Source organism: Leguminivora glycinivorella, chromosome Z, assembly GCF_023078275.1.
Source record: "Leguminivora glycinivorella isolate SPB_JAAS2020 chromosome Z, LegGlyc_1.1, whole genome shotgun sequence".
Lineage (NCBI taxonomy): Eukaryota > Metazoa > Arthropoda > Insecta > Lepidoptera > Tortricidae > Leguminivora > Leguminivora glycinivorella.
The window spans coordinates 16,703,553-16,825,253 of NC_062998.1; the positions used below are offsets into that span (position 1 = coordinate 16,703,553).

At 35.8% G+C, this 121,701-nt stretch overlaps 1 protein-coding gene across 3 annotated transcripts; it reads left to right on the forward strand.

Moving 5' to 3' along the window:
- The first annotated feature begins 1,255 nt into the window (after positions 1-1,255).
- On the forward strand, positions 1,256-101,545 carry LOC125241538 (diuretic hormone 45). Of its 3 annotated transcripts, none has more exons than XM_048150066.1 (6): positions 1,256-1,452; positions 65,706-65,753; positions 75,372-75,491; positions 79,701-79,790; positions 98,042-98,228; positions 100,776-101,545. In XM_048150066.1, exons 2-6 carry the CDS (start codon positions 65,751-65,753, stop codon positions 100,814-100,816), a joined length of 441 nt encoding a protein of 146 aa, XP_048006023.1. In that variant the 5' UTR covers positions 1,256-1,452; positions 65,706-65,750; the 3' UTR covers positions 100,817-101,545. The 3 variants fall into 3 exon arrangements, with proteins under 3 accessions (XP_048006023.1, XP_048006024.1, XP_048006026.1); XM_048150067.1 differs by lacking the exons at positions 98,042-98,228; positions 100,776-101,545 and adding exons at positions 89,686-89,842; positions 90,553-91,040; XM_048150069.1 differs by lacking the exons at positions 98,042-98,228; positions 100,776-101,545 and adding exons at positions 83,330-83,468; positions 83,583-83,814.
- Positions 101,546-121,701: the final 20,156 nt, after the last annotated feature.

A 121,701-nucleotide genomic window follows, 5' to 3' on the forward strand; every position in this document is an offset into this window, starting at 1 on the left:
TCGGCCCCCTGGCAGGCAATCCCTATCGCACTTACTAATAGTACGATAGGGACGGCCTGATATTTTATCGTCTATCGCGCGACCATGCTACCCGTGCAGATCTGCTGAAATTCGATTTTCGAGATTTATTTTAGAAAACACCCAAATAACTATTTTCCATGTACATAATACTGTGTGATGTGTAGGTATGTGTGTTGTAAATAAACTGTAAATAAGTAGTAATACTTTATATCAATTTCATCACCCGCGGCCCGATCGGCTACAATTACCTCAATTATAAAGTTTGAAAAGCCATAAATATCAGGGTACGTAGCCGAATGGCACAAATGCTCACGTTAATATCTCTTTCGTAGCTATCTATCTCTATCGCTCTTGCGTATTGGCGCGACAGAGCTAGACTACCTTTCTGCGGCGTTTCGATTTCGTTTCGCGTCTTAGAAATGCCATTTGGCTATGGGGCCAGTAGTACCTACGGGGCGGCAAATTTGAAAACTGCACTTTGACAAAATATTAAAGGTAGTAAGAACTTTATTAAATAAATAGGTAAGAAGATCAATTTATTTTCAATTCAGATTTGCTTTATGTATGGGATAGAAGGTAAACGAGCAGACAGGAGGGCGATTTTTGAATCTCGCATACGGGATTTTGTCACTAAAATACCCGTTGAAAACGGTGACTTGTTAATAAACAAGTTTTCAGTGGCCCGCAGGTCGCTAATCTAATCTACCAATGTATAATTTTATTTGTTAGCCTGTTGTGTCTTACTATTGGGAAAAGGCCCCCTCTCTTTCGTCTCAATCCTTATTGCCAATGGAACGTGGAACCGCCTCTCGAGCTATGGCCATGTTGGCCAAACTTTTCGAAAGACGGTAAGATCGTGCCGCCACCGCCTCTGCGTTCTGCCGCACTATGCTTGGTGTCCATTCGGTACTTTTTTGACCCACATGACCTTTGTGTATGTATTTTATTAGGCATTATAATTTTCTACGACAAAAAAAATATAAAAGCAAATAATTTATGCAATGAAATTGTCCGAAGTTGCGTCGGTTTACACATATGTTCGTGCGTCATGCTCTAAAAATGTTGATATTATTGTGTTCCCGTCATAAAAATTAAAAGACGGTGACAGTTACGGGGGTGGTCATTGAGGATATGAAATGAATGGTTTGACGCATGCGCTGTGCGCCGGTTTTCAGCGAGATATAAGCAAGCGAAATCATCCTAGCGCCGCACAACTTTCGCAAACGATCTCGCAGAGAACAGCGAAGCCCGCATCCCATTAATCATCACTACACTTCCGATGTTTTAAACACTCGTATTATAAGACGTTTACGCCGTGAGTTGTGACTAGGTTTTCCGCAGTGCATATTATCACTTATTACTTTCTGCAAAAACTTTTATTAGTTCTCTCCAAGTTTTTCGGCGCGCAACATTAAACAGTTTTTGGAAAGGGTAAGTTTTTACCTATATAACCTGCTTTTGGAATATTCATTATTTAAAAGCTGCGTGCATTTTCATTGAAGTAAAGTATCACCAACTACTTAGGTCTCACTATAATTAATTACCATTAAGGAGCAGTAGGTTTGCGTAATTCTCTCACTTTTACTTGAGTTCGAGCAAGGTGACATACGTTTCCGGGACCGCGGATATCATGATTGGAATATAATTAATTTGTGTCTAAAATAAAATAAAAAATCATCGCCTGCTTCCACCTAGATAAAATTGCGCATTTTGGAAGCTGCGTTCGCATTTTTGTATTTGTGGCGATGTGCGTTTTAGACCTTTATTCGGGATTTTTTTATATCGCGTAAAGGTAATATATTCAGGGTTCCTCTAGAGAAATGCCTCATATCATAATTGCCAATCAAATAATTAACTCTGTTTTCCGAACCTACTGGACCTTAAAATTGGTTTGTGAGCCCTTATTTACTGGTCATACTAAATTGCAAAAGGTATTTATATACCACATTTTACGTTTTTAATGTTTATCACTACAAATAGTTAGCAGAAGGCAGGCGACGACTACTCATATGAAGCTGATTTATTCGGTTGTTATTTAAATTTATTTCTTTAGGAGTAATTTAGTCATAGATTAAAAACAATACTCTCCTGTTCCCTAAACTTAAAGACACCAATGCATTAATTGGTGATTTACAATTGTATATATGTACTTACCTGCACCGGCGACTGCCGTCGGATGAAAACATTCTATGTATACTCGTTCGTGCTTTCGTGTTTTGAACTATAGGGAAAAGGAAAGATAAGTAACACATATTTATGTATTTATTTGTACGTATCTATAGTATGTATTTGATGCAAAGCGGTTTAAGATAATTAGGTATTAGCCTACGAGAAAAGGTTAACAGAGGTAAGATATTTTACATAGTGGGTCGGCAGATAGATATTTTTTTTAACACATAACGCAAAGCGAATTCATTTTTTGTGATTCATTTGTCTGTGAACAAAACCTTGTAAATAAGATAACGTAGAGCAAATTTAAACGCATACACTAAATATACACGGCCGAGGCGTGTAACACGAGTAAAAAATAAATACAAATTGTACTCCTCAAATGATGATAGGTGTATTAAAAAATATGAAATTTTAAAATAGGTATGTTACACTAACCTTTCATGACAAATTCGCAATAAAATAGCGTCGAATGAGCATAAAAGTGTACAGTCAAAACAAAATCAAAATTATTTTTGAAAACGCTTAACAATATTGGTTACTTTTATAATACTAGAAGTTATTGGGTACACCATTCGGTATACCTATACCTACTCAAATTAGTCATTTATAAGAATTTTAAGTATAAAATATGTAAAATCACATCTGACTTAACCTACTTATAAAAATTTAAATCAGGGCTGAGACGTAGCATTTTTCATTAAGTATACAGTAATAAAATAGGAATTCTTCTCTTACTTTGTAGCTTATTTAAGAAGTTTTTAATAATATAAAAGTCTTTTGATGTCTCAAATAAGTCAGTTCAAGTTGATAATCAAAACCAAGTGCGGGTAGTTCGAAAAACTCGCGCGGCTGTCAGAAGGTGTTGATGTCATTTCAAGCCAGTCTTCTCCGAGACCACGGGGACAACGCCGTCCTTGAAACGTTGGAGGTCAGTTTAATATGTAGTTATACGCGATTAAGTCCCGGTTTTTAAAAATAATTATGTCTCAAATAAGTATAGGTACATAGATATACGGTGGCCACTTTCATTAAAAAAATTAAGAATTAATTTTTTTATGAATTTGTGGAAGTAAGGTTGTCATTAATTGTCGCCCGTCGGGTCTGCGACCGGACCTAGAGGATGCGCTGGGCGACGTAATAAGCTTGTGCTTCAGATGACATATCGTCATTACTTATAAAAAATCTCGTATCTCACGCTGTTCCTCAAAGTTAAAACGCAGCAAGTCTATATGCATTCCATACATACTTACTACAATTTTCTTTTCATTGACAGACGAAGATACAAGTTTTTTAAAAAGTAGTGACGATATACTGTTTTCAGTACAGATGGTGCTTTTTTACGCACTACTCGTGTCGATTTAAAACACTCCCTTCGGTCGTGTTTTAATTTATCGCCACTCGTTTCCAACTTCCTTTTTTACGCACTTGTATCGTAATGTACTATTTTATCAATCAACAACAGACAATAAGAAAATGAAAGCTCAGGGAAAACCATAATTTAAAATCAATTAATGTGGACTTTGCTTTATTGTTTTACTTAAGTACTTAACATTGATTTTAATGAATTGCCAACAAATGTACTAAAGGTCCATCTTTTGGACTTTTCTGAAGTTTGACCGACTAATTGGTGTTTTTGGTCATTGCTTTGCCTAATTTGACTTTAGCAAATACACCAAATAGTTAAACTCAAACTGAAAGAAAAAAAAACGAAATATGGACCTGGTACACTCGGCGAAATGGATAGTCACATAGATTTTTTTTCTGGTATATGGCTGTACATGCAAAACTTCGATTAAAAATAGTAGACAAGATAGGTACTAAAGTAGGTATTATAATAAAATACGATTGTATGCTTTCCATTGGGTATATCATTTTTAAAACGATTCCCAGACTGGGGGTAAAAAAAATACAGTTTTTCATGACCACTTTTTTATGAAATAAAACTATGGAAACATAAATTAAATCGCGTACAATGAATTTAAAATACTATTATATTATTTTTTATTTCATGAGTAACTATCGCGGTAACCGAAGACAACACTTTTTTTTAGTTACAATAATCTTTAAGTAAAGTTTAAATCTAATTTAGAATCAATATTAAGTACTTACTTAAGTAAAACAATAAAGGAAATTCCAAATTAATTGATTATAAATTATTGTTTTCCCTTAGTTTTCATTTTCTTATTGACTGATATTATTTTGCACACCTAGCCAAAAATTTAAAAATTTAGTCTACAATTGACGCCAGTGTAATAGGCTACTTGACCCTTTTTTAAAGTCTATCTTATACTATTAATTAATGTCCAATTAACCGAAAAAAATATTACCATTTTTATTACGACTTGAAAACCGCAAAATACATTGTAAAAGTATACTTTCACTTAATCGGGCAAAAGCAACATAAGCCATGTGTATAGATTGTATGTGCATGACGTCAATCGAATTGAACACAACATTTTCTGACATTTAAGTATGAGGCATAAAGTTCATTATGTCAGTGATTAACTCAATATAAAGTTAAGTTAGGTTCTATGACGTGACAGCGTTCGATGACAGCGTTTTCGGTGGCCAAAATTAAAATAGTATTTTATACAATCGTTATATAATACAAAGCTTTTCAGTGGAGTACCATCTTTAGGCCTCGAAGCTTGCTGAGTGGCCTAATAATATGTGTTTCAGATGCAGAAAATTTTGCCAGGTATCGCAAATTAGTATAGAACTTGTATGAAGTTCTATTTTTGAATTTTTTTCAGTTAACTAAAGTGAAGTGTAATGAAATATTATAGTTGACTAAGTGTCAAAGACTATCCAACACTGAAAAGTCGGCACGTATAGTTTAGTCTGTGGTGTCGTAATTGACAGATTAAAGTCGACGAGTAGAGAAAAAAAATTACACACATGTTTAATCGAAAATACGTGTAGTCAGCATACACTTTCACTTTCAATACCCTAAATCTATAAACATTGATTTCTTATCTCAAATACTACAGAAAACAATCATTTTTTGTGCCAAATTCGATATGAGTCTAGAAGCCTATTAACAATTTATCATTAAATAAAATTCAGTTAGGTATTTACAAAGACAACACAATCAATTGTTGTTTAATCTACTTGTTAGTATAGGTACTTATAACAAAATAACAAATATGCATAAAAAGTGACTTGGTCTTCTCGTTTTCTCCGCAGTAACGCATTATCACTAACCTAACCTAAGAGTATATCTATAAAATACTATACTAATAAAAGTAAAACAGCTACTAAAAGCTTCTGTATAATTTATGAGTTGAGCCAAGTCCACCATGAGTTAGCTCCTATAAAGCTATACTTCAGTATTTACTATGAGACCACGAATGAACCAAGTAACTTCGCGCCGAGATTAAACGAGTACAAATTCGCAAAACCCCTTTAAATACATATTTGAGTTTCCCATTTTGGTTTATTTGCCAAAAACGGGCCTGGATTAATTATATCGTATTGGAATAAGAGTTTATAATTATGACTAATCTAGCGAATAAATTGAATTATATGTAGAGAATTCTGATCGGTTATAATTATAACCGTAACCGATATAACCGGCTATGTCGGGAATATTTTAACAAATTCCATAATCGGTCATTTTTGTTTATAATCTACGTAAGCAATTATGCATGGCTTATTACTTGTAGACGCTTAAGGACAGAACGTCTTTTTACTTATTAAGAGTTTTTTGGTATACAATATTACCTACTTATCATTGTTGTGTAGGTACTCGTACATGAATGCTGGTATATTCAATATTTTTCAAGTTAAGTTCAAGTTTAAGTTTTAAGTACTTGTAAGTTTTTATTTTTTTATAAAGAATAATTGAAACCAGTTATCGGTTATTTTATTAACATTTACCCTCCGGGATGGTGGATATGATCTTTTTGAATTGTTTAATCTGGTAAGATGGTAAATCGTGTAAAAAGTATTGAGCGCTTCTTATAAGTGTTATTTTCATAGTACCTACCTATCTATTAACTATAGTGTTTAAATGTTTTCGTGTTTTATTTTTATGGACTTTCAATCAAGAAATCTTATGGTTGTATAGATAATTAGTAGATTCTTGAGAAAGCTTTCAGTTTGTGACACCTCTTTAAAAATAGATGCAATAAAAAAAATAGGGTACCTAGTAAAATAAGAAATGCTCGTTTCTTACATTTATTCTTTGATAGTTTAACACTTAGCTTGATATTAGTTAGACGCCTTGAATATTTAATTCCATGGTCAAACTACCCAAGGTATGTAATAGTACATTACATCAGAGGCCGGGAAAATGAGGATTTCCGGCCAAGTGGGTATATACGGCCGAGCGAGCGTGCGAGCGAGGCCGGATAGGGATACGAGGCCGGGAATCTGTTTTCACGCCGAGGCATGTATAGTGCTTTTCTCAAACATACAATGAAATAAATAAAAAATGCTCTAAAGGACAATATTTTATAAAAAAAAAGTTACTTTGTAGGCCTAAAAAATAATATGAAATCCCTTTACAGTCCTCTCGAGTTGTTGCGCCCAAAAAGCGATACTTCCCAGCCCATTTTAAGGAACGTAAAGACAATATTTCATTGCATGTTTGAGAAAATACATTTATATACATAACATTATAAAATAAATCAATAGTTAAGTGCCATCGTTAACAAACGCTTTTGCGGGACCTTAAGTTGCCAGAATGGGCCCTGTCCTTTAATAATTAGTAGCAAGAGGAAGGAAAATATTGTTTTACGTGTCTTCTCTGGCAGATATAAGTATAAAATAAATATTATTCCTACCCATAACTAGGTACTTCCACAGGATAAGATAAAGTACCTCTTATATGCTCTTGTTTTAATTATAAATTAAAATTTTGAAGATTGAGTAAGATCAAGTGTGTCAAGCTTAATTATTTTATATTATTATTACAGATGCCACTTAAAATTGTTTTGACCGAGTGTAAAACCAAATATTTAGCTATACTGTCGGCCGAAGCGTCGAATATTCTTTAACATATTATGTGGCTATTACAAGTCACGTCTACGATAAAAACCCTTTCGGCCGACTATAAAAAAGGACACCGTTTTTATGATTTCAGTTATGAAGTCGGGTGATCAAGTTCATTTAACATTATAATTAAAACGTGATTTGCAAATAATAAGCTGTCTAAAAACTTTAATGATCTGGGGGCACAGTGGTGTCCCCGCCAAGACGAGCCAAGCGAAGCGCAAGGGCAGTAAAAGTACTTACTTATAAAAATAATAAGTCCTAACATAGGTACCTACCTTTTTAAACTCTTGTAAACTTACAAAGTTTAGACAACGGCTTATGACGACGATCATGATAGCTTATAATAGTATATTGTGCAACAAGGGAGGTAAGGGGGATTTTGTCGATGAGTGTTAATAACTCGCGACAGCCGCAGGCTGGAGAGAGTTATAGACACGAGTTTACAAAATCCTTACCTCCTGAGTTACACACAATATTTTTCATCACATTTGAGAGGAAAACAGAGAAAAAAAATCATAAGGCAAAATGGCGGTGTTGTACTGCCCGTTGCTATGCCAACGCAATCAAGCGCAAATTGAGATGGCCGTCACAATTTCCTGCCAGATTGGAAATTATAACGATTTATCTACGTGAAATTTACAAAATAAATGTAAAATACACTGAAATAATTGTAAAACATAATTAAAATGCATTTTTCATACCGTATATTTTTTTTTATAGGTAGCTTAGTTAGTCAAACTTTAATTGTGCAAAAAAAGTCCTTGGCTGATTGAAACATCCTTTGCCTGAGGTATTGTACGGATGGTAAATATTAATTTTTGAAACAAAATCCATTACTCCCTTGGGAATAAAATAGTACATTATTCTTCAGTACACGTAGACGCAATGAGACCTTTAAACAGCAAATGTGATGAAAAATCTATTTTGTGCCGGAAATTTGTGCTACACGAGTATGCACAAAGGCGAACTTGGTGTAAACTGGCGAGGAAATATCATCTATCTACATAGTGGTTAACAATACAGTCTACACTCTCGTGTAAAATTTCACAAGTATTCGCTGTGAAGACAGCTTTTCAAGGCAATTTTAGCTTAAAATCTGTTACATAAATCATTTATTTGCTTACCATGGTAAGTACAGGATGTTACAATAATATTATTTAAATATGAACACATGGCACCCTGTGAAGGGTATGGCAAGATTCTTAAAAGTATGTACATATTAGTTACTTATAATTAGGATGTCTATTTTGTGCTTACGAGTAGGTAACTTGTATTTAAAATTGTCTACCATGAATTCTTGGATGGAGTAGTAGGCTTGGTCTATTGATAGGGCTTGCAGCTTTGAAGTCAAGGTGTTCAATTTTTGAGTATTCGTAATTCTGTTAGGCAATTTGTTGTTACATTTTGTTCTTGGCTGGCATCTCGGTCGGACCGTTATACCGGGCGTCGCAAAACTGTGTGACATCTAGGGAAAGTACCTTAGATATCGTAGGTATTTTGCTGAAAGAAGAGTTTATGATTACGTATTTTGAAAAGTTAGTAATAATGCATTCTAAGATAATCTAAAAATTACTTGCTTCATCTAGGAATCGAATCGTCATGAAAAAATATTTTTATGATGCACAACAAAAGAACGGGAAAAAATTGTTTAACTTAAGTATACACTATGTTTTTTTTGTTTTCCGATAAATTCGACACGCCGTTAGGTTCATTATCAGGAACTATCCTGTTTATCACTTTTAGTTCAATTCGGAAAAAAAATCATCGTTTTCATACATAATAAATGAATTAATTAGTGTGAGAGACCCTTAAGAATAACATTCAAGTTAGTGTCAAGTGATTGACGGCACATGTCAAAACTAATAACAGTAATAACATTAGGAAGTGGTAAAGGCTGTCACACACGTGTTCAGTAATTATTTTTATTTTCTTAATAACTCGATAACCGTAAGAGCTAAGACGCTAATTTCTTAGAGAAATTAATTTTATTGCTGATAACACGTCTCTCTTATTTAAAGTGCCAAGAAATGGCGATAGCGCCGAGGTCTTGCAAAAGGCTTTGACTTGGTTTACCACAAACAATCTGCTTCTAAACTCCAAAAAAACGAAATGTATCCGATTCACTACTTGCTGCCAGCAGGGGCACCGTGAGCCCAGTCTTACGCCGTGTCTTGCGTGGGCGACGGTCGCGCGACCGTCGCCGTAGCGTCTCATACTTCCATATCGATAAGGTTTGATTTTGTATGCGTCGCATCGCCGTCGCGCGACCATCGCGCGACCATCGCCCACGCAAGCCACGGCGTTATTCTTGGACAGGATATCTTAGAATTTTCAGACAGTACAGTTTTTCTAGGCGTAACTATAGACTCAAAACTACAGTGGAGTGTACACTTAACTAGTCTTAAGTAATAGATTGTGTTCAGCTGCCTATGCTGTCAGAAAGATAAGACAAATTACGGATGAAGAAACAGCTAAATTAGTTTATTACAGTTATTTCCACAGTCTCATGTCATATGAAGTCCTGGTTTGGGGAAGGTCTGCAGATTTTGACAGTATATTTGTTCTTCAGAAGCGAGCAGTGAGGGCAATATATATTATAACGTAAGCCCGCTTACCTCGCTAAGAGACCGTTTTAGGGAAGTCAACATCATAACACTGCCCTCGCTTTTTATTTATGAAGTTATCATGTACGCCAGAAAAAAATATTTAAATTATAAAAAAAATAGCGACATACATAATTACAATACAATACACGAAACAAAAATAAACTTGCAGTGCGCCGCATACGGTTGGCCAAAGTGAGGAAGTCGTTTATAGGCCAATCGATACATTATTACAATAAGATACCTAGTCACATTACAGACTTATTTACCAGACAAAACTTTCAAAACAGTTGTAAAAGCACGATTAACTGAAAGATCTTACTATAATGTGTCAGACTATTTGAAGGACAAACTTGTTTGGGTGAATTGCAAGATTGTAACTTTAGAATAAATAGGCATTAGTGTACTAGTAATAAGTGTAGTAGTTATTAGTAAGTAATAACAGTTGTTTTAGTTGTATGGAAAAACCTGACGGACATACTTAAGTGTATCTTGCATACCTATATGGGAAATAAATAAATATAAAAATATTTGATCTAAAGAACCTTCCCTTAAAGTTAACGGAATTCAATAAAATACGGTGTATAAGGTGTTATCAAATTAGTCACGGATATTTTTGCGGCTGATAGTACTCCGTTCCTGGAGTATATTTATGTTTATTATAGCTTTTGTTATGTTTTTTTTGAGAAATCTAGGAAACAAATTTGTAACGTTAAAACACCCGACAATGTATACGTATTTAAAACTAGCTTTTGCTCGCAGCTTCGCTCGCGTTAAATTCGAAAATTGCGGAATGCTGCATACAAAATTTCACCCCTGATATTACAGAAGTGGGGTGTTAGAAAGAGACTAAAAGTAGCCTATGTCACTCTCCATCCTTTCAACTATCTCCACGTAAAAAATCACGTCAATTCATCGCTCCGTTTTGCCGTGAAGGACAAACAAACAGACACACACTCTTTCCCATTTATAATATTAGTATGGATAAGATCCATCAATCTACAACTCGAACAGATTCTCCTGTTTAACAAAAGCTGCAGGTAGTGCGGAAAACGCAAAGCGCCCTACAAATTGAAACCTAGATCTGAGATAAGTTATTAGGCGCTGCTGTAGCGCCGCTGATCTAATAAAATTCAGTAGATGTTGCGTCAATCTGTTGATACGTCGGATACTCGGTTCACAAATGCACATAAAGTTAGGATTTAGTAACACAAATGAAAAAAAAACCGGCCAAGAGCGTGTCGGGCCACGCTCAGTGTAGGGTTCCGTAGTTTTCCGTATTTTTCTCAAAAACTAAAAAGTCAAAACCGAAAGTCCTTATAAAGACTTTTGTGATAAACTATGGTTCAAAAGTCGAGGGGGGGGGGACAGGAGCGATTATTTCCGGTCATTCATTTTTTCTCCAATATATACGTTGGGGTTGGAATGAAAAAAAAACGCATCTCGACTAAAACATTTTTTCCTGCACCTACATATTAATACCAAATTTCAGCTTTTTGCTAAAGATTATAGAGCACTGACATGGCGAAACTATTTTAACACGGAATCCTAAAAATTATTAGTTATCAATTTTATCTGACTATTTTCTGGTTTTTGAAGACCTTTTTTAACATAGATTATTTGATTTTTATTTTTTGATTTTTTTGATATCCTTATTTTTAAAGACGCTAATAAAGGTCAATTTTATGTTACACAGTACATAATATATACACCCTATTATTATTGATTTCCGTTTAGTTTAAGGGAAGGATTTAATTATTATTTCTAAGAAACTTTTACTTTTATTATTTGCTAATATTATTTATTTTGACACGTTACTTTTATGTTATTCTTAAGGTTCTCTCATACTTATTAATTCATTTATTACTGTGAGAAAATCCTTTATTTTGTATTAAAAAAAATCTCTATTAATGAGCTTAACGACGTATCGAATGTAACGAAAAAAAAAACACCGTATATGTTATCTAGTTATGTACCTAACAATACCTAATTCAAATGTAATGTATCCTCGTTTATCAATCAAAATACTACGTAACCTGCCGAAAGAAATACAGCGCTACGTGTTTATCTACACGTACATGTCAAGTTTCCTCAATTTGCCGCGCGAGGTTACTTACGTGTGGTGCGTGGACGTCTTAGACATAGAACAAATATAGACGGAAGGTTATAAGCACGATCTAAATAACCTGATGACAACCTGTACATTCTCATAAAGCATATCATATGTTGAAAGAGATAGATATAGCTCCTCTATTCGATTTTCAATCAGCACTTACCGTGGTAACTCTTTTTCTCCAACCTTAATTATGCTGAGGCGAGACCATTTCATGGTAAACGATAATTTTGTATTATGCTATAATAATTAAATGTTTGTTTGCATTGTAATATTTGTATAGTTTACCACAAATAAACGATTTCTATTCTATTCTATTCTTATGAAAATTTAAAAAAAAGCAACTGGCTATCACTTATCAGTCACATATATTGTCGTAGTACGTAACGTGGAATGGATAGTGGCGCTGGCGACATGATGACGTCAAACGCCCGTCATCTAGGGGTTTCTACAATCTATGTTGGACGTGACATTCTAACTTTGAAATGTTACTAAAAAGAACAAAACTAGTAAAAGGTATTTAAGATCTTGGGTGCTTTTTGTAAAAAGATACCTACTATCTTGAAGTTTTAGAAAATTAAATAGGTACTTACAGTTCCTAAAACCGAAGTCAGGTTGCAGAGGTAAATATTTCAGGGAATATAATAATAAATCAAACAAGTTGCGATATATTTTGAAAAAATAAAATGCATAATATTTTTTGAAAAATAATAAATGTAACCTTGTTATTTCCTGTTTAAAACTAACATTTGAAAATCCGGTATCATGTCTATTATCTATTCACTCTTATTATGAAATAGCCAGTATTCTCAGACAGCATCCAGATTTCACAATTGAATATATTTAGCGAGCTACTTTTGATTTGAAGCGAAAATTGGGGTCGGAGTATGACAATATAATGTGCAAACTTCGCTTTTTACCTTCGTTAGGTTTTTATTACGTTTTCTGCTCAGTTACGGAAAAAGGTATCAGAAAATTTAATATTTAATATTGCAGATTGGTAATGGTATTTGTTCATATAAATACGTTTAGGTATTATTATTCTCATTGGATCGTGCTGGTTTTATCTAGCAAAGTGCGAGACTGGTCACGGCTTGATTATTACGCAGATTGGTAATCCAGCCCTTTGACGAGCTTTCATACGGAGGTAGGAGACCGTAAACTTGACGAGGCATTTAATTAACTATAATTTCGAGAGGAATATAATGTTTCAAACTATATTCTGATCTTTATTTAGGTCAGGGATATACATAAATTAATTGTAATGTAGGTAGGAAAAACTTAATTGACTCGAAGTTACGAGACTTGTTGATTACACGTATGTTGCACGTAACATGGCTGCGTTGTTTAAATATAAATGTTATAATCGTTTCGAGCGATGCCTATTAGCAGTGATATACTTACCCCATTTTACTACAGAGAAAATAAAACAGAAATAATGATTAAACATATTCGTACAAAATGTAGAAAAATACGCGCAAGTCACTGCATTAAAGTCAAACAACAGTCAAAGTTTCATTAGTATAAAAGCTTGCGAGATAACGCTACCATGCGAATGTGAATTTCTCTTCATAATGTTTCCAATATTTAATCTAAAAAGTAAGTTATTAGTAAAAGTAGGTATAATTATTATATAAATATAAATAGAATAAGCAATGATTGATATTATCATAAAAGAGGTTACTTATTAGATTAAATACTTTTATAGTTTTAGAGGCTATATTTTGAAATCCATTGATACTATTTTTAGGTAAGTGTTTTTTTTACTTTTTTTAATACTACGTCGGTGGCAAATTTCTTTAAGTCATACCGATACTTTTATTAAAACTAACTAAAAAGACGCACTGCAAACCCTACATTTAAATCATCCAATTTCACGGCATGAATGAATTGTCACTACAAATATATCACTAGCGACCCTTATTAAAACGCATGAGCCTAAACTGACGAGATTTCTCGGGACGTGGACAAACGTCAGACATTGGGCGAAAACTTTGGGTGACATCGACTAAATATGTGTACGAGTAAATGTTTGCTTTAAATTTGAATAACATTCGTACTCATTACTCTCGAAACACATTAAATATTGATAATTCGGGTAAAGTGCTGTTGTAGACTAGACCGAGAACAAACGGCAGGCTAAAAGGAATCTAGGGTAACAACGAGTAGGTTTTGACCTGGAATTCAAATATTGAATTAGTATTAATTAATATCTACAGCCTATGACTATGCACCTATCAACCACTTTGTATATGTTTTTCTCTGTGATTTCGTTTACGTATACGACTTGACTATCTGAACTGGGTGCATAGCTAAGGCCTGAACCTAATAAAATCGCAATTAAATGCTATGTGAAGGAAGACTGAGAGAGAGACCAATAGCGTCTTTTTCCGGTTTTTCCTTCCGTTCTCACTTTGGCCGCACTGGGTCTATTTTTGGAGGAGTACTGTAGCAGGCATGATTTTGATTATATATTAAAAATACATATCAGAGTTCGATATACGTCCGATCGGTCCGATAGTAAAATAAGCTTTAATATGTTTTTGTACAATACGATAATAACGATATTGATATCCAGCAAATTTTGAGTATGAAAACAAAAAACATACCTAGTCACGAAAGTTCAGTGGCTAACATTGCATAAAAACCTCGCGTGGACTTTTTTAAAACTCGTAAACTTTTAAAACATATTGCTGCGATGTAAATTTACATAACGGTGAAAAGTGGACCTGTGCTCGGTATATGTCGCGATTAACCATGTACCGAATTTAGAATTGATTGAAATCATAATAAATAAAAGTGCTTATTCAGATTGTACCCACAACGTTTCTTTCCTATGTACCTTAACCCTTAACTATAACGATTACTTGTCATTGAAACTAACAAAATTGACATGATACGTTTTATAACACGTCTTGCACGCAATAAAGCGAATTTTAGAAAAGTTAGTTACGTAGACGCTGGTTTATTAATGACAGGCCACTGACTAAAAATATGTAAAAAGTAAGATATAGTACCTATAACGGTGAATTTGGGAGAGGAGCACAATTATAATATCCTTTTAAATTCGTTCAATGTGTAAAATTACATTATTCATTAATTGTCAGAGTCGAGTTCAACAAGGCTTCATCTTTACTCCCTTGGCCCGTATTGTTTATTACATGCGTCGTTCAGAGTGCCTACGCTTCACATATATGTTCGTGTTCTTAATAATTACTCGCTTCAATTACGAAATACAACATGTTAAAGGAAATTGTCGTAATAAAAGCAGAGTCTGTATTAAGTACGTAATTATGTAGGCCGAGACGTAAAAGCAATGAAAATGACGGTTGTGGAAGCTCAATCTGACAATATTACCACTGGGGCTCGATCCCGCAGGCGATTTTCATACACATTGAAATAAGATTATAATCATATGGCGTCGCAAACTATACGTGAGAGGTAAATAAGTATCTATAGGTATAATAAAGCGGCCCATTAATTTTCAGACTTCACTTGAAAGAGTTAATTTAGAATCTAATTAAGTTGTTTATTTATGTTTTAAATATAAAATGTTGTTGTTGTTCGCCGTTATTAATTATTAAATAATATTCATATGTAGCTATATGTTTAGGCTATTAGCGTTAGCTCTAGCTACTGCTAGGATTGGAGTTGAATACGGCTATTAACGAATTTTAAAATTCTAAATGGAAAAAAATGATTAAATTTAGGTAGGTTTTATTATTTAACCATATTGTACCTCATAACTTCCTCAGTTTGCAACTGTGTACAAAAATATGTATTTGACCTGACAGTTATACTTTGTTTCTATATTTATACAAAACTAAATAAAAAGAAATATAAAACAGGCAGGCTGAGTCTAAAAAGGCAGACTACCTTCCAAACAAACAACCAATCAGGTCCAGCAGATACAATAGACACATACCTATCCTATGTTGGGTGCAGGAGCCATTGAAAAAAAAACCGGCCAAAGCGTGTCTGGCCACGCTCAGTGTAGGGTTCCGTAGTTTTCCGTATTTTTCTCAAAACTACTGAACCTATCAAGTTCAAAACAATTTTCTTAGAAAGTCTTTATAAAGTTACTTTTGTGATTTTTTTCATATTTTTTAAACATATGGTTCCAAAGTTAAAGGGGGGGGCTGACGCACTTTTTTTTCCTTTAGGAGCGATTATTTCCGAAAATATTAATATTATCAAAAAACGATCTTAGTAAACCCTTATTCATTTTTAAATACCTATCCAACAATATATCACACATTGGGGTTGGAATGAAAAAAATATCAGCCCCCACTTTACATGTAGGGGGGGACCCTAATAAAACATTTTTTCTTTTTTATTTTTGCACTTTGTTGGCGTGATTGATATACATATTGGTACCGAATTTCAGCTTTCTAGTGCTTACGGTTACTGAGATTATCCGCGGACGGACGGACAGAGACATGGCGAAACTATAAGGGTTCCTAGTTGACTACGGAACCCTAAAAAGGTTTTGTTTCGATTTAACTTTAGTTGATACAGTTAAATTATTGTTAAATTTCCTTTAGCTACTCGGTAAAATGAAAGAAAATAAACTAAATATTTACCGATATCGTATATTCATATTTAATATTGCTAATAATAGTTATAATACCTAGCTAATTATAATCTCGATGGCCGAGCGGTTAAGGTATCCGCCCGGTAAACGGAGGACGCTGGTTCGATTCCAGCTCGGGGACACTCGGAGGCCTTGGTCACTTTTTCTTTGTATATGACTTTTATTTCATGTTCATGAAGTACGAGTATAATAGTAGTGTAACTACTTAAAAATACAAATTAAAATATTATCTATGAAAGCAACTTAATTTGTTCTTAGTGTGTACTAGTGTAGTAGTGAGTACTTATAATCTGATAATACCATCCAGTTCAAATGTTGACATTTACTAAATTCGAAATAGCTAAGTATGTGTGTGTATATTGTTTGTACCTTCACATCTGAAATTGACGTTTTCTTTGGCACCGCTCGCTCGTTAGGAGTTCGAAGATGCATACGCGACATACGTATTAACTCAAGTGGGGACACTTACTATATGCTGTACCTATCTGTTCAAATGTTTGTTCTTATTTAGTACATTCATTCAGTTCCTTCATATACTCGGAAGCCATGCAAATAAAATAATACAATTTGAATAGTCAACAATGAAAATATAACAAAGCAATAAAAATCAAATCTAGAAACAATACACAAGAAAGAATTAACAAATAAAATCGATTGATTAAGTTAATTGTACAAATAATAGGATTAGACGTTCAAAGCAGTCACTATTCGGCTCATTTCGTTTATCGAAAAACAACATAGCTGAAAGTTAGACGGTATTTATTCCGCAACATCCTGCGTAAGTAGTTTAGATGCCAGTGAGATATGTTGCACCACATTCATTAGGTTTGGAACGTAAATTGCATCCCCTGACCCTCAGGAGCGTCATTACTACCTTCCTAAACCTTTTGTTATGAAAAAGAGACAACAGTTTGTAGGGTTCCGTATAGTTTTCTCTTATGATATGAGTTTGCACGTGTGTCATTGCCATTTACTAGGAAACTACTCAAAATGTGGACAAATGTGTCCCTAACATAAAATAATGTTTTAACTAAGCCTCGACTAAGTTTTCAGTAAAGCCAACACGCGTGGGACAACCTTTCATAGATGTCTGAAAATAAAAGCAAGGTTGCTAAAACATTTTTTGTTAATATTAATTTTGGAAAGTCAATTTTTGTATCGTAGATGGGATTTTTTTTATGTGGCTATTATTTTTATCTCCCATGACATTAAAACGATTAAAACGACTTACACGTATACTGGTCTGACAGGTTTTTAAATATCCTCTGTATGGCATGTGTCGCCATCCTCTCCACACGAGAGTAGGTACAACTACTGCACACACGTATACTGGTCGGTTTGACAGTGTAAATAAATATATATTAAATAAATATACAAGAATCGTTTAAAAGTTATTAAATATAAACTGTCAACCTCACCATAAAACTAGTGGCACAGCACTATTACTCGCTTTGTCAGAAAGTTCATTATAATTACTTATCTGTCTATTCATAGTACTATATTCTAGTTTATATTTTACTTTTACCCAAACTCCTAACATTGGAAACCAATCTACTTTTGACAAAAGAGCGTAGGTTCTTAGTCTTATTGTAGTCGAAAAAATAAAACGAACTATCGGACTAGTTTTCTAGTTTATCTGTTTTTTCCGACGAGCTGTTTACCAGCGAGTGAGTGTGTTACACAGACTACATTTTGCCTCGGGCGGGCAGAAAACGAACACTATGAAATTACACAAACGAAGTTAAGTGAGCACTTGAGCAGGTCGCAATATCAGCTTGATTTTGCGTTAACGGTGTATACATTCTAAGAATTCCATACAGTTATAGCAGAACCACAGCTCGGACACTGGTGATCAAAATATATGAAAGAAGCGCGTTCCTAGCACACAGTATAAGGTCGTGTAAGTGAACGCGTACTATGCTTGTATGAGTGAAATATGACAGGTCGACTGTTTGTATTTTTGACAGGCGGTAACTGTGAGGTAACCGAGAGGGGGTGGGCGGCACTTTCAGCGGGGAGCGGGAGTGGCCATACTGTACGATAGTATTCTCTATTATATTACTGTGGCAGAACGTAGGTAATGGAGAATATCTCAACTTCCTTTTAAGTTTTGGTCTGAGGGTCAAACATCATTTTGGAAATGCTATTGAAAATAAAATAGTCAGTAACTTAACAAACAATGTAACTTTGAAGAAGTAGATATCATTCTGTTTAGCCCACCATCAAAAATAGTGTTATTGGTAGGTAGTCAAAAACTGTAATGGACCTAAATGAAAAGTAAACCAGATGTTTTCGATAGATGGATAACTGCTGGGTTAGTGTTTAATCTTGGTGTTACTGGTCAGTGAATTGTATGCTGGCCGCCGTTTGATTTATCGTTGTTTGCTTAGCTACAATAAATCAGTTCTGTTGATTTATTCTAGTGTCCCGCTCAGTTCCCTATAGTGACGCGCGCTTGCTGTTAATATTCACCACAAGAGAATGCTTATTATAAAATTCATAAGCTGTCGTGCTCTAATGTTATCCCAATCGTGGAAAAATGGTTTGTATCACCGAGCGGAAGTGCGAAAGTGATTCTCATTCGTGATTTAACAGTTTCTTATAGGATGGATATAATATGTATTTAAAATACTGGAAATCGTATATCGTACAGGGTACAAATATACATATGTACCCTAATGTCCTATGTACATATGTACGCAGATAAATTAATTAAAAAAAACACCTCATAAAAGAAACAAGATTATAAAGTACAACAAATCTGGTTTGTTATATTGCGAAATATTCCCGAGACCATCATCACGGAAAATATAAATGAATGAGGGCACATCACTAATCTATAAATAGAGAATTTCTGTTTAAGTTGAAGTGGTCGGTAGTTACGGTAATTGGAAGGAAGTTAACTAGCGCCGCGGTTAAGGTAAGAACTAACCATCCCGCCTCGGTCAATTTTGGAAACTTCTCGGACAGAAATCTTGGCAACAAAATAAATATAATTTTTTAATAACAATTTGTTAATTAATGAAATAATGAGTCTACGGTTGTACTCACGTTATTATATCGCTATCGCTGCGACATGTTTCGGGCCAATTCGGAGGCCCCTCTTCAGGCATATATAGGAGTTCATGCGGCGGCTAAACTCACGGAGACACGTCCAGGTCCACGGAGAGGATATAATAACGTGAGTACAACCGTAGACTCATTAATTATTTAAATATGTTTCACGAAAGTTTAACGTGTATAATTTGTTACTTCGTTGATTGAAAATATTGATATTATATATAAGTGACCTCAGATCTTTATTATACAAAATGATAATTATGTTTTAACATTATACTCCGTGTTTTTAGTTTTCCGTTAAATTAGACACGTAGTTAGGTTCATTACCTACCTACCTACCTACTTACCTACAAGGGACCACCTGGAATATAGCTTCTTGTTAAAATATTTTTTCTGAGAAGATAATTATTGAATTACCCTAAAAATAACTGACGGCACATGCCAAAATAAATACTATATATATTAGGAAGTAATAAAGTCGCGGTAGGTACATTTGATGAACCACTTCATTTTGTTTAATATCGATAACAGTACGCCTTGAGGCACTAGTTTCTTAAAGGAATGAATTATACCTATTTGATCTAAAGAACCGCCCCTTACCATCCCCATCCTACCATCGGACTCTTAGACGCACGGCCGGTCTCCATCCTTACTTGGTGGATATTCCACGAATCCGCACGAAGCGCTTTACTTCTTCTTTTCTTATGCGCACTGCAATTGCAGAATTCTTGCCGGCGGCTATATTTCCGAGCTCATATAACCCGGCAACCTTCAAATCAAGAGTGAACAGGCATCTTCTGGGTCAGCTCACTCCATCGTAGGCCACGTCTTTGCCTTTGGCTAGTCTGTGATCAAGAGTAAGCCCATTTATAATAATAATAAAAAAAAACTACGTGGCCACGGAGCGAAATTGAAAGTATAAAAATAAGATCCCGACGCATCGAGATCCTCCTTTTTTTGAAGTCGGTTAAAAGTAGCTTAGAATGATTATGACTAAAATAATCAAAATCCATAGGTACTAATATTATAAATGTGAAAGTGTTTGTGTCTGTTTGTTTATCCGTCTTTCACTTCAAAAAAGAGCGACGACTAGACATCATTTTTAGGGTTCCGTACCAAAAAGGTACAAACAGGAACCCTTACGGTGCGACTCTGTCCGTATGTCTGTCCGTCTGTCACATTATTAAATATCTCGAGAACTACTAATGCTATCAACTTTAAATTTGGAATAGTTGTGAACATTGTAAACCTCTACAAGTAGAAAGTATAATATTTTTAAATTTATGAATTTTAATTGTAGAAAATGGTCTAAGTGAAAGGGGGCCAAATTGTAAATTTCAAGTTACTAGGTCAAGTGGGGTATCGTTAGAAAAAGCTTAAATTGAACGTAAATAAACTATTTTTATAATTATTTTTGTAGTGGAAAAAAAAAATTCTGAAGGAAAATGTAAAAAGAAAACTGTTCCCGCCCCCTTATCTCCGCAGTTTACCAACGAAAAATTATGAAAGTTTTATGGAATATTGGTTTTATGCTAAATATTACAGGAAAAATAAAATCGAGCTTGAATCTTGGAAACTTTTTTAGGGTTCCGTAGTCAACTAGGAACCCTTATAGTTTCGCCATGTCTGTCTGTCTGTCCGTCTGTCCGTCCGTCCGTCCGTCCGTCCGTCCGTCCGCGGATAATCTCAGTAACCGTTAGCACTAGAAAGCTGAAATTTGGTACCAATATGTATATCAATCACGCCAACAAAGTGAAAAAATAAAAAGTGGAAAAAAAATATTAGGGTACCCCCCCTACATGCAAAGTGGGGGCTGATATTTTTTTTCTTCCAACCCCAACGTGTGATAATATTGTTGGATAGGTATTAAAAAATGAATAAGGGTTTGCTAAGATCGTTTTTTGATAATATTAATATTTTCGGAAATAATCGCTCCTAAAGGAAAAAAAAGTGCGTCCCCCCCCCCTCTAACTTTTGAACCATATGTTTAAAAAATATGAAAAAAATCACAAAAGTAGAACTTTATAAATACTTTCTAGGAAAATTGTTTTGAACTCGATAGGTTCAGTGGTTTTTGAGAAAATACGGAAAACTACGGAACCCTACACTGAGCGTGGCCCGACACGCTCTTGGCCGGTTTTTTTTTAATTCACAAAAAACTTTTCAGATTTTTGCACTACGCCTCTTTAGACTTAGATTTTTAGTTTTCTTTTTAATTGCCTAGTTTATGATATTTATTGTATGGAATTTTTATTTTTTAAGTGTTATTAATAAATAAATTTTTACCCCTTCAGATTTTTACTTTCAATTTAACCACTCTTGCCGATGTATAAATAAATAAATAAATAAATATCATTAGAGTTATATGAGAAACATAAGGTTATTTTAACTAGGTAGTTTGAACGAAAGTTTGTACGGAACCCTCGGTGAGCGAGTCCGACTCGCACTTGGCCGGTTTTTTTAAGTGGAAATAGTTGAAAGGATGTAGAGTGACATAGGCTACTTTTTATCTCTTTCCAACCCCCCACTTCTCTAAAATGGGGGGTGGAAGTTTGTATGGAGCATTCCTCAATTTTCGAATTTAACGCAAACAAAGCCGCGGGCAACAGCTAGTAACTACATAAATACCATTTTGAAGTAAAATCTCAGAGGTAGAGTATTTTACTATAATCTTATTTGTGATTTAAAAAAAAATGTATGCGGCTTCATTTAAAAAATGCTTATTGCTGGTTCATATATCTCTCGTTATGGTACCTGTTTAAATAGTGATATGCATGCTGACGTTCCACGTGCATGTTGTTTGCAGTCAACGTTTAAATAATTCTTCTCAGTGGCATTTATATAACTTTTGTTAAACTGGAGCACAGTACATAGTAGGAAACGCTCCACACAGACATAGAAAATATGCTTGATGTACATACTGAACACTCGTACATAGAGATAATCAATTATTTCCAACATAGTTAAATAGGTTATTGATATTTGCATACTCCTGTCCACTGGAGGGTTAAATCAGATACACTTCTTGGATATTATATATTACTAGCTTTTGCCCGCGGCTTCGCTCGCGTTAGAAAGAGACAAAAAGTAGCCTATGTCACTCCCCACCCCTTCAACTATCTCCACTTAAAAAAATCACGTCAATTCGTCGCTCCGTTTTGCCGTGAAAGACGGTCAAACAAACAGACGCACACACTTTCCCATTTATAATATTAGTATGGATATCTAGGAACTATCATTTGCCATATTAATTTTGATGAAGTTACTTAGCATGTAAGTACTTGAGTATGTGTTACGTAGAAACATTTTACGAATATTTAACCATAATATGCTCGTAAAGATACCTTGAAATGTTTTATTTGCAACAATAAGGGACTGTGCGCTGTCAGATAGGCAAGTGGGTGGGTCTGCGGCCGGCAGTTGTGCCGCTGCGTTCACTGGATGAGCCATATCGTCATTTTGAATTTTTCACCGCCTCGCCTGCCAGTGGATATAACAACCGGCCAAATGCGAGCCAGAATATTCGCAAGGTTTCTCGCTTCATTATAGACCCTTCAATTTATAGTGCAATTTAATTGTTATTGCATATGAGGAGTGTCTTTTCAAAAGGGCTTATTTCCATTTTTTCTTTTTTTTTAAACTATGAATGCTGTTTTTTTTTAGTATAGAATATTACGTGTTGTTTTGAGATTAAAGCTCAAAAAGTGAAAATGAAAATGAAATATTTATTTTTCAAGTAGGCATATTACAATGCGCATATGAACGTCAAATAAAGCTACGCCGGCTCTAACCCTACGCCTCAGCCTCGAGAAGATTTCAGTCCCCCCTCAGTTGGGTGGGGGGTATCCACTATGGGACCGGCAAGAAACTCGGCGGGCAACTTCTTTTCAAAACATTACATCTTATAATTAACATGCATTAAATAACAAGATACAATTTAACATGCAAAAGTATTCATCAAAGAATATGAACAGACTAGGTACTCTATGGAAATTAATTTCAATAAATTATATTATTGCTTAATAATACGTCGTTCTTCTTCAGAGAAAACATATCAAATTGTCACAGAAGAAAAAGATAATATGAATCTCAATATCATTAAATATGTAATTTACCTACACAACATAAAATATAAAATATTTGATGTGCTTTCTTATCTGAACTGTGTCCTCTATACATAATACAATTATTTTAATTGCTATTCGTTTTTTGTAGTTTCTGGTTCGGGCCATGCATGTTTGTCTGTCAAATAGTCCTCGACTCTGTAATAAGCCTTTAACATCAATGTTTTTTTTAAGTAGTTCTTAAGAGCTGGGAGGGGTAATCTCAAAGCAGTGTCAGGTAACTTATTATAAAAATGAATGCATTGCCCAACAAATGACTTCTGTACTTTACGGACACGAAACTTCTTTATGGCAAGCTTATTTTTGTTTCTAGTGTTATAATTATGGATATCAGAATTCTTAGTGAAACAGTCTAAATTCTTAACAACATAAATTATACTATCATAAATGTATTGGGAAGCTACAGTTAAGATATTAATTTCTTTGAAGAGTTCTCTTACTGATTCACGTGTTCCTAAGTTGTAAATAGAACGAATGGCTCTCTTTTGTAATACAAAGATAGTCTGTATGTCAGCTGCTTTGCCCCAAACCAGAATACCGTATGACATTACACTGTGAAAATAACTATGATACACTAGGCGAGCTGTCTCAACATTAGTCAGTTGCCTGATTCTCCTAACGGCGTATGCGGCTGAACTTAATTTGCTTGCTAGTTTCTTTATATGAGTCTCGCCTTGATCTTTAAAAAAAAGAGTAACATCAAAGTTTGAAAAATGTGTAATGATTATTTATGTGGATAAACCAACGTATGTAGTACAACAACATTGATATCAACTAACTTAATACAAAATCCAAAAATAAAATAAAACTGTTTTAAAATAATAACATTTACGCTACTAGGCCACAACAAAAGGACTTAATTCCCAAAAGGTCGCATCAAAAGTGCTTAATTCTCAAAAACATATGGTAATTAAATATTTATTTAGGTACACATGTTACGTTTGATGTAATCATAGCATTAACGTCAACTTACAATATTACAATTTTGCAAATTAAATATTAATTTCAAAATCAATACCGTGGAATTATGTTATTCTCGATTTCCCAAAAAAGGTTCAAAGTGGAAATAAGGCCTTTTGAAAAGACACTCCTCCTCATATGAACTAGGGACAGGAATAACTACTACTAGTCATGTAGCATAAATAATAGGTGCTATTGTACACATTTAGATCTATGTATATTAAACATTAGGTACTAAATAATATAAAAATGAAAATATTTGTCGTCATTCTTGGTCATATTATCCATACTAATATTATAAATGGGAAAGTGTGTGTCTGTTTGTCCGTCTTTCACGGCAAAACGGAGCGACGAATTGACGTGATATTTTAAGTGGAGATAGTTGAAGGGATGGAGAGTGACATAGGCTACTTTTTGTCTCTTTCTAACATTCCTCAATTTTTTAAATATAACGCGAGCGAAGCAGCGGGTAAATGCTAGTAAATAATAAAACCTTGTACCGTATTATAGTATGATGATTTCATTTACATAAATTACATAGGTTTACTTTTTGATATCTTAAGAAGCATCAGACACGATATCGAAATAATAAAATAGTGTTATACAGCAATTCCTGTCAACTTTGTACAATGCCACGTCAGCAAATTTTAATTGATCCTATTTTGTTACCAACATTTAGTAATATAATTCGACTTTCGTAAGATATATACAGGATAATTGTTATAATTAAGAAAATATAGATACTAGAGAACCTTAATGACGAAATAAAACTTAATTAAATCTCAATTCATCAACAAAATTTTGGTAACTAAATAGGAATTAATAAAAACAAATTTAATTTTTCTCTTAATTTTTGTACAAAGTTGACGGGAATTGCTGTATAGGATTTTTTTTAATGAGACCGATATAAATCGACATCTTAGCACATGTAGCCCCGAGTTAGCACATGTAGATACTAGGGTACTGAACTGATGGCGTCTAAGACTACTGTAAACGTAAATGAGTTTAAATTATGTGTCCAAGTTTGTCAGTGCCACAACAAACAAAACTAAAAGTATTCTAAAAATAATATACAAAAATTATACCCGCGGGGGTTATCTTTCCGTTCTTGGAGTATATTTATTTATGAAACATCATAGGTTTTGTCATATTTTTTGGAGAAAACTAGGAAACAAATTTGCAACGTTAAATCACCCTGTTAGTGTGATCATTTGTTGACGACCGGTCTGGCTCAGTCGGTAGTGACCCTGCCTGCTGAGCCGCGGTCCTGGGTTCGAATCCCAGTAAGGGCATTTGTTTGTGTGATGAGCACAGACATTTGTTCCTGAGTCATGGATGTTTTCTATGTATATAAGTATGTATTTATCTATTTAAGTATGTATATCGTCGCTTAGCACCCATAGTACAAGCTTTGCTTAGTTTGAGGCTAAGTTGATCTGTGTAAGGTGTCCCCAATATATTTATTTTATTTATTTATTTAATGAAAACTCATTTCATGAACAGGTTTTAGTATCTCTTAACTGTAACTGGACAGTATTTCCGCTGAACCACAATGACATTTAATACATAGGTACAATTGTTGACAAGAGTGACATGAGAGATAGTGTTAAACGTCTTGTCAGGTTAATTTAGTACATGGCGATTATTTTTAGAAGAAAATTACAATACATTTTTTGTTCAGTAAATGAAAACAAAAAAAACATGAAAAGTTTTTTGAATGTCTAGTGTATGTTAATTGTTTTGATGTTAATTAACGTCCCTTAAAATAACTAATCCGTGACTAATTTGGTAACACCTTATACATTACATATAATACAGATTTAGAATCCCTGTAAACTTGCTTTTTCTTAAAGTCGTTTAAACGAAGAAATACTCACCCCGTAACTGCAATAGGACAAAAAAAAAACGGTTTTTTAAAACCCTGAAGGACTCCAATATTATAGTTATTTGTTTTACAAGGGGGCAAAATTGTTGTTTAACCGCACGCGCCAATATTGATACCCGAGCAAACGAAAGATTCCAATATTGAAGCGAGCGAGCGTAGCGAGTGGTTCAAAAGGTGGAATCTTGAGCGTTGCGAGGGTTTCAAGGCACGAAGGTTAAACAAACTTTGCCACCGAGTGAAACACAAAATTTTTCACCACACCAACACAAACAAAATACTGACTATAAAACATCAAAATAAATCAAATCTATCAATCTAATCAATATTTATGATTCAAAATCATCATTTACACGTAAATTATACCAGCCAGCTCAAGACATCAAGTTAAAATTTGTATGAAATTACTTTGCACTCTTGTGGATAAAATGCAATTTTGCTTTATGTTTTCGAATAGCAAAGTAAGCCTTTACCAGTTGGTGTGGTGAAAAATTATTTTATACTCTAAAGAGTATAAACATAGGACCGAATCATGTGTTTAGATAAAAACTCGTCTTTATTAATATTGTCTTCGGTTACCGCGATAGTTACTCATGAAATATAACTATGGAAATGGATTAAATCGCGTATAATGAATTTAAAATTCATCCCGACGTTTTGAACACTTTACAGCGTTCGTGGTCAACGGGTGACTGAGCAAAAAATTACAATGTGCAAAAGCTACCCACATACAAGAAATATTAACGAACCATGACCACAAATAATATAGATTTTTAAGTCTTTATTAGATTGTCCCATTAACAATTAAAGAATAAACGGAAGAACTGTGAAGTACAAATAAAACCTGTATTTTTGTATGAAAAAAATATCGGCTCCGAGCTTTGTCTACAAAGAAGGTGACATTTTATGGTCTTTTCTTACCGCTATAAGCCAATTAAGCTTGTTGATCGTGGTTTGACAGCCGGAACCGATCCGACGAGCTATCGACAGGAAATTGGATTGTTAAATAAGGCTTTGATGTACACTAAAGCCTATTTTTAGTCAAGTCCTGCAGGGACGTTCTTTTTCGATGTATCTAATAAATGAAATGTGAAGCTCGTAAGGCGTAACAAAAGTTCTGTGCGTACAACATGATGTACAAGTAACCAATTATATTCGAGTTTGAAACTCTTATAGAAATAAAAGAAAATGCGCGTTCAAAATTAAAATCGAAAAATTGTCCTGGGTCTTACTGACAAGTTAATTCAAACAAGTCAAACATGTTAGCGATTTAACAAATGAAAAGTAAAATTTTAAAATGAGATTATATGAGTTTTACGGTGGGAACTCTAAAATTATACCTACCTACCTGCGTTGAGAGTTCAAGGTAAAACAAAACTATCTACATGTATTTCATGAGAGTCTTTTAAGAAGCCTCTTCTGTAAACACGCAGAGTCTTGTTTTTAAAGAAAATACGTTTAATACTTTCTCATCATATCACCCTTAACTAATTCTCGAGAAAATTAGTTGCTCTGCCGTGTTTTGTGTCTAGTTTTTGGGGAATAAAGTTAAATGGCAGAATAAATTACTTATTTAGATTTAAGCCGCGAGGTCTACAGCTCACTGAACCACTAGTGTTGTTATTATTATTCATAAACGTTTACTAAAGTTATCAAGCCGATAAAGTTCGTTTGTCCTTGTCCGACGTATTGGTGTAATAGAAAGGGACAAACAAACTTTATCGGGCTTTAGTGAACGTTTATGAATAAGGGGGTTAGTGTTTAGTAAAGAATTTCTGCGAGCAATTTCTTACCTTGATTACAGTTTTGTTAGGTAGTGGGGGTGTAGATAACACAGATAATTAAATTTCTTGAAATCAAACAATAGTCTTCAACTGGTTGAGCTTTCTTCGCTTTGTAGGCTTGTTAGCATATCTCGCCCTTTGTCGCCTTTATAATATTATATTCAAGAGCTCTTTAAGAGGGCGGAAGGCACGAGACTCCGCACGCCTTAGCATATTTTTAGTGTATTAAATTAAAAGGGATTAAGATGATGAATCTATTAATTTAAGCAATATTTATTTACTTGTTTTTAGAATAAATTGATTTGAAGTACTAGTTTGAACTGGCTGGAATACTAATGCCTACTTATTATTAAAAGTGTAAAAGTATGTTAAGTTCTTCATTGAATACGTACCTATAATTTGATGGTTTCTTTCCTTGGAAGATCTGTCGATCCAACTGATTTGGAAAATAATGTCGTCACGTTCTTGATAAAATAGATCTCAAAAAAATCTCAAGAATAAAATCAGCATTATAATTTAAAAATTCAAATCATATTATGAACATTTACCCCCTTATTCATAAACGCACTTTAAAGTTATCAAGCCGATAAAGTTCGTTTGTCCTTTTCTATCACACCAATACGTCGAAAAGGGACAAACGAACTTCATCGGCTTGATAACTTTAAAGTACGTCTATGATAAATTATAAACTATGAGTAAGGGGGTTCTGCAAGAGCCACAAAGGCTCTTTTACAAGTCAGAAATATGCACAGTATATGAAATATGACAGTCGTTTAGGTACATGAAATAGATTCAGCTATAAAATATTTAACAGTTTTAATTCACCACTTGCTTTATTATAGTTTTTTTTAGCAGCAATGTACTGTAAACACGATAACGATTGATGACATTACATTGGCGATGGTGGGGTTTATGTACAATGAAGAAAAAAATAATTTAACGTGCGATTTCATTGTTCAATATTATTATTAACAGTTTGCAAAGCATGCTTGGAATAAAACATTATAAGTATGAACCAGTGATTTAAAGTGTTTTATTTAGTGGAAACATACATAATTCACTTCACTGGTAATTTGCATATGTGGCGCCATCTAACAAAGCCTAAGCTTCGGGTAACCTTAGGCAACACTACCTTAAATGATGAAAATAAAGTTAAGTAGATTTATAATTTCAGGATTAGATTTACGCAAGGCGCGTCAGCACTTAATTTTACATCACATCATTAATAATAGGCAGAGGATTTACCTTTGACCATTTGGCTCGTATTGAGCACCGAATAGATTTGAAATGACCTTTAGTGTTTTTGTGTCGATTAAAACTTAAGATTATCTTACACAAACCGACTTAGTCCGCAGTATGTTCACTTGTTCAGTGAAGATTAATTACATCAAAGGTGATTATTTACTAGACTAGGCGCGGTATCTTCAATATACAATTAATAGCCTAAATAAAATGATCTTAAGGAATAAAGGTTATATATACGAACCTGTGCAACCTGCTGACTAGAATTCAAGCACTGGGGATTTATTTTATAATTTCGAACGCACGAATTCGCCGTTCGATAGTCTGTGGAAAACGACGTAATGCTATTTTAGAAAAAAGACGGCTAGTCATTTTAGAACTAGGGGTGATGACCACTTGTTTTCGATTCTGTTAGTATGTAGAATTTAAATCGCTCGTAGTGGAGATATTATTGAATGACTTTAACGAAATTGAATGGCCGAGATTAAAAAATCGGCCTTCTGTCTGTGATGTCTTAACTATCGATGGACTATCGGATGAATGGATCTCTTTCAATGGGGGATTTTAAGTCAATGAATTCTGTTAACATTTTACCTATTATGTAAGAATTTTCAAATTTTAACTAAGCTTAATTAAAATCGATATAGCAGTTTAAAATGGCTCTTTTCCAAATGTAAACACATTTTTTTTTCATATTTTTTGTGGATTATACACCGTGTTTTTTTTGTTTTCCGTTAAATTCGACACGTAGCTAGGTTCATTGTCAGGAACCACCCTGTATATCAGTTTTAGTTAAATGAAAAAAAAAGTTTTTTCATCATTTTCATACATAATAAATGAATTTATTAGTGTGATAGACCCTTAAGAGTAATATTTAAGTTAGTGTCAAGTGATTGACGGCACATGTCAAAACAAATAACATTAGGAATTGGTAAAGGCTGTCACACACGTGTTCAGTAATTATCTTAATTTTTTAATAGCTCGATAACCGTAAGGGTTAAGACACTAGTTTCTTAGAGAAATTAATTGTATTTGATCTAAAGAATAATCCCTTAAAGTTAACGGAATTCAATAAAAACAGGGTGTATATACGTATAATCACGCCTGTGTGCGTAGCCGAATTCACAAATGCTCACGAAACGCTCGCGATAATATCTCTTTCGTAGCTATCTAAGTATCTCTATCGCTCTTGCGTATTGGCGCACCAGAGCCAGACTACCTTTCTGTGGCATTTCGATTTTGTTTCGCGTCGCAATAATGCCATTCGGCTACGGGGCCTGTATCCCATAAAGGAGTAGGCAGAGCACATTAATTACTCAAGTTTCAGTGCCACTCTTGGCAAAAAGGGGTAAGAAAACGAAATTTTGACATTGTAGTGACAGGTTGCCAGCCTCTCGCCTACGCCACAATTTAACCCATATCCCACAGTCAACTTCTACGACACCCATGGGAGGAAAGGGTGTGGTGAAATTCTTAACCCGTCACCACATGGGATTTTTGTGGATTATATCCTTAGTAATTGAATAGTTATTCCTCTGTAACTTTTTACTTACTATATTATTCCTAACTTAAAAACCTACTTCATCGATTCTTTATATGAACAAGCCCTACGGTCTCGACGCCGAACGGAACAAACTATATTCGGCACCGAGTAATTACTACGTAATATGAATGTCGAGACACGGGAAAGGACAGTATAAATTATACATTTCTATAAAGTGTCGATAAGGACCAACATTTTCGCGCGATAAATGATAAATCGCACTTACTAATAGTGCGATAGGGACGGCCTGATATTTTATCGTCTATCGCGCGACCATGCTACCCGTGCAGATGTCCGAAACACCACCCTTTCATTTGTGACGTTGCCCGGCTCGAAAAAGCTGTACTTTCTCTTATTTAAGTCGAGGGCGCTTCTTTTGCCACAATGCTTTGACAGAGCGGCTCACAGATTAGATACCTACTAAAGATAAGCAAGTTCTATGTTGACATAAAAACGAAATTGATATTCGCATTCGCATGATTGAGTACGATAAAAGTAGGCCACCTACGCGAGTTTGCCTATTATACCTACATGCTGACCTTAAATTAATTATTAATTAAATAATATATTGGAAAAAACGAGTACCTATTGATACAATTACATGAATAACTTAAATCTAAATATATAAAAGAAGAAACTGACTGACTGACATATCAACGCACAGCCGAAACCGCGGGTCCTAGAGATTCCAAATTTGGCACGTAGGTCCCTTAAAAGGTGTAGAGGAGAACTAAGAAATTATTTTTCATAATTCACCTCCTAAGGGGGACGGGAAATGGGGGTCCAAAGTTTGTATGGGATAGAAGATTACTATGCGAGCGAAGCCACGGGAAAAGGCTAGTAAATATATATGCGGTTGAAAACCAGCGTCGGTGCTCCGATACACGCTGACTGGCATCCTCTTTGGAACCACTTTTTCTATATGTCACAGTAGCAAGTTATATGAGTGTTTTATAAGTTGATTTACGTGTTTGCAAACTATACGGCAGTAATCCATACTAACATCATAAATGGGAAAGTGTGTGTGTGTGTTCGTTTGTTCGTCCGTCCTTTACGACAAAACGGAGTGACGAATTGTCGTGATTTTTGAAGTGGAGATAGTTGAAGTGATGGAAAGTGACATAGACTATTTTTTATCTCTTTCTACCTCCCCCCCCCCACTTCCCTGAAATGGGGTGTGGAAATTTGTATGGAGCATTCCGAAATTTTCTAATTTAACTCGAGCGTAGCCGTAGCTAGTTAACTATAATCAGACATTTTGTAGTCTTCCTTCTGAGTACCATATCTGATGATGGTTATTTAATCTACAGCAGGGGTTAGTAAAGAGCACGGAACTTGCCTAACACTTTGTAGTCATTCCTTTCTTATTACGCCGGTTCTCAGCTCGAAGCTTTCTTACTATTTTACAATAGTGTTTAAGCAAGTACGAACTTACTGACATAAGTAATTAATTCTTTGGAGTTTTATGCTAGTGCTGGGTTATTTGAATTGCACAGAGCCCACAGAGGTAAAGACCGATGGCCGCTCATCTTAACTCTTATCAAACGAGAAAGTCCTTTTTGACGCTATAATATACTATTCATTATAGACTTCAATATAAGGGCAAAACATAAAAATAATAATTATAATTTATTGCTGCTGTGGTATACTCATATACAAGTACATTAAATTACACTACTCTCCCGCCCCTCTCTCTCCCGCACGCCGCTACCCCTTTCCCCCTACAAAAATGTCCCGTTTTACAGATTTTCTTGATTTTCAGGAAAATACAAGCTAGGTCAAAGTAGTCAGACTTAATTAATTAATCAATAAATTATCTACAAATAAATCCTAACATTTATTTTGTTATGAGTTATAAATTTCCAAGCTAAATATGGTGCATCAAACTTGACTAAAAATGGATATCCAGCAAATAATCCCAATTTAAATACTCGGGATTTGCGATTAGGGTTCGAGATTTGGGTATCCGGATATCCGAATTATACGGATGTTCGTTGAATTTGAGATCCGGATCCAAGGTCTCATAGGATCCGGATAATCAGAATCCATTAAATATGGCCATCAATTCACAGCAGAAAAAAAATTCAGATGAAATTTATGAATAATTTCGTTTATTTTGTCGCTTAAAATGTTTATTTATTTAAATACTACAAAATATCAGTCGTGTAATTTAATGTATGTATGCAATAAATTATAATTATTAGTTTTGCCGCAAAAAAATCTAGAATAATTTTCGACATATACTAAGCTTCACATTCGGCAGTCAGGTAAAATTGAATCTCAGGTTAATAATTAAATTTAGATTAGATTATAAATATTATCCATCAGTGTCAAAAATCCATATCAAATTCAGATCAAATCATGAAGTATCACATTATACGCTGTGGAGCTACGCCGTAGCGTACCGTAGCGCGCAGCTTGCCTACAGCTCTCGCCGACAGGTATTTCAAAAAGCAATCGGTCTATCTCGCTAGCAGTTTTTGATACACTCTGACTAGTATGAGTTATGCATGTTATTCCGTGTTTTGATTTTTTACATTATAGTAAAACCCTAAGAATTCGTCTTAAATGTTAAATTTAAATACTTGTAGTATTAAAATGATAAAGATATCTAATAATACCTAATAGTATAAAATATGTATAAAACAGATTATTTAAATCGGAGGCGCCACTTAACTATGAAAAGATAAAGATGCAACAAGGACAAAGTTACTTTCGCATTTATTTTATAAGTAGCATTGTGACAGCTACGGTAAAAAAACACAACACAAACACACTACGTGTGTCTGTTTTTAGACGACTAAAATCGTACCGTTCTCATAATCGAGAAAAAATAATTTGAGGCAAAGTCAAATGTAATATATAACATACCCACTAAAAGCTGTAGTATGTAAAAGCAAATCTGTAAATTCTATTTGGTATCATTTCCATGTAAACGAGACTACGAGTGTGCAGGTCCCAAGCTGAGAACAGTTGTTTTGGTTCACATATAAAATAAGTAGGTACATTGTTTGCGGAACAATATACTTTTATCGTACTCTAGAAAACTGGAAAACATGCTTTTAAAGGAAAGTTTACTATCAATTCAGAGAGACAACTAAATAAATAATACCAAGTAAACAACATTTGCTTGTAGGCGTATTGTTGACTTGATGTTACACGAGTCTTATCGTTGCCAAGCTAAACCAATTATGTAGATTTATATGCGTGTATTAACCAATTCATTGCGTATTCCATTTTCGAAAACTTTACGCTCTGGCGGCGAACAACTTTTGTCGATTTTAAAATGACACGCCTGGCGTGTTATACGCCACACGTAAAAAACCTTGATGACACGCCTAGCGTGTCATAGGCACAGAAACGGTTAAGCTGTTTGCGGCTTTTTACTTTATCTCTTGTGAGTTGTTTTGTCACAGAATTCCTACGTCCACCTCCTGTCTCCATTGTCAGATCGTAATACAGAAATTGCAAATAAGCACTTGTAAAATGTAGTGGTGATTTATTTAAGGTTATTTACCTTTGGGTGTTATATGCCTAGTGTTATTTGTGTTACACTTAAGCGGTACGTGGTGGGTTAAGTTATAAAACCAAAGTGTAAATGTATGTATGTATAAAAGCGCAAATAAAACCCAAAGGGCGGTAACATGAGAATGGGCAGTAAACATAACTGTGCACTACAAAAACAAACATCATTATTTTAATAATATTTTGAACTCTTTGATTCTGGTAGATACTATGTTGACCAAGTAATAGATACATAGTTGAGGATATATTTACCTGCAGCTATATGTACTAATGGTGTACTATAAGATAAAAGGGGACGATCGAATCTCTATACCCCGAAACACTTCAGTTTCCTCCAAAGATTTTGACGATATGGAAAATATTTTGACATTAATTTCATGTATGTACATAGCTACATATACAACCTGTTTTTATCAATTTCCATTAATTTTAAGGGGAGATTCTTTTCTAAGAAACTAGTGTCTTAAATACTGTTAAGTACTGTTATTGAATTAAAAAAATGAATGGCTACACACGTGTAATTATATATAAAATCGATTTTTTTTCGAATTTAACTATAAGCGATATACTAGACAGCTTCTATTAATGAGCCTAAACGTGACTAATTTAACAGAAAACAATAAAACACTTTGGTTTTAACCATATTTATGCGCCGCGATTGAAATTTGAAATTGTCTGATAACTGTAGAAGTGATGGTACTTATTTACATAAAAGTTTAGTTTACAAAAGTCGATTTCGTGTAGAGGTGGTCTCTCTTCCTCTTTCATTTTGACTGTCAATTTTCTTTTATCAATTTAATGTCCTATATCTTAACTAGCCTGAAAATCATTGCGGTTTATTAAGTAGTGGTAAAGTTGGGCAGCGTCGGTCGTAGATGAGACTTGCATTACGGCTTCGTTGCTAATTGCGAAGCCAATGCACTGCGACGTTCACGCGTGCTCCGTGTCACGGGAGTAGCTCAGGTGTTCCTTTGCCTACGACTTGATGTCAAAACGCGGGTTACCATGGGAGTCATTTATCACTATCACCATATCTGCAGGGATACATGATATATGACTTAGGGCCAGTTGCATCAACCACATTTGACAGATACATCATCGTCACGCAGCAGACGTCTATGGAACTTCCTATACAATCAAATTTAACGAACGCTTTAACGATGACATATAGTTTGATGCAACCGGCCCTTAGTCATGATTATGTCGCTGCGAGACAAACTACTCGTCCTTATGTTAATAATACAATTAGAAAAAGAGATGTTATCTATGTCGTGGTGAGATTCTGTTTCGTCAGTCATATGCTAGACATGCTTAAGAAGCGGACAAACCTACGTGATAGGCATTAAAATGCCACCATGCTACGAGTATTACAGCAGCAGTTTAAAGTGTTTAAAAATTGATAAACGTCTATGAATAAGTACATATTCTGTTAAAATCCCTTGCAATGCAATTTAGTTTCCTTGCATATATAGCCAAACACTGAAGTCAATATAATTGTGACTTTAGCGATATTGAATTTATATTTATGTATTTGCAGAATTCGTTTTGTACTCAAAAATTCACGAGTCTGAGTCACGTAATACGGCTTTACAACCATACAATAAAAGTCTCAAGATCCCGAGTCGTCTAATTTGGCTGCCCTTAAATTTGTCTCAAAGACCAAAAAAGATAATGTAATTTAAAATTAGAGTTTCATTTCGTGTCAATGTTTCTCTGACTTTGTGTACAATTTATTTTTTTACGTAAGAACTGGATCACCTCTCGCCGTTCTTGTATATAGCTCATAAAATTACACAGCTAATACGAGGAAGGTACTCAAGTTTATTACATGTTTGATGATTACGATTTGTTTGATATTCTAGAAAGTATTGAAACAGTAAGTAATAAGGGTTCACTTGATAGTTTAACAGTAGAAACTTTGCTATAGAATACTGCACCAGTCGTCATTTGTTTTTGATCTCTCAGGCTACAGCTTTAAACGATATAAACTAGGTACTTATTTACTTATCCCTGAAAAAAAGGAACACTGTTAGATTACCAACTAGCAAAAAATACCATATAACTTAAAAATTATGTTCTGAGCAATAATTGTTAGGTACATTGTGCGAGTGTATTATTTGCATCATCTTTTTTCATTAACGGTTTTTAAACTGTCATTGCCACCATTCCACCTTCGTTATTTATAACCGCTGTTACGTTATTTATAACGCCTTACGGTTAGTAACGAGAGTACCTGTACACACGCATCAAACCGGATGGCGGCCCGATGAGGTTTTACGTCCTCCATTAATCCTCCTGACGACAGCCTATTTAAAGTCGCGAACTTTAATGACATAAACATCATTCTTCTCAACGTCTCTGTAATGGTATTAGGCTAAAGGGATCAGCAGCTTTTGATCGTTTGATAAATGTCCGGGAACTTAAATCATTTGTGGATGTGAGCAATTAATCTTATCAAAATAAAAATGAATGAAATCTTATCAAGTATAATTAATTACCTACTTATGCCTACTGGTAGAAAGGTAAACTACTTATATAACAGCAGAACACAATATAGGTACACATATAAAATCAGCCAAACGGGCGAGTGCAGTGACTGTGGCATTTGTAATATTGGTCAGTCATGACCATCAATTAGCCACCAATCATGATATATTTATATTATGATTAATACGTGTTCCCGTGGCGCGTACCAGTCTACCAGTGCACCTGTAATGTGTGGCGAGATTAATACAAGCCCGCTGATATTAACCTGCAAATGAAGTTTTCACCAGTCTCATGGTAATTACATACGTATATAACATACTGAAAATCACAAATTTTATGAATATACCTATTTTAGCTACTCCTGCATGGCTATTATTACGCTTGCAATTGTATCATTAAATTTATCAACGTGGATAAGAAATCTTTCACTCTCAGACTGACATACTTCCCAGAACGTGACAGATGTTTTATCTACTTTTATGGATAAATGATAAAATTGGAAATGCTGTACTGTTACTTGTCATTTACAGGACTGTGCACATATCTTTAAACACCTACATTATAGACGTCGAGTCATGTTTATAGGCTTTTCCCCAAAAACCTTTTTGGCACCTTTTAACGTACTGGATGTATACATTTTCTAACACATTACATTGCTATGGAACAGAAAAACATACACATGTGTATTTGTGTATTTTTGTTGTATGTGTATTTTTTTTAATTGTCAAAATTTGGTGTCGAAATACAGTAAACATTGTGTATTTCAAGAAATTTATTCTAGAAAGCTATTTAAAAAATAAGTGCATGTTCGTAGAAAAAATATTGTATGCAAAAAATACTCGCCTATATTTGCAATTTTCGGCATCGCCTTAAATTTTTACCCACGCCACTCGCCTTCTTTGACCTCTCTTAAACATAGGTGGCATAAAATACTACTTGCACATTGTAAAACAGAGCTTTTATAGTATTTTACACATCGTTGTAAAGAACAAATCTGGGAAAGGTCACAATTCATACTGGGAGGATATTTGCGAAGATCCGTCAGAGACGATTATGCTTTGAAGAATGCGATTTACAAAGAGTCACGGATTGCGACAAATTGCTCGCACAGAACCGACAAAAGGCATCGAGGATAAATGTTTTCCGCAACAACGGGAAAAGTCATGTTTAAAAATAAACGTTAAAAGCGTATTTTTAAAGAAGCTTCTTTATATATAACTTGCCTCTGTCACTTCTGCATCGTAGGTTCTTACCGAGATTAATACGAGTGTCAGGTATTGCCCGTTCGCCATAGTAAAATCAATACGCCAAATTAATGCCATGACTTTTTAGGCTATAATCGAAGTCACACTATCCGACTTTCTCACAAAGACCTTTGTATGAAACCCAAAACCAAACTTTACACAGTGTCACGATATATAATATCGCCAGGGTGGCTAGCCGAATGGCACAATCGCTCACGAAACGCTCACGAAACGAAGCGCTAGTAGATATCTATCTCTATCGCGCTTGCGTATCGGCGCGACAGAGCCAGCGGCGTATCGCTTTCGTTTGGCGTCGGAGAAATGCCATTCGGCTACGGGGCCAGATCACGTAGTAAAATTCGGTCAAATGTTAGCACCTGGCTTTTCACGACATGACCTGATATATGCCTCATACAAAATCAAGCCGCCAAAACCGGAACCAGTAGTAGTTCACTTACGTGGCTTCGCGCGTATTAATATTCAAAAACTTAAGGAGGATGCCACTTTGGCTGACTGGTCGGGCACATTGCTGGCACAAACTGTTGATGATAAAGTCTCTCACTTTAACTCTGTTCTTCTGAAACTGTTTGATGATCATGCTCCGGTTCGACCAGTTAGGCTAAAGAGGCCACCAGCTCCCTGGATATCTAGTGACGTGCGTAAGGCAATGATGAGGAGGGACAGAGCGTTCCGCGCTTACAAGCGGAATCGGTGTGACGAAAACTGGCGGCTTTTTAAAGTTGCCAGAAATCGCTGCAACCAGGTGGTAAGAGCGGCGAAACGACGTTACATACACGACAACATTACGACTTCTTCACCCGCGGACACATGGAAATTTCTCCGGTCACTCGGAATTGGTAAAACCAAGGCCGATGTTGACTCACTTCCTTTTTCTCTTGATCATTTAAATTTACATTTTTCTCAGGTGTTCTCAATTCTTTAATAAAATTCAAAACCTTGTGTTATATCGCATCTAGGGCTTCCAATACCGGGATCCCGGTATCTCGGGATCCCGGGATCCCGCCTTTTTTTGGGCACATTTCAATACCGGTATTTAATTTAGTAATACCGGGATCCCGGTATTTTTAGAAATTAATAAATTTTGCCAAATGAACGTAAATTACTCATCAAAAACGTTACATTTCTGCACCATGATGGTGGCTACACGCGTAAATCTTGCTTCTTGCTCTCGTTTCGCGATTTGACACATTCTCTGTTTGGTGTTTTTACAATATTTGTATGAAAATGATAGTTTTTTTCGATGATTACCTAGATAAAGATGCGTGTCAAAAGCATTAATTGAGGATGGCCTGTCGCGAACATTTTTTGACACATTTGTTGCGCTTGTGAATTCGCACGTAGTTAAGTGTGATACAAAGCAACACGTCAAACGTTGCAACAGGCCACAGACCACAGACCCTCTGTAAACAAATCGCTCTGATGATAAAACATTTTACAAAAAATTGGTTAATGCATACGAACTAACGTATAACGTAGCTACTCTATGATTTAATGTGCATGTGCGTTAATGTGTTGTACTCTAGCGCTAAACTTTGCCGTAACATTTCCTATAGTAACGAAATTGGGAAATCTGAAGTATCAAAATCAAGAAAATTACTTTCGTAATCCGTAGATTGTTCCTGTTCCTAACCTTCTTGATTTTGATTATCATGATTATTTCTTAATGTGATTTATAATGAAATTATTTATGTGGGACAATTTTGTTTTTTTTGGATAATTGTTCAATGATTTGGCGATTTTGGCGAATTTATTGTATTAGTACTTTAGCGCCTTTAGCGCCACCAAAAACAAAAATACCACTAAATTGTACCACAGATATTGCTTACAAATATTACAATGTGTTTCAAAAAAAAAAATCATCTCATGTACTGGTTTCAAAAGTCAATTATGTGTCTTGTTATTTAATAAAGTGATATTATAGTTAAATCTACAGTACAATTACACCATTAACATTGACTATAAAATGCAAGAGATTACCTACTGAACTACAAGGTTCTATTCCGGACGAGCCTGAAGAGATCGATTTGGCAGAAAACATGGTTTGCTATGGATGCCCGCGTCTTCTTGGGAAATGTCCGATCTGGCTGGCGGTGGGCGATATCTAACTTACATAATCCGTTCACTATTGTCTTGCAGAAACTTTTTTTCGCATATATTTGATTCGTATAAGAGTTCTTGGCAGGAGTCACGATTGGCAGAAACATCTTACGCAAAATATGCTTTGGCATAAATCATTTCGCAGATTTTTGTAATACCGAATTGTCTGTTATCATAATGTGTATGTGCATAATAGTCTTCTAGTCGAACAATACTTTCGCAAATAATATTTAGGCATAATGTTGCAGATTGCTTTTGGATAGCGAGTTGGATGTGTTGGGGATGCAAGATACCTAACACTCCTCCTCATTTCGCTCGTCGTCGCACCTAACGGTGACTCTGGGGCAGCATTTCCTTTTTGATAGCGTGTAATAATTCTGCTCATGTGCGATACGATTATTATGGTATTATAAAACTATGCTAAATCAAAGTCGAGTAACGTTCTGTAAAATGTTATTCTACCAAATGTGGCTTATGCGAGGGTGGTAGTAATAATGCCAACCAAGTTTTCTGCAAAATGACCATTCAACCGATAGTGCTTCTGCGAAACATGTTGTGCAAAGTGTGTTTCTAACTAAAACTGTTCTACCAGATGAGGGTAACCCTAATACAGAATCACCTGAGTAGAGAATTGACGCTCTTTCCCGCTTGCTTTTACTTATATACTGCATCCTCAGTCCCACTCATAACAAAAATAAAGAGCACGGGGCGTAGCCCTTTGAACTATGTATACTTATAAACATAAACAATAGAAATTGAACCGACTTGGCTACATAAGTTTGCGAACCGTTTTGGGTTCAAATCGAAATTTATGAATTTCGAAATGTATTCGATTTGACCCATCACTAAGTCGGATTGGCAAGATTTCGCTGTAGTATAACACTTACGAAAAGTAACAAACGAGATTTTGAATAAAATTTGTTATTTTAAGCAAATTACTTGGTTTTTATACTTTCGCGATCTCAATACCGGGATCCCGGGATCCCGGTATTGAAATCGTTAATACCGGAATTAATACCGGTATTGGATAACGTCCGGTATTTGGAAGCCCTAATCGCATCTTTACCTTTCCCAAATGTTGACACTTTTACATTCACCTCTATCACTGAAGATGAGATCAAAAAGATAGTTATGTCGGTTAGGTCTAAAGCGGTTGGACACGATAATGTGAGTAGAGTCATGATCACCCTTACTCTCGACTGCATTTTGCCTATTCTCACACATATTGTCAACACTTCTCTGCTCTCTGGGGTCTTTCCTTCATGCTGGCGGAGGGCCTTTGTCATTCCACTACCTAAATTATCTAACCCTAGTTCAGTCAATCATTTTCGGCCTATCTCCATTCTACCTTTTCTATCAAAAATTCTTGAGGCAGCAGCTCATAGTCAAATTTCTAAATTTATTCATAGTAATAACCTGCTCTCTTCTTTTCAATCGGGATTTCGATCTGGTCACAGCACCACCACCGCACTTCTCAATGTGGTTGAAGATGTAAGAAACGGCATGGAAAATTCGAGAGTAACGGTGTTGGTGCTCATTGATTTTTCCAATGCGTTCAATGCGGTGGATCATGACTTGTTGCGATTCTTTCTCATCTGAAAGTCTCGCCAAAATCGACCGAGTGGTTTGTGTCCTACCTTGCTGACCGTGCTCAGGCAGTCAAATCCAGTTGTTCCTTATCTGCCTGGTGTGATTTGAACACTGGAGTACCACAAGGTGGGATTCTTTCTCCTCTTTTATTCTCCGTCTTCATTGATCAAATCACCTCCAAAATCCGTAGCTCTTACCACTTGTATGCAGATGACCTGCAGCTGTACACTCAAGCTCCTGTAGAAGACATAGACTCTGCCATTTCGCTGATTAATGACGACCTGGATCACATAGCTGAATGGTCCAGTAGCTTCGGTATCAGCGTCAATCCAGCGAAATGTCAGGCTATTGTTTTAGGAAGCCAACATCAGCTGGTAAAGCTCGGTGCTGTTGCCGTTGCACCGATCCTGTTTGATGGCACCGTCATTCCAATATCTAAGCAAGTGAAAGATCTCGGCCTTGTTTTAGACTCAAGCCTTACTTGGAATGACCAGGTATCTGAAGTCAGTCGTAAGGTGTGTGGAACGCTCCGTTATCTTTATAAATTTAAGAATTTTCTTCCAGTCGGTACTAAGAAATTACTCGTGCAAGCGCTAATTTTACCAGTCATTGACTATGCAGACGCGTGCATGACCAATATCTCACAGGAGCATCTCAATAAACTTGACCGTCTTATTAACAATGGCATTCGATTTATCTTCGGCCTACGCAAATACGACCACATTTCTTCATATCGTCGCCAGTTAAATTGGCTTTCCATTCGTCGTCGTAGGTCTTTTAGAATCCTGAGCATGTTATTCTCCATTTTGTTCGAGCCCTACTCTCCCAGTTATCTGAAATGTAAATTCACTTTCATTACCCCCGTCCAGGCTGTGAACTACGTTCCTCCCGCTCTCTCAAACTCTCCATTCCTTCTCACCGTTCTGGTTTCGTCTCTAACTCCTTCGCCGTCGAGGCAATCCGCCTTTGGAATTCTCTCCCCCTCTCTATTCGACAAGCCCCAAGCAAACTCGTTTTCAAACGACTGCTCCGCAAGCATCTTCTGGCAGAAGAATTCAAATAATGTTCACCATCATATATGTATATGTAATTATATATATTAGTCTATCTTTATATAAATTTATATAAGTATTAGTATTCAACCTGAGTTTAGTAAATTTATGTTTGATGTCACGATTATATTTGTCTCTGTTAGCTATTATTTCTCCTGAGCCAACATATATGTCTCTGTTTAACCCAATGGTTAACTGGTAGAGAATGCCTTTTGGCATTAAGTCCGCCATTTGTACATGTTTCTTTAGTGTGCAATAAAGTTTAAATAAATAAATAAATAATAGGTACTCAGCGGTTGATCAGTAATGTCAGTATAAGCGGAGTCATAAGAAACAGATTCTACTGTACATGGCAGTCTTTGGGTCACAGACTTACATATTTATGGCTACCTACTACCCAAACAAATTGGGTAAGTGGTTTCGGAGAAAATTGGCTGTGACAGATTGACGGACAAACAGACAGACATCCGGTGATCTTGAAGTTTTCCGTTTTTAGGTACGGAATCTAAAAATTAACATAACATCTTTGTAATTTTTTATTCTCACCTTAAGTGCTTAATGCGGTAAGTAAGTAGTTTCAAAGGAGGATGGGCAGTTTTGTATGGACACTGGCCTAAAAACCAATAATGACAAGTCATATGTCATTTCAAAGGTTTTTTTATATTCTACAAATTTTTGTATGGCGGGAAATCTTAAATCGCTGTGTGAAACAAGTTATGGCGAAATAAAAACATTCCATCAATAAGTATTTTTTAACTGTTATAGGGTTTTTGTTCTGTATAACGGTTTTTAAACGTGTTATCATATAAATAAACATAAGAAAACAACTAAATATCGATATGCCATCAAATAATGACCACTATTTTTCAAGCAAAAGGTTCATCAATTATGAGCCATGTTAAGTGCCCAGCTGGAGGAATAAATAGTTCGTGTCTTCCTGCACCAAGGTACCAAACTATAGATACTACATGTGCACAACTCTCAATAGTGCGACGCCCTGTCAAACAAGTGCAGTAATATTGTGCTATCCTACGTATGCCAATACGAATAGGAATAAGCGATATAGGAATATTCAGTATCAAAAAAGTTACATAGTAACGTTTCAACTCATTAAACTATATTTATGCAGCGATAACTTTTTTCACACAAAGATTTGGGATTACCTGTCATAATAAAAGTTTTAGAACTTAGAATAAGCTATCCAGTGACATATCGCATGTCCTTATTGGTCAATAGGCCAATTAGCCCACCCTCCTTACGACAGTCTCCAGAGACAATGAGGATTATGGCAGATATTTCATTATAGACAAATTCGATACTTTTCTTTATAACTCGCACTCGACTCGCACAGATCGTCTCAGCCTAGCCCCAAACTTAGCTTATGGACTATGGTTGTGATACACATTAGGTACCTAGTTAGCTATATATTAAATCTATACTTATACATACTAGTATGTATACAGTCAACCAATTTGAATCCTAGGCCACTGTAGAACCTTTTTACAGTAAACGTCGAAGTGACTTCTTTCACAAATACAGCACGGTGTCAATAAGACAGGGTTCTATAGTGTCCTAGGATTCAAATTGGTTGACTATACATAGAAGACAGCTAATAGCCATGACTCCAGAACGAATATCATACAAAATATTATCCGGGATTTGAACCCAGAACCAAGGCTTTTCAAGCGGCGTCACGAAGCCAGACTGGCTGTCAAGTTTATAATAATTAAGTAAACTGAGCTTCGATGAAACGCAAATAAAGTGTTTGAGCGGAAAGACAGGAAAATCTTATCACGGAGTAGTTACTTATGAGGAACAGGTAATTCCACTAAAACCAATGGGCATTTTGCCTATCCAAGAAATGATACATATGCGTTACACGAATGTGTATTTTACATATGTACCTACTTATGCTTTTGTTGTTCACATAAAGGGTAATTGTTTCGAAATAAACAATAGCAGACGAGCCCGAGAATCGCTACTCCACGTAATGCAACAAGTAGGTACTCGTAGTTTTGTTCGTGCTCAATTATTCAGCGCGCGCTTTTAGAATCTTTGTAAAATCACAAAATTATACAAATGTTCACTCTGCGGGGACATTCCACGCGTTTACATTTATACATGTGTACACTGTTATCATCATGTTACCCGCTCTCGATACTTTGCACTTTTGCCACTCTTTTTGTATACAATAAAATTAACATACATATGTGAATTTGCTGACAGACGTACATGCATATAATCAAATGTTCGACATTTCCAGAGATACTAGATGTATTTTTATAGTTATGATGCTGCGACGTTTAGGCAAATTGGACTCGAAAGACGTCGCGATGTGGAAACACCAGAATTTCCGTATAATCCCGAATATCTCTAAAGCGATCTTTATCTTGAGACCACGGCTCATTGTTAGGCGAGCGCCGATTAGGATTATCTAAGCTAGACAGTTGGTTGCGCATTTAAGTAACAAAAGGCATCCTTCAATTCGAATAAGAGGCAAGTTTCCCCAGATCCCGCATCCGTTATCGATCATTAATCTTTAGAACTGCATGATCATTGAAACCAAATCAATCCTACAAGGTTTTGTTGATTTAATTACCCATTCATTAGATTTGCAGAATGTCAAGTAGGTACTATTAAAATGGAAAGGGAAACATTGACAAACATTCTAACCAACAATTAATAGTATATATACAATTGTGATATTTGTGATATACTTAATACAGAGCTTTTCAGTCGAGTACCATATATTTAGGCCACGAAGCTTGCTGAGTACGGTACGAGAGTGAAAAGCTTAATTATATTTTTCTATGAGTCATCATCGTCATCATCAATGGACGAACAATATCATCATTCAAGTTAAAATTAATGTTAATAGCGTCGTTCACCGTTGTATCAACATCGAATTTCCTGGCAACTAATTGTTTGTAATAAAGACTGTCTCTGATTGGTCGATAACGCGATAGATAAAAAAATGGGTTTCGATAAATTTGCTAGGTATCGCAAATGAAGTTCTATTTTTGAAATTATTACAGTTAACTAAAGTGAACTGTAATGAAATAAATATTATAATTGACTATCCAATACTGAAAAGTCAGCACTTATATTTAGTTTAGTCTGTGGTGTCCTAATTGACAGATTAAAGTCGACGAGTAGAAAAATAAGATTAGCGCGGCTAGCTCTTAGCACTTTGACATGAAATGCTTATTGTTATTTTTGATAGATATGTCGAAACAGAAACTCGAGAAGGATAAACAAATAAGGTACAGCGGGGCAAAACTCGACTGGAAGGAAAATGTAACTGGTCCATTTTTTCCATGTTTTACAATGTTTGCATTATTAAATGTCCAACGGTTATACACCGTGTTTCACTTAATACTAAAAACCTGAAAACAGTTTGTTCAGAATCGAGAGTAGAATCGATTGAGCTATATCTTGATGGGGGTAATATTTTTATTTAAATTTGTATTATTAGTTATTTTTTACGCGCCTATTCTATTGTACTCGTAAGACAACATTGTGTATATCGCATTGCAAGAGGTTGTTTACCTTTTTCAGTATTTAGGGGTATTAATACTGGCTGGTTACTTGGACGATTATTTTTTCCGCTACGAGTTTGACGTTGTTTGTTAGTTTAATCTTAATGTTTATCATAAGTCATAACAAATTGAACTCGTACCTAATTACAACCTTGTCATTTTGAATATTGGGTTTAAATTTGCTTACTGCGATTACCTGTCCAATTTTAAGTTTACTGTGACAAAGATTTAAAGTGTTTTACAGTGACATCTTAGCTGTCTATTGGTAAACCTTATGTCGTTGCAGTAACGTACACAAATAAATAGTTTTATGGTTTATGGTGGAAGTTAGCAATTATTTTATTGAGTGTAGAGCTAAAAGTCAAGTAGAGCTGTACAGAAAATTAAAAATTAAATTTAGATGAGTTTAAAAAAATAAAAATCAGTTGGGGTGTCTGAGGTTTTGCGTGTTACCGGAAACACGTTGTATATGGTAGGTGTGTTCAGTGGATACATGTAGAACTCAAAATCATAGTGTAATAATAGAAAAAATGGATTAGTTACAATTGCCCCCCAGTCCAGATTTGCCACGCTGTACCTTAATGAGTTTTACTTATTTACTGTTTTAGGTATTGTAACTGAGGTGTCTTTCGCTACTTTTATCTTAAATTGATGTCGACTTAATTCTGTGTTTGGACCTTGTTATACATTAGATTACGGTAAATGGAATTTCCGTACTTACTAGTATGAAGTACGGAGACGGCCGCCATATGACGGTTCCGCTTTTCTAAGACACCCGAGCTTTTAGCTATCGATGTGACGTATTCTTAAACGTTGAAATCTCAAGATAGCGTAACTGGGGCAAAGAGACGGTGCACACAGGTGACGGTGCCACCACCGTCGATCACAACGTGAAGCTGCAGAAGGCACTTCATTAACCTGGCGGACTCGTTAGCAGTCATTTCTCAAATTTCTTCGGCATGATTAATTGCTTATTAATTGCGGTACCGTTTAATACCCGATTCCGAGCCACGCGTTACAAGCGGAAACCGACCAAATATTAAGGCATCAGTCAATTTATGTAGTGACTAGCTTTTGCCCGCGGCTTCGCCCGCGTTAAATTCGAGAACTGCGGAATGCTTCATACAAACTGCCACCCCCATTTTAGATAAGTGGGGGGTTAGAAACAGACAAAAAATAGCCTATGTCACTTTCCTACCTTTGCAAGTGCAGATAGCACTTAAAAAATCATGTCAATTCGTCGCTCCGTTAGGCCGTGAAAGACGGACAAACAAACAGACACACACACTTTCCCATTTATAATATTAGTATGGATTCTGATTGCCAAGAGATTTTGATGAGGAGCTTATTAAGTTCAGAACTTAAACTAGTAAGGATGTTGGCAGTGGATCTTTTACATAAACTTTATTTAGATTACGTGTTGGGTAATCGCTTACGTGGCTATTCTCGACCCTCCGTTTGTCTAACTAAATAGCACCTCACCTTCACTATCATTCTCAGCGATGAGCATCGGCTACCAAGTAGCTGTACAACTATATTATTGTTTACAACAGTTGGTAGTAGACATTGGCTAAGAAAAAAACTCCCATGTTTTCTTTTAGGATATATGTATAATAGTAAACCCTCAGTGAAATCCCTGTTTTTCAAATTGTAGCGAGTATGCAAAAAAATCTTATCAAAATTGTGCAAGAGACAAATATGTACTAGAGTATAAATAAGTAAAATCTTATCGCATGGGATAGTTTTGCCAGTTATTTATTAAATACATACACATGATTTAAGAAGTATTGGTTTCACGGAGGGCGTTTCAGTCTTATTTCTGCTTTCGACATATCCCAACGCACCTTAATTTAAATTTAATAACACTGTCTGCGGCACCCTCATAAATAAGTTATTAAATAAAACTTCAAAGGATTCTGTGTTGGTATTGTGCTCATTTGTTCGAGTCTACTTGGCCTGGTAGAGGGTCGGTACTCGGCAAGTCGGCACGAGCAGGGTCAGAGGCGACAGTACCGCCAAATATTGCTGTGGGTGAGGTATAAGATGAGTCAGACGGGATGTGAGCTTTGACGAGCGATTAATTAAAATTGTTTTAGAACCTTTATCAGCGATGGCGTGATTACGTTTAAGTATATCGTTCAACGGTTACATTGTTCCGAGATATTGACTCATAAAACATAGCATAAACATATTAAACATCTCACATGCGGGCTGGATCAATATCTTAATTAGTAGGTGTATGGACTATGAGTCCATAGACTATGAATGGATTACGATTAAGATATTATAATTACACACTTATTTTTTTTTCAAATAACTTATATATTTATCTTTAACTAAGGCAGACGGCGTGTGAACCTGATTGTTTGGGTTCATACCCCCGTTAATTGTATTTATTTGTATTGTATAATTAGTACAGATATGCGTCCCTGTCATGGGTATTTTAAATTTATGTGTCTAAGAAAAGCCTCCTATTTAATAAGGCTTTCAGTGAGACCTGTTTCGTAACTCAATACCTAGAAAACCCTAATTTGATTCAATTGTAAATTCAATTGTATTTAAGTAATATGAAAATATCGGATGAATGTTTCAACTAGATTACGTCATTATTTTAACCGGGCAGGTGAACATATACACCGTGTTTCACTTAACACTAAAAACCTGAAAACTGTTTGTTCAGAATCGATTGAGGTATATCTTGATGGGGGTAATATTTTTTGTTTTAATTTGTATTATTAGTTATTGTTTACGTGCCCATTCTACAAATTCGTAATACAACATTGTGCATATCATATTGTTAGAGGTTTTATACCTTTTTCAATATTTAAGGGTATTAATACTGGCTGGTTACTTGGACGATTTTTTTTCTGCTACGAAATAGACGTTGTGCGTCAGTTTAAATTTAAAGTTTATCATAAGTCATAACAAACTGAACTCGTACCTAATTACAACCTTGTCATTTTGAATTTTAGGTTTAAATTTGCTTACTGAGTCACCTGTTCAATTTGAAGTTTACTGTGAGACAGATTAAAGTGCTTTACATTGCCATAGCTGTCTATTGGTGAACCTTGTGTCGTTGCAGTAACGTACACAATTAAACAGTTTGAAGGCTTATGATGGTAGCTAGCAATTATTTTATTGAGTGTAGAGTTAAAAGCCGAGTAGAGCTGCACAGAAAATTAAAAATTCAATTTAAACAAATAATAATCATCAGATTAAAAAATGAACATCCTAGATACGTTTAAAAAAATAAAAATCAGTTGGGGTGTCGGAAACACGGTGTATAATTAATTAATTAGGGCCTATAGCGTCAGTGCTTCCTTTTCGCACTTTCTGCTAGAGCAGCGGTTCTCAAACTTATTTTCCCATGGAACCCTTTTAGAAAGTAAAACATCTGACGGAACCCTTAAATTATTTTTTTTATTGCAATCTTCATTTTAATAAGCAATCATGATAGTAAAATCTAATCACTAGATGTGAGGTATTACATGAAACGAGGTATTACATGAGGTATTACAATGATTTTTTATTTTATAATAATTGGTGAATATTTGGTTTTATGGAAGAGTATAAGAGTAAGTAATAAGTATATAAGAGTAAGTTGCATATCAGGTACCCAAAATTCACACGGAGCCCCCAGAGACGCTTTGCGGAGCCCTAGGGGTCCGCGGAGCACACTTTGAGAATGGCTGTGCTGGAGTGTGAGATAGAAATTAAGGACCGACGCGATAGGCGATATAACGCCAACGTGCTTGCACGCCTGGCCCCGCAGCCGAATGGCATTTCTACGAAGCGAAACGTCTGGCTCTGTCGCGCCAATACGCAAGAGCCATAGAGATAGATATCTACGAGCGTTTCGTTTCGTGAGCGTTTGTGCATTCGGCTACGCACGCTGATTGATTACCCATCTTACTACACATTTACCACTAAACATTAGTAAATGGTTAGTTCCTATACTATCTTAAAGGTACGGTACACTTATAGGTCATGCACGTCGTACCTATTGTTAAAAATATCGACTGTAAAAGTGTTTTTAACTTGCTTTCGTTTGATTTGGACAGGTTTCTCTCGACATCAAAGAAAGGAAGGAATGTATATTTTCTTTCGCGATGTTATGGGCTTCCTTGTCCATACTAATATTATAAATGGGAAAGTGTGTGTGTTTGTTTGTTTGTCCGTCTTTCACGGTAAAACGGAGCGACGAATTGACGTGATGTTTTAAGTGGAGATAGTTGAAGGGATGGAGAGAGGCTACTTTTTGTCTCTTTCTAACCCCCCACTCTTTCTAACGCGAGCGAAGCCGCGGGCAAAAGCCAGTTCATTATAGAACAAATTACATGACATGACATACACTCAGTTCAACCTTACTTGTCCAATCATGTACACAAACACTGCTGGAAAACATTATCTCACTTTTCTCTGGAATTGCACATTAACCATCACTAAAAATGTATTATACTTACACTTAAATAAACTAACAAAGTATTGTAATCAATCAAAAAACCACTGAAAAATGTCATTTCTAAAACGATTTTCATCAATAAATTGTAATTACGAACGGATGACATCAAAAACTCCTGACATATGAAGTCTAAATTGTCTATGAGTCGTAATGTTGGGATGACAACTTATCGTTATGAACAATCGATATTAACGTTTGAGTTTGTATAGCTTGGAAAAAGTGCGTTGATATTAATTACAATAATTTATCAAATTTATTAACAGACTTCTTTACGTTTTATTTCCTACCTCTTTACAATAAATATTTTACTATCAGTATATTTTTTGTTGTTAATGTTAGGTACTATAAAATGAATACTGTACTAGCCTTTTCCATAGGATTGGTGCAAATGTGACGATACCTAGTTAAATTTTGGTTTTTACATAGATATTGTGTGACGTAAAATTGAAAATCCTCTGATGACGTTAGCAGCGTTTATTTACAAATTATCGGTAATAAATCATTTTATCGACATTTCCAATCACTAGTAATTGTCTTTGATCATATTTGACGTTTCGTTTGTTTACATGATAGGACAAGTAAAGATGAACCAACTGTAGGTATATCTAGCAACTATTTATACCTATTTCACAGTATAATAAAGAGTACTATCGTACAGTATGGCCACTCCCGCTCCCCGCTGAAAGTACCGCCCACCCCCTCTCGGTTACCTCACAGTTACCGCCTGTCAAAAACACGAACAGTCGGCCTGTCATATTTTACTCATACAAGCATAGTACGCGTTCACCTACACGAGCTAAGACTGTGTGCTAGGAATGCGCCTCTTTCAATATTAAGGTCCTAATTTATTAGATGCAGATATTTTTACAGCTGATAGTACTCGGTCTCTGGAGTATATTAAACCGTGAAACATTATAGCTTTTACGATGTTTTTTTGGAGAAAACGGAAAAACACCCTGTTTATGTGATTATTAAATGAAAACTCATTGAACAGATTCTAGTACCTCTTTTACGTACCACTTAACTGTAATTGGCCACTTCAATGACATGTGCAGTTTTCCCGCCGAACCTTTACGACATTTTCCGAGGTGTGCCTATGTACCTAGGTTGTAAATGATGTAAACAACCTTTTGTAGAAAATGTTTTCTCCAGCACCAGTCGTTTTGTCAGTCTAATGTACAGTGCCCGGCAGTAAATTAAAATAGTTATGTCACCAAAATATCGCTTACCAATTCCATACTTCCATACTTAAGAATATAAATGGGAAAGTGTGTGTATCTGTATGTTTGTCCGTCTTTCACGGCAAAACGGAGCGACGAACTGACGTGATATTTGAAGTGGAGATATTTGAAGGGATAGAGAGTGACATAGGCTACTTTTGTCTCTTTCTAACCCCCCTCTTCCGTAAAATGGGGGGTGGTGGTTTGTATGAAGAATTTCGTAATATTCGAATTTAACGCGAGCGAAGTCGCTGGCAAAAGCTAGTAAGTAATAAAGGCATTTGAACCGTCCTCATTCCACGCCTTGGCGGGCCACTATGAGTAAAACCCATTACCCTAAATGTTGGTAAAAACAGTGCTACACGACTATTTATTATCATTATTTTGAAACATATTAAACAAGTTGTGCCATAAACAAATTGAAACTGTTGTGATTCATGTCAGCACTACGTCTAAGTAGGTACGTTTTATTTGCTTCACGCTTATACACCCTGTTTTTATTGAATTCCGTTAACTTTAAAGGAAGGTTCTGTAGATCAAATACAATTAATTTTTCTAAGAAACTAGCGTCTTAACTCCCACGGTTATCGAGTTATTAAAAAAATAAAGATAATTACTGAACACGTGTGTGACAGCCTTTACCAATTCCTAATGTTATTTGTTTTGACATGTGCCGTCAATCACTTGTCACTAACTTGAATGTTATTCTTAAGGGATCTCTCACACTAATAAATTCATTTATTATGTATGAAAACGATGAAAAAAATTTTTTGCGAATTTAACTAAAAGTGATATACAGGGTGGTTCCTGATATTGAACCTAGCCTAGCTACGTGGCGAATTTAACGGAAAACAAAAAAAAACACGGTGTATTATACATACTATGTTATACATAGGTAGAGTACCCGCGAACAATCGTATATCTCACCACTTTCATGTTTTGCCAGTAACGTTTTTCAATATTTTATTTGGTTTCCATCTTACTACATTAGGTAGTCTAATTTGTGCAAGCGATTTAAAAAAAAATGCATGACGTATGTTCAAAAATTCCCGGAAACATCAATCATATTTAATTTCATTACTTACAACTAATTTAAAATGATGTATCTGAATATATACATAAATATAATTATGGTCGTATTAAACCTACCGTTTGTGTGTCACTAAATGTTACTATCGATTGGGTGTTTGTTCTTGGCATTTGGCAGACAATTGGTCTTGAACATGAAAACCCATGGACGATTACCAATTATGTACCATTTCGACGAATGTGATTGGTTGAATGAACATTGTTACATTGTCAAGAAATTGGGAGAAGGAAAAATAAATTCGGCGTACTTAAAGGCAACGAACCAATTGAGCAAAGATAACTAAAATTATGACGAATATGACGATGCGAGTGAAGCTACTTTGTTAGATCTGAGATCTGTGTAAGATTATCCCCAAATTGTCCTGATAACTGTAGGCTATACCTACTCCTTATACTGACCAACATTAATTTGTTCAGTGGCTTTTAAAAATAAGTAACTTGTATTTTGATTTTTATCACCTTTGAAAGTTTTTCCTAACAGGTAATGTACCTATTGAGAATTCTATTGCCTAAAGTGTGGCAGACAACGCCAATTACAAAAATAATGGCGTACATTGAAGCTAATTATTTATTTTGTATAAAAATTAGAAAACTTAAGACTTCATTATTTTCAAAAGTAATATAGCATATAGAGTATATGTAGCATACAGTTAAATTTTTCTGCTTTGTTACAGGCCCCACCCTGTATGTCGTTTGTTATGTAAGAAAAGTCATTAAGTCAAGTTTGTAGTGTTGTTTTTCATTATTTGATCGACATCAACTTCTTCACATTTTCAACTGAGTTCATAGGTTCTGTTATATAATCATTCCGGATATTTATTTAATCGAACATATTTATAAGTTGTAAATAGGTAAATTAAAATCGAACGCATTCCCATTTCTGGATTACGCGGTTCAATGGCACTTTATTACTTAATCAAATCAACACACATTTCGTTCAATTCAAATAATTAAATTTGTGATTTAATTATTTTGCACCAACTTGTCGATAATCGTATGCAATTGTACAGCATCTATTGTTAATCGGATTACAGTATACTTAACTAAGTACATAGTAATATTGTTTATTTAATTTATTTTTCGCAAATTATAACTTCGGTATAGAAATCATCGTGCCACGCCGGCGCGCCGCCGCCGACTAGGGCGGGTCGTCAAAAAAGTCGCTCCGATCTCATATAATTTCAGACCAAATTTAAAAAAAATCTGGTGCGGTGTGTGAAGGGCGTTCAAGGTCACTATGTAAATTTTTATTGACGAAAATTCAGTGCCTGTGCGCTGCTCTTAGGCGCGATCAACGTAATATTTTTTAACCTATAATTATTACGAACCTAAAACGATATTTCTAGGTATGTACTTTTTGAGAAAAACCTAAAGATTTTTTCATTTTTTAAAACACCACTTCACGCCGGCGGCGCCCCGTCATCGTCATGCCGGGGCTGCAGCGCGGACTTCTACTTCGGTATTATATATTTATACGGGAATAGAACGAACGTTGAGCTCATTATTTATTCGGCATGCTTGTGTTGTAATAATGAAAAAATATTTAGCTCGCATGACTGTGTATTCGTAAGCTTCTACCAACACACGAAACGTCAGGTCTGGCCACAAACTAATCTGTTACCGTAATCGTGAGTGTCCACGCGGCTCGGATATAACTCGAAATGCTTTCGCGGCCCTCCCACGACAATTCCAACTCACACTGATATCATTAAGACATCCGAAGGATGCCATTTGGAAGTCGCACTTCTCGCCGTACTGGCCCGCAGCCGTATGGCGCGGGCGAGACGCACGATATATTCTGTATGATATCGTTCTGATTTCGTTTGAATTTCCCTGTCTCTCTAATAAAATCTAATTAAATAGTAATAATATCGTTGCTGTTGTCGGCTAAGGTTCTAATTTTTTTGATTTTTATTATTCTATGGCGGTAAAAGTTTTCGATTTTCAACGGAGTTTTAGACTTTCAAGTGGTTCCCCAGGAAGCTATATTAAATAACTGGAAATCTCTCCTTCAATACCAGCAATTATTATATTTAAATAATACTGTAATACAGCTATATGTATAGATATACAGCGGTAAACCAGATATAGAATTTATTACTTTTTTGACGACCGGCCTGGCCTAGCGCGTAGTGGCCCTGCCTGCTACGCCGCGGTCCCGGGTTAGATTGAAACTACGGCCGGCTATCCGAACTCACAATCTTGCACTCTCCGTGGCTATGTCGAATCCAAACGGAAGAGCAATACAGAGAGATAAGTTAACTTTATACTTCGGAGCGTGAACGATTGTCACTTCGGGTAGGCCGGCTGGTACCTACAGTTAACATTATTAGTATAGCTGATATAATAACACCCCCAAAAAAACATACATCCTGAATAACTTTTCTAAATATAGATAAATCCGTACATTTCGCGGTTAGATGTGTTGAAGTTTGATATTTTTTTCTATGTATAACTATAACCTACTTAGTTCTTTCTGAAGCGTTATTTGATCCTCTAGTTTTGATGCTGACTGAGCATGCACATTCCACTTTCCGAACTGTTCAATACACCCTTTAGTTGGAAGTTGGAAGCTTTCGCTTCCTTGGGTATAATTAAAGATGAATCTAATATTATGTGCGTGATGAAATACCGAATGAACGCCAACAGACAGCTTCATCCTTTTATAGCAGGCATAATTGCGCCAAATTTCTGTCATCAGGACCACGAACCAAGATACATATATTAAGAAATTTATTTAAGATAGATTAGAATACATTTGTTTTATATCACATCTTGCAATAGGCCCCTATACATATATACAACTTGAAGCTAAATAGGATCCTACTCGGAATGCTAAGTGCGTTTTATCTGATCCGATATTGGATGAAGGACCGATATCCCATGTATTCATGCCGACATCTTTGATTTTTGCTTTTGAACCTCCTACATCCGATATCGGATAGGATAAAGTTAAAACGCAGTAAGATATTCGGGGCAACTTAATGTTAATTATATCTTATGGGTAATTTGATTACGTAGAGTGCTCCCAAGACTTCCAAGTTGTCAGACTGATAGAATACAATATGATGTCAATTTAAAGATATATTAGGTATAAACTCAGTTTGCAAAATTTACTGTCACTTTAACATATGTAGTGAGAACTATGGTTCTTTGGTTTGGTTGTTTACTCGTAACATGCATCGTTAATAGTGTAGCAAGGTGCATTCTTTTACGAGAAATATAGAGATACGGAAAGAACAGAGGGTTTTTTAATCCTATATTTTAGATGAGAGTAAGTAAGTAAGTAAGTAAGTAGGTAAATATTCTTTATTGCACCATTTTACATGTTATAAATATACAGAATGTTGAGTGAGAGTATAACTAGGTAACAACAGGTACTGCATATGTCAGTGATTTTTTGCCCCAAATTAGGTAATGTATTTCAGAATATCTATTACCATCATGTGCAATACTATTTTTAGCTTATACACTGTAACCGCTTGTGCTTATGGATGAGCAAATTATTTTTTTTTTTTTTTAGTTGGCTTTCACTCCTCGGTCGAGGTGGATTTTGCCAATGACGACGTTTTTCAACATACAACGCACGTAAAGAATGTTCGGTGAACTGAGAATTTTGATTTTGGGAAGGATTGGGGACCTGACATGGACATGGAAGAATAATTGTTATTTGGACGTCACAGACAAAACAACACTTAATTATGAAGGGCATTGGAAGGAGATAGATTCGAAAGTTATTGACATGAGAGGAAGATAGAAAAGGATTTAAAATTTATTATTTTTTTATTTTTAAGCCAACTATAGAGCAATATATAATTATACCATAGACAACAAGAAAGCATGAGTAGAAAAGCACGCGGTAGAAACGAAACGTAAGATGCAAGATGGAGGCAAAGCAAAAAAGGTAGAGTCAGTTTTAGAGAATATTATAGCTTTATGTTATTTTCTTTGATATGTTTTATAAGCAAATGAATTAATAATTTAATTTCATTCATTCATATACTCGTATCTACCCTCAATAGTCAATAAATTATTCATTAATACAAATGTACAAACTCCAAATTTACTTTATGTTAAAATAGTCTCCGTATTTGGCAGTTGTTAATACTTTTTCAAAACATTTTCACAAACAAACCAATCCCATTGAAACGGTTAGATGAGTGGGCACTGGGCACTGAGTCAGTGAAGGGTGCGAACGGACATTAACATTCATCCTACTCACAGCGCGCTACATTTGCAGTATCATTATACTGAGATTACTTATTTCTTCTGAAATAATCAGGCTTATTCACAACGCCGTGCAAAGCTGGGGATCAGTTTTATAAGAATGAGTTGGAAATATTATGAATCATGGCGAAAATATACAAAATATAATAAATAAATGAATGATAAAAATCGGACGTAACCTAATATTTATGCTAAATATTTACCTTCGCAAGTAGTAGTGGTAAACAGAAGCTCAGAAAAGACACAGTGCTGCTTTCAGTCCGGAGCTCGCGGGTTGAAACCCTGGCACGTACCAATGAATTGTTCGGAACGTAATTATATAATGTCTATTCATCTTCTTCTTATTAGACGCTTTTCGGTGAAAGGAAACGTAAAAAACGGACTAATCCAAATTAGTCATTTGGGTAGAATGGTCAGAGAGAACTTTTTGTCTCTTTCTAACGCGAGCGAAGCCGCGGTCAAAAGCTAGCATGTATATAAGTAAATACAAGTAAATACATAATTATAATTACATTATATGCGGCTAGTTGAGTACATGCTTACAGAAGCGAACTTTAATATAATTAAATATGATGACTATGTTATGCACTATAACCGCCTGTACATCGTTACACAAGTGGCAGATATCTTTACGCTCCCCTGCTCATGCAGAATGCACAACGTGATAAAATTAATGTTGGGAAATGGAACACATATTAAATATAACAGGCAAATAACGTACAATAGTCGTATTTAGAGATCATCATCATCATCATCAGACATTTATCGCCCGCTGCTGAGTACAGGCCCCTCTTTTAATAAGCCACTTGTCCCGGTCCTGAGCTAGTCTCATCCAGTTGTGACCCGCAATTTTCCGGATGTCGTCCACCCAACGAGCTATTTAGAGATACCTATACCCTACATGTATCCCTTAACTCTTCTGTCTAATTTATTTTTTTAATTGTAATTATGGGAAAATTGCATGTTATTGGTTGTGTTGGGTGGTCTATTTGTTTTTTTTTAAATGATTAATAAATCAGAAATATTTAATTAAATTGTTTATTTGCATTGTTTTCTTTTGTTTCACATTTTAAAAGGTATTTTTTCGTTTATTTTGGTGTGGTGTGAAAACTTTGTGTTTCATTCAGTGGAAAAGTTGAACAGGATGTCACTCTCCTTTTTTAAGTAACCTTAAACATAGGTTGCATTCAATATTATAAGTTATCAGGCAAACTTTAATAAATACATAAAAAATATATGACAAGTTTATTATTTTAATACTATTATGTACAGCCAGATGCAGAGGGAGGTGACCCCAACAAACAAATTTATAAGCACCCGGGTCATCACCTCTCTGCATCTGATGAGTGATGGGACTGATGGGTGATGGTACAAACAATGAAATTACAATATCTTTCGATTAAAAAAAAAAGATGAACAAAAATGATGATGAAGTACATTATCTATCTCTCGCTTAGTGACCGTATTGCTATTTTTACTCTGTGGTATGATTGCTGTATATTTGGTTTGTTGTATATTACTAAGTATGTTTATGTAAGTCTATTTATATTCTCTTATACTCGTATGTGTATGGTTATTCAATTTGTGCGTTGGAAATTTGCAGAACTAAGTAATATGATTTTTTTATAACACCCTAACACCTACTCTTTTTGATTAAGTATGTTTTTTATTTCCGCTACTTATGGGTTGTCTGGTAGAGATCGCTGTTTAGCGATGAGACCGCCTGTTGTCTGTCTCTATTTATGATTTGTTTTGTCTCTATCGTATCTTTTTTCTGTATCTTTAGCTGAGGTGTGCCAATATAATTATATATATTTATCTATTTGTACTATGTAGTACGTAACCAGCGCTACGGCTGCTACGAGAGCACTCGCGTACGCGCTACGCACATAGACGATAGCGTCTGATACTCGTATAAGTCGTATTTAGCAATAGCCACATGCAGCTACGCTACGGATAGGGCGCCCAGCCGCCCACCCTGGCGGATGATATTATTAAGTATAGTATTCTGCGAATTGTGCGAATATTTCGCCTGGGTAGTGAAACTTCATGTTTACATTCAGATGTCTAGGGTACCATGGACATATATAGTATACTAGGTGCACCGTGCGTGTATTTTCTTGCTTCTACACATCTGTAACCGTAAGCAGCTCACGTCCTAATGTGGTTTGTTGTCAATCAGTTCATTAATGTAAATTAATCAGAATTGTCGGCTATAATTCAAATTATTCACGACAGTAGGTTGGTAAATCAGTTAGATATACAGAATATCGACGCACATTGGATTACTGGGATGAATTTAGACCGGCTCTGTTCTGGTGCGCTCGATCAGCACGTACCATCAAGATTGTATTGCCTTGAATGGTGGCAAGTAATATTCATTGTTATTACATATTACTGAGTTATTACATTAGTTTGTGAAACAAGCAAATTTGTCAATATTGTGTTATTTTATAACACGCAATCAATTAATGCATTTTGGTTTGGTATGAGCAATTTTAAAGCGTTGAAATTTCAGTGTGAATATTTGCTTAATGGTTTAACATACCTTTTCATGTCTTGTTTGAATACGGTCATTTGGTCTTGTCATAGCAGTTCTTTAGGAATTTATTTATCTTTACTTCCTCAATGAACGCGCAGCGCAGGAAAGCTCCAGCCACGCGTTCGTAAGATAGTGACTTACATAAGATCTAACCTCGTCAGGAAAAACTGATCTAGTCGGGTGAAAGCGAATAAATGAACAACCGTTATGAAAGTTTTCCCTTCTTCTCGAAAGGCTGTTAGGCAAGTAACATTGTTTCGAAATCATTTACATACAATTTAACTTTTATATGAAGTAGGCCGATGGTAGGTAGGTACTATTGCTGATTACAACTTTCAACATGCTGTTCTCAATACTTCCGAGTTTCGTGTAAGAAGTCCTTATTCCGCTATATTATACTGTAATTTTAAGATGCTCACTGTCACTAATACACGCCTTGTTGTGGGCATGAATGATACGAGTATAATGCCAGCGACGGCCTTTGGAACAATTTTGACTAAGTAGGTACTTTACCGGACAGGTAACCTAAGATTTAGCATAGAAAAACCCACTAAGTGAGGGCAACTAGCTTTTGCCCGTGGCTTCGCTCGCGTTAGAAAGAGACAAAAAAGTACCCTATGTCACTCTCCGTCCCTTCAAGTATCTCTACTTTAAAAAACACGATAATTCGTCACTCCGTTTTGCCGTGAAAGACGGACAAACTAACAGACACACACACTTTCCCAATAGGCTAGTTTCCTATACTTAAAATAAAATATTTTATGCAGTGCACGAAATAAAGCATCACATAATTAGAAGAAAAATATGGGCAGTAGTTATGTTTAAGCATAATTCCTATTTAATAAGTTAAGGAGAAAGATATAAAGTAAATGAATTGACCGTGACGTCACTCCTCAGTATTTCATAGTAATTCCATATTAGCAAATCGTTTTGACAGTTCATAAAAAGAAGCTGATTGGACTAGTAGGAAACTATTAGCCTATTATAATATTAGTATGGATATGTACCTATATATAAATAGTTCATCGTCGAGTAAAGCTTTTTGATATACCTACGCTATTTTATTAATCAAATCAACTAGAGCGTAGGTAGTCACGGTATTATAATACTTTCATTATTTATGAAGAGCTCACTATGCATTATTTAATGTCTACGCGACCATGCTTGCCTGCCTGATTTTCTATTTTTAATGATCAGTATAAAATCCGAACCAAGAATTTTCCAGCTTTCCGGCATGTAAATACAATTCACTTTAACCCCGGCCGTATACAGGGTGTATTTTTGATATTACCTTTAACCAGATCAAGGTTTTAGTTCTAAGAACCTATACAACAAGTAATTATAAGTTTGGTCCTAACTGCCAGAGCGTAATTAATTAAAAATATTTGAACTACAATTTATTGCGTGCCACTAAGTATTTGACATCTCGAAGCTACGGAACTATTTGACAGTTCGTATGTCAAGTCAGCTTACAAAAATAGCAATTCATTGTAGTATTTTTTAATTTTTTACGTATTTACATATGAAAATATGTTGCGTAGGACTTTTTCTAATAATAAACCTTTAAAATATTGGGTTGGTAAGAAAGTAATGAGCGAATTATAACCAATATTGTAATTTTTATTTAATTTATTATTTTAATCATTTATCAAAAATATAACGGCCTTCGTTATCTACTACTTGTCTCCATCGTTCTGGTAAAGAATGAATAGCATCGGCGAAGAAGTTCTTAGGTTTAGATTCAAAAAACTCAGCTATGTACTGTCGTAGATGGGCTTGATCATCGAACTTTTTTTCATTCAAGGCATTGCTTAGCGATCTGAACAATGCGTAATCCGTAGGTGCCAAGTCTGGAGAGTACGGTGGATGAGGTATCACTTTCCAACCTAGCTCCAATAGCTTTAGCCGAGTCACTTTTGCAATGTGTGGGCGAGCATTGTCCTGTAAGAAAAAAACTTTAGCATGCTGTGGACGATTCTGACAGATTTTTTGGTTTAAATTTTCAAGCTGATTACAGTATACTGATGCGGTAACAGTCATTCACTTGGTAGGAGTTCCCAGTGAATAATACCATGAATATCCCACCAAACGGACAGCATAACTTTTTTCGGGTGAGGCTCTGTTTTTGGTGCCTCTATTCCTTTTTCGTTTGGAGCTAGCCACTGACGTTTGCGTGTGTGATTTATATATAAGACCCATTTTTCATCTCCAGTGATAAGATGGTCCAACCAGTTGAATGTGCGGCGAAAAGACAGAAGTTGTATGCAGATATCGGCACGGCGGTTTAGTTGATGTCTATCAAGTTCGTGCGGTATCCAAACATGTGTTTCTATGGTGACATGAGAGCAGCCTAACTCGGTAGCAAGAGTACGACTCGTTAGCCTCGGATCTCCTTCAATTAAGGTTTTTAATTTGGCTACATCAATCTTCACCGGTCGACCAGATTTAGGTTGATCTGATAATGAAAAGTCGCCACTACGAAACCGCTGGAACCATCGTTTCGCCGTGGCCTCAGACACAACTTCAGGAGCAACACGCTGACATATATATTACGCACTGCTTCGGCGGCTGAATGGCCAGACTGAAATTCATATAGTAAGCAATGCCTTACATGCACTTTTAATTCGTCCATTTTCTTCCTTATATTAGCTCGGCGACAGCTAGTGAATGACTGACGAGAAACTGTGCGACTCGCCCTTTATATACTTTCGACCATAGAAGATTCTAGAACTCTCTCAAAATTTTATGTGGAATTCAATCGATCGTTCATTACTTTCTTACCAACCCAATAAATATGAGGTACGAGTAATATCAAAAATACACCCTGTATATCAACAATAACATAGCACAAAAAGAAGGCCGCCTAAATAGCTGGCACAATCCCATTGCTAGAGCAATAACAGTGCATTTGATGCAGCCTTCTTTTTGTACGACGTTTGTCCGTCACTGCCCCCTTTAGTCATGTCCTCATGTCAGAGCGAAGTGATCCTTGAATAGGTTAAGCGAGATCAATTACGCGTTAAATAACTTCTCGAGATTTTCTCTTATTAATAAGCAGTACAGTCTCATCTAGTTAAATGAGCAACAATATGATGTAAGGTCAATACGGATGTGTCATAAGGAGAAGTGTGTCTGGCCATCATATTGGGCCTTTTTACTTATTGTCACAGGTGGCTTTGCGAGTTCATACCTTTGCTACTTGCTACTCACCATTAGTGGTAAACGTATTGAACTCTCAATAAACACTGATAATTGTTTAAATAAGCCAAATGTGAAGGCCAGACACATTTCTCCTTATGGCATACTTACCCGTATTGACGTCACGAGCCCCCAATTAGAGTGTTGTTAACAAAAATTAACTCGTTGTCAGTTTTGTGACTACAATTAAGTATAAAATCTGTGTAAATATTTTCTTTTTTCACATTCTGAATGTAGATTATCGCTCAAAGTTTATGTACTTAACACAAAAACAATATGTTTATAGAAATTTCATGCTAAGTTGTCGTCACAAAACTGACAGTGAGTTAATTTTTGTTAACAACTTACGCGAATTGGGGAGTCCCAACCCAAATTCTGAAAATGCTAAGGGCATTTTCAGATACGAGTAATGTTCATAGTAAGTAATAGAATCATGTTCTGATATTTATTTATGTGCGCGTAACTGTGAAAATATGTGCGTAACTGTGTAGATGTTATACGTAACTGAACTCGATTGTGGGCATTTTCAGAATTTGGGACCCAAAAATTACCGTTATAAATAAGTCGTTAACAAAAATTAACACGGTGTCAGTTTTGTGACGATAATTAAGTATAACATTTCAATAAAAATATTGTTTTTTGTTAATTACATAAACTATAAGCGATAATCTACATTCAGAACGTGAAAAAAGTAATTTTTTAGACAGATTTTATGCTTAATTGTCGTCACAAAACTGACTCCGAGTTAATTTTTGTTAACGACTTACGTTAATTTTGGGTGCCTAATTTTGATAATGCCCTTGTACAAAAATCCGTTGCATAAAACAGGGCTTTCTGGCTGTATTCTGACATGTAAATGCAATCAGCCCTGATAGTAGACCTATCTACCTGCCGTGCCCCATTACTCATGTCAATTACTTGAAGTGAGTTCTTGTATGGACGGACCTGATCCTTCAATGGGTTAAGCGAGATCAATTACGCGCTAGTCCGCCCTCAGCGGCCATGATTGAAAACGCTGACCCAAATAATTTCGTAACTTGTTGGTTATATCTTATGTGCTGTTAATTAAATGTACCTCAGCAATTCCCGTCAACTTTGTACAAAAATTAAGGGAAAAGTTAAATTTGTTTTTATTAATTCCTATTTTGTTACCAAGATTTTGTTGATGACTTGAGATTTTATTAAATTTTATTTCGTCATTAAGGTTCTCTAGTATCTATATTTTCTTAATTATAACAATTATCCTGTATATCTTACGAAAGTCGAATTATATTACTAAATGTTGGTAACAAAATAGGATCAATTAAAATTTGCTGACGTGGCATTGTACAAAGTTGACGGGAATTGCTGACATAAGTACCTATAATGGGATATTCAATTATTATCATACAGACTATAGTCTAGATGTACCATAACGGGTCACTTTATTTAGCAATACTGTTTGTTTTACTTTAAATTAAAAAAAATAAGGTACAGCGGGACAAATCTCGGCTGGGGGGCAATTGTAACAGATCCATTTTTTCCATTATTACATTATTAAGTTGAGTTCCACATGTATTCACTGAACCCGCGTGCCCCATTTAACCAGTGGACACTAATTAATAATGCAAACATTATAAAATAAAATAAAAATTGAACCAGTGTAATTTGCCCCCCAGTCGATATTGTCCCGCTGTACCTTATTTTTTATTTATTTAAAGTAAAACAAACAGTATTGCTAAATAAAGTGACCCGTTATGGTACATCTAGAGTATAGTCTGTATGATAATAATTGAATATCCCACTGGATTGAATACTATTCAATCCAATGGGATATTCAATTAGATCTAGATTCTAGAGTATAGTATGTATACTCTGTATGATAATAATTGAATATCCCATTATAGGTAGGTACATTTAAGCGGCTTTTGAATATTGTACGTTACCTTGATTTAATAAGGCAACGCGCATGTGACACTGTTTGAGTTGCAGGCGTCCATAGGTTACGGTGACCGCTTTACATCAGGCGGACCATATACTTGTTTGCCACCGACGTAGTATATAAAAAAATAATAATAAGGGTACCTACAATCGCCATTCAAGATCTGATAACAATTGTACAGTCACCGGCATAAATAAGTAATGATTTCTGTACCTTGTCGCTGTTAATTATTTTACAATTTCGTATGACATTTCAAACACGACGTTAAAGTGACAAGGTCCAGAAATCATCACATATTAATGCTGGTGACTGTACCAACTAACTGTAAATTCACTTTGCACTTTGCGTTTTGCACTTTATAATGGTATTTAAAACCAAATATTTCTTCTTTTCAGATTATTTTGGTGTTTTCAAGCATCCCCCGACACTTCACCCACAAAATGGTAAGAACGACTATAATAATTACACAATTGTGTGTGTCTTTGAGCTTTTGCTTTCCACTGCCACGGTACACCCACTTAACATACACTAGTGCTACCACTAGCAATCGTAGCGAAGTTAATTTTATTGCTAACTTTCAGTACTACTTGTCACTTTTTTCAATTTAAACGCATCCTACCAAATAGGTTCCAAACCTGTGTTCTATGATAAATGCGACCAATTTTGTTTCGTATTTGAGGAAGTTTCTTACATATAGGTACTTTAACGAGTATTCTAATCTGTTATATCCAAAAATGAGCAGACTTAACAAATTTTAACAGTTTAGAAATAAGATTGTAGCCATTGAATTTGAATGAGGCAAATTCTACTTGCTCATTAATAAAACAATATACGCTCATAAGGTTTGCGCGCACGAAGTAAGTATTCCAACGGAAACAATTGTTTTATTTTATAGGTACCCACATATTTCCAATTAAGGTACAGCGGGGCAAATCTCGACTGGGGGCAATTGTAACTAATCCATTTTTTCCATCATTACACTATGATGTTGAGTTCTACATGTATTCACTGAACACGCCTACCATAATTATGTAACCGGCGAACACTCTATTTAATAATGCAAACATTGCAAAACATGAAAAAAATAACCAGTTACATTTGCCCCTCCCCAGTCGAGATTTGCCCCGCTGTACCTTACCTATAGATATTGCGTTTTCATCAGCACCTAGTGAAAGTTAAAGAGAGTCCACAATAATGTGACTGACATTGGGAGCTATAATAAGTTACAGCATGATTGTAACACAATTGCGTTGAACGCGGTTCTGTACCGACCGTATTACGACTCGCAGCTCGCAGTCGACGCGTCGCGATGAGCCGCCCGCCGCCGGGGAGTATCCGGAGGGATCAGCGGAGCCAATATTTGCCCGCTTCCGACACGCGCCGGCGAGAGCACCTGTTGCATTGCAATTACGATAGGTTTATGCTTTTTGTGCTTTTGATTATTTCTTAGGTAGTTAGTAGTTACTAGTGCAGCGGAGCTTTCCAATACCGATGGGTTTTAGCGTACGTGTTATTTATAAGTCACGTGGTGATTGATGGCCTTCATGACAGTACATTTTTGTTGGGAATATTTTTCTTGGTTTATTTATTTGAAGAGATGGAGAGCATCAGTTGCATTGAAATTACTATAGGTTTATGCTTTTGATATTTTTTGTACTAGTGCTGTGGAGCGTTCTGATTGCTATGGTTTTTTTTGCGTGCGTGTGATCCATATAAAAGTTTATAATGTTTGAAATGTGAAATTGGAAATGTATTTTTTCGCTACTAAATAGTATATATTTTTTACAAATGCAACAAATGAGTAATAAATATACTGTAAGGTCAAGTGTCTGGCCTTCAAATTGGGCCTATTTAAACCCATTATCAGTATTTATTGAGAGTCCATATGCCTACAACTAATCGTGAGTAGCAAGTAGCAAAAGCATGAACTCGCAAAAACACCTGCAGGCCTAGCACATGATGGCCGCGGGAGTATGTCGCCGCGAGATAGACTAAGTCCTTATGTCATTAATACAATTAGACAAAGACGTGTCATCTATCTCGCGGCGACATACTCCCGCGGCCATCATGTGCTAGGCCTACTGTGATAATGTGTGTGAGAAAACGGTCAAATGTGATGGCCAGACACACTTCCCCTTATGTCACACTTAACCGTATTGACCTTACTTAAATAACTGTTTTAAAGCTACTCTATACACACGGAAAATGCAGAACTGTAATTCTTCGCGTTACGTATTATAGAGATGTATTTTACAAATGACATAGCTCCTGCTCGCGATTTTATCATAATAGAATTTTGTAATGAAAATATCGTAGACCATCTCCATGCTACAAACATAATTTTAGTTAATTGGATTTATCGATCGGTAAAAAACCAATATCTGAAATGCGTATTATTACTTTTAAAATCAGTACGTCTAAGCTACTATCTCAATAATATACGTCTTCTTGAGCTAATCACAGGTTAATTTTTTTTTTGCCCTTATTGAACTGTATACTATAACTAGTACATAAGAAAATCACTCGTTTAAAGTGAATAAAAGCTATCAGATAGGTCATCCATCACAGCACGGCGGACAGCTACGGTGCTATCGTGATGTTTCGACTTCTCTGCGAAGGTAGCAATAGATGGATCCATCAAATGATTGATGTAGCCCTCTAAAAGTAGATAACCAATTAAATTTACCCCTCGATACCGCTCTACCAAATTTAAAGCAGCATTATTTTAACCAACACCGAAGAAGGAAATTTAGGCGCATTGGTAGGTAAATTTAGGCGCATTGAATTACCTACACTTCATTAAGTTTAACTCAATTTAATCGAGTTTAGTTTTCATGTTATTGTTTTAGTTCTTACTAGTTTATATAATTTTGTGTTAAATAAATATGTTAGTTACTTAGAAAAAAAAATCGAGATTGAATGTGTTTATAAACGTCTAGCTCAAGAAAAAGTAGGAATGTGATATTCATATCTAAGTTATATTACGTTAAAGTGGGTAATCAATATGATACCTACTAAGTTCGTTATGGTTATGTTATGAATATTTATGATACGCTTAGTAATTAAAATCCAATCGAAATAATATAATAACAATTGAAATTGGCAAAACTATGCGAAGTATTTAATTTTACATAAAGCGAAACTCAAGTTTTAAGAATCCTTTTGAAACTTTTGCAACATGATTGCAACAAAGTTCCTGAAACATTTATGCTCCTGGGTGGCTAGCCGAATGGCACAATCGCTCACGAAACGCTCACGAAACGTAGCGCTAGTAGATATCTATCTCTATCGCGCTTGCGTATTGGCGCGACAGAGCCAGCGGCGTATCGCTTTCGTTTGGCGTCGGAGAAATGCCATTCGGCTACGGGGCCTGAAACTTTATTTTCCGCGTTACCGGTGCGGCAAGATGAATTATTTCAATTGAATTTCCTTCCGACTTCACCGTCAATTACTCATTATAAGTATTGCTTTGGCTAATGAAACTTTTAATTTTCTATCAATGAATGTTTAGCTTTTATTATAAATTTTCATGAAATGTTGCTTTTAAATGTGGTTAGTACAGAATTGAATACTATGGAAAGTTAGCGAATGACATTAAAAAGTAATATGGCGATTATGGAGTCCATTAATTGCACCATTCGAGAAATTTGCTTACACGCAATAATGAAATTGACTTTGTAGAGTAGAGATTGGCCAACTTACCTACATACATTCTTCGTCACAAATAAATAAATAAGTGTTATTTCATTCTTGCACATCTTGACGAAATCCAATGGTAAGCTCATGAAGGTTTGTGTTGTGAGTACTCAGACCACAGAACTTAATTTAGATAGAAGAAACAAATTCATATATTTGTATAGGGGCCGAGCGTGTCAAATTTTGTACTGAAGTTGATTCTTGCCTGTAATTTTAAATATGTCTCAGGCTCTTGATTGTTCATAATTTCTATGTTGTTGCAATTGAATATCACGTAACGAGGCATTTTTTATGTTTTGGTTGACTTCAACTTACAAAAATTGACGCCCGAAAGCTGCAAGCTGCGAGTAAAGACGGACAACTCAGTGGATTTCACTGAGTTCATTTGACACGCTAAGTAGATACGTTTTCTTGATTTATGGTATATATGACATCTGTGACTCAGACGAACAATATTCTCTGGAGCATATATTTGTGTTTATCACCCAAATAAATACCCTTAGAACTGTTGGCTTCGAAAGCAGCCGGTCACTATCACCACTCGCTAGTCCAGACCGGTCGTGAGAGAGAGAGAGTGGGACCTATATAGGTACTAATTACCTATTTTTATTGAAAGCCTTATGGGTAAAGATGTGCGAAATGAAAAAATCCAGGCGCTAAATATTGTTAACTATGGTGTGATATCGCAGTGTGTTACCGAGGTAGCTTAGTAATAAGCTAGTCTTCAAGAAATGTTTCTGCTATTTCACTGTTTGACGTTGCCACGACTTTGCTACACTAATAACCCTGCTACCCGCGGCGGGCGTAGTTGAGCTCTGGATTTTTTTATTTTCTTTTACAGTTTCTATAAATGTTGCTTATTTCGCGTTTATTACAGAACAGCAAGTACTACTTACATTATTTTGTGCATATTAGGAAGTAGCCGCGACGCCTTAATGTTGAACATATATTAATATGCATTGCTTGTAGTTAGTCTATATTATATAGTCAATAAATAGTATGAAAATGTAGTTCTGGGAGAGTAACTTAACCAAGTCGTGCGTCGGCGTCTCTTGTATTTCCCCTGTCACCTTCACACATTTATAAATTATAACATTTATAACATAAGTAATTATCCACAAACTGAAAAATTTACTAATTATCAAATTTTTTATTCTTCATATGAATATTTAAATGATGAATTTAGCAAAATACAGATATATTTTAGCCATGTATGAATTTATACTTAAGTCTAATTATAAGTGCCTTTCTATCTTGCTGCGCCCAACAGGGTACATAATACGATCTGTTTTTATAAGTATATATTTATATTCCACCTGTGTAACCATCATGAGCAATAAATGATTGAGTATTGACTATTGAATTATGTACTATTATGGTACTTATGGTAAATGACCAGAATTTAGTCCAATTTTAACATACAAGTGAAGCAATCACAACGTTAAGCATGATTTTAATACAGTTTTTAGGTTCATCAAATTAACGCACCTAGTTTTACGCTGATAGAAAAACCCCGTTCAGCCAGCGAGCTTTATCTAAACTCGGCACGCGAATTTAAGTCCAAAAAAACTACGACAGATACGTCAATGTCATAACTGTCAATGTCACTTATGTCACTGTCAAAATACGATTCAGGATTCGTCAACCTTTTAATAAAATAAATTCTTTATTTAGCATGTAAGAAACTCCAAATACAAAATCATACTTATTATTCAATTGAAGGTACTTCACTACTGGTGTTGCCATCATGTTGTGTTTTTCTTTGTTTTAAATTAACAATAAACATTGAATTAATAAATCACAATTTTTTGCACTTAAGATGGCATTTTTCAGACCGGTGCGATTTCTGCCCTTAAATTAGGCACACGATAACTCAACTGGAAACAAAAACTTAACAAAACACAAAAACTCAACAAGGCAGAAGTCACCACGGAACAAAATAAAACATTCGAACATTCAGAAAGTGACAAACCAGGGTGTCATGGCCGCATCCGCAAAAAAATGGCGGCCATGACAACCATAACGCGCGATGTACATTATTTCCTTGCTAAGCCAAGTGTATTTAAAAATAATGATCACAATATCGGAGTTTCTTCTATCCCGTAAAATAAAGCACCAAATGTTATTAAGACCTTTAGTGATACAAGCGCAAAACCAACTGTGCAACTAAAAATCATGGAAAATGTTGTTTTTATGTAAATAAGTAAATACTATTAAATATTTAATTCAAAGGATTGAAATTATCAATAAATAAATTATATTTGCGTTGGCTTTTATAAAAAAGGATTATACCTACTATTCTACATACATTTTCTTGCAGTGGCAACATCGTAGTAGATTTTTTAGACTCGAATTCCCGTGCCGAGTATAGGTGCCAAGAACTATTCCTACAAATTTTAATGTCATTCAAATTACACCTGATATTGATGGGCATTTTAGAATGCTGAATTAACCCTTTCATTTAGCTGTTTGTAAACTTTAGTCATAATTTTGATATGCTGTCAATATTGACTTAAACATTTCAAATAGGCACTTAGTAAAGCCACTATTTGAAATGTATAAATCATTATTGACAGCAGTCTAAATTTAAGGTAATGTTAAAGTTATTTAGCGGATCTCAGTGTCACGCTGGAGGATAAATCGAGTTGTAGGTAGACATTCCTCCGCCCGTGGAGGTGTCGTGTCGTAGTTATTGGCTACCTATTTAGAGACGCGCCGCGCGCCTCGACACTCGGCTGCGACAACAGCGCGACACATAAACAACAAAAGTTTGTCGAGTAACATAAAGAGGGTCCTGAGTAAACAGCTCTCTCGTTAGAATCGTTCACTCACGAAAGAAACTATACCAACCCTAATAGCCCTCGGCTTGGGCAAATAGACATTTTACTACGAACGCACTTCCGTAGATTTGTTTTGTACCCACGTACCTACTAACCGAAACCTTGATTGACTTATTATATCTATGTAGAAGGCAAATGTTGTGTGGGCTCATACTTGCTAAATAGCTAAATAGTGCCTACTTGCTATATTGTAGTTAGTTTCAAATTTAAACACTAATATTTATGACCCTAGTTAGTGCAGTGAATTGAAATGAGATGATTTAAATATTGACCATTAAATACTTAATTTCTACCTAATTAAATGTTTGCCTCGTTACTGAATATTAATAATTTTATTTTACATATCGTACTTTTACTCTCACTCTTATAGAAGTAAGTAGGTACATAGCTACATAATACTTTCCTGAATAACATTTTCTTCTATTACCTAGTTAACAACGTCGAGACTAAGTAAATTGAAAATGTATTTTTGCGAAAGAGCGAGGTCAGCGAAGCCACTAGTACCTAACTACCTAATCCCATAGGCGACGAATATCTGACGCGCGACGCAAAACCTGTCGTTTTGTCGGCTCTGCCGAGCAAGCTTCGCCTCCCACCTTCTAACACAGATTTTAAATAAAATAAGGCCCTTCATTTAATCTCGAATTGTACAGTGAGCTGCAAAATTGCATGGATAAATGAATTCATTGATAAATTCGCCATGCACTCTTGCAGCTGATAGTACATTTTCATTTGATGCGCCTTTGCCAATGCGATTGGTCGATTAATGTGATGAGATGATCGTGCGCTCGATTAGCCGCAGCTCGCAGGCTTGTTTCGTATTCGTGTCCAACGGAGACATTGACACCGCGGTGCTGGCACTATTGTTAGTGACCATATGTCATGTTATTACCAAGTACCTAATATACTCGTAAATATATGTCAATGCCTTCTAAATAAATATCTATAAAAATACAAGAAAATATTAAGCTTAGTATCGTCTTACTTTCTACGTAAATGTCAATTAATGCCATGCCAATAAAATGGAACCGGACAGAAACAATAGTTATTTGTTATACAAGGGGGCAAAGTTGTATTTTAACGCCGAGTGTGGAATTGAAAAACGAGCAAGTGAAAGGATTCTATAGTTGAACCACGAGCGAAGCGAGTGGTTCGAGAATATAATCCTGAACTTGCGAGATTTTTAATACACGAGAAGTAAAATACATTTGCACCCGAGTGTAACACAAAACTTTTCCCCTTACTATAGCGAGGAAACTACAACGCAAAAATGCGTTTATCACTACTTCCAATAGTTCCAAAGGTGGTAAATCATCTTGATTCATAGATTCACCTACTTTTATCAATTTTAAAGCAGTTAATTTGACTTTATTCAAGGTCAAATTACTTTACTCACTAGTGGATAAAATGCGTTTTTACCCGCTGGTATTAAAGGACAAAACACGTGTTTCCGAGCTAGTGAGGGGAAAAAATAATTATATATTACCGATCTCGACAGGCGGTAGAATATTGGGAATCAATTACTCTACTTATAACTCCATTTTAATGACCATTCATAAGATCGGTCTTCATCTGTTGCTTCTTAAAGTATTGCAGGATGGCTGATATGATATTTAGAACACATTTACACGATGCGAGAACTCGCATACGAGTGTCAGTACATTGCGGCATTTTGATGTTGTGATGAAATGTATCTAAAGTCCGTAATATTAACTAAAATCGTATGCGAGTGGTGCGCCTTGTAAATGGTCCCTTATTTTGAAAGTAATAAGGTTACTCTCCGTAGTATATTGCAGTATAAGTTACGTTATAAAATATGAAATAAAATGCCTGTACACATACGTTATAAAATATAAAATAAAATGCCTGTACACATACTATGACTATTTTTATCGAGATCCTATCCTTATTATTTATTAATGTATAGGTAGGTATGTAATGTAATGTACATGATATGACGATGCTTGAATATATGACATTTTGACATGTACGAAAGGTTTTAGTCCGGTACTACCTCAGTATTCCTCTTTAACGATTAGCATAATCAAAATAGTATGGACAAAAAAACGAATACTTACACCGTTTTACTAACATGGCACATTTAAGCCTTGATGGGATTGAAAGAGAAAGATCTGTACAATTTGCAAAATTCGGTGATCTCGGTAGGTTTCGCGTACCTACGAAGTGAAAATAGGCACGAACAATGTTTATCTCCAAACGCAAAATAAGTAGGTATACCGAATAGACATGTAAGATATTGGCTCGTTTTTATTATTAGACAGACACGCCGGGCTATACAAACGGAAGATAAAAGCAAACGCCGCGGTTATACGAAAATTCACCGAGAATGTCGAGCGGGAACACGATCAGAATAAAAGAGATCTTATGAATATTTATAGGATCACCTTATAAAAATGCACACGGTGCTTTGAGGCCGATCCATAATAATCAAAGTCATAGACAGCAATCGATTTCTTTCCAGGTGGTTGAAGAACAATTGTTGCAAGCGGGGCACGCGGTGCTCAAGATGCAAAGCACATCCCACGAGCGATGCTCTTACTTAAGTATCCATATATTAGCTGTGGCCTTGATACTTCTGAAGGGAGCTCTTTACAATTTTGATTACTTATTCTTCAGGATTTTTGTTCCTCTGTTAGGCGATACACACTGTACTCGTAAGTATTATTAAAACTTATGAGTCTGTATGAAATACTTATTATATGTAGATAAACATTAAATCGAGCAACTTTGTATACGTAGTGTTTCTAGTTTCAACTTTCTACTGTAGTCTAAATATTAGAATCGCACTAATTAATATAATTTTCCTTCTTTCATATAACGTCACGCCTTTCATGCGGTCCCATAAGTTCGTACCTACTTAGAATTAAACTTAATTTCAGCCCGTGGTTTGAGAGTTGTTAACTTTGAACATCACACACGAAACTCATTAATGAAAATTAACTTTGACATGTGTACTAAGCGAGGCTGCTGCAATGTATGTGTGAGAACTTCAAGAGACCATGCAGAGCAAAGGACCTTGACTTTGGGTTTGGATGTGAACCGTGCTTTGGGTCCTCTACTCCTCTGGCCCCGTAGCCTAATGGCATTTCTGCGGCATTTGGCGTAGATAGATAGATACGAAAGAGATATTATCGTGAGCGTTTGTGCATTCGGCTACCCACACTGAACAGTGAGATTCGAAACGCTATTGCGATTCTGAATGTCTCTACAAAGAAATGGTAGTCTATTAAAGTTCTGTCTACAAACGTAAACTACTTAGTCGGAAAAACCACTTGTAAATCGAGATATCTTATTTTGTTCCGTAAGCAAGGCAATTCCAGTTCCTACTATCTTTGTTCAACGAGGTTTTATTATCGTAATTCTTAGATTGTTCAGTGTGGAAAGAGCGTAGGTCACCGACGACGACGACTACGATGAAGAAAAAGCACGTAATCATGAAAAAGTTGAGTCACTTCACTCAACGATGTTGGCACCACTTATTGAATTGTTGCGTTGTTGTTGCAGATGTGGTGGGCAATGTGGTGCGCCGCAGTGGTGGCCGGAGCCGCGGCCGCGCCCGCCGCCGACGCGCTAGCGCCTCTCGCCCTCGACCTGCCACAGATCGATGCCCTCACACCTGACGACGTGAGTCAAATGAGATCATATCATATCCTCAAGTCTAAGTGTCGGTAAACGGCCCGCGAGCTCTTTGGAGTAACGGTCGCGGACTGCAGTTCTCAAGTGGTCTAACAAATTATATATCAGCCTTTGAGGCTCAACGAGCTGCCTAAAATGGTGAAATGGTGGTGGTGACTCCTGTAGGCTCTTTTTGTCAAAATTTTGCAGACTCCTGCTTTAGCCTCTCAAAGGCATATTTATTATATTCCATTGTATCGAAACTTTACTTACTTAGACCACTCAAAATGACATTTTGTCTTGGCAAACTTTGTTTTGTGGGCGGCTAAAGGATAAAGGCCTTGTCGCACGATGTAAACAAGATAATCTTCTTCGTTTTCAAAATATAGGATTAATTGTAATTGACAGGGATCGGACAAATGCCTGTCCTTTTGAAAATATAACTCTGTTCCGTAATACAGCCGAGACTTCCTTATCTTATGATGTTAACATATTTTATTTTCATAAGATTTTTTTTAATAACACTCTAATATTTGAACGATTTGACTAACTTTGAACAGACTCTGAACGGAATTTTTAAACGCATATATAAGTAAGTATGGGCCCTAAATTCACATCGTTATGGGCTCACAAGTGAAAATTTACAAAACAATTTGTTCATTGGATTTTATTGGCGAATTTTGGAAGTCTCTGCTATAAGGAACAGGGTTATGTTTTCAAAATGATGGGCGTTTGTCCGATCCTTGGTACTAATTGAATACAGCAGAGTCTAACAGGAAATTAACAAAATGTAACTTTAAGATAAAAAAAAACGAATGTTAGATTATGTAGGAATGTAATTTATTATTAAAAATAAGTAGGTAGAAAAGAAAGAAAACTAGTGTTCATGATGAACCGCTCAACTCATTTAAGATTTTCCCTAGGTTTGACTGGTAGACAATTCAAAGAGGCCTGTTTCAGGTGTTATTTATTCCACAGATTTCCTAACATAAATGCGTCGTTGAAGAGTTCAATTTTATTCATCGTCAGCAGTTCCACTACATCAAATGCTACTATTTTTAATTTAATTCCATGATTTTCTGATAAATAAAACACATTACAAAAGTCACTATAAGTGTGCCGTTCAGATTTGAGTTCTCTCGATTACTCATAGATGTCATTACCAGAACTCCTCTTCCCCAAACGGTGAAGCAGTATTAATCAATAGAGTGATTGATTCTGGATGAAGGTACATGTTGTTAAAGTTTTGTTTAAATTAGTTGGAATATACGCTACAAGGAGTTTTAATCGAAAATGCTGCCTAATGCGTTTGAGCTTTAATGACTCAATGTACATATTAAGGGATTTAATTTGGAGTTAAGTAAATAGAATTCAGGGAATCGCAATCTGCAGAACTGAAGGTGTAAAGTTCAGATTTTTATATTTTACGCAGCTAAGTAAAATTGCTTAAGAGGATACGGTAGCGAAAAGGCTAAAATGGAAAGGAGCCCCCCTTTCAACTTGGGAATTTTAGTTAAATATACAAGTGTTATTAACTAGATTTATCGAAAAAAAATTGTCCATTAAGAACAACTCAGTCAAAAGATATTTCAAAAAATCTTTAAAATCGAGGTTCCGCTCTCGACTCTTTCCTCCTTCAAAACTTAATCAATTGGAACGAAATTAGAGAATCTGAATAACAATGAAATAATCTATGTCGGATCGTTTAGCTTTTTTGGTTAATTGTTACCAATCTTGAGTATCGCACCTTTTTTTGCGCCACAATGAAAAAGGCCGTTTTTGGAAATTTTTGATTGGCTCTGGAGTCTTTAAAAAGCAGAATATCAAAAAAATCAAAACGGTCCGACACAGATAAAAATGATAAAAATCTGTGTTGAAAAAATCATTGCTCTATCTTCAAAAACCAGGGAGGAAATAGTCGAGAGCGTTTGTATCGAGAATTGACCCCTCCGTATCGTCTTAAAGTTTTTGTGTATATTTACAAGACGGGGCACGGGTTAGAGAGTTTGTCGAATGTTTCCCGGGTCTACGCACGAGCTCAGTTGTGTGCGGAGCACGTGAATTGGAAGATAGGGGCACCTCGTGCTGCTACTTGGTTGTTGTTCCAAGTTTTTTTGCCAGTATCTGATACCTATCTTATGTATTTATTTATTACTTTATTGCACTACAAATATTGTACAATTGTGAATTTAAAGCCGTTAATTGCATTCTCTACCAGTCAACCACTGGCCCATAACTTTTACTCGTATACTTACGTAGTAACTAATAATCCTTTTTTCTTCCTTCCTCCCGTCCTGTCTATTCCTTCCTCCTTCCTTTTTCACAAGAGTCCTTTTTTACAAGCTTTTATTCAACTTGCCTTGTTAATGTAGTGTGCGTCAAAACGTAGAAGCTAAATTTGACCCACTTCCCGATTGAGCTGAAATTTTGCACACAAATATGGTGGTCATAGGAACTCTGTAATGAAACGTCGTATCCCGTATAAGGGGTTTTTAGAAACGTATCCGAGAGCAGTAGATGACTGTTGAAAGAAAGGTACAGTCGATTTCCGCTACCTTAAGGTTGTCTTGAAGAAATCGCTCTTTAGCGATAAGACCGCCTGTTGTTTACCTTTGTTCGTGTTGCTTCCTTGTTTTGTATTGTTGTATTTTATCAAGGTGTGCAATAAAGAGTATTTGTATTGTATTGTATTTGTATTGTACAGTCGGCGATGAAAGATTGTGCCAATAATTAAATTTTTAAAAATACTTATTCCTACCCTAAGTAAGACAACGCAACGGAGCCACTTTACATACTTTGTTTTATTTTTTTTTCGTTTTGTAGTTTCATAAAGCTTTGATTTAATTACTGTAATGATAATGTTACGTTTTTTATTATTAAATAAACGAATAAATTATAGAGATTTTTAGGGTTCCGTACCAAAAAGGTACAACAGGAACCCTTATGGTGTGACTCTGTCCGTCTGTCTGTCCGTCTGTCACATTCCTAAATATCTCGAGAACTACTAATGCTATCAACTTGAAATTTGGAATAGTTGTGAACATTGTAAACCTCTACAAATAGAAAGTACAATTTTTTTAAATATATTAATTTTAATTGTAGAAAATGGCCAAAATGAAAGGGGGACAAACTGTAAATTTCAAGTTACTAGGTCAAGTGGGGTATCGTTGGAAAGAGCTCAAATTGAACGTAAATAAGCTATTTTTTATAATTTTTTTGTTGTGGAAAAAAAATGAATTTTGAAGGAAAATGTAAAAAAAAATACCGTTCCCCCCCCTTATCTCCGAAGTTTACCAACGAAAAATTATGAAAATTTTAGTAAACATTGGTTTTATGCTAAATATTACAGGAAAAATATAATCGTGTTTGTATTTTGAGTACTTTTTTTTTAATTCACAAAAAACTTTTCAGATTTTTACTTTCAATTTACCCACCCTTGCGGATGCATATCGTACTTCAAATTAATACGAGACGTTACGTAAGCCATCTTCTGTCCAATAAAGTAAAAACTGTTTAAATCGGTTAACATAATAAAGAATTATCCCTGAAAAACCAGGTCGCGCAAATTAGTTAGCAAATTGACCGGGAGATGGCGCTATACACAATAATACTCATTAGTGCCTATACTTTTGTCTTCTAGTCAAGTCATTAGAGTTATATGAAAATATGAAATTATTTTTACTAGGTAGTTTGAAAGAAAGTTTGTACGGAACCCTCGGTGAGCGAGTCCGACTCGCACTTGGCCGGTTTTTTTACTTTGGGCACTATTTTAAATTGCATTAGGTACATACAATAGGTCATGGTGCATTATTTTATATATTGTAATTTGTTATTTTAAATACATCAGATTTGGGACATTTTTTTCAGTTGTCCATCTCACTTTTTTTGGATTTGGAAATTTTTATACGGTTTACAAAAAAATGGGTGGACGACTTTGAAAGAAATGGCCCATTTTTGACACCGGTTAAACTATGGCCATACTAGCTGGGCAGAGCCTGAGTCGACGTCGCGTCAGTTTTTTCCAACCCCTTATTCATAAACGATCACTAAAGTTATCAAGCCGATAAAGTTCGTTTGTCCCTTTCCGACGTATTGGTGTGATAGAAAGGGACAAACGATCTTTATCGGCTTGATAACTTTAGTGTACGTTTATGAATAAGGGGGTAAGAATGCATCGTACAATACGTAGTTCCATACTAAGCTGTGTGTCGTTGGCAGGAGAGCATGAGCTACGCGGGGCCAGCCGGCCGCTACGCTGCGTCTGCGCCACTCGTCTACCTACTGCCCGACATGCCCCGCGACGCGCAGGTATTTCACCTTACGCCATTTTTAGGGTTCCGTAGTCAACTAGGAACACTTATAGTTTCGCCATGTCTGTCTGTCCGTCCGTCCGTCCGCGGATAATCTCAGTGACCGTTAGCACTAGAAAGCTGAAATTTGGTACCAATATGTATATCAATCACGCCGACAAGAAGTAAAATAAAAAGTGGAAAATTAGTTATTTGTTTTACAAGGGGGCAAAGTAGTTGTTTAACCGCACGTGCCAATATTGATACCAGAGCAAGCGAAATATTCCAATATTGAACCGCGAGCGTAGCGAGTGGTTCAAAAAGTGGAATCTTGAGCGTTGCGAGGGTATCAAGGCACGAAGGTTAAACAAACTTTGCCACCGAGTGAAACACAAAATTTTTCACCACACCAACACGAACAAAATACTGACTATAAAACATCAAAATAAATTAAATCCATCAATTTATTCAATATTTATGATTCTAAATCATCATTTATAGGTAAAATCTAGCAGCCAGATTAAGACATCGAGTTAAAATTTGTATGAAATTACTTTGCACCCTTGTGGATAAAATGCAATTTTGCTATCTGTTTTCGAATAGCAAAGAAAGTCTTTACCAGTTGGTGTGGTGAAAAATGTTTTATTGGGGTACCCCAGCCCCCAAACACGTAAAGTGGGGAGTGATTTTTTTTTTCAAACACGTAAAGTGGGGAGTGATTTTTTTTTTCATTTCAATTTCAATGAATGTTGACATTTTTGAGCACCTCGACAGATCCGATAGGTATATCTGACTGACTATAAATTCTGTTTTAAACAAAAAATTGGTATTCATAACAAGTAGTAACACAGTTTAAAATAGTTATAAATATCTCTTTATTTAAATGAACATATTTACATAATTATATAAGAAACTAAGACTAAACTTAAAAGCTAGCTAATATCTAAAATAGGCCCTTGAGGCATTGTACCAAGGATTAAAAATAGTATATTCAACACAATAAATTGTAATTCAAAGCATGTATATGACGCTGACGGTAGATATTCACTTAGTGAAAAGTAACTAACAATTTATCACGTATATCCTACTCAGTTAAACTGCATTGCTATTCCTAGATACATAAATAGACACAAAGGATGATGTTTATCAATGACGCAGGTCGATAAAACACATCACATCACTATGCTAAAAAACATAACCTTTCCGAGTTTGAGAAAACTTCCAAAAAATATGCAAAAATCACGCTAACTGTCACACAAGCCATAGTGAAATGCATACACTGAGCTAAGAAATCCTCACAAAATAAATAAATATCGTCAAGCTGTTGTCAAAGATGGAGACCGAGTGTGAAATCGTGAACTAATAGCATGGCTTCCAAAGCGTAATGAATAAATAAGTCTACCGAAATAATCAAATCATTTAACATAAATAACTCTGTAAAAAGGAAATAAAATTACGTAAATTCGGTTGAATCCGTTAGATAGGGATCCCTTTGATCCAAATTCAGTGACGATAGTATCAGAGGTTAGCAAAATATTTGAACAAGATTGATAACTCGATTGCTTTCAACCTCGAATATTAATAATTGCAGCAGACTTTACAATGTGTTATACACATATTGATGTATAATGGAGCCGTTAACTACGTGTTAGTACAGTCAGCCGCAAAGAAAAGAAGACTCTGCATACAAATTTGTATAATTTGTAAATAAATAAATGTTAAAGGTTCCTTTATAGCTTTACAAACACATATACTAATTCAAACTTTCACGATTATTACACATAATGAAAGAAGACTCTCCGAGACCACGGGGACAACGCCGTCCCTGCGTGCGTAGCCGAATGAACATACGCTCACGAAACGAAACGCTCGTAGACATCTATCTTTATCGCTCTTGCGTATTGGCGTGACAGAGCCAGACTACCTTTCGCGGCGTTTCATTTTTGTTTCGCGTCGTAGAAATGCCATTCGGCTACGGGGCCTGAAACTTTAGAGGTCAGTTTAATATGTATTCATACGCGATTAAGTCCCGATAAAAAAAAAAAAAATTATATATATGAAACATTATATTGCGATACAAGTACTGAAAAGAGTTAATTCTAAACGAATGGCCATAAATTAAAACACGACAGAAAGAAGTTATTACTGAGAAAATAAACCTTCGTACGACTTCTCAAAACCGGCTTATAGGATCGTGTTCGGTAAAGACTTCACTGAAAGTTAATAATGTGAAACGTTTCAAATATTTCGGTATGATCGAATGGACAGACACGTGGCTAAACTTTAAACATTTATACGCCACTACGGAACCCTAAAAGAATGCTAAATAAAGGAATAAAATTAGACAATGAGTGACGTTTTAATATACTTTTGGTTACAAATCATCATACCATAGGGTGACGGGAATTGATGAATGCCGAGTTCTATAATTTACTTTGTTTATTATAAACCGGTGTTTACTTCGGCCATACCCTTTTCATTTCGAGTAAAAGTTCGGAGACTGTAATTAAGTGAACAAATTACAGTGTCAACTTGAAACTTTGTATTCAGTGAGAGCCTACTGAAATATATTTCAATTGGTAGCTCTTCGAGTAGGTAATACCTGGAACCCGTAGGTAATACTTTAAGATTACGTATTTTGTAGAATCATTGTTTTCGTTTAAAACAAACTTCTCTCGAAAGGTATTTGGAACAATGCAATACAATATTATGTACCACAATTAACGCTCAAAACTCTCAATTTTGTTTCTAGTTATTGCGATGACTCTTTGTTATAGGATATTTAGTATTTACATATTTGTATTTGGTTACTGCTGAATTTTTACTGGTATACTTACAACATTTTTGCATCCATCGGTCGAATTAAGAAACTACCACGCCTAAAAATATTTAGTCATAATGTCATGTCATGTGATTTATTTCTCAATTTGCCGTCTCTACCTACACGATATGACATAAATTGTTATTCCTAAACATAAACTATTTCTTAAGATTATGAGATTTTTAATCAGGTTTTTTGATAGTTGATAGTTGTATCACTTTTTGTTAAATTCGAATGTCAAAATAAATAATACTAGGAAGTAATAGAGTCGTACTGACACGGCCTTCTGGCTCACTTTATACTGGACGTTATAGCTTAGCTATTAACATAACAAAACTAGCGTGACACTTAAATGGCTCAAGAAATAAAGTCCTTGAGTGTAGGTACATTACATATACTACATTTAACCATTAAATTTATTGTTTGAAACTTGTTAACAGAGTTAAGATACAAGTTTATTGTACTTGACCTAAACAAGCTTCCCTTAAAGTTGACGGAAATCAATAAAAACAATTCGTATAGGATATTGACAAGCTTGACAACGACATAGAAACTTATTTGAAGGGCTGAAGCGAAGTCTTAGAGGTATATGGGTCAGACGCGCCAGTTCAATATAATTAATTAATTATAGTAACAGTATCTAGGTCCGGGCTGCACCCGACAGGATCATAGCTTGCTTCACCTACCGTTGCGTCAAATATGAATGTGGTCTACAACCGAGTGTACATGTAATGAAGGTGACAAGTGTGCGCGCGCGCCGGGACTTCTCCGTGAACCCGGCCGTCGACCTCCTCACCGACGCCTATGCCGACAAGGCTCGGCGCGACCACCTCTCGCGCGCCAACCGGGAGCTCCTCAAATGCATAGGCAAGCGAGGTAAGATACCCACATTTTATATACTTATTGCCTTGCCATTTATAATACCCAGAATATAAAATAATAATTTAATCACATTTCGTTAATACCTAGTAATTTTTTCTCATTTTTCAGACCCCTGGAACGGTTCTGAAGATTGCTTTAAGAAAATATTCGGAAACTAAATCTTAACGCAAACATGCTCAGCTGCCGTCCAAACTCGCCTCCCTATAGCACGCCTAACGAAGACATTTAACTGTCCGTCGGCGGAAATAATTCGTGTATAGGCGAATTTTGGCATAGTTGTAGGGAATGGTGTTCTAATCCACATACTCAAAGTACTGATGGGTAGGGGAGGAGCTAACGGGTGGAGGGGGGTGTAAAGGTCCCTTTTTTTAGTTTTTCGCGAATAACTCTTAAACTGTGGCACATAGCAAAAAATGTTCTGAAACACAAGTAATCTTCATAAAATTCTCTACAAAAAAGTCTTATACACTTTTTATCTGGGACCAATCGTTCATGAGATATGGAAGGGAAAAGATGGACAATAAAGGAATAAACTCATTTGTTTATGAACAATACGTTTATTCTTATAGAGACGCGGTAGCGTGTCAAGCCAGGTTCAAGTAACAAAAGTAGCAAGTAGCACCGTGTGTAATATTACACGAACCGTTTGGAGCCACATTTGACCCCCCTCTAACTCAAAAACTATTTCACATAAACGTGTTATAATGCAACGTAAAAAGAAACCAACGCGCGTAGTAAAGTATGAGCTATAAGCGCTCCTCAATAAGCCCGGTACTAGCAGCCCGCTTTAGTGCGTTTTCACACTATCCGATCCGATATCGGATGTCGGAAGGATTTCAAAGGCAAAAATCCAAGACGGCGCCTTAAATGTACGTGATATCGGTTCTACTTCCGATATCGGATCGGATAATGTGAAAACGCACTTACCCCGCGCGCGCGCAGCCCTTTATAAGCCACCGCGCGGCCGGCGCTCGCTCATCCCAGTCGTCCTCAAAACGTCGACGTAAGTGCGTTTTCACATTATCCGATCCGATATCGGATGTCGGAAGGATTTCAATAGTAAAAATCAAAGATGGCGGCTTAAATGTATGGGATATCGGTCCTACATCCGATATCGGGTCGGATAATGTGAAAACGCACTAAGACCGCCCCACAAGGATGGGGCGCGACCAGATACAGCCCTCACAGCGCCCTGCGCGGAAGGGGCTACTCACACCCCAGCAAGGGTGTTGAACGACATTACAGCAGCGCTCTCTCAGTTTGTCTCGCGCAGCGATCCGATCACATTGTAGCTGACTTGACGAGCAAAGCATCACGACCGCCCGGTATGGCTTTGATGGGATAAATTCATAAATAAAATTCCTAACTATCTTCCATCTCTACTTCGATGGGAGCTCCGTTAGTGCATGCTCCCGAGCATACACCACAGACACTGGAGCAGGCAATTCCTGCTTTTCGGCAGCCGCATCGCACCCCACACTCAGTCTTGCATCGGCAAAATATAGTTTTGAGAATGGTGTCAGGTGCCACTGGGTCGTTGGTTGTCACTAGCTTTAATATGCCATCGCCTCTTCTAGTTCATCCCCATTCAGTAGGTGGTAAATAAATTGTACGTTAAATACAAAAATATTTGTACGCCTTTTTTTTCGGATTCAATAAGTAAAATTTTCCTAAAATAGAGGTAAGTTTAGCACGTGCATTCAATATTCAAGCAGGCGTACAAATATTTTGTATTTAACGTACAATTTATTTACCACCTACTGAATGGGGATGAACTAGAAGAGGCGATGGCATATTAAAGCCAGTGACAACCAACGACCCAGTGGCACCTGACTCCATTCTCAAAACTATATTTTTCCGATGCAAGACTGGGTGTGGGGTGCGATGCGGCTGCCGAAAAGCAGGAATCGCCTGCTCCAGTGTCTGTGGTGTATGCTCGGGAGCATGCACTAACGGAGCTCCCATCGAAGTAGAGACGGAAGATAGGAATTTTATTTATGAATTTATCCCATCAAAGCAATACCGGGCGGTCGTGATGCTTTGCTCGTCAAGTCAGCTACAATGTGATCGGATCGCTGCGTGAGACAAACTGAGCGAGCGCTGCTGTAATGTCGTTCAACACCCCTGCTGGGGTGTGAGTAGCCCCTTCCGCGCTGGGCGCTGTGAGGGCTGTATCTGGTCGCGCCCCATCCTTGTGGGGCGGTCTTACGTCGACGTTTTGAGGACGACTGGGATGAGAGAGCGCCGGCCGCGCGGTGGCTTATAAAGGGCTGCGCGCGCGCGCGGGATAAGTGCGTTTTCACATTATCCGATCCGATATCGGAAGTAGGACCGATATCCCGTACATTTAAGGCACCGTCTTGGATTTTTGCCTTTGAAATCCTTCCGACATCCGATATCGGATCGGATAATGTGAAAACGCACTAAGGCGGGCTGCTAGTACCGGGCTTATTGAGGAGCGCTTATAGCTCATACTTTTACTACGCGCGTTGGTTTCTTTTTACGTTGCATTATAACACGTTTATGTGAAATAGTTTTTGAGTTAGAAGGGGGTCAAATGTGGCTCCAAACGGTTCGTGTAATATTACGGGTCATTCTACGAGACAGCGTTTTTTGTCTTATTCCTCTGTCCTTTTTTATTTTTGAAATTTGACCAATAAGGACATACTCTTGTGAAAATAGATTTATTTTTAGACATAACTATGGTTTTGGCCCATATTTTTGTGAACTCATTCATAAAATAAATTCATTTTAACTTTTTGGTCCAGAGGAATAAGAAATTTAGGCCCAGAGGAATAAGATAAGTCAGGATAGGTTAACAAAAATGTTAAAAAACCGTATATTTATAAATTATATATTGTACTTTTGTTCACAAAACAATCAAAAAAGTATTCTAGAATATTTTTATATTTATTTTTATTAATAACATTCAGACTGTAAATGCACTAGGTGCTAAAAAGGTCTAATTTTTTTATTAATATTTTTAAAAAGATGTAAGTTTTTTTTATTAAGTTACTTTAAAATATAGGAAATCAATTGAAAACTACTCTTCTTTTTGAAAGTCAGTTAAGAAAAACAAGAAAAATTTAGGAAATTCTTATTCCATTGTCCAAAATCCATAGGAATAAGGGACAAAGGAATAAGAAATTATCGAAAAAAAACCAATGATTCATAATGTGTATGTACAACGCGGCTGTCGTTAATAATATGAATAGATAGTACGTAAAGCAATTAATTAAGCAAAAAAGTACATTTTTAAAAGTAACACAAATCCCAAAAAACCGAACAGAGTAATAAGAATGATACCTGAACCACGGACAGAGGAATAAGATATTTACCTTCGTAATTCCGGAGCCACGTGCAACAGCCGAAACTTCCACCTCGTACCACGTTCCGAACGCGACTGATTATTCCCCGCGGGGGGAAGTTTGCCTACAATCTTCAATACGTTTACGATACAGGCGAATAAAGCCCGCACCAGAGAAATAAGAATTTGGTCGCGGACATCTCTTATTTCCTAAATTTTAAATACAAAATTATAGATAAAAAAATACTTGTTAAATTTTAGTAATGTAGTAACTAATAATGTATCCATGTACTCAATCAAAATATTCGTTAAGATGACTGAATTGAAGTTATCATCACATGTTTAGAGAAAAATGGAGAACGGACACGACAGAGTAGTAAGAATAACGGAAATATTTTTTTAATATAAAAAATTACAATGACCTTATACTAAAGCTAATCGATGTCCCAGTCGACTAGAGATATAAAGTATCTGTGAAAAAAAAACCAGGATTTTAAACTAAAGTTTTCAGTGAAATAAGCCTCCGGACATTGAAAATTAGGGTCTCGGAGAATCACCCATTACACACGATGCTGCTTGCTACTTTTGTTACTTGAACCTGGCTTGACACGCTACCGCGTCTCTATAAGAATAAACGTATTGTTCATAAACAAATGAGTTTATTCCTTTATTGTCCATCTTTTCCCTTCCATATCTCATGAATGATTGGTCCCAGATAAAAAGTGTATAAGACTTTTTTGTAGAGAATTTTATGAAGATTACTTGTGTTTCAGAACATTTTTTGCTATGTGCCACAGTTTAAGAGTTATTCGCTAAAAACTAAAAAAAGGGACCTTTACACCCCCCTCCACCCGTTAGCTCCTCCCCTACCCATCAGTACTTTGAGTATGTGGATTAGAACACCATTCCCTACAACTATGCCAAAATTCGCCTATACACGAATTATTTCCCGCGAGATAGGCTTCATTGAGTGTGGTACTAGTCAAATAAACAGCCTTGCGAGATGCACAGCGATGTAGTTTATTTATTTATTATGTGTACCTATGTATTGTGTGTACTTTGTGTATTTGTAAGTTATACATTGAAAAAATATTACCTATTATTGTGTTATTATATTTACAGTTAATATAAAAAACGTTATATAAAATAAACTTATGTCTAATTATGTACCCCTATTTATAACTCGCTTTATCCTCAGATAAAGTGCTTCTGAATGAAATATACTTATCTACAAAAAATAAAATAAAACATCGGTATTCAATATTAATTTAGCAAAATTATATTTCCAATCTCAGAAAGTTCCTTCGAGTTCCTGCCAATGCTTGAATGCTTCTGTATAGGCAACTAATAGTTATATTAGTTTAATTTGGGTGGCATGTCAAACCACGCTCAGTGGATAAACTGAATTGAATAACCCAAACTATTGCAATTTGGTCATTTGTGATTGAAAATTTGGTAACGTTTTACGCAAGAAAAATGAGGAGTGTCTTTTCAAAAGGGCTTATTTCCACTTTGAACTTTTTTTGGGAAATCGAGAAAATCATAATTCCACGGTATTGATTTTGAAATTAATATTTAATTTGCAAAATTGTAATATTGTAAGTTGACGTTAATGCTATGATTACATCAAACGTAACATGTGTACCTAAATAAATATTTAATTACCATATGTTTTTGAGAATTAAGTACTTTTGATGCGAACTTTTGGGAATTGAGCCCTTTTGTTGTGGCCTTGTAGCGTAAATGTTATTATTTTAAAACAGTTTTATTTTATTTTTGGATTTTGTATTAAGTTAGTTGATATCAATGTTGTTGTACTACATAGGTACATTGGTTTATCCACATAAATAATCATTACACATTTTTCAAAATGTGTTCTAAACTTTGATGTTACTCTTTTTTTTAAAGATCAAGGCGAGACTTTTTGAGTTTTAATCTTAAAACAACACGTAATATTCTATACTAAAAAAACAGCATTCATAGTTAAAAAAAAAGAAAAAATGGAAATAAGCCCTTTTGAAAAGACACTCCTCAAATATGCCTAACCCATAATACAGTTGTTACTTTTAATTATATTATCTGAATAAATGTTTATTAAATATTTAAAAAAAATTATGCTAAATAGGAAAGCCTAAAATAACTTTTAGAAGTGGAGCTTGAAAGTAAATCATGTCGAATACAACCTCGCACGAGTGGTCCACAAATTGGAATCAGTAAAGTAGTCCAATATCCGTATAATACTTAGGTACCTAGGAATGGTGTAACTAAAGGCCTACTTACATGGTGCAAGTTTCTCGATTCGAAGAATAGATTATTGTAGCACTAGAAAAATATGTATAACATCATGTAAACTATACCTATGATATTACCTAAATGTATAAACACCTCGGCTTTGATGATCGTATGCCTCTGTGCAAGAACGATTTAATACTGGACTGACAAAGCCCATACAAAAAAGCGTACCTACCCCTGAAATGTATGGGCCTTTTAGGCTTAAAATTTGTTGGCCCTGTTCGCAGCCAGGAAGTGGCCAAAGTCATATTTGCCCCAAATATTTTTGCGTGTTTTTATTTTTTATAAGAATAAATGACATATTTCTTTATTTTTAAATCACGATATCACGTCAATACACATTTAGAAAAAAAAAATTGTAGGCATCATCAGTGTAGTTATGATAGTATTTAATAGGTGGCAACGCGCGCTAATAAATCGTCCATAGGTTACGGTGACCGCTTTACATCAGGCGTACCGTATGCTTGTTTGCCACCGACGTAGTATAAAAAAAAAAAAAAATAGGTGGCGCTAATAAATCGAGGTACGATTCTTAGTATGAAGCATGTAAATCTTATACTTATACATAATCCTTGCTCCGTGTAAACAAAATTTGGTTTAATCGCGGTGAAGGAGTGGAGCGGGCGCAGCAAGCGGCGCGCGCCCACGCTGTCCATCGACCTGCCCATGGCCGTGCTGCGCCACAAGCTCGGCCTGGAGCAGGCGCGCAAGGCGCAAGCGCTGCGCGCCGCCGAGAACAGGAGCTTCCTCAACGAGATCGGCAAACGAGGTGAGCACTACTCAAACTTCAATCACTACAACGGCTAACTGCTTATAAAAATATAAACAAAAGTTTGTCGTTGGCTCAGTCCAATTTTGCAAGAGCGAACTACCAACATTCAGTTTGATTCGTAGTATATGTACGATAGAGTAGTACAAAAAACATTCCAAACATATCAAAAAACTACTTTTAAAAATCTCGTATCTAACTAGTAATGTGCAAGTTGAGGAAACTTTCCAAAAAAATCTTAAATTTCATGAAAAATTCACGAAACTTTCACGAAAAATAAATGGAATTTAAATTTATGAAATGGAAAATTTCCATTCTTAAAATTGCCCATACAAAGTATGGAAATTTTCCGAAGTTTTCCTATGCGAAAATTTCAGAATTTTGGAAACTTTTCGTGGGCACAACAGTATATCTAACACTGTTATTCATAGTTGAAACGTAGTAAAGCTTTCCATACATACTTACTACTTACCTACATTTTTCTTTTCATGGACCGAAGAAGATAAAGTTTTTTTTTCAAAGTAGTCACGAACTTATTGTCATTGTCTAAGATAAGTGTTAATATATCTTGGCATGTTGGCTTGTAAATATGTTCATGGACCCGACCGCCGTATCTAATTGGAAAAAATTACAAAAACTATCGTTTAGATATGTATATAGATTTATTTTTATTTAAGCAAGCAATAAACGTAAATTATTTTCTGTTACAGGTTTTCAATGGGATTCTTCTCTGGAATCGCAGAAATATTACTATTAGGTTATACAAAGGAAATCATAATATATTAAAACGAAGTTTACAATTCCATTTTCTGACCGGCATATTGTCTGTAATGTCAATTCTGATATTTAAAAGTAGATTGGAAATATTGAATTGTATAATCATCACAATATACTACGTACTTAACCTCAGTAATGTAGCGAATCATGTCAGAAGTATTATTTGTTATTAAAAGTATAATATTTAACTTTCCAATTGACCACAACTTTAAAAGTGTTAGTACCTGCATTGCATATTATAAGTATTCTACGCTGTGAAACAACTTATAAAAAAAGTAGATGTACTTGTATTTAGATTCGTCTGTCAAAACACAGATTACTTACGGTTGTAAATAATTTTATTTATATATTGTTTTAAAATGCCATTCAATTGTTAGAAGTATTAAACTTATCTATATGTGTAAAATTAGTAGTAATAAAATATTACACCTATAATTCGTTTTATTGTAACACACCTACCACAAAAAAATATAGGCGTAAATGAGTTTTTCTACTCCCGTGTTGTTATTCGTCATTTACCGTGTCGTGCATAGATCGTTAAAACCCTACATAAAAGATGCCCGCCCCCGCCCGGCGCCCCGCGCACCCACGCATACGATATAGCTCTTAAAGCATTGTTAGTAGCCTATAAGGGATATAGCGGGCCGCGGGGCGCCGGCCGGGGGCGGGCGGCGGCGCGGAGGAGTGCGAGCGACAGGGTGAATGCAGAAACATTGCAGAGGACAAGTCAAAATACTTATAGGAAGCAGTGCGAATTTCACGAAAGTTATTCTAGACCCTACGACCATGCACTTACTTTTGAATAGTAAAAGTAAGTGCATGGTCGTAGAAAAAGTATTGTCTGCAACGGTGTTAAACTGAGTCAAAAAATACTCGTGGCGTCTTAATAACAATTTTCGGCTTCGCCTCAAATTGTTACCCACGCCACTCGTCTTTTTTGACCTCCTTTAAACGCCTGTTGCATAAAATACTATAATATGTATGCACAACTAGACAATAACCTCATCACTTCGCAATGCTTTTAAGGCCCGTCTTTAAAAAGTAATGTATAAGTCAACTAGCTTTTTCCCGCGACTTCGCTCGCGTTAGAAAGAGACAATCCCTTCAACTATCTCCACTTACAAAATCACGTCAATTTGTCGCTCCGTTTTGTCGTGAAAGACGGACAAACAAACAGACACACACACTTTCCCATTTATAATATTAGTATGGATAGTATGGATTATCACACGGGCCTTAGTGCGTTTTCACATTATCCGATCCGATATCTCATACATTACAGGCGCCATCTTGGATTTTTTCCATTGAAATCCTTCCGACATCCGATATCGGATCGGATAATGTGAAAACAGCCTTACAGACTAGCGTGATTACAGCTTATCTCATCAATGCGTGTTTTTCGCAGTATTTGTAAGTGCGATAGGCTCCATCACACGATCATGCTGGCTTGACACGTTTCCAGATTGAAACTCGCATGTTTATATGATCGATGATTGATTAGAATAATGAAATAATAATACATTTTATTGCTAATGCCAGCACAAAAAAGTTATAGGCCTTAACTAACATACCTATTTGCAAAGTACCAAAGTAAGAACGCGTCAACGATTTTCAATTTCTCTTTTTAAAGCAAACATTGAAAAGTAATGAATATATTCACATCAACATCTCTTAGCTGCCTGACAAGAAACATGGCAATGTAATTGTAGCTTATTGAAATTTTCACAATGAAATTTCAATTAAACGGCAGGGAAACGTAGCTATTCATAATACTGAACTGCTTGGAACGACGGCGACGGTCCCTTTGTACGAACTGATTACTTCATGCAAATCAGGACCTACTCACGTGTCGTCAATATTTAAAATTGTGATCCAAACACGAAATTGCATAATTTTTTTAAAATTAAAAATGGGCTTACTCTTGACAACAGACTAGCCAAAGGCAAAGACGGAGATTGGCCTACGATGGAGTGAGCTCGCCCAGAAGATGCCTGTTCATCCTTGATTTGAATGAGAAATATTTTGAAATTAACCATGTTTTCATTAGCAAAGAAAATATTCGATGATCTTTCGCTTTAGTCCGGATATTTAAAATGTTATGCTAGGCAACATTGCACTTCATACTTAATTAGCCATATCGATTTCTGATCTACTTAATTTAATACCTTCATATATATGTACATGTATATAAGTTAATCAGTAACCCCCACATTCATAAACGTTCAATAAAGTTATCAAGCCGATAAAGTTCGTTTGTCCCTTTCTGACGGTATTTATATGGTTGGCTGTCTAAAATAGTTATACTACAAATTTATAGGCTTGCCACAGACAGTCCTAAAAATTCATAATCTTAAAAAAAATTGTATGCAAACTGACAGTTCAAACTGACACTGACAGATCTGTCAGTGTCAATTTGCATACAATTTTTTTTAAGATTATGAATTTTTAAGACTGTCTGTGGCAAGCCATAGATAGCTTCATTATTACTGCAATGCTCTCACGTCTATGAACTAAAGCATAGAATCATATGCATAAGTCAGTAATTACTAATTTATTGAGAAGTCACCATGTCTGCCGGCGTAGCCGAATGGCAATCGTCGATGCCAGACGCCGAGAGAAATGCAGTCTAGCTCTGTCGCGCCAATACGCAAGAGCAATAGAGATAGATAGCTACGAAACAGATATTATCGTGAGCGTTTGTGCATTCGGCTACGCACGCTGCACAGGAATATTTGAATGCTATATGCACTAAAATTTGTTTCATTCAGCTTGCGTTGCTATGCGTGCATGTAACAAAAAGTATTATTTAAGCCAAAATAAGATTAATGTGTAGGTAATGTAGGTATACAAATAAGTACGGATGTTTCTGGACTTTTTTGGTCATATAATATACATACAGGGTGGGGCCTGTAACAAAAGCAAAAATTTTTACTGTAGGCCATACTTCTGACTGACCAAAATTTGCTCAGCGAGTTTTTAAAATTATGAATCTTTCGTTTTTTAATTTTTAGCTTCAATGTATGCCATTATTGTTGTCATTGACTTTGTCTGTCATCACGCTTTAGACTTAATAGAATTGGCAATACTTACATTACCTCTTAGGAAAAGCTTTCAAGGGTGATAAAAATCAAAATACAAGTTAAAAAGTCGCTGAACAAATGGTGGTCAGTTTAATTTTTTTGCTTTTGTTACAGGGCCCACCCGGTATAAACCTTTAGTTAGAGTTACACGATCATCATTTTTTTTTAAATATAATTCCTCAATATGTACCTAATTAATTATTTTTATTTTTATTTTACATATACATATCTGAGATGTACCTTACTATTTTCAATGTAGTAACCATTGAGGTATAATGTACTAGAGAGGACACGGCGAAAAAAAAGTTTGCGCCACGAACATAAGTCCAGTGGACTTATGTTGCCTCAATCAGTCTCTGCGCGTGGTGGGAGGAGGTTGTCTCTGACTGCACACAAATAAAATGATAAAATGCCTTCCTGTGCTATAAGATACTGTTGAAGCCATACGAGAAAATCTAATAAAAGTGACGGTGTCACATTTCATCGGTTAGTAGACAAGCTATTTTGATCTAACTTAATTTAAGTAATTATTATAATGAAGGGACGGGCTCCTTAAACGCGAATCTATGGCCGCCATTTTGACAACTGGAATCATAGATGAATCGCGCAGACATGACATGTAGGTAATAAGGTATAATAATTGTGATCATATTCTGTTTTCAACATATAATATAAAAATATTTATTTCAATTTATAGTTTTGAATATTACACGGTTCTAATACGAATTTTAGTCGATAATATTATACAATAAGCATGATTTTGAATTATTTCTGAATTCTCATTATTGACTAACCTAACCTAACCTAACCACAAAATTAAAATTTTGAAAAAACCCCCGACTGCGACATAGTAGACCGATTTTCATGAAACATGGCTAAGAACACTCCCAACTAACTCAGCTTTCAGACAAAAAAAACTAAATCTAAATCGGTTCATCCGTTCGGGAGCTACGATGCCACAGACAGACACACACACAGACAGACAAACAGACAGACAGACAGACAGACAGACGGACAGACAGACACGTCAAACTTATAACACCCCGTCGTTTTTGCGTCGGGGGTTAAAAATAGTGACACCAAAACTGAAATAGTATTTAATGCAACCGGTGTTTAAGGGAGGTAAAACAAGGTGAATGGCGCGATTATTATTCTGAGCGACAGAAACTTACAAAACTAATTTTATTCAAGGGAAATTAAAATTTATGAAAAAAACAATAATTACGTATGTTTATTTTACGGAGTAGAAATTAAATATAACACAATGTATAATAGTGCTAAAAGTAAACTACTTAGTATTTCACACACAAAGTATAACACAAAGGTCTACACTAAAAGTGTCGCGTCTAGGTGGTCAAGTCTTACTCTATGACACGGTTCGCTTCACGCGCATGCGCCTCGCGCTGCCGCCGCTGCCGGTCGGCGCACAGAATATGTTCGAGTTGTCATTTCTAGTACGTAGTACATAGTAGTTCAATGGTAGTAACGCGATTTTTTTCGATACGGTTTAGGCAACATAAAAATACGAAAATAAAGAGTCTAGCTAATGAAAGTTGACCCACACAGATCTGCCAGTGTCAGTTTGAACTGTCAGTTTGCATACAAATCTTTTTTCAGATTATGAATTTTTCAGACTGTCTGTTGCCGCCTTACTGTCGACCAATATTGAATAACTACGAGCCATAGACTAAGCCATGAAATTGTAATATCTTTGCTACGTAGGTGATAAGTGTCACTGTCAAACTCAAGTGTCATCCCAACTGGAAGATTTTTGGATATAGTGGCAGCTCTGAATCAACTATGTGACGTCACTTCCTCTTTAAACTATTTTTTAAGAATTTTTACTAGATATACGGAAAAAAAAATTAAAATATATAGTTTTGTGATCTACAGCCTCTACAGGCGTTTATATCTTGAAATGGTTTTCGATTCAGGGACATTTAACATTTTGAAACGTTGTCAATGTTGCACTTTAAAAAAAATTTAAGCTGGCAACACATTGATTACGTGGACTTATTTTTAATTATTTATAATTTATTTGCTTTACTTATTTACTACTTTTTATGATTTTATTTCTTATTATTTATAGATTACGCTGTTAACTTTTACCGGAATTCGTTAAAGTGATAGTCACCTTGATAGATGACAATCGATGAATGACAACTTTCAGTAGCCAGAATTTATTAGGTAACACTAAGGGTCTTTTTTAAACTGCAACTCTGGATGTCAGATAAAAATAAAGCTGAGTTTAGACGTGCAAGTTATTGCTGCAAGTTTTGAGACAGAAGTATATGCTAGAAAGAGATGCAGATATTTGCCACTCACTCTTACCTATAGTTGCGTCTCAAAACTTGCAGAAATAACTTGCTGGTCTAAACTCAGCTTAACACGCTCTCTTTCTTCTTGCAGTTGAAAGCAGCTTTTATGGCTTTAACTGGAGTTTGTGATACAGGCCGTTACAATTACTAATTTTCATTTGAAACCAAATTCAGTACTCTAAGTGCGTTTACGCATTATCCGATCCGATATCGGATATAGAAAGGATTTTAAAGGGCAAAATCAAAGATGGCGGCGTAAATATATGGGATATCGGTTCGACATCCGATAGATATCGGATCGGATAATGTGAAAACACACTAATTTAAGGTTAGCGATGATAAATTACTTAATGTCCCAAAAAATTGTTACATTTTCTATTTTTAAGAAAATAACCCACACTGTTGTAATTGAGGTAAATTTAGGTAAATAGTTATTTATACATATTCCTGCACTTCAATTTTGAGTAAAATGTAGCGGTCCAGATTTTAATTTTAAAGTTTTTTCTGTTTAAGATGGCCAACGTGGCAATGATTATTCAATACAGCCAAATAATCTAAAAAGTTTATTATTGAATTTCATATTATTTACACTTTTTAGGGAAGGCACGAAAAAAATTCACAAGCATTCCCATTTCTAATAAAAAAAAATGCATCCAGCAGCGGGCGTAGCACACTAGTTGGATAAATTTTATCGCATCGGTACGTCCCTATCGCACTTACTAATTATTGTGCGAAAAGGACGGTTTTGCGTTATATTATCGCTTATCAAGCGACCGTGCTTGCCTGCAAATGTGGCTAAATTGGTCATAGTGACGTCCTGCCGGAGGTGTGAATTTTTAAACTTTTCCTTTTATTAAAAAAATGTAGTATCGCTCGCAGACGTTTCTGTATGATATAAATACTATTAGCACCAAAGTATCCTTTAGTGGTTAGAAATTTCATTACCCGAACAAACAAACAAATAAGTAAATAAAAAGTACTTAAGAACATTAGATTGAGAAGAGAGAACTTATATTAAAAATATATTTATTAAACCATTTTATTTTCTTTCATGTACGTATATGCACACTTAAATTGCAGTAGTTTCAGAGAGCGGAGTATATGAATATTTTGAATAGTCGCATTGCTTTTCTAGATTAATATACGCTGGCAAATAAATGGCAATAAGTATTGAGGTCTTTCTCGAGGGGCTTTATGCGGCTCAGTAGGTAATAGTTTAGAGGTAAGCACATACTTACCGTCCTTTATAAAACACACGTGAATATTAAATTACAAGGAACAAAGTGAGCATTACACTCGAATGTTGAATAGGAAGCGCTGATTGGTGTCACCTTGTAATGTGTCATCCTATGCAAGAGGGTTCATTAGGTGGACTTCTTATTTTGTTTTAAAGGAGGTAAATATTACATTTTTACTTTGAGATCAGCTTACAGTATACTCCAGTTGGTATTTCACAACAAAGTCATTGGAATGAACATTAATATTCGTAAACTTAAAGGCTTTTTTATTTTACGTCGCGTGTTCCAGGATTTGGTAGATTCTGATTTCCGAATGTAACCGCGGAAATACCACACTTCAGACGGATTTAGTTGGTTAACACTAAGTAGGTATAGTAGCTGATAATAAATTCGAGGTCTACATATAATTATATTTACATACTAACCCCCTTATTCATAAACGTATTTTAAAGTTATCAAGCCGATAAAGTTCGTTTGTCCCTTTCCGACGTATTAGTGTGATAGAAAAGGACAAACGAACTTTATCGGCTTGATAACTTTAGAGTACGTTTATGAATAAGGGGGTAAATAAATAACAACTAGGTACGAGAAACTAAAAGTGTTTCCTTTCCTAGCTTTGACTAATAAGTAGGTGGTACTAATATACTGTCCAAATAATCCAAGTAGTGCTAGCTGAAAATTAAATTTTGAAAACGGAACTGTCAGATATGTTACGTAAAGTACGAGTATACCTAAGTGTACTATGGAGTTTATATTGAGATAGCGCTTTTTATTGTGATGTGACAGAGGGCGATCGGCAGCGGTGAGCGGCGCTCGCGACCAAAGCGCAAGATGCCGTCGCTGTCCATCAACAACCCGATGGAGGTGCTGCGGCAGCGGCTCATGCTGGAAGTGGCCCGCAAGCAGATGCGCGAGGCCAGCCAGCGGCAGGCCGTGGCCAACCGGCTCTTCCTACAGAACGTCGGCAAACGCGGTACGTCCTCACTGTAAATAAAATAAATAATAAATAAATATTGAGGACACCTTACACAGATCAACTTAGCCCCAAACTAAGCAAAGCTTGTACTATGGGTGCTAAGCGACGATATACATACTTAAATAGATAAATACATACATATATACATAGAAAACATTCATGACTCAGGGACAAATATCTGTACTCATCACACAAGTAAATGCCCTTACCGGGATTCGAACCCAGGACCGCGGCTCAGCAAGCAGGGTCACTACCGACTGAGCCAGACCGGTCGTCGACTATAACTTGAAATCGTTATTTTATCGCACTGACGTTGCTTTTCCTTAGAGCGTTTTTTTTATCGACCATCTTATAACTAGTGTAGTACGATCAATCGGTGTCGAAAAATACCTATATGTTTATTATTTTTGAACATTGCGTGTAAAAATTCGCACGAAAGAATGACGGGTTAGCACTGGTGACTAGAACCACAGTATAAGTAATAAAGAGTACTATCGTACAGTATGGCCACTCAGCTCCCCGCTGAAAATGCCCCCCACCCGCTCTTGGTTACCTCACAATTACCCCCTGTCAAAAACGCGACCAGTTGACCTGTCATATCTCACTCATACAAGCATTATACGCGTTCACCTACACGAGCTTAGACTGTGTGTTTAGGAACGCGCCTCTTTCATATATTTGATTGCTAGTGTCCGAGGTGTAATAGAATGTTATTTATTCGTGTTGTAGCTTCTTGTCTTCGATTAACATGGATTTCCGCCAAGTAAAGCCTGATTCCACCGATTACAAACCTTTATTTATTTTTACATTCATTTCAATGCACTTAAAAAAGTAATTTTACCGAAGCCTGAAATTATGCAGTTATACCGTATTATATGCGGCAACGAAGCCTCGACGTTACGTTGTCACCTAAATCTAGATAATTTGTGATGGTTTTTTTTTACTTTTATGTGTCTGTCGGCGGCAGATCGAAGAATCCGGCAGAACACGAGATTCCTAGGCATATCGTGAAACGCCGCCAAATCATGAATTGCCTAAAAGTTGGCCAGGCGTATCACGATATGCCTGATAAACAATACGGCAGATCGATTAGAGCAACGCATTCGTCGATATTCCTAGCTTTATAGCGGGCACTTCGTAAAATAGTTTCTTTCTTGGCTACTGCGTATGCAGCGCATGCTATGGCGGTGTTTGTTTATCGAGTGAAAGATGTCGGCGCCTCAACAAAACGATTTTAGCACCGAAAATAGTGTCATAATAGAAAATAGAAGTGCAAAAGAAGCTTTTGAGCATCAGCTCCATTCATTTTATGTGAGTCACAAGGATTCTGTGCACAATGTCAAAAAAACAGTAAGTCTCGTTACATTTCATTTATAAAATACAAATTATTTAATTAAATATAGTACTTATTATGTTTATTGCATTTTTACTTCAATTTTGGACACCCTACTTAAGTATTGAATGATATGGCGGCGTATCATGATATGCCTACGAATCACATGATCTGCTTAAATGCCACTTACTTGGTGAAATCATGAAATGGCGGCGTTTCATGATATGTCTAGGAATTTCACGATCTGCTTAAACGTCACTGGGCAAATCGCTAAACGGTGAGTTTTGAACGATATGGCGAATGTTACTAAGCCAAATCATGATTTGGCGGCGTTTCACGATATGCCTAGGAATCTCGTGTTCTGCCGGATGCTTTGATCTGCCGCCGACATGTCTATTTTTTATGCTTTTATGTATTTTTAGTTACTCAGTGATTTGGTTTTTACTGTCATATGTGTAACGTATTTGAAATAAAATAAAAATAAAATATTTAGGCGCCCCGATTGGCTATGTACAAATAGGCGACGACTCGAGGTGTTATTGGGTTTCTTGTGTACGGCATTCTCCGTCGCGATAAAGACGGATGAGAATACGTTACAGATTTTCGTTTATCGCAGATGGCACATGCAGATTGGATATTACATCATTACGTAATTGTGTGTGTAGGTTTATCTGAATTTTAGGTATACTGCTTTCAAAATAGATTTTTGTACGATTTGATATTATTATGGATACCTGTGTAGTTACATGAAGTAAAAGTCTTGTTGGCTCCGCCTCCCTGTATTGATCAATGAAGATGTGTCTGTCTAATATTAACTTAGTGTAAGTACCTACGTAACAACTATATAACATACCTACTTATTTGTCGAAACCTTTTAAACCTTAGATATGGTTAAAATACGTTACATAATATAATTTTACTTTGGAATTTCAATAAATACCTTTAAAATATTTTTTTCGGAATGGAATAAACACTATATAATAGATATCGGATTGGAGACTCGGGGTTGATACGTCACAGTAGTATTGATTTGATTAGGTTTGATTACCACTCCAGTTATCACTCCAGTTGTATCCGTTTAGCAGTACCAACTGCAGTAAAGTGTTAAAAAACAAAGGAAATAATGTGTATGAATCTTCGTCTGTTTATAAGTATATTTTTTCTTTTCATTGATTTAGATGTAATTTTTTAAATGTATTAATTGTGAACAGGATTTTGGGCGAACTCTGGTCCGGCTTCCTACGACAACTAGAGCGGCTGGCGGCCGCGCTCCGCCCGGGAGCCCTTCGTCTACGATTCCAGCTCTATGATAAGTACCCATGTTACCTACTCTTCGCCGGCTGATGGATTTCATTTATCGTCATTTCAATTATATACTATATACGCATAAAGCTATTGCAGTTGCCGATATGTAATAAATAAGTAGTACAATTGACAAGCATAATACATTTACCGGGATGTTAGGTTTCAGTTGATGTTTAGTTCGTTTGTTGGGGCATAGACGACGCGACCGCCCGGGCCGTGTCATCCAGCTCGACACCCTTGCCCGTCGTCGCTGTCGCTGTCAATCCTGGTCCTGACTCATTAACTGCGCATTAATACGATACCTGAAACCATATTCTACTTCTCAAAATGCTTAGGTACATTTATTTTGCTTTAATTTATGAGTTTCATAGTTAATCGGGATTCCTATGAATCGAATTAAACATATGTCCATAATTAATTAGAGGAAATACATTCGTAGGTATATTAGATACGAGACCTGTTAGTTTAGTTCCATATGTTATTTATAATATTATAAATAATAATATCACGACTGTACAGTCCAGCTGCTATTTTGTGAATAATAATTTGTTTATATTAATATTAAGTTCATTAAAATATTATACTACTTATATATTGTTAGCTAATGGAAAGTAGTATTACATTGTAACACTTCTTAAAATGTCTAATATTACGTTCAGTAAAACGTTAAATTATTGATTTGTGTTTACTTCATTTGCGATAGTTCACCCGTGGCAGTGAACTCTAAGCGCCTGTCGACTCGCCAAATGTACAAGGCTCTACGCCTTATATGAAACGTTTTGTGAATGATGTATTTATGTAGTAGACGCCTTTGACGGCGTGTCGGCACCGGCACCGGCGATAGGTAATCGATATTGCGGCACTGGAGGCGACCATAATTGAACCCTCGCTCGCCGTGGAGCGGGGCAGCAGCTGCAGCGCGAGCGGCCGCGCCGCCGCTCCGCGCTCTTCTGCGCGCTGCGACGCGCCGAGCCGCGCGCGTCTGTCCGATTCTCGTTAAATTGAAATGCTATAAATAAAGAACCCAATCAACTTTCCAACTGCCGCGACCTCCCTTTTGATGACATTAATTAGACTTTTTTTTACGAAATCAAGAGTTTCTTACACTGCGGACTTTCAGTACAAAGATGCCTGATAACTGGATCCTCGAGTAATTTCGTAGAAAGTTGTATGTTTAATTTTTTAGCTCTAGAAATGCTTAAGATCTCAAGTGCCGCAATAATGTGACCTATAGTAACATATTATTATAAATATTCGAGGCATGTAGAATAGATAGCACGGTTGAATTCAAGCTTGTTTAGCTTAGGTACTCTGTTAAGTAGCTGTGACTACGCCAATCATCATTAGGTTTTCTCTTTTACATATTTAAAGTTATCATGTAACCGTAGCCCAAAGAATAAAGCATAAATGTGTCCATAGAGCAAGTAATAATTTATTTATTTATTATTGATATTACACTGTTTCTTTAGTCTTGTTTTTAATTACACCTTATCATTACACAGCTGCTTGAAGTAGTGCTTAGTAAATAAATAAATAGAACAGAGGGCCTATCACCACCATCGGAAAATCTAAAATCATTAGGTGCATGTCTGTCGCTCGAATCGAATACGCAGGAATACGTAAGTAGATAAACGTAGGTAGATAAGAATTTTCGATAGGTCGATGCTGGCTGGATGCGATGGATGCCAGACATTTATGCGCGTAATTTCTGTCAGCAAGGACGAACAGAGGCAGCCTCAGCAGCCCTCGGCAGGTCTTGGCGATGACACGCGTTGCGGGCTGTGTTCACCCTCACCGGCAGCGCGTAGCGGCACAGCAGCGAGCGACGGGGGCATCTGCGACGTATAATTACGAGTGATTTAATTTAAAGAGGCGCCTCGAGAGCCACGTGATTTCATTATCCCCTACACGTTTCTACCGCCAGGCGAGATCGGGCCGTTTGCCTCAGGCGCACCCACCCTCGATTACGACGTAATTAATTCCTACTTAAAATTATGCAAACCTGGTCCACTACATCGCTAAATTATAGAAGAAAGTTTATGAAACTTTGCGCGATAGTTAAATAGGTAAGTAAAATTAAAATTATTTTAAGTCCATGTTACATTTAAAAAGAATTTAATTAAGAAATATTTCACATACACAGTGAAAACAAACCAAAAGTAAGGTAACGGACCCAATCATGGACAGTTTAAGAAAAAAAATCGCCTGTTTTTGAAATTTCACTGATAAATGTAAAAATTCTACCGCTAAGCGTGTTAAATCTTGAATGTCCTATCCTTCTTTTACATTTCAAGCGTATTGCAGAATAGATACTCCTATTGGTTTCTTCATAGTTATGAAATTAAAACTAGGTGTTTTTCTCCAATTATGGACTGCAGTTCTCCAGTATTGGATCCCCCATTATGGACAGTGAAATAAGTTTAAAATTTTACTTTTAAAGCCAACTGATACTCAATGAGTCAATTTTATATACCATAAATAAAATTAGTTTGGATTATTTTAACATAGGATTGTTTCTTGTAAATTTTGGTTTTGTAAATTGTTCCTTGTCCATCATAGGAGGTACGCAGTTTTCCGGTTCCAGTAATGGACACTTGCAAAATAACGCTATTTCTTTATATCTTTGGAGCAACAAACTAGTATGTTTTATACCTTATCTCATGCTTAATGCAGTAAGTAAAACTCATTCAAGTTTACACCGAGTATTATTTTTTATTTTATTTTATACATGAACTCAACTCTCTTAGCAACATTACTAAGAATTCGTCTTGATATTTTTTTCAGTAAACTGGTGAATTTTACCTTGCCGCCAAATGCTTCAGAAATAACCGAATTAATTGAAACTTCAAAATTAAACAGCTCTATAACTCTAGTTTATGGTACATTGCCGTCAGTTTTTAGAAACTAATTTTAGATACTTATTTTTAAGGATTTGTGTTTTTTTGTCCATAATGGCATCACCGTCCATTATAGGGTATTTTACATTAGTTCTCTTTTCTATTTTGTCCCATGTGAGTATTTCATTTTACATATTTTGTAAAAAAATATTTTTTCAACTTGAATTTTTAAAGGTTCAGAAAATTGTCAAACCTTGTCAAACAGTCTATTACCACATACTTTTATCAGTGGGTCAGAAATAATGTCGAAAATTTTACCAGTTTTAATGAAAAAGACTTCTTCCTGACTCATAGGCCTCATTGCATTCATTGTGTTCTAAAAAGTAATACCACAACCGAATTAAGCAATATTAGACATATAATTTGCTTTAATATAACCCAGTTAGGTTTAACTAAACTTAAAAGAAGGATTTTATACTCATTAACTCAAGTTTTATCAGATAACCCATTTTGCTCACCCGTCACTGTGACGGGTGGGACCTACTTTGAAAAGCGTTAAAAGTATACTTTTATTCACAAAAGCAACGCGTTTTTAGCTAAAATAACCAACCTCAACCTAATTGTTACTTTCACAAAGTAAGACATCAAGAGTTTAGATACTTTTAGGGTAAACAAGAAAAAACTTTGTTTTATTGTGACGGCGGGACGTGAGTTACGCATTGTGTAGACGCCCAATAAATCCTAACCATGAAACTTAATTTAAACTTACTTGCCACTGGTTTAAACAGCTTTAAATATATTTTCTTTTACACATATCACTTTCTCCATAATGTTTATTAAAAGCGCGAAATAGCGCTGCCAACTTAGGGTATATATATGCCACCTTAGACAACTGGTGCTAGGGGTACGTTTGGACACATATAAAATGCAAAAAAATGTCATAAAAAGGAAAAACTCATTGATTCATAAAATTAGGCATAATGTTCTATTCTCTAGATGTAGATTTAAATGTAAATTAAGCTATTTAATTTTTATGCCTGTGGTGTCGGTTTCGCTGGAATGACCCAAAAGTTATAAGAGTATCATGCTTCATATTTTCTATTCTAATGCTACTAAACCATACTAATAAAGTAGAACAGGATGAGCGGTTTTCTGCAAACGGATTACTTAGTCTTAGCACGGCCGCGGAAAAGGCGTTTCGTATTTTTTGCGATCGGAATTCAGCCACACAAATATTCAACAAAAACTGAAAATTTTACGGGGTCTGTTATGTACCTACTTATTTGAGAATGTCCTCATTACTCAATAGTGAATTAAATTATCTAGTAAGTTTTAAAATCCTATAGGTAACTTTAAAGAAAGATTTCGTGATCGAGATTCAGAAAGTTAAGTGAAGAGACTCATAGTTACTCAGTAGATAAGGCCGGATTTCATGACTTGGTTTACTTTCATGAAGCATATGTAAATAATTATTTTCATATAATTCCGACTCACTCCTTACCTTTGTTTTCGATTTTGTGGGTGGCGGAAAGTGGCTTGGGCCTTATTCACCTAAAATTTAGGTAGACATGTTGTGAGGCAGATAATGTAGATATCGTCACTACTTTAAAAAAAACTTGTATCTTCGTCTGTCAATGAAAAGAAAATTGTAGCAAGTATGTATGGAATGCATATAGACTTACTACGTTTTAACTTTTAGGAACAACGTGGGAAACGAGATTTTTTTAAAGTAGTGACGATATACTAGTACACGACGTTTTACTTGGTTTTACGTAAAAAAAGCTATGGTTAAAAATATACCTAAAATATGTGACAAACAAAGACGACCACATTCCGATGCCTTTGATTTTATTACATACATACGTAGTTAGAGGTGAGAGACTCTGTGACCAAGTAGCCTGGTGCAGAACAGGCTGCTACAGTAAGCTAGGAGCGCACTAAAACCGTTACAAATTAAACGCTCTGTGTGCGTAGCCGAATGCACAAACGCTCACGATAATATCTGTTTCGTAGCTATCTATCTCTATCGCTCCAGCGTATTGGCTCAACAGAGCTAGACTGCATTTCTGTCAACGTCTGGCGTCGACGATTGCCATTCGGCTACGCTGGCTGGACTAACCATTAATACCATTATATGTAGCGGCGGCGTTCATGATAAGAATAGTTATTTGCTAAATAGTTACATACTTAGTCAAAAAGACCGCAGATGCGTTGGGCGGACGAAATCAAAAGGATTGCTGGGAGGAAGTGGCTCCAGATCTCACAGAACGGTGATGAGAGGCGCATTTTGAAGGAGGCCTATACGCGAAGGGTATAATCAGGCTGAAGAGAGAGAGAGAGAGAGAGAAAAGAGATATTTGTTTGTTGTTGTTTAACCTCTCGGCCAACCCGAGCAAGCTGAAGATTTTAGTATTGAACGTTCCGAGAGTTTCAAGGCACGAAAGTTATACAAATATAAATATCGAGTAAAACACAAAATTTTTCACCACACCAACGCGAAGAAAATATGAACTTTAAAACACTAAATTAAATTAAATCATAAACTTTGAAACATTTATGATTCGAAATCATAATTTAAAGCCAGCTGGATTAAAGTTAGAATTTATGTGAAATTACTTAGCACTCTTCTGGATAAAATGCAACATTATCATCCTCTATCGAATAATGAAGAGAGCCAGTTGGTGTGGTAATATATAAATATATTTAAAGCGACTTGTTAGTTGTATTCACTAAAGCTAACTACTTAAGTATATCGAACAAACGTAGCGCGTTGCTGAGGGAGAGTGCAGTTAGCAACCACAGGGGACTTAGAATAGCCGTGTTGCAATGACTTGACTATTTATATAAGTGATTAAAAATATTACTGAAATGGACAAAAGCGAGCGGTAAGTATTTTGTTGGCGTAAGATACTTAAGTACTTTTAACCTTTTAAGCGCTTAGATTTTTTTTTCCGATCAGTGCTCGTGTCGCCGCCGGTAGTAGGTATAATACTTACCGTAAAGTTTCGTATCTTCGGCTGCGCTACCTAACATCGCCGAGTTAGACATAAGTTGCCATAAATTAAATATTTTGTGGGTGGCGAGATTCTCCGAACAACCTGCTGCTAACTTCATCAAGTTCATGATCAGTTAGGTTTTTGTCCGACACCAACTACACGTTTTTTTAAGTCAGTGTTTTAATATTGATTTTATAAAGTGATACAGAGCAGTTAAATTTTTCACATTATTATGTGCTATAACTATTTCTCTTATTTAAAGGCCAAGTTAGATTTGTTAAATTCGTATTTTTTTCTAAAAAAACATACACCTGCTATAGATGTTAACTTCGATTGAAGTTGAGAAACGGGCTTTACAATTAACTTACACTAAGTAAGTGTCAAAACTATGTCATGTCAATCGCATATCAAACACACAGAGCCCGTTTCTTAACAGCAATTGATGTAACATCTATCGCAGGTGCATGGGATTTTACAAAAAAAAGTTACGAAATAAAAAAAACGAATCATGCTATTCTGTTTCCTATAATGGACCTAACTATATGCCAAAGTTAACGGAATTCAATAAAAACACGGTGTATATACTTTTAGGTAGTATTAAAATTTTAAAAATTGCGAAAATGTCGATTTTCTGGACCAGTATAAGGTGCCCTCTTGGTGGTTAAAAGGCCAGACATTAAGGTTTAGTAAAAGTCGCCTGGTTTTCGAGATTTTACACTTTTTACAATTTTAATACTACCTAAAATTTTAAAAAGTGTAAAAATCTCGAAAACCAGGCGACTTTTACTAAACCTTAATGTCGATTTTCTGGACCAGTATAAGGATCTTGGTAATTAAAAGGTTGTCCATTAATATCCATTGAAATTTTAAAAAGTGTGAAAATCTCGAAAACCAGGCGACTTTTACTAAACCTTAAAGTCTATTTTCTGGTCCAGTATAAGGTGCCCTCTTGGTGGATAAAAGGTTGTCCATTAATTACCGGGCACCCTATATGGTAGGCGTGTTCAGTAGATACATGTAGAACTCAACATCATAGTGTAATAATGGAAAAAATGTATTAGTTACAAATTTACAATTGCCCCCCAGTCGAGATTTGCCCCTCGAGAGGTACCTACACCTTATAAATAAAAAAATAATTTATTCTATATCTGGTGAATATTCGGTTATAATATAATTACTTACTTACTTATTTGTATAAGTAATAAATACTTCAAAAATTAAAATGGATTACTTACTATAATGCGGGCCGAACAAACCGATGTCTAAACGATTTAGTAAAGTAGCAAGCAGCGAAGTGAGCCTGTATATATATATTTACCTACTTGTTTACCGTATGTTTTTGACGTTTTAGAATACGTTACGTTACTCGATAACGTAAACGTAATGCAAAATGTGTGTAATTTTTGGTTCTGGTAAGTAACCGTTTGAATCGCTGTGCAATTTCCGTCACGTTCACGCTATCGGCTTACCTATTCTAAAACGTCAAAAACTTAACGAAATTGCCTTAAAATTGACATTGCAAAGCGAAAAGTCGCTTTTACCTGAGAGTCTGAACTCAAATCGCACTCGAACTGATGTTTTCCTTGCATGCACGGCATCGGCATGCGCCTAGGATAAAAGGTTGGAGCTCGAGGGAAATTTCCATATCTACGCTAACAATACTAACATGATACATTTGATTATAGTTTATTTATTTAAAAAAAAAGTTTTATTTCTTAATTAAATATACTTACCTACCGCTCTTAAGACTTTAAAATTACTTTAAATTAGGGATGTACCGACTATAGTCGCCGACTAGTCGGGAAAGCCGACTATCCGGCCACATTTGTAGTCGGCGATTAGTCGGCGACTAGTCGGCGACTAGTCGGCGACTAGTCGGCAAAAAGGGCCGATTAGTCGGCACTTCATTAGTGATAGAAAAACAGTACAAAATTAAATTACTAGCTGAAAATTATGGTTGTATTATGTAGCTATTAGTAATTCCTTTTTCTTGTGAAAACAAATATCTGTTATCAACACAGAAATAAATTTCCTACCTAGGATTATCCACTTCATAGGCAGGATCACTACCCACTAAGCCAAGCCGGTTGTTAAAAATGGAAAATGTATATAAATATTGTCATGAACCTTTGAACATCTGCAAAAAATCATGAAAAGCGCGAACGAAGGACCAAAAATGACATTCAAAATGTGAATTTATCGAAAATTATGTTCTGGCCGACTAGCCGACTAGTCGGCCGACTAATCGGCCACCCAAGCGTCGACTAGTCGGTAGTCGGCCTAGTCGGCCAAATCAATAGTCGGTACATCCCTACTTTAAATTCAAATAAAACTCTCGTTAAAATTCTGGAATTGATTTTGTCTAAGAAATTCCTTAACACCTTCGTTACAGCAATTACTTAACGACGCAGTTAACCATACCCGCATCGGGTCGAATAAATCCGATACCGTAGCAAACGAAAAAAAGGCATAAGTAATAGAAATATGTCCACTATGTCAAATGTCTGGAAAAATTTATTTTCGCATATTGAATATTACCATATTTTTCATTTGGGAACAACACTAGACAATAATAACACACATAACAAATCAAACAAATAACTAACCTAGGTAAAAAACATATACCTATCTAAATATCTATGATTCCTAAGTGACGCACAAGGTACCTAATGTATAGAACCTATACGGCCTTGCAATTTTGTACGTAAATATGACTGTACTGTGCGCCAAAAAATGTCGTTTGTGTGTATCCCGAATAGGTCGGATATCGAATTTCAGATAACAGCAGACAATATTTTCTGAACTATGGTACAATAAGGATATTGCAGATGCAGATTCAGAGGACTGAATGGTATACTCGTGGATGACCGGTTTTCCAATAAAATAAGTCACCAGCGCTTTTCTAAACATTCGAAGAGGAAAGTTCAAATACCTAAATAGTTGTGTCATTTTTATAGTTCAAAAAAATAGTTGGCATTTTTCACAGCTACTTGCGTAAAATAACATATTTACAGCGAGGGCGAAGAGAGGAACTGAGGTGTTAAGCTCAAAATATGTAAGTACCTAGTACAATTTTATAATACGTTAGGCGTTAATACCTATACATTGCAATAAAAGTGCGGAAAGGGTTAAAACACGATGGAAGGACAACTAGTGTGATAGCAAAATACAATTTATCAATTATTGACAAAATAATATCGCGTGGAAGTCCGTAGCTAAATTTTATTCGTGCCACCAGAACAAAGAACTTCTATCTCTGAATCTCTTATAGTGTAAATATATGTTTAAAAATGATTTGCTTGTGTGTCAGGACTTACAGGCCTCACTCAGTATGACAAGCTGGGTAGCTAAAGAATTCGACTCACATTTATATTCATCGTGATTTTGAGTTGAAATTTTCCAAAGCTCATTAGATATTTAGTCATAAAAAAAAGAAATTACTTACTTACATAAACATAGTTAAAACAACACTTAAATTATTTTTCAGTACACACGGTGCTCGTGCAATACACGTGTGAAGAGCAAATTCATCAATTTAAAACACTCCTTTCAGTCGTGTTACTATTGGCAGTATTGGCACAACAGGATATAAATATGTATTATAAATCATATGCGCCGTAGCGTAGCGAACGAACCGATTCGCTATTAGGCTTTCTGTTATTTAAAAAAAAAAACCGGCCAAGTGCGAGTCGGACTCGCCCACCGAGGATTCCGTATCCGTACAAACTTTCAATTAGGTAAATGTAAATTCATCGCATGGCTTACAGGTTGTTTTCTACTTAAATTTTTAAAATACTAGATTTAAGATATTCGACGGCATTTGTCGAAAGTGTCTTATGATCACCCCTTTTTCCGCTAATCTTGGTGATGGGGCACTCGAAGACTATATGGTGCACCGTCTGATCTGGGTGGCACTCCGCAGACTCGCGCCAATAGTTAAAATAATCTCATGTTTCTCATATAACTTTAAAAACTTCACTAGAAGTATATATATAGCGCCATCTCTCGGTGAATTCGCTAACTAATTTGCGCGACTGTATAATATGTTGGTTTTTCAGGGATAATTATTTATATTGTTAACCGATTTCGACAGTTTTTAACCCCCGACGCAAAAACGACGGGGTGTTATGTTTGACGTGTCTGTCTGTCTGTCTGTGTGTGTGTCTGTCTGTGGCATCGTAGCTCCCGAACGGATGAATCGATTTAGTTTTTGTTTAAAAGCTGAGTTAGTCGGGAGCGTTCTTAACCATGTTTCGTGAAAATCGGTCTACTATGTCGCGGTCGCCCCTATTTTCAAAATTTTAATTTTGTGGTTATTAGTTACTTTATTTGAAAGACATTTTTGACGTAAAATCTCGTATTAATTTGAAGTAAGGTCAAGCGGGGGAGCTCCGACTACTAAAATATAAAGTACAACTTTGACTGCCTGAAACTACTATCAACGGTAATTTTAATGACAATTGATTGCCTTCACCTATAACCTTTATTAGTTATCTAGGTTTTATTTTTTCTGACTCTCATCCAAAAATATAGATTCCGTATACTTTAAAATGCGATTTTTATATGAGTTGGCAGAAATAGTTATAATAACCCCGCCGAGGGCGAATTCCAACTATTGATAATAAGTTTCGTTACCGGTGAACCAACACGGAGAAACCGGATATCATGTGGTTTGTCAAAACGTAAGGAACCTAAATAAAACACTCATTTTTAGGTAGGTCTGTTGGTTTGTGTAAAAAAATACTTACAAGATGTCAGCGGGGTAATTAAAACTGGTCTCCATACTAAGTAGTGATGGGAATCGTGCCTATTAGAAATCTGTCGATACTGTGTCTACAGGTGCATACCGTGTACCCGCGCACACCTGAATCTCTGTTCATAAACAGACCAATAAAGAGCTAAATGCTTAAAATAATCGATAATACGCAATGACGTTCAATAAAATATACTTTTAGCCCTTTCCAGAGCCAGAGTCACTAAATGAGGTATTAATATCGATACAAAACCTCGAATCGAGTACGTCACTAGTGTTGTTGATTTTCATATAAAATATGGCGGGGCAATTTAAACTATCGCTTAAATGTTATTAAAACATGAAAATTAGAAGATTAGGACATACAAACATAAAATAGTTTATAATTATGCAACTAAGTAACTGCAGACAAAAATGTTAAATCGTATACATACTAAGCCTGTATATAGTGTATATTATGTAGGTATTGTAGGTAAGTATTAGGGTTTGCTCCGGGAAATACCGGTACCGAAAGTACCGGGAATTCCCGGGATTTTTGACCAAGCAAAGAACCGGGAAATCAACTTGAAAAATCCCGGTACTTTCGGTACTTTCGGGAAATACTTTTTAGTGACTTTTTTGCTAAAAAAAATAATTATTTCTGTTTATATTATTTATACAGTTAAAAAATAGGCGTAGGTACAGTAACACGCGCCTACTAATATTTAAAGCGGGTGGCAGTGGCACACTGGCTGCCGAAGCTACCGTGATACCCTAGCTAGTCCCGCTAATCGGTAGTGGAGTTTTTTATTTTTGGTGAAGTTTTGTTATATTAATTTGGGTATTTATTTTTTCTCTCTCAATCTTACTTCTCATTTGACTCATTTCTCTACATGTTATAAAACAGAGTCTCCCGACGTGTATGTCTGTGTTCACTAATTTTGCGGTAGACTCAAAAACTACTATACAGATTTTCATACGTTTTTCACCTATGTTATTATAAATTGATTAAAACATGACGATATGTGACTTACAGGCCTCACTCAGTATGACAAGCTGGGTAGCTAAAGAATTCGACTCACATTTATATTCATCGTGATATTGAGTTGAAATTTTCCAAAGCTCATTAGATATTTAGTCATAAAAAAAAGAAATTACTTACTTACATAAACATAGTTAAAACAAAATTATTTTTCAGTACACACGGTGCTCGTGCAATACACGTGTGAAGAGCAAATTCATCAATTTAAAACACTCCTTTCAGTCGTGTTACTATTGGCAGTATTGGCACAACAGGATATAAATATGTATTATAAATCATATGCGCCGTAGCGTAGCGAACGAACCGATTCGCTATTAGGCTTTCTGTTATTTAAAAAAAAAACCGGCCAAGTGCGAGTCGGACTCGCCCACCGAGGATTCCGTATCCGTACAAACTTTCAATTAGGTAAATGTAAATTCATCGCATGGCTTACAGGTTGTTTTCTACTTAAATTTTTAAAATACTAGATTTAAGATATTCGACGGCATTTGTCGAAAGTGTCTTATGATCACCCCTTTTTCCGCTAATCTTGGTGATGGGGCACTCGAAGACTATATGGTGCACCGTCTGATCTGGGTGGCACTCCGCAGACTCGCGCCAATAGTTAAAAATAATCTCATGTTTCTCATATAACTTTAAAAACTTCACTAGAAGTATATATATAGCGCCATCTCTCGGTGAATTCGCTAACTAATTTGCGCGACTGTATAATATGTTGGTTTTTCAGGGATAATTATTTATATTGTTAACCGATTTCGACAGTTTTTAACCCCGACGCAAAAACGACGGGGTGTTATGTTTGACGTGTCTGTCTGTCTGTCTGTCTGTGCGTGTGTCTGTCTGTGGCATCGTAGCTCCCGAACGGATGAATCGATTTAGTTTTTGTTTAAAAGCTGAGTTAGTCGGGAGCGTTCTTAGCCGTGTTTCGTGAAAATCGGTCTACTATGTCGCGGTCGCCCCTATTTTCAAAATTTTAATTTTGTGGTTATTAGTTACTTTATTTGAAAGACATTTTTGACGTAAAATCTCGTATTAATTTGAAGTAAGGTCAAGCGGGGGAGCTCCGACTACTAAAATATAAAGTACAACTTTGACTGCCTGAAACTACTATCAACGGTAATTTTAATGACAATTGATTGCCTTCACCTATAACCTTTATTAGTTATCTAGGTTTTATTTTTTCTGACTCTCATCCAAAAATATAGATTCCGTATACTTTAAAATGCGATTTTTATATGAGTTGGCAGAAATAGTTATAATAACCCCGCCGAGGGCGAATTCCAACTATTGATAATAAGTTTCGTTACCGGTGAACCAACACGGAGAAACCGGATATCATGTGGTTTGTCAAAACGTAAGGAACCTAAATAAAACACTCATTTTTAGGTAGGTCTGTTGGTTTGTGTAAAAAAATACTTACAAGATGTCAGCGGGTAATTAAAACTGGTCTCCATACTAAGTAGTGATGGGAATCGTGCCTATTAGAAATCTGTCGATACTGTGTCTACAGGTGCATACCGTGTACCCGCGCACACCTGAATCTCTGTTCATAAACAGACCAATAAAGAGCTAAATGCTTAAAATAATCGATAATACGCAATGACGTTCAATAAAATATACTTTTAGCCCTTTCCAGAGCCAGAGTCACTAAATGAGGTATTAATATCGATACAAAACCTCGAATCGAGTACGTCACTAGTGTTGTTGATTTTCATATAAAATATGGCGGGGCAATTTAAACTATCGCTTAAATGTTATTAAAACATGAAAATTAGAAGATTAGGACATACAAACATAAAATAGTTTATAATTATGCAACTAAGTAACTGCAGACAAAAATGTTAAATCACATTGAAACCATATTTTTTCATGGAATGTTTGAGAGGTTGTGTCTCACGCGCATACTTCCAATTTCGTCGAAAACTACACGGTCGTCTAGATCAGAGATCATTAGGTCTATCGACACCATCTACGGTGAAATAATGAAAGAGCTTATACGCTATTTGGACATATATGGAACTACAGTAAATGATGTAAATTATGGAAGATATTTCGGTTAGTTAAAATTGCCCCGTAGTTACTATTATCCCGACTGACCTTACGATATATGTACATCGGCAAGAGTGATTCAATTGAAAGTTAAAATCTGAAAATTTTATTTAATAAAAAAAAATCCAAATTACAGACACAATTTAATTTTTCCTGTAATATTTAGCATAAAACCGGTGTTCCGTAAAATTTTAATAATTTTTCGTTGGTGAAATTCGGAGATAAGGGGCGGGGGACGGTATTTTTTTACATTCTCCTTCATAATTATTTTTTCTCCGCTACAAAACAAAAATATAAAAAATAGTTTTGATACGTACAATTTGAGCTCTTTCTAAAAATACCCCACTTGACCTAGTAACTTGACATTTATTTACAGCTTTCATTTTGGCCATTTTCTATAATTAAAATTAATTCATATTGAATATTTTATTACTCATTACCTTTTTATCGTAAGCTATAGGTACCATTTCGAATCGCGGGTTCGAATCCCGATAAGGGCATTTATTTCTATGATAAACACAGATATTTTTTTCCTGAGTCATGGATGTGTTCTATGTATATAAGTATGTATTTATGTATATAAGTAAGTATATCGTCACCCATAGCAATAGCTTTGCTTAATTGGGGGCTAGATTGATCTGTGTAAGGTGTCCCCAGGGCCGGATTAAGGGTAGAGCGAGTGGAGCGGCCGCTCTAGGCGCCGGATGGTGAGGGGGCGCCAAAATCGTAAATATGGAAGAGTCCAGATCAAAAACTTTTATATTGCGTGGGCTCACACAGTGCCCCAAATGGCGAGAAAGGCCGGGAGTGAATTCAGCTGTATAAAAACCCCCTCTCCTCTCAATAATAGGAAAATTTTCGCGCTCGCTTCGCTCGTGTTTACTGTTTCTATAGTATGAATATACATATAATTATATGCTATATTTTTGTTACTTAGTCATTATACCGTTAACATCAGCGAAAGTATAAGGACTCCGTTTTTGGCATTTTGGCTTCGGACCCCAAAAAATTAAACAATAAGCCCCGATACCCCGATCAAGTGCGCGGGCCGGCGCTGGGTGTCCCCCAATATTTATTTATTTATTTCATGTTACGGTTTAAACTAGCATGTCATTAACATCATCAGCTTCGTAATACTCCGTACCCAAAGGCAGGATTACGTATACATACTAAGCCTGTATATAGTGTATATTATGTAGGTATTGTAGGTAAGTATTAGGGTTTGCTCCCGGGAAATACCGGTACCGAAAGTACCGGGAATTCCCGGGATTTTTGACCAAGCAAAGAACCGGGAAATCAACTTGAAAAATCCCGGTACTTTCGGTACTTTCGGGAAATACTTTTTAGTGACTTTTTTGCTAAAAAAAATAATTATTTCTGTTTATATTATTTATACAGTTAAAAAATAGGCGTAGGTACAGTAACACGCGCCTACTAATATTTAAAGCGGGTGGCAGTGGCACACTGGCTGCCGAAGCTACCGTGATACCCTAGCTAGTCCCGCTAATCGGTAGTGGAGTTTTTTATTTTTGGTGAAGTTTTGTTATATTAATTTGGGTATTTATTTTTTCTCTCTCAATCTTACTTCTCATTTGACTCATTTCTCTACATGTTATAAAACAGAGTCTCCCGACGTGTATGTCTGTGTTCACTAATTTTGCGGTAGACTCAAAAACTACTATACAGATTTTCATACGTTTTTCACCTATGTTATTATAAATTGATTAAAACATGACGATATGTGACTTACAGGCCTCACTCAGTATGACAAGCTGGGTAGCTAAAGAATTCGACTCACATTTATATTCATCGTGATATTGAGTTGAAATTTTCCAAAGCTCATTAGATATTTAGTCATAAAAAAAAGAAATTACTTACTTACATAAACATAGTTAAAACAAAATTATTTTTCAGTACACACGGTGCTCGTGCAATACACGTGTGAAGAGCAAATTCATCAATTTAAAACACTCCTTTCAGTCGTGTTACTATTGGCAGTATTGGCACAACAGGATATAAATATGTATTATAAATCATATGCGCCGTAGCGTAGCGAACGAACCGATTCGCTATTAGGCTTTCTGTTATTTAAAAAAAAACCGGCCAAGTGCGAGTCGGACTCGCCCACCGAGGATTCCGTATCCGTACAAACTTTCAATTAGGTAAATGTAAATTCATCGCATGGCTTACAGGTTGTTTTCTACTTAAATTTTTAAAATACTAGATTTAAGATATTCGACGGCATTTGTCGAAAGTGTCTTATGATCACCCCTTTTTCCGCTAATCTTGGTGATGGGGCACTCGAAGACTATATGGTGCACCGTCTGATCTGGGTGGCACTCCGCAGACTCGCGCCAATAGTTAAAAATAATCTCATGTTTCTCATATAACTTTAAAAACTTCACTAGAAGTATATATATAGCGCCATCTCTCGGTGAATTCGCTAACTAATTTGCGCGACTGTATAATATGTTGGTTTTTCAGGGATAATTATTTATATTGTTAACCGATTTCGACAGTTTTTAACCCCCGACGCAAAAACGACGGGGTGTTATGTTTGACGTGTCTGTCTGTCTGTCTGTCTGTGCGTGTGTCTGTCTGTGGCATCGTAGCTCCCGAACGGATGAATCGATTTAGTTTTTGTTTAAAAGCTGAGTTAGTCGGGAGCGTTCTTAGCCGTGTTTCGTGAAAATCGGTCTACTATGTCGCGGTCGCCCCTATTTTCAAAATTTTAATTTTGTGGTTATTAGTTACTTTATTTGAAAGACATTTTTGACGTAAAATCTCGTATTAATTTGAAGTAAGGTCAAGCGGGGGAGCTCCGACTACTAAAATATAAAGTACAACTTTGACTGCCTGAAACTACTATCAACGGTAATTTTAATGACAATTGATTGCCTTCACCTATAACCTTTATTAGTTATCTAGGTTTTATTTTTTCTGACTCTCATCCAAAAATATAGATTCCGTATACTTTAAAATGCGATTTTTATATGAGTTGGCAGAAATAGTTATAATAACCCCGCCGAGGGCGAATTCCAACTATTGATAATAAGTTTCGTTACCGGTGAACCAACACGGAGAAACCGGATATCATGTGGTTTGTCAAAACGTAAGGAACCTAAATAAAACACTCATTTTTAGGTAGGTCTGTTGGTTTGTGTAAAAAAATACTTACAAGATGTCAGCGGGGTAATTAAAACTGGTCTCCATACTAAGTAGTGATGGGAATCGTGCCTATTAGAAATCTGTCGATACTGTGTCTACAGGTGCATACCGTGTACCCGCGCACACCTGAATCTCTGTTCATAAACAGACCAATAAAGAGCTAAATGCTTAAAATAATCGATAATACGCAATGACGTTCAATAAAATATACTTTTAGCCCTTTCCAGAGCCAGAGTCACTAAATGAGGTATTAATATCGATACAAAACCTCGAATCGAGTACGTCACTAGTGTTGTTGATTTTCATATAAAATATGGCGGGGCAATTTAAACTATCGCTTAAATGTTATTAAAACATGAAAATTAGAAGATTAGGACATACAAACATAAAATAGTTTATAATTATGCAACTAAGTAACTGCAGACAAAAATGTTAAATCGTATACATACTAAGCCTGTATATAGTGTATATTATGTAGGTATTGTAGGTAAGTATTAGGGTTTGCTCCCGGGAAATACCGGTACCGAAAGTACCGGGAATTCCCGGGATTTTTGACCAAGCAAAGAACCGGGAAATCAACTTGAAAAATCCCGGTACTTTCGGTACTTTCGGGAAATACTTTTTAGTGACTTTTTTGCTAAAAAAAATAATTATTTCTGTTTATATTATTTATACAGTTAAAAAATAGGCGTAGGTACAGTAACACGCGCCTACTAATATTTAAAGCGGGTGGCAGTGGCACACTGGCTGCCGAAGCTACCGTGATACCCTAGCTAGTCCCGCTAATCGGTAGTGGAGTTTTTTATTTTTGGTGAAGTTTTGTTATATTAATTTGGGTATTTATTTTTCTCTCTCAATCTTACTTCTCATTTGACTCATTTCTCTACATGTTATAAAACAGAGTCTCCCGACGTGTATGTCTGTGTTCACTAATTTTGCGGTAGACTCAAAAACTACTATACAGATTTTCATACGTTTTTCACCTATGTTATTATAAATTGATTAAAACATGACGATATGTGACTTACAGGCCTCACTCAGTATGACAAGCTGGGTAGCTAAAGAATTCGACTCACATTTATATTCATCGTGATATTGAGTTGAAATTTTCCAAAGCTCATTAGATATTTAGTCATAAAAAAAAGAAATTACTTACTTACATAAACATAGTTAAAACAAAATTATTTTTCAGTACACACGGTGCTCGTGCAATACACGTGTGAAGAGCAAATTCATCAATTTAAAACACTCCTTTCAGTCGTGTTACTATTGGCAGTATTGGCACAACAGGATATAAATATGTATTATAAATCATATGCGCCGTAGCGTAGCGAACGAACCGATTCGCTATTAGGCTTTCTGTTATTTAAAAAAAAACCGGCCAAGTGCGAGTCGGACTCGCCCACCGAGGATTCCGTATCCGTACAAACTTTCAATTAGGTAAATGTAAATTCATCGCATGGCTTACAGGTTGTTTTCTACTTAAATTTTTAAAATACTAGATTTAAGATATTCGACGGCATTTGTCGAAAGTGTCTTATGATCACCCCTTTTTCCGCTAATCTTGGTGATGGGGCACTCGAAGACTATATGGTGCACCGTCTGATCTGGGTGGCACTCCGCAGACTCGCGCCAATAGTTAAAAATAATCTCATGTTTCTCATATAACTTTAAAAACTTCACTAGAAGTATATATATAGCGCCATCTCTCGGTGAATTCGCTAACTAATTTGCGCGACTGTATAATATGTTGGTTTTTCAGGGATAATTATTTATATTGTTAACCGATTTCGACAGTTTTTAACCCCCGACGCAAAAACGACGGGGTGTTATGTTTGACGTGTCTGTCTGTCTGTCTGTCTGTGCGTGTGTCTGTCTGTGGCATCGTAGCTCCCGAACGGATGAATCGATTTAGTTTTTGTTTAAAAGCTGAGTTAGTCGGGAGCGTTCTTAGCCGTGTTTCGTGAAAATCGGTCTACTATGTCGCGGTCGCCCCTATTTTCAAAATTTTAATTTTGTGGTTATTAGTTACTTTATTTGAAAGACATTTTTGACGTAAAATCTCGTATTAATTTGAAGTAAGGTCAAGCGGGGGAGCTCCGACTACTAAAATATAAAGTACAACTTTGACTGCCTGAAACTACTATCAACGGTAATTTTAATGACAATTGATTGCCTTCACCTATAACCTTTATTAGTTATCTAGGTTTTATTTTTTCTGACTCTCATCCAAAAATATAGATTCCGTATACTTTAAAATGCGATTTTTATATGAGTTGGCAGAAATAGTTATAATAACCCCGCCGAGGGCGAATTCCAACTATTGATAATAAGTTTCGTTACCGGTGAACCAACACGGAGAAACCGGATATCATGTGGTTTGTCAAAACGTAAGGAACCTAAATAAAACACTCATTTTTAGGTAGGTCTGTTGGTTTGTGTAAAAAAATACTTACAAGATGTCAGCGGGGTAATTAAAACTGGTCTCCATACTAAGTAGTGATGGGAATCGTGCCTATTAGAAATCTGTCGATACTGTGTCTACAGGTGCATACCGTGTACCCGCGCACACCTGAATCTCTGTTCATAAACAGACCAATAAAGAGCTAAATGCTTAAAATAATCGATAATACGCAATGACGTTCAATAAAATATACTTTTAGCCCTTTCCAGAGCCAGAGTCACTAAATGAGGTATTAATATCGATACAAAACCTCGAATCGAGTACGTCACTAGTGTTGTTGATTTTCATATAAAATATGGCGGGGCAATTTAAACTATCGCTTAAATGTTATTAAAACATGAAAATTAGAAGATTAGGACATACAAACATAAAATAGTTTATAATTATGCAACTAAGTAACTGCAGACAAAAATGTTAAATCACATTGAAACCATATTTTTTCATGGAATGTTTGAGAGGTTGTGTCTCACGCGCATACTTCCAATTTCGTCGAAAACTACACGGTCGTCTAGATCAGAGATCATTAGGTCTATCGACACCATCTACGGTGAAATAATGAAAGAGCTTATACGCTATTTGGACATATATGGAACTACAGTAAATGATGTAAATTATGGAAGATATTTCGGTTAGTTAAAATTGCCCCGTAGTTACTATTATCCCGACTGACCTTACGATATATGTACATCGGCAAGAGTGATTCAATTGAAAGTTAAAATCTGAAAATTTTATTTAATAAAAAAAAATCCAAATTACAGACACAATTTAATTTTTCCTGTAATATTTAGCATAAAACCGGTGTTCCGTAAAATTTTAATAATTTTTCGTTGGTGAAATTCGGAGATAAGGGGCGGGGGGACGGTATTTTTTTACATTCTCCTTCATAATTATTTTTTCTCCGCTACAAAACAAAAATATAAAAAATAGTTTTGATACGTACAATTTGAGCTCTTTCTAAAAATACCCCACTTGACCTAGTAACTTGACATTTATTTACAGCTTTCATTTTGGCCATTTTCTATAATTAAAATTAATTCATATTGAATATTTTATTACTCATTACCTTTTTATCGTAAGCTATAGGTACCATTTCGAATCGCGGGTTCGAATCCCGATAAGGGCATTTATTTCTATGATAAACACAGATATTTTTTTCCTGAGTCATGGATGTGTTCTATGTATATAAGTATGTATTTATGTATATAAGTAAGTATATCGTCACCCATAGCAATAGCTTTGCTTAATTGGGGGCTAGATTGATCTGTGTAAGGTGTCCCCAGGGCCGGATTAAGGGTAGAGCGAGTGGAGCGGCCGCTCTAGGCGCCGGATGGTGAGGGGGCGCCAAAATCGTAAATATGGAAGAGTCCAGATCAAAAACTTTTATATTGCGTGGGCTCACACAGTGCCCCAAATGGCGAGAAAGGCCGGGAGTGAATTCAGCTGTATAAAAACCCCCTCTCCTCTCAATAATAGGAAAATTTTCGCGCTCGCTTCGCTCGTGTTTACTGTTTCTATAGTATGAATATACATATAATTATATGCTA

What these genes read in the sequence shown, in the direction of transcription:
- LOC125241538 (XM_048150066.1), top strand. An exon ending in ATGCCCTCACACCTGACGAC is followed by an intron (nt 75,492 to 79,700) that starts GTGAGTCAAATG and finishes TGTCGTTGGCAG; the next exon opens with GAGAGCATGAGCTACGCGGG. An exon ending in ACAGAACGTCGGCAAACGCG is followed by an intron (nt 98,229 to 100,775) that starts GTACGTCCTCAC and finishes AATTGTGAACAG; the next exon opens with GATTTTGGGCGAACTCTGGT.